We start from the raw sequence: 120,702 nt of genomic DNA on the forward strand, positions 1-120,702 counted from the left end.
CTAATCATGTGTAGAATGGGGGAGTGATGCCACCCCACTGCCTGGGGTCTGCTTCAGGCTGCAGCAATCGCTTTGCTTGGTTTGCTCGTGCCCTGCCCCTCCCCAGGGCTGTCTGAGCAAATTGTGCAGACCCTACTTGTCTGGGAGAGGCCCCAGGTGGCCGGATACCTCACCACAGCGCTATTCCCCGTGAGGCTGTGGGGCAGTGCTACAGAGTCCTGCAGGGACTGCTCCATGGGTCGGTGCTGGGGGTGGTTGCGGCACTAGGCGACGCAGTCAGCCTGGCTCCCCTTGGGTGGAGGCTGCTCCAAGCAAACCCGAGTCGGTTCCCGCAGCCCATGCCGGCCTGGCGGGTGGCAGCTGTGGGTGGTCTGCCGGCCGCTCAGACCTCAGGCTGTGATCGCTCCGGCTCCCTGATCTCCAGCAAAACAATCCCAGCCGGAGCCGGATCAGGGCAGCAGCTCTGTGGCGAGGTCTCTGAGACTCCCCCATCCCCGAGGGCCCGGGAAGGGGCATGTACTGAGCTGCTCCACTGGGGACGTCTGAGTCACATGAGGCCTTGTCCTGCTCTTGGCTGGGGGATTGCAAAAGAGCACCCAAGTGTTACAGCTTGGATCAGTAGGGGACGCCCTCTCCTCTGAGCCAGTCCCGTGTGAACGCCCCAGTGGGCTGCTAGGGGGCACTGTGTTGTAGGGACCAGTGGGTGACCGTCGGGGGCGCTCTGTAGTATAGAGCGGGGTGCCTGATTCACTAGGGGGCGCTCTCCTATCTGCCGCATGCAGTGCTAATGCCCCAGCCTGGCACTAGAGGGCAGCGGCTTTCAGACAAGATCTCAGCCCAGGGTCCTGGCCGCTGGTGGCCATTATAGACCCATCAGCTCCGCCGGCTAAAATCAGGGTGCGAGGCCAGACGGTCCGGCAAAATTCATACAGGGCTAATCTCCGCCTCCCTAAACCCGCCTTGGGCTTTTGGCTGGACGCCTGAGCCTTCTTCGCTTCCCGTCCGATGCTGCTGGGGGCTGTGAGCTGTGAAGCAGCTCATCCCCTTGGTGTTCCACCCCAGAGGCAGCCGCATTGGCAAAATGGGCATAATATATTACTATTGTGGTAGCACCCAGAGGCCCCAAATCAGAGGAGGGCCCCGCTGGGCTAGGGGCTGCACACACAGACCAAGAGCAAGTCCGTGCCCGACATCCCGTTCCCCCACCCCTGCCACACACACACACACACACACACACACACACACACACACACACAGACAGTTCTGGGCCCAGGGTAGCTCTCATATTCCTCCTTTGGAGTCACTTTTTCCACTCTGAGGGCAGCTCCGTGCCGATTGGCTGCCGGTCGGTCGGGTCTCTTCCTGGCCATCGGCTTCCCCCGACTCCGCCAGGCTGGGCCCTGGCTCAGGGCAGGCATTTCTGCCATTTTTCCGCAGTGACACAGCCCCACATTGCTGGTGGTTTTCTTTAGGGCTTCTCTGCTTCCTCAGCAAGCCTCAGCCCCTTGCACCGGGCACAGCCCACAGCCAGCGCAGCCTGGAGCCTCACACCACTTGGACTAGTCAGCTCGTTAGCTTAGAGGAGGGAGCAGGGACGAGCAATGAGCTTTGCGTTGTGACGTCTCGCTACAGCACTCTCTGTCCAACTTGAGGGGTGAACTCCCGTGTCCTCTCGCCTGTCACTGCGGCTGAGAGCTGGGCCTGCCCATATCCACACCTGGGCTTTGCCAAAGTCTGCGGGTTGAGGGCTCTGAGGCCTGCCCCATGAAACTACCCAATGCGGGCGCAAGAGCAGCTCCTGCCGCCCGGCACAGCCTCCCTGGATCACCCTTCCCTCTTCACTCCCTCACCCTACTGCCTACCCCTGGTGTGAGATCCTTCCCCTCTGCTACTTCCCTCTCTGCATCCCCCTGCCTCCTCAGCTCCCCATCCTAGCAGGCATCTCCTTGGCTCCGTGTCTCCCTCTGCCTTAGCTTCAGTCTTCACTCTGCGCCACGTTACTGAACGCTGGAGAAGGTGCCGTGCAAAGAGCAGTGCTGGACTTGGAGATCTGCCCCCAGATCTCTTTGGACCCAGTTCTGCTTTTGAGGCAGCTGCAGGGTTAAGAAACCTCCAGCTGGAACAAGGAGGAACAAGGAAACACTAATGGTTCAACACAGAAATAATCTATCTAGATGAGACTTCTAGGACACTGGGGTCGCTAAGTTTCGGTGATCATTAGAGGACAGGACAGGAAGTCAGGACTCCTGGGTTCTAGTCTACCACTGACTCACTGCGTGACTTAATTGGCTGAGTTACACCTCCACCCTGTGCCTCGGTTTCCCCATCAGGAAACTGACCTCGATCTTGTGAAGGAAGGTGCCTAAGAAGGACAGAGTATTATTATTTATTAATGTCCCGCAAATATATTTGGGATTAAATCGAGCAAATATATTTGCAGCAGTAAGAGTCGCTAGATGGGTAAAAACAATGAGAGTTGCTGTTTTTGCTGTATACAGACTAACAGGGCTACTACCCCGCTGGAACTTTTCATTCTGGCTGGGTAAAGAACGTGGCTTTGAAGATGTTGCCCACTGGATGGCAGCAGCGGCCCATTTTCTACCAGCCCTGCACCAATGGAAGCCTTTTTTCCTGTTATTTCCTTCTCCAGCGCCTGAGCCACATCGAAAAGATTGAGAGCTTTGGTAATCGTGTACCACAGGGACGCAGCAACCCCAGATCCAAGCCAATCTCCAAATGCTGTCCAGCTCTCCCAGGGCTCTGTGCAGCTACCAGTTCCCTCTCTCCACCTGCGGGTGTCGCTTCATCCACAGCATGGTGGGGAAAACTCTTCTCCCATCTTACTGTTAAGGCAGAGAAGCCTTTGCAGACTGCAGCATCGGGACAAAAGTTTTCCCTTTGTTTTTTAAATGCAAACAGGACCTTGGCGCTCTCCCTCTGCCGTGACCCGTCACCCCAAACTCACCTGCATTCTGGGCATGGTCCTAGCCCAGTCACTTGCTGTGATATTGACCAACCTTTCCAGCAAATCTGGACTGCGTTTCAAGTGATCCTGAGGCCCTGGGGGTTTTGATCAAGCCCAGGCCTGTATTTCCGGGGAGCGTGGAGGGCCTACATTCATGGATTCATACATTCATGGCCCTTGATTCTCCGGCAAACAGATTGCAGAGAACGCTAGTCTCGTCTCTCCAGGTATTTATACTGCACTCACCATTAAGCGTCGTGTGTTTATTCCCTTTCATCTAACCGGCACAAGTAACAGGAGCAGTGAACATATGTGGTGACACAGGCTAGCAACCTGAATACAAACACAGCAGCCCTGGCAGGCTTGTACGCAGGTGATGTGTCTATACCACTGCCATTACCCACCTGAGCTAGATGAAAGCTAGCACAGGCCTACCGACCCGCACGACGATCACATGTTCGCTTGCAGCATAGACACCCGGAGTGGCGGGTGTGGAGGTTTGGGATGGTCTTTAGTTCCTGGGGGAGTTCATTCCACAGTCCCCTGAGAGCTCTGTCTCTCCGATGTATTCCACTGTGCACCATGCAAAGTTGGCTGGTTCAGGTGACTCTTAGCTCTGCGTTGGTTCTACGTCCGAAATTCAACACCAGATCGTCAGGGCTTGATTTCCCAGTGCCCTGCGTCCTGTGTGTCTGTTGCAAGACCGCTACTGACCTGATTCAGTCGCATTCAACAGCCACTTTGCACGGGTGCCAGTGACGACACGAGGGTGACTCGGGGCCCAACTCTTTTGGAGAATGCCTAGATGGGGATAAAAGCTGTGGCTTTAAAACACAGATGTGTGAAAACCTCCGTGCAGGCAGGGCAAGTGGTAGTTTAAGGTGTTAGCAGCCTGGCCAACCCCAAGCGTTCAAAAACATGAGTCAAGTCCACCCCAGAAATGATGAGATTGGCTTCAAAATAGCAGCAGTTTAAAAACTAATACGTTTGGGGGCCTTTTTTATTGGCCTTCTGCATTTTGAGCTTGTCGGGGTTATGTTTTCCAGCTTTGAGGGCTAGAAACTAACTGATTGTATATTTTTTTTAATGAATGCTGAAATTCTCATGGAATCATGACTCCAGGAGCTGGGGCTTTAATCATCATCATCATCATCTAGATCTTATATAGCATTTTCTATCCATAGATCTCCAAGTCCTTTACTAAGGAGGTCAGTATTGTTGTGGGTTGGGTTAAATGCCATTAGACGGGTGAGTGTGACAGCTACCCTTCATCAGGGAAAAATGTAAGAAACAATTAAGCTCCTTTATGGAACCAGTAAACTGAAACAATTGCAGCCTCCACCCAAATCACAGGTACATGAAAGGCAGATGTGGGTGGAGGGGTTTCGCTGGTTATTGTTTTAGTACAGGAGTGTGTGTAAAAGAGATGCAGCAAGAAAACACCATAGACAGGCACAGCCACAGAGAAGGAGCAGAAAGCCAAGGGCATGGTCTGAGCAAGCACTGGGAGTGTAGGCCCTGAGAAAAGCCTAGAGGAAGAGCTTTTTGGGCTGAGTGCTGGCTGACAGGGGCTTGGAATTGTGAGCACAGAAACTGTCGCTCATTTGATTTTTCCGGGAGACAGACTTTGTACATTCTCTGTAAATGAACAGGACTGCATCAGAAGACACCTGGCTGCATCATCCATTTCTCCTCCTCATGGAAACAATGGACAGGACTTGGCTAATCACTCAGGTCCGAAAGGGGTAACAGTATCATCATCATTCCCATTTTACAGATAGGAAAACCAGGACACAGAGAGGTGAAGCGATTTGCCGAAGGAGCAGCAGAGCTGTGGTCTTTTTAGGCCTAGAGCCATGCTCCAGCCAGGGAGCCACGCTGCTTCCCTTTAAAAGAAATCCCAAATATTCCAAGTCCCGTCCTAAAATCCTGCGAGTTGGCAGCACCGTGAGTTTGCTCCACCCACGCTAAGGTTTGAAAAACAGACTTTTTATCCTAGTCTTAACGGTGCTGAGCCCTCTGTGCGCTGAATTTGCCAAGGCCTTTTCAAAGCTAGGAGAAAATACATTGTTCTAATCACGTCAGTTGCCCCCTGTTAGCTAATTCCACCTGAAACACCACTTACCACTCAGGGCCCGTCTACACGTGTGTACGCCAGACCTTCGGCCTTGTCCACTCTACAAACAGTACAGCTACAGCACTGGAGCTCTGCCACTGTAGTGCAGACACTTGCTACAGCGATGGAAAGGCTGTTTTCCTCACTCTGCACCCTCAAGAGCCACTAACTTGGTTGATGGAAGACACCATGGTGCTGTCTAGACGGGGGCTTATGTCAGCTTAACTATGGCCTGGCCTGCACTGCCAGTGGCCATCGATGGGGGATACATAGTTGCCTATCTCCTGTCGACTTACTAGCTTTCACTTACCGCTGTGTCTCCACTGCCCTGCACCAACGGGGAATGCCCTCCAGTCAATGCAGCCTTACACATTTTGTGGGGGTGGATTTACAGCATTGACCGGAGAGTCCTTCCGGGATCGACTGAGCAGGTCTCCACTGCCCACTCAATCGATACTGCAGTGCCAGTACAACACCGTCAGTGCAGACATACCCTGCGTCTGTCAGGCCTGGTCTACACCTAAAACTTAGGTCAACTTGGCTATATCACCCTAGGGCGTGAAAAACACTTTCTGTCGTAGCAAGTGTCTACACCACAGCTCTGCAGCCGCTATAGCGTCTGCAGGGTAGACCACCGTCAGGGATCTGGATTTTTCACACCCCTGAGCAATGTAGCTAGGTCATCCTACGTTTTAGGTGTAGATCAGGCCCTAGTGTCAGGGCAGTTTAATGCCTTTACAACCATGGTCCCTAGAGCTCCAGCCTGGCTCCTCCTTAGTTAGTCTCTGTCCTAGTTAGTCTCCGCCCAAAGTTTCATGCTGCTGTGAGGAGTCACTTGTGTCAAACCCCACAGGCTAGTACAGGCCTGAGAAAGAGGAAGTGAAACTGACTTGAAATGGTGGCGGAAATTAAACTGACTAGTGGGTTTTTGCTCTCTCGGCGTTGCTGAAGTGCAAATATTCTTTGAGTGGCAATAATCTAAAGTGTTATTGCAACGCCTGATTCACATCTATCTATCCCACAAGTTAAAGACTATGGGAGAGCCTAATCTTTAACTTAACCTGCTAACTTGTGACAACTACAAACTGACTTGTCTTCCCTGGGGTTTTACCTTGCGTTAAGCTCACACCTTTTCTTCCCCCTGGTAAAGACATGGCCTTAAAGGGCTTGTTTTCATAGAAAGTTATCCCACTATAAGGTAAGGTGTGAAGTTTAAGTGCTCTCATTATACCGATATAACTCCCCTTATGGACACTCTTATTCCAGTATAAAGCCGTGTCTATGCTTACAAAATTGTGTTGACCTAACTTACGTCAGTGTACAGCCACTGCCGTTGTTAAATCGCTTGTGTGTGTGCACACTTGGCTCCTGGTATCGGCCACGTGCATCCTGACCAGGAGCACTTGTCTCGATGGTATTTGTATCGTGGGCCAGCTCCGGAAAGCCAGGAACAGTCGAGGTAAGCAACACAGCCTCTGCACTGAGACTGCGTTGACCTACTGACATCGACCATGACTCAACACCACTCGGGGCGGTGGCGTTACTAAATCGGGGTAGAGAGGCACTTAGGTAGGCGGGAGCCGAATGTAAATGAAGACAATTCCACAGCTAGCTGGACACAAGGCAGTTTACGTTGAGAGGAAACCAGGCCAAAGAGGGCCTTTGTCTGGATGTTGCATTAGTTTATGTTGCATTATTTTGGAATAAGGGTGGGAAGTTATACCAGTATTGCTATAGTGGTTTAACTATACCAGGATACCAATATAATTGTACTGGTACTGAATAACTTCCTGTGTAGACGAGGCCATGGGCGGGGCTTATGGAGGTGAGACTTCGGCCACTTAATACTATAACTACCATAATCACCTAGATTTCTGTAAGTCATTTGACTGCGTACCAAACAACATTGGAATTTAAAAACTAGAAGAACACAAAATCAACACGGCACACATTAAATGGATTCCAAAGTGGCTAACTGACGGGTCTCAAAAAGTAAGTGTAAAGGGGGAATTGTCACTGAGTGGGTACGTTTCCACTGGGGTCCCGCAGGGACTGGTTTTTGGCTCTATGCTATTTAACATTTTTAACGACCTGGAAGAAACCATAAAATCCTTGCTGATAAAGTTCGCAGATGACATAAAAACTGGGAGAGTGCGAAATAACGAAGAGGACAGGTCACTGATACAGAACAATCTGGATCACTTGGTAAGATGGGCACAAGCAAACAATATTCGTTTTAATACAGCTAAATGTAAACTTATACATCTGGGATCAAAGAATGTAGTCCTTGCTTACAGGACGGGGGACTCTATCCTGGGAAACAGTAACTGAAAAGGATTTGGACATCATGGTGGTTAATCAGCTGGACGTGAGTTCTCAGTGTGACACTGGTCCAAAGGGCTAATTCGATCCTGGGGTGCATAAATAGAGGAATCTTGAACAGGAAGGAGTAAAAAGGCTATTTTACCTCTGTTTTTGGGACTTGTGCAATCGCTGCTGACATCCCATATCCACAATTCAAGAAGGATGTTGATAAATTGGAGAAGGTCCAGCAAAGAGCCACAGGAATGATTAAAGGATTAGAAGATATGCCTTAAAGTTATAGACTCCAGGAGCTCAGTCTATTTCGTTTAACAGAGAGAAGATTAAGAGGTAACTTGATCAGTCTATAGGTACCCACATAGGTAACAAACAATTGATAATGGGCTCTTCAATCTATCAAAGGTCTAACAAGATCCAATAGCTGGAAGTTGAAGCTAAACCAATTCATATGGAATAAGACACAGGTTTTTAACAGTGAGGGTAATTAACCAATGAAACGATTTACCAAGAGTCGTAGAGTCTCCAGCACTGGCAAGTTTTGAATCAAGATTGGATGTTTTTCTAAACAATCTGCTCTAGGAATTATTTTGCCAAAGTTCTATGGCCTGTGGTATACAGGAGGTCAGAATACGCGATCACAATGGCCCCGTCTCACCTTGGAATCTATGAACCTTGCTTCAAAAATCAATCTGTGCAGGTTATTCCAGTATTATATATCTATTAATCACCCATCCCCCACCCCCAGCCCTCTTGGCCTGGTCCAAGGTCTACAGAAATTATTACTAAAGACCATTATGTTAAACAATAGCCTAGGTTGCGCAACGGGTTACTTAAGGATGCAGCTGAGAATTGAATGGTTTGCAAGGATGGAAATGGAATTAAGCTTCTGGACTAGATTTCCAGCAGTGACGTGTGGTTGGAGGGGAGACAATTGGTTTTTAGGGGGGCCCGACTTAAAGGGCTGAGTCTCAGGAAGAGCTGGGCACCCACCCTCCAAAAATCAGGCCTCTTTCAGGAGAATCATGTTGGGCCCCCAGAATCACTAGCTGCCATCTCTAGGCTGTCCACTGAGATCTAGTCCAAGTCTAGAATGACTGAAGGTTGCTCCTGTCTGAAGACTGCCAGGTGGCTTATGAGAACGGAATTTGTGTGTGTGGAGCAGAGGGGGGGAGACTCATTTCCTAGTGGCACAGGTATCCATCCTGCATTAGCCATTAGCACAATGATCACTCAATAACCCGCTCTTGGATAATCTCAGCATACAGGCCAAGAACTGAATGGATCATGGAGACTGGACTCCGTTAGGGCAGGCGTAAACTCACAGACAGGAGGAGGCATGTGTCTGGTGGTGAGAAGGAAGTTTGTGGGACATCTGCCCACACCGGGGGAATCAGATGCCTTTAGTCTTCAATCTGGCATGTTGCACCAGGGCTAAATTCATTTTAAAAACATAAGGCAGATTGGGTTTTTTTTTCCCCTTTATTAATATTGGCACGAAGAACTGGTCTGAAGGAGGATCCAGTCCTTGGCGCCATTGTATTCCCAGCATGTGAACTATAAATTAAGAGTCTCTGTTTCGGCCGCGACACACGACTGTCTCTATCTATCTAGCAGAGGCCAGGCGCCGCCATCGATTCCACCTCTAGGGAGTGTCGGACGGGAGCTCCAGGATGCTCTAGCTTTTGAAGTGCACATCTGATCGTGAGATAAGGCCGAAGTGGGCTGTGGCAGGAGGGAGATGAAATAGACAGCTCCATGATCAAAGGCTGGAGAGATAGCAGCCTAAAATCCGGGGAGAGGCTCAAGGAAGGGCCATGGGGCTGTCTTCTCTGATTTAAAGGGGCAATACAAAACCATATTCAAACCCACTCAGACCAGACACAGGATTTTAAGAGCCAACTCTCTGGACCAGATCGGGCTTCTCGTTCGTGCCCTCACCAGAAGTGGGCCTCCTTTTTCTGCCCCCACAAACTACTGTTATGATTTGTATTATGGTTGCCTCTAGCGTCCCCAAACAAAGCAGGCACCCCACTGTACCGGGGGCTGCCCAGTGATCATAATCCCTGCCCCAAAGAGCTCACTGTCTATGGAAGCAAGACAGATAAAGGGTGGGAGGAGGAGAAATGAGTTGCCCATGGCCACAGGCAGACCAAGGAATAGCACCAAGATCTCCCATCCAAGGGCATACTCCACCCAAGTACACTGCCTCTCAGCTGTTTAATTCAAATCATCATGGGCTCCACTGAGTCCATTTCAGTGTCTAGTTGCTTGAGCTGTGGGTGCAGCTGGGTGCTTAGATGCTAAATAGTCTAAGATGTGGATGCACTTACAATGACCTGCATTTTAAAGGCACTCAAAGAGAGGCCCGTGTAGGTGATGTTCATGGAAGCCCCTTTCTGGGGTGCTGATTGGCTCAGTGGCCCCAAAGTGGTTAGATTGCTGGTTTGAATCCAGCCCTGGTTTAAAATGACTGACCCGCTGACAGGAGTCTTGTGTGATATGGCTCAGACCAGTTCCCGCTGTCTGCAGTACAGTCAGCACAGTGGCCCAGGAGTGCATGAGTCCCAGAGTGACTCTCTCTCCCTGTCTAGACTAGCGGGGGTCACCTCCGGTTAGGTGGCTGCAGGGGAAGGGCTGTTGGAGGGGGAAGTGGCAGTTCCCATGCTGAACCAGCTGTGTGACCAGAGGGATGTCTCCAGGGCTGTCAACCCGGCACTTTTTGCAAGTGTGACACTTAAAAACATAGGCAAAGAAAGAGCACGTGAGTGGGGAAGTATTGCCCGGTGCTCAGAGCCAGGCAGTGGCTGGCCAGCCTTCTCGGCTCCACTCCCAGTTCTCAAAGGGGGGCTAGCGTCTTGAGTGGGCAGCGGGGCAGGCTGACTCTAAGCCTCAGGACTCTGGAGTTCTCATCCCAGTTTGGGGAGTGGGCTGTAGTGTTTGCTGAGGTGGTTGGCGATCAGGACCCCAGGGCTCTGTTCCCAGGTGTGGGGGGGAATGGGTCTAGTGTTTAATAATACCTAGCTCTTATATATCACTTTTCATTCAGATACCTTTTAAAAAAAAAAGCCCTTTACCACAGAGGTCAGTGTCATTTGCCCCATTTTACAGAAACAGGAAGACTGAGGCAGAGAAGTGACTTGTCTACAGTGACCCCAGTAGAGGCAACCCACAGCTCCTGAGCCCCAGGACAGTGCTCTAGCCACTAGGCTACACTGACTCCTTAGCAGACAGGGGATTGAGATCTAGTGTCAAGACTAGCTGGGACAAGTCATCAGGACTTCTGGGTTTGATTCCGGGTTCTGCCCTGCCGTGCTCAAAGCTACCTTTGCCCCCACTTCCATGCGGTGCTTCCTAAGAGACGCCGCACCGGATCTGCCTTCCTGCTGGCGGTTGCTGACGCAGGGCCCAAAGGCTGTGTGGGGGAGGTACGCCTTTCTTTCAAGGTGGGCGGAGGAAGAGAGGGGCAATTGGGATGGGGGACAAAAGGGGTGGCCTGCAGAATATGGGACAAACTGGATTCAGCAAAGCTCAGCATGGAAAGACGGTGTCGGTGACTTGGGTGGGGGAATATCGCTCTCTGATCCGCCCCCCACCCTGTCTAAGGCCATGCCACACTGGCAGAATGCTCATCTAGAGGAGAGAGTCCATCCCCCCACGCCAGCTCCCTGTGGGGAAGAGATAAGGCAGGGAGGAGGGCTGGGGCCTCTGTCTAACCCCTCCCTGCTGTCTGCTAATCTAGATGAGTTGCTGGAGGGGTGAGTCATCACTGACAGCACATGTATGCCTGCGTGTGGGTGTGCTGAGGATGCTAGGACTCAGGACACCTGGGTTCTGTTCTCAGCTTGCAGAAGGCAGTGCGGGCTAATGATTATAAGAGAGGACTGGGAATCAAAACTCCTGGGTTCTGTATCTGTCTGTGGGAGGGGAGTGGTGTCTAGTGGTTGGAGCAGGAAATGGCTACCCTTCCGTGTGCCTCAGTTTCCCCTCAGGGCCAATAATACTTAAGAGGTGGGTGTGATGCTTGACAAAATCTTCTCTGTACTGTGCTCGGTCACTAGAGCAGAATTATCATGGAGCCTGTTTTCCGTGAGGCTGGCGGTCAGACCTGCAAATGGCTGGGGCTCGAACCAGCAAAATACAAGGCCGGCGCTAGTCCAGCCACCGTGCTTCATTCCCTGCCTGGATTTTGGTGGCCGGGATAGTAGCAGGAGGGGTTTCCAAACACCCACCACTTCTTGCTGAAAGAGGCTATTAACTAGCAGCTGCTGTGCTCAGAATAGCTTGGGCCACCCAGCAGCTGGGTGGGCGTCTGTGTCTGGGCAGAGTCTGAGGGCAAGTCAGAGCAAGAGCACAGCAGCTCTTGGTAGCAAACCACACCCCAGCTGGCTGGAGTTTTCAGGCATGCCTGATGCCTCACAGAGATTTGCTTATAAAGCTGAACCCAACAATGGGGCCATCCCCCTGCCTGCCAGCCCGGCCCCAAAGGCTGGCCCAGTCCCTAGAGGGAGGGGAAAGGGGATGAGAACTGGCAGCTCCACATGGCTTTGTTGTCTTTCTTCTGTGGCTTAGTAGGATCAACCCACTGAAGGGTTTTAAAGAGACAGGCTCTCTTTTTGATCCACGCTGAAGGATTGCTACAGTTCAGCTTCCTAGGTCATTGGTTGTTCGGAACATAGATTCGTTGATTCGAAGTTCGGAAGAGACCATTGTGATCATCAAGTCTGACCTGCATAAGACAGGCCATAAAACCTCCCCTGAAAATTCCTAGGGCAGATCTTTTAGAAAAACATCCGCTCGATTTAAAACATGAAGAGCACCTGGTCGGCTCTTCTTCTATCTATTTCTTTTAATTCCCCCCTCTACTGTTATTTCATGGCGTTTGTATTCATATAACTGTAATATAATATATAATAATAACACCTATCTCTTAGCTATCACTTTTCTTCCGGTCTCAAAGCGCTTTACAAATGAGGTTGGTATTATTATCCCCATTTTACAGAAGGGGAAACTGAGGCACCGAGAGGCAAAGTGACTTGCCCATGGTCAGTCAGCAGGTCAGTGGTGGAATCCAGGTCTTCTGAGTCCCAGTCAAGTGTGCTATCTACTAACAATGCTAACACTGCCTTTCATACTATGTTGACTAGCATGTTTGTGCAGGGCCGCCTTCTGGATGCAAAAGGGTGGCAGGATGGAGACTGGGCTGAGACTCAGGAGACCAGCCTTCAGTTCCTTGTTCAGCCACAGGCTGATCTAGTGAAAGTGGGACAACTTTTATATGTGTACAAGGCCAAAGTGTGGGGGGGAAGCTAATGCACAGAGAGGGGTCAAACAGCTGGTCAGTGGTAAAGCAGGAAGAGAACCCAGGTCTCCTGGGCCTCCATCTGTTCATCCATTAGCTGGTTTGGTTGCATTATGCAAAGCATATATGAAAGAAGTATTATTATCCCTATTTTACCATTGGAATTAGGAGCCATAGTTTCAAAAGAGTTCAGCTCCTGTTTAGGCACTTAAATTAAGTGGCCAGATTTGTCCTCAGTAGAGAGTAGAACCTATGCCTCTAACATGGTAAATGAAAACTCATCCACACCAAAACAAGCTACCAAACCTCCCTGGGGAAAAAAAAACCCAGGATGTGATCAGGTTGCTAAAGGCTGTATTCTAATTCAGCTGCACAAGGAGGCAGAGTTAAGATTGGAGGGACCGCCTTAATTCTGGCATGTGCTAATTATTGCATGTTTAACTTTGCAAACTTAATATTTTGTTAACATAGGCTTTTTTGGTTTTGTTACATGAGATGAGGTGGGCGAGGGAATATCTTTTATTGGACCAACTTCTGCTGTTGAAAGAGACAAGCTCTCAAACTCCAAAGACCTCTTCATGTTTTCAAGGGTTTTTTTTTTTCTATGTGAGATATATGCATATCCACAAACACACCAGCAGCTTTCACCGAGACTCTCCAACGTGCTTGAAAAACCTGAGGCCTTGGGGAAAAAAGTGCCCAAATCCCTTGAACCAGGGTTGCACTAAAACCTTTGCCAGCATAGCAATATCGGTCAGGGTTGTGATTTTTTTGCAACATTACGATACTGGCAAGTATAGATGTGGTTATACTTGCATAAAAATGCTTTTGCTGGTATAGCTTATTTTGCTCACTGAACCAGTATCAGCTATACTGGTAAGAGCACTTTTTGCTGATATAAACTGTCCCTCCTTCAGGAGAGTCTGCTGGTATAGTTTATAACAATATGACTATGCTGGCAAATCTCTTCTAACATAGTCTCGGCCTTAGGCAGCTTTGAAAATCTCAGCCTTAATAAATAAAGCCACCTAGCCCTTACGGCCTGGAGGCAAATTGTGCCTCTCTTCCACAGAGGGGGGAAACTGAGGCATAGACAGGCCATGACTTACCCAGCAAATCAGTGGTGGAGCTGGGAACAGTTCTGTTCTTTAACCACATCCTTCCTTCCCTCTGTGATAATGATTTAATGTGATAATAGGAGAGGGACATTACTTAACTCTGCAAACCCTCTTGGGATTGGGTTGGTATGACAGATACTCTGCAGGATGACGCTGTGTTGTAATAGATAGGCAGCCATCTCAATGGTTTGTGGGCTGCAGACTGGGAAAATAAAACTTCTCTGAGGCAATCCAAGTTAGGAAATCCTCTCTCTAAATCTGAGCCTCTCTGGTGCCATAGGCCTCATGTTTGAGTATTAACTGAAAGGTTGGTGGTTTGAGGCCATGCAGTAATGTCAGGGCCTTGGGTTTTTATCTGGAAGGCAATGTTGTCTAGTGATTAGAAGGACTGAGAGTCAGGACTTCAGAGTTCTATTCCTGGTGTTGGAAGACAGTGTGTGCCAAACATTTCCTCCAAAATAGGGTGCATGCACTTGGCAACCCTCTGCATCTACTAATCCAGATTCTCTAAAACGATGAGAGTAGCTAGCAGGCTCTGTAGCTGAAGATTTGAACCAGATGCCTAGAAGGGGAAGCCCCTGAATCATCCACAGACCCGTGCCACATTTTATTGCTTATTTCTCTGTCTCTCACTAATGCTACCTCTGAAATGTAGAGGCTACAGAGTGTTAGATATGTATTAAGGCCTAGATTGTGATCTTCATCTCAGGACATTCAGGGGCCTTTCAGGAGGATGGAAGGGTGGTGGAATATCCAAAGCAAAATTCAAAATGCTCAAAATTGTTTTGGCAGTGCGAGATCTGCCTTGTTTTCACAGTGTTTGCATGGAAAGGGAAGCCATTCTCGAGCCAAATGGGTTTAACGAAAAACACATTAACTTTTGCAGCCAAACTTCAAGCAATGTAGGGAGCAAAACAGGTGAAAACAGATATTAGAAAAATGTGCGCCAAACCTTTCTGCAAATTCACCCTGTCCTGCAGCTCTCTCAATTTCAGCCTTAATGGGCAAAGGGAACATGAAATGCACCATTTTAAGTGGAAAGCCCAGCATGACCTGCCTTACCTCTCATCGTTTATGTGTTATAGAGCCATGGACCCATGGCCTTGCTCTGCCAGTGATGCTGATCTTCATTATCCATGCGTTGAATTTTCACACAAACACCCTTCTGTTTTTCCCATACTGCCACTTATGCATGGGAAAGGCTTCCTGTAAAAAGCCACAAGACCCCTACACTGTCCTTCTTACTCATAGACTTTAAGGTCAGAAGGGACCAACATGATCATCTAGTCTGACCTTCTGCACGTTGCAGGTCACAGAACCACACCCACCCACCCACTCCTATAATAGATCCCTAACCTCTGGCTCAGTTGCTGAAGTCCTCAAATCATGATTTAAAGACTTCCAGTTACAGAGAAGCCACCATTTACACTAGTTTAAATCTGACCTGAGGGAAAATTCCTTCCTGACCCCAAATACGGCGATCATTTAGACCATGAGCATGTGAGCAAGACCTACCAGCTAGACACCTGGGAAAGAATTCTCTGTAGTAAACTCCGAGCCCTCCCAACCTAGTGTCCTATCCTCGGCCGCTGGAGATATGTACTCCTAGCAGTTGCAAATCAGCTACATAGGATTGTAAGCAGTCTCAGACTATCCCCTCCAAAAACTTATCAAGTTCAGTCTTGAAGCCAGTTAAGATTTTTGCCCCCTCTTCTCTGCTTGGAAGGCTGTTCCAGAACTTCACTCCTCTGATGGTTAGAAACCTTCATCTTATTTCAAGCATAAACTTGTTAATGGCCAGTTTATATCCATGTGTTCTTGTGTCCACATTGGCGCTTAACTTACCTAACTCCTCTCCCTCCATGGTATTTATTCCTCTAGAGAGCAATCATATCTCCCCTCGGCCTTCTTTTGGTTAGGTTAAACAAGCCAAGCTCTTTGAGTCCCTCTCATAAGGCAGGTTTTCCATTCCTCGAATCATCCTAATAGCTCTTCTCTGCACCTGTTCCAGTTTGAATTAATTTTTCTTAAATATGGGAGATCAGAGTTGCACACAGTATTCCAGATGAGGTCTCACCAGTGCCTTGTATAAATGGTATTAACACTTCCCTGTCTTTACTGGAAGCAAAGTATTTATTTAGTTGTTGGGCCATGACTACATTATCTTTAATATCCACCCAATCTTCAGCGCTTAGCGGTCCCACTTCTTCTTTCCTTGTTTTCTTCTCATTTATATGGCTATACAATCTTTTACTATTGGTTTTAATGCCCTTTGCAAGGTCCAACTCTGCTTGACTTTTGGCAGTTCTCACTTTATTTCCTACATTCTCTGACCTCCAAGAGGGAGCTTTCCTTGCTGATCCATCTCATCTTCCATTCCTCGTAGGCTTTCAGCTTTCTCTTAATCACCTGTTTGAGATGCCTGCTCATTTACCATGGTCTGCAACCCTTCCCTACGAATTTTTCCTGCTTGTTTGGGATGCAGGCTTCAGATGGTTTCTGCAACTTTGACTTGAAGTAATTCCAAGTCTCCTCCACATTCAGATCCTTGATTTCTTTAGTCCAGTCCACTTCCCTAACAAATTCCCTTTGTTTTTTAAAGTTTGCTCTTTTGAAATCAAGGACCCTAGTTGCAGATCTGTTTTTGCTGATCCTTCCATGAAGTTTAAATTGAATTAGCTGATGGTCACTCGAACCAAGGTTGTCCTCTACACCCAGTTCTTCTATGAGGTCCTCACCAGTCACCAATACCAAATCTAAAATGGCATCACCTCTTGTTGGTTCAGTGACTATTTGGTGAAGAAATCTGTCAGCTATCGCATCCAGGAACATCTGGGCCCTACTTTTATTAGTAAGACTTGTCCTCCAATCTGTATGTGGGAAGTTAAAATCTCCCTTCATCACACAATTCTCAATAATATTTATTTCATTAACAACATCAAAGAAGTCTCTATCCATACCCAAATTGGATCCTGGTGATCTGTAGCACACCCCAACCACTATCCCAAGGGAATCTTTAGTAGCTTTCTTCCCCAAAGTGACTTTGGCCCAAACAGACTGTCTTATCCATTCCATCACTTCTCATTTCTTTACAGTCCACCTCGTCATTAATATACAATGCTACCCCACCACCGTTCTGTCTTTCCTGAACAGCACATACCCTTCAACACCTGTACTCCACTCATAACTGCTATTCCACCATGTTTCTGTTATCCCTATAATATTTGGTTTCACTTTCTGCACCCGTAGTTCTAGTTCCTCCATTTTGTTATCCAGGCATCTTGCATTGGTGTACAGACATCTTCATTGTTGTTGCTTGGCGTCACCCACATTCCTCACCTGATTGCAGTGGCGTGCCGTGGGTCTGCAGCGCCCGGGTGCCAAGCCTAAATTTGCACCCCCCAGGCCTCACGCCCTACCCCCCCGCACAGGTCAGGAGGGGTCCTGGCGCTGCCCCCCCTCCCCCACCCCCGGCTGCCCTGGGGAGGGAGAGTCTGAATCTGGAGAGGTGCAAATGCAGGCTTGGCTCTGCCACCCTGCCCCCTCCGCACTTACCTGCCGCATGGTGCCCACCTCTCCCATTCCAGCCTGGCAGCCCGGCACCAGCTCAGATGAGGCAGCCTCACTCCTGCACGCCCCCCCCACCTGTCGTGAAGGGGGGCCTGGTGCTCTGCCCTTACCCACCGCTCCAGCCCTCCAGCCCGGTGCCAGCTCAGATGGGGCATCCTTAACCTCCGGCCTGGGGAGGTGTGCTGGGCTGGCCCTTCATGACGTGTGGGGGGGATGGACGCCGGAGGCTCGGAGGGGCCTCCTGCACCCTCTGCCCCATGCACGTCATGAAGGGCCAGCCTTGCGCCCCTCCCTCCCCCCCGCAGGCCAGCACCTGGGGGCCTGGCCTCCCTGTCCCCCCCTCGGTACACCACTGCCTGATTGGGTACAGTCATTCTACTGCCAGTATCGCCTACGTGACTGGTATCAGCCCTATCCTTCCTCTTAATGTCCATTCTCCTGCCCACTGCTGTTCCTTTCTCCATTGCTGGATCCTTTCTTACTCGATTTTTCCTCCCTCTCAATGTTAAAATCAGGTGTGAAGATTACATGAGCATCTCCCAACCGTCTTCCCAGAATTCCTAGTTTAAAGCTCTTTCAGTCAGTTGTGCCAGCCTCCATCCCAGAAGCCCACGTCCCTCCCTACTCAAGTGGAGTCTACCCCATGAGAATAGTCCTCTGTCCATGAATGCCGCCCAGTGGTCAAACATCCCGAAGTCCTCTTTACAGCACCAGTGCCTGAGCCAGTTGTTGATCATCATAATCTCGTCTCCCCTTCATTCTCCTCTTCTAGGGACTTTAGAATCCCACTGAAGATCACCTGAGTCTCCATTTCCTTGAGCGTCTTCCCCAGCCTGCTATAAAATCTCTTCTTAAAACTTCTCTCTGTTGTGAACCTTCCAGAACACAACGGTGAGATGTCTGGTGTGTTCTGACTGCTGCTTATTAAAATGACCATCATCCTTGCAGTTGCCTTGAGCACTTCCCACCTGTTTGTTGTATCCACTGTTTGTCTCTCATCTCATACTTATATAGCAAGCTCTTTGGGGCAGGGACCATGTTTTTGTTATGTGTATGTACACAGTGCCTAGCACAACTGAGGCCTGATCCCTGACTGGGGTCTCTTGGCATTACAGTAATAGAAATTATAAGAACCAGTTTGACTTTTTGCTTGTACTGGATCTTTGTACTTTAAAAATCCTTCTGCGTTATTTTAAATCACTACAGCTGTTGCAATCTGTTGGCTGGGACACACTGTTATTGGTCTTTTGCTGCTCTCTGATCTCTGGGAGTGAAAAAAAAATAAAACAGTTCCGTCGGAGGCAGGGTGAGGTCATATTTAGTGACAGTAGAATTTTCCAGCTGTTGAGAGAGAAAAAAAAGGCAAACAGCAGTCGCTCTTAAGAATGTATTCAGATCCTTCTCCAAAAGAGTAGGTCGAGGGACACTGAGAGGGATCAGACCAGGATTTTGACCTCTGACCCCTTGATCTCAGTGAAAACTCCAAAAGCAACAGCATCAGGAAAGCCTACCAGGAACTGCTGCAGAACTGTTCCACCACCAGTCGCGTGCCCCAGACTTATTTATTTGCATTTGTCAGCATGGCACAAACAATAAAAGACATCAAATTGTTTGCAAACCTTGCCATTTTAAGTCACCTCTACTTTTTATGCTGGTGCGTGGCATTTCCTGTTGGCACTAGCACAGCAGCATTCTAGTTTATGACTGGGGTCCATAGGCAGTACACAATAATAAGAATTGTGAAAGCATTGAGAACAGCTGCAGAACACAGCCAGCCAAGCAACAGCAGCAGCAAAAAGTCCCTATCCTTGCACCCATTCATTTCAGCTAGGGGGGAATTCTATCCCATCAGCACCTCATTCATTCAAAGAGGTGTCAATTTCACATTTGTTGGGCCACTTAAATGTCCAGAATATTAGGGTAAATCTAATAAACAACATACAAATGGGAAGCTAGTGAAGTTATTCATCCATGGTGGAACTCCAGCCTCATTGTTTCCCAGGATGAAAACATCTGTTCTTACTTATAAAACATACTTGTGATATTTTGAGTTTTTCTTAAAGCCCCATTTCCTGGAGTCTCGTGATTACATGAGAATTGATCTCTGCTTTCATTTAAAAAAAAAAGATAAATCAATTTGTAGCCCTCGTTGTCAAGTAAAGCTTAGAGACACGAATCACCTACAGGCTCCAAAACCAGGAGGCAAAGAAAAAGAAGACGTTTATTATTTTGAAGCCAATCTCATGATTTTTGAGAGCCTGAGTCATGATTTTTTAATGGTTCATGGACAGGTGGTTGGGAAAGAACATGGTCTCAATTCTCGCACAAGGCTGGGCTGGGCCTTCTAGTCAGCCCTAGCAGGGAGGACGTTGTCCACACTAAGATGGGCCCAGACCCTTGGAAGACTGTCCGTGACAGCGGGCACATGGGATGTGGTGCAAACTCAGGCAACACCAAGGTGTTTTGGGGGGAGAGGGGGAGCGGGCAGTGATGTGGGGGCGTTTCAGGGGGTTGCACAGGCATCTAGGGGAAACAGGTTGGCGTCTTGAGAAAACATGGAGTGGGTTTTTCGGGGGGGACGTGCGTGTCCCGGACTTTCATGCTGATGTGAGAGGGTCTCAGCATGCGGTGGCATGGACAGCCGGGGCTGTGACGTGACATCTCAGAATAACGGCTGGGTCCTGGGGGGACGTGGAGGGTCTCTCAGGGCCACTACAATGTTCCATCAGCGTCTCTTGGGATGACATGTCTGAGTTTTGGGGAGACGTGTGTGGATATGGAGGGCCACTCGCTCCCGGGATGCTGTGCTACTTGGGGGTGACAAGGCTGTCTCGGGGGGTGATGTCTCAGGGTGACACGACTGTCCTGGGGTGCCGTGTCTGTATCCTGGGGCCGGCGGGACTGACGCGCCGGGGTCTCAGAGGGGCGTGGGGTTGTGACCGGGCGTCGTGGGGGAGGTGCTGACGTGACAGGATCTCGGGGTGACGTGTTGTTCTGAGGGGGTCCCGGTGGGGGGGGGGAACAGAATGCCATGACGAGGCGGAGGGAGTTGTGTGGTTGTGTGTGTGTGTGGGGGGGGGGATCTTGGCGGGAAACGTGGCGATGGGGTGTCGGGGGCGGTGTGGGGGTGGGCTGCTGAGGGGGACACGCCCTCGTGCCAGGCTCTTGGGGACGGGCTGTTGCACCAAGGGCTCAGAGGGGCCACGGGGCCTTTGGCACGTGCTGTCGTCATAGCGCACGAGCGGGGCGCACTGGTGACAGGCTCTGGGCGGGATCCGGGCTGTCGTGACCGGGGAGGGGTCGGGAGTGGGCCAGGATCGGTCGGCAGCGGCCTGCGCAGGCAGGGAGCGCGTAGCGCTACGCCGCCCCACGCGGTATTCGTGCGGACGTAGGGCCGTGCGCCGAGCGCGAGCGGGACGAGTCCTGTACTAAATGGGGGCAGGGGCAGGCGCTCGGAGCCCGACCTAAAATGGCGCCTTTTCCGCCGCATTCCCCAGCGCCGGCCAACCCACCCCTCCAGGAGCGCAACGGAACCCGCCTACACGCAGCTCCCATTGGTCGATTTCGGGCTGCTCGCCTTCCTCATTGGTTCTGATCCCTTGCGGGGCATCCCGCCCAATCGCTGATTGGTCGTTCCACACGTCAGCCTCTAATTCGCCTTCTCCAGTCTTCCCCACATTTGATAGCTGATTGGTGTTGTCTCGCATCAATCGATTTTTAGCACCGCCTTCCTCACGCAGGGACCATCTTAGGAGCCCGCTTAACCGGCGATTGGTCATGTTGCATGTCCATCACTACTTCGTTCCATGCTATCTAAGCCTCTCACGTACGGGGTTTCCACAGGAGCCCGCGTGATCGCTGATTGGTCGTCTGTCACATCAGTTATTCTTTCGCCTCATCCCTTCGTCCCTCCCTCCGTCCACCCTTCACTAAACAGGCCTTCTGATTTCCTATTGGCCCCTTCCTCCGTCAGTTCCTCCCGCTTCCCTCCCTCATTGGGCGGAGCCGAAAAATGGGCGTATCCCAGGGCCGGAGCTTTTCGTGGCCTGCTCCCACTCCCTCTTAGGATCCGCCTGGTTTTCCATTGGCCATCCGACTTGTCATCCGCCATTAGTCCCGCCCCCATGGTGGCGCCTAGCCTCCTGATTGGGCGGAGCCGAGACGGGAGGCGTATCCCGGGGCCGGGGCCGTGTCGCGCAGCTCCCCCTCAGTCCCTCCCTCGCCAGCCCTTTGGCGGTCACCGGCGGGGTTAGGCTGCCTCGTCAGCGAGTCGGGCTCCCCCGCCCCTCCCCCCGCCCCGATAGCGACTTGGGCTCGCCCCCCGCAGCGACCATGAGCGGTAAGGACGGGACCATCCCGGCCCCGGGGGACGCGAGTCCGGCCGACTCCAACGGGCCGGGCGGCCCCGCCCCAGCCAGCCCCCACCCCACCCCCGGGCCGAGGGGACCTGGGAGGGGAGGGACCCGGGGGAGGGGGGAGCCCTCGGGGGTGGGACCCTGGGGGAGGGGGCTCGAGATGGGGGAGGATCCCGGGGGAGGGGGCCTGAGGCGCGGGAGGAACTGAGAGGACGGGGCCTGCGAGAGGGAGAGGGCCAGGATCCCGGGAGGGAGGGGGAATCCTCGTGGGGGCGGTCCGGGGGGGGGAGGTTGTACCTGAGCCCGGCCCCGGGGAGGGGAGAGACCGAGGGGGAGAGGTGCCGAGGAGGGGAGGGCTCTAGATGGGGGAGGATCCAGGGGTGGGGGAACCCGTCGTGGGGTGGAAGGGGGAGGGAAGGGGTGAAGTTCCAGGGGGCGAGGGGTGAGTCCCTTGGGGAGGGGCATCCCTGCTGGGGATGGATCTCCCAGGAAACCCGCGTGGGGGAGGCCCAAGAGAGGGGGAGCCCTCGTGGGGTGAGTCCCCTGGCGGAGGGCGTAAGGATCCTGGAGGGAAGGAGGGCTTGGGGGGGGGGTGGAATCTCAGTGGAAGAGGGGCAGCTTGTGGGGAGGGGTGCCAGGAATCTGAAGGGAGAGATCTTGTGTGGGAGGTCCCAGGAGGGCAGGAGTAAGGATGGGCGGGGGGAGCCCGAGGGGGGTGGATCCTGTGGGGGAGGTCCCGGAGGGAAGGGGAATTCTTGCGTGGTGGATCCTGTGGGGAAGGGAGCCAGAGTCTTGGGGAGGAGACTTCATGGGGACGGAGCTGGGAGGAGGTGGACAGGATCCTGGTGGGGGTCTTCCTGCGGCAGGATCTCAGGGAAGGGGGTGGAACCATCGTGAGGGTGGATCTCTTGCGTGGAGCTTTTATGGGAGAGGCTTTGGGGGGAGGGTGTGGATTCTGAGGGCGAAGGGGATGCCTCATGTGATGGATCCTATGGGGAAAGAGGCCTGGATCCCATTCTTCAGAGGGAATGGGGGGGGGGGACCCTTGTGGGGGAGTCCCAGGTGGAGGGGTAGCACTTGTGAAGGATCCCAGGGAGAGGGGTGAACCATTGTGGGGGAGGATCCTGGGGGGTGGGGAACACTTGTGGGATGGATCCTGGGGGGAGGGGGAACTTGGAGGTGGGTAGAGGTCTAGTGGGGCAGGATCCTAGGCAGTAGGGGGAACCCTTGTAGGCCTGGGAGGGGGAATGCGCAGGGGAGGGAGGAAGGGATTAGGGTCCTGAGGATGGGGGATATGGAGACTGGGGGGAGAACCCAGGGTTGGAGTGGGGAGCAGAGGAAGGGACTCACATGAGTGGAATGGGGAGGAACCTGAGAGGGGCAGGGAGCTTGTTCCTCCCACTTCCTCCTCCCTGAATCTCTGTGCTAACCCCACATTTGTCAATTTCTTCCCCATTCTCTTTTCTTTCCTGCATATCAGCCCCTCTTCCCCTCTCCTGCTTTCCCTTTCTGTCTCCTTCTCGTTCACTGTCTCCCCATTTATGATCCCCTCAATCCGTCCCTTTTACCTCTCTCTGTGCCCCATTGAGTGACTAGATATAGGAGTGGTTGGCACCCTTTAAGTACTTAGAAAAACTCTTTCCCCTTTCTAGTCCCATCTCCCTCCTTTCTGTTTTTACCCTCCTGCATGTTCTCTGTTCCCTTAACTTTCCTGTTTTTAAACTGCTCTCATCACCCTTCTCAGCCCTTCCCTGTACACTGCTTCTTGTAAACCTTTTACATTCTTGGTGTAACCGTGTCTCTCATTTTCCTCCCCATGCAGACCAAGAGGGTCCAGAACAAATGGCTGTTGTGAAGTCCGAGAAGGAAGAAGAAAGTGCTTGTAGTAGCAGCGGTAGTATTGGAGGCAACGGTGAGGGCCAGGTGAGTGGAGTCCCAGCAGGGTGGGAAAAGGGAAGATTGTGTATGATGTTAGTGGGGAGTCAGATAGGGGTTCTGGGGGATAGCATGCAATACTAGTGAATATCTAACTGGGACAGCCTCTTGTACCTTACTTCTGCTGAGAGGAGGCAGGTTGGTGGTAACCTTACATCCTGCCAAAACCTTGGACTCTTGTGTGGTGGGGTTCTCTGTGGTGGGCACAATAGTAAAGGGGCTGGTTTTGTGAGTCTCAGATAGAGGGAGGAGAGTTTTAAGACTGGGGATATCAGCCACTTCTTTGACCTTGCATAACTTATAGCGTGCGTGCACGCATATAACTTCAAAACAAACACTCCACTGCGCACACATCTCCCCCTCGGGGGAGGAGGAGAGAACAAGCATGTGACGTGTTAGTCATATTGCTTCACGCACCACGGGAAGGTGCTCAGATGCTATGCTAATGAGCATGGTACGAGAACCTATAGAAGATGGAATAGCGGCGGCCCCCTGATATATACAGAACCTCCACCAATGCTAAAATTTGTGCACCTCCTCCAAGAAATAGTGATTATAGCCCCTGCTTTAAACCCCTTTTCTATTCAGGGCATTCATGGTCTCGGGGTCCATAAGTGCCTAGTAGCAATAGTACTGCCTCTTAGGATCTCTCCTCTGGAGGATGTGCCAAATATCACGGCAGAGGGAAACTTCCTTGTCTTGGGGCTGAATTGGGGAAGCAGTTTCTGATATCTCTACTTGTGTTTCATTGAAAACCTTCCTCCATTTGCTCATGCCTGACAGCCCTGTGTTTGCCAGTTGTATTTTCTAGCAGTGGAGGCAGGGTTGTTTCACTAAGAGGTATTGCTCTGGTTTTTAGATGAACACTCCTTGTTTTTGCTTATTTTGCACTGCTAAGCGGATTGGTGAATGGATACTTAACTCCTCCTCCCTGTGTCTCTTTAGGAATCCCAGCCTTCACCCCTGGCTCTGCTGGCAGCTACATGCAGTAGGATTGAGTCTCCCAATGAGAACTCCAACAGCTCCCAGAGCCAACAGGGAGGCTCAGGTGAGCTGGACCTCACAGCTGCTGCTGCTCAGCTTGCCCAGACTACAAATGGTTGGCAAATCATTTCCTCTGGCTCTGGGACACCCACCTCCAAGGATCAAGGGAGCAATGGCAATGAGTCATCACCAAAAAACCGACCAGTGACAGCTGGGCAGTATGTGGTTACTGCTGCCTCCAATTTGCAGAACCAGCAGGTCCTGACCAGTTTGCCTAGTGTTATACCTAATATTCAGTACCAGGTGATCCCACAATTTCAAACAGTTGATGGGCAGCAGCTGCAGTTTGCCACCACCCCAGCCCCAGTCAATGTCCAGCAGGATGCCTCTGGCCAACTTCAGATCATCCCTGGGACAAATCAGCAGATCATTACAAACAGAGGTGGGACAGGCAATATCCTAGCTGCTATGCCAAATCTGCTGCAGCAGGCTGTCCCAATCCAGGGGGTTGGCTTGGCCAATAATGCCCTCTCGGGACAAACCCAATATGTGACAAATGTCCCAGTGGCTTTAAATGGTAATATCACCTTGTTGCCTGTCAACAGTGTTGCCGCCAGTTTGGCGCCAACTTCTCAGACCGTCACTTTAAGTAGCTCTGGTTCTCAAGACAGCAGCTCTCAAATAGTGACTTCTGGTGCTGCAATCAGCTCTTCCAACCTAGTCACATCTCATGCCAGCTCTGGTTCGTTTTTCACCAATGCCAACAGCTATTCTACCACTACCACAACCAGTAACATGGGCATCATGAATTTTTCCAGCAGTGGAACCATGGGAACAAACGTTCAGGTCCAGACACCCCAGAGGGTTAGCGGCATTCAGAATTCGGACTCTCTGCAGAACCAGGCACTGCAGCAAAGTCAGCAAAAGGATGCCGATCAAAATCAGCAGTCCCAGCAGCAGATCCTAGTACAGCCTCAGCTTGTCCAAGGAGGGCAAACCATTCAGGCCCTTCAAGCTGCTCCACTCTCTGGCCAGACCTTTACCACCCAAGCCATCTCCCAGGATGCCTTGCAGAACATTCAGCTTCAAGCAGTCCCCAACTCTGGTCCAATCATTATTCGAACGCCCACTGTCGGGCCAAATGGACAGGTCAGCTGGCAGACCATTCAGCTGCAGAACCTTCAAGTGCAGAACCCACAAGCTCAGACAATCACCTTGGCCCCAATGCAGGGAGTATCTCTGGGGCAAACGGGGCACACCAACACAACTCTCACACCAATAGCCTCGCTCCCCGGTGGCACCGTCACTGTAAATGCGGCTCAGCTGTCCTCTATGCCAGGCCTTCAGACCATTAACCTCAGTGCCTTGGGAGCGTCTGGAATCCAGGTGCACCAGCTACAAGGGCTGCCACTGACTATAGCGAACGCCACTGGTAAGTTTGAACATTTTGTTACAATGACTTCTGAATTGTTTTTTGTTTCTGATCTCGCTTCCTACAAGGCAGGGTTTCTCAGCCTTTTTGTGCCAGTGACACCCCCCCCCCCCCTTTGGATTTAAAAATAAAAATTGTGAACACCCCCCCCCCCCCAAACTAGAAAAAATTGCAACCTTCCTCCCATATTAAGCTTGTGTTTTGGGGCTGAAACACATAAATTAACTTTGCAGGGCCCCAGGCAATTACTCTGCTTCCTAGCTTAACACCAGCTCTGCTTGTGACCCCACAAAAAACCCCCTCCTTCCTGGGGGTTGTGACCCACAGGTTGAGAAACCCCGCTATAAGGAGAGGAAGCAGAAGACATGAGTTGTCTAGACTATAACATCCAGCTAGGGGAGTGGTATCAAACACCCAATCTGCAAGCCGGATCTGACCTTTTTCATTTATGTGACAGGTTCAGATTCTGTAGAATGAAGCCTTCCATTTTAAAATGTTTAGTCTTCACCGTTGTGAAGATAAAGTCCCACAATAGGAACAAAGTATTATAGAAGCAATATTGTCTTCCAGAATCTTAAGGCAACCTGAAACTAATTCTGAAGAGGTGTGAGCTGACTACTCACCCTCCATTAATCCTGGAGTTCACACCAAAATCCAATTGTGAAGTTTTAACTCCTTCATTGCTGATCATTTTAACAGATGAAATGGAGGGAAGTGATAGTGGTAGGCATGCTTTGTGTTCCTGCTTTGGGGTTTCAGCCAGCCACCAGCAAAGGGTTAGAGAGGGATTCCTCCCCTCCACCCCCAGTGCATTCTGGGAAGTTGTGGCATTTTTAATCTCCTTCTGAAGCATCAAGGATGACCACGGATGGAGATGGGACACGGCGTGGTGGGCCAGGACCAGGTGGCACCAAGCATCCTGTCTCTCTCAGGTGCATGGCTGGCTGGTTCTCGCTCACATGCTCGAGGCCTAACTTATTACCACAGGAGAGGACGGGAAGGCGTTTTCCCCGGGTCAAATTGGCAGTGACCTTGGGGATTTTTCACCTTCCTCTGCAGTGTGTGGGTGTTGATCACTTGCCGAAGTTATCGGGGTATAACTCATTGAATCATTTCCCTGCCACTGCAGGAGTCTCAAGCACTGGTGTGATTCGGTCCCTCCTCTGCCTGTGACACATGGTAGTCTAATATCCTGTTGGTTTCATTTACTTTGGTCGTATTGCTGCTGTTGGTTTTGCTATTGCTTTGATCTTATTGCTGGGGGTGATGGTGTGGGTGCTGGGTGGTGTTGGTGGCTGGTGATATCTAGAGGTAAGAATAGATGATCTAGATGATCCAGTGGTCCTTTCTGGCTTTGAACTCTATGATTCTGTGAAATGTGAGTGAAGCCCCAGGGAGGAGGGAATTGAGACCTCAGATGGATAGAGAAGAGGGAGAGAGACAGAAAGGAGGCATGCGGAAAGAGGAGACACAAAAGACAGAAATAGCAGTGATTCCAAAAGAGAAGAAGTAATGCTGAGTGCAACACTGAAGCTCTGAACAAATTACGAACCACTAAAATTCATTTTCTAGATAAAGCCTGTATTCTGCTCTTGACCCTTTGTTCAAACCTCTTATTGACACAAATAAGAGATCCATTGTGTGTTGGAGGCAGTGTACAGTCATTATAGAGGTCTAAATATATATATATATATATATGTACACATTGTCCATATACATGTACAAGAGGAATTCAGCACTTTCCACTGAATGAGTTTGACACCTCTGACTTGGGATAAACCAGTCAGGATGGCAAACTCTACAAGGCATAAGAGTCAAATTTGGGGAATATTGTAATATTTTTTCGTCCATTTTAAATTAGGAATTTCCATACAGTAACTTGAAGTATGTGGTCAGAAGAAGGTGGGGGTGGGTATAAGATGCTATGATCTCATTACTTTAAGATGTTCAAACATTCAGACTGGCACAAAACATCCTGATTGTTGAGAGGGACCATTTGTGAGAAGACAGTATTGATTCAATGGAAACAATCTATAGTTTGTAGTGCCTTCTGGTGTCAGTGCAATGTGCATTTATGGTGTTGCCAGTCTTGACACTTGGAAATTTTGTTCCTCCTTTTGAGACAGAGCAGGTCTTAGTGAACTTAAGGGAAAGAAATGAAGGCTGAAAAGTAATATTTTGAAATTTGCCTTTTCTTCATAATAGCTTCTTAGGATGGTGCATGTTGCATCATTTTATATCTTAGTTAAAAATGCAGCCACTCGAGAGTCTCATAATTTAGAAGAAATTTAAATGTTGCACAATTCAACTTCTGTTTCCTTCATGAAAGAATAAAGCCACTTCCCTGGAATTGTTTTGCAGTGTTTTGTGACCTGTTGAACTGCTGTTAAATTAGTTTGGGTTTTGTATGTCACGAGCTGTTTTCATATCTGATTAACTGTAGTCGGTGGTGGTTTTCCACTGTATGAAGTCATAAAAATAACATATATCTTTTTCATAAGCAGTTTGTGTGCGTGGAATGGGGTCTATTTTGTCATTTCATTTGTCTGATTTCTTCCGTGGATTCACTAGTCTTGTATGATACTCTAACATCATGATCCTTCAAGTGCATCTTGTGCTGCCTTCTTAGAGCAAGCTGCATAGGCTCTGTTTTAAACACGCTATGGCACAGGCATTGAAGCACATGAGCAACTCCTAGTTCCTGTATTTGTGAGATGGCTCTGCCCTTGATGGATGGGTCAGGGAGGAACTGTCTTAGAGACTATCCATCAGAGGGCTAGTCTCTGAGCAGTCATGTTCCTTTTTTTTTTAAGAACAACCCTGAGAGCCATGTGTTAGAGTAGAAAGAGAGCTGCTTTTAGAGGAAAATACCTTAGTGGTGATGACACATTTGCTGCCTTAATTTTTAATTGTTTGCCATAATGCATTCTGCATCAGAGACGGCCAGAGGCCTTTTTTCCTCAGCTTGGAGGATCTGATGTTCAGGTGACACTTTGATATAAGTTAGTTAGATGTTTGATAGCTGTTATAGTTCAGGCTTTGAGGGAACCTACTTGGGTGGCTGTGTCCAAGCTCTCATGTGGTGATATATAAATAAATTTTAGGCGGAGCTGGAAGTGATGCCTATTGTTAAAGTTGCCTCACACTTTCTATTATGCACCCCTGTTGCTTATAACTGCCAAACTTGAATAGTTTGTGCTGGAACTTTCTATGCTTGCATTCTGCCTCGGGGGCAATTTTTTTTTTTTAAGTTTTGGCCCAAACCGTTAATCCACTTCAGAGTGAGTTGAAAGGAAAAGTGAAACTGATATTTGATCAGGGGATAACGGTATATAATCAGAAGTGGTGGGTGCCAGGAGAGCAGAGCTATCATCTTGGCTCTTCCACTATCACTGTGCACTTCATGGCTTTTGGCTGTATTATTGAGTAAGGTTATTATTTCCTTCATTTAACAGAAGAGGTAACTGAGCGGTTGCACAGGCTCGCTTACAGAGAGCTGAGGGATACAACCGTGGTCTCCAGTATTAGAGATTCAAATCTCCTGCAGTCATTCTGAATGAGTGTGCTAAACGGGTGTGTCTTGGTGCTTGTCTATACCCACCAGCCCTCATTTTTCTCCAGAGCCAGGAAATAAAACAGGGGGACCCTGACTTCCAGTATTTCACTGCTCTGTGCAAATAGCTGTGTGCAAATAGCTGTGCAAGCCATTGGTGAGGGGTGTGTTGTGTGTACCTTTAATGGCTAGCCTACGTGGAAAAGATAAGTCTACTACTGCTATTAGTTATACTCCTTTAGCTCAGGTAATAATAGTTTGTACTGTGGATCTAATGGTTCTGAGTTCCAACTCTGATGGAGATCCGGGCAGGGAGTCAATATGGCTCCATGTGATGCAACTTCTGTCTTTCAGTTTTCTTGTTTAAAAACAAAACAAAAAAAACCCACCAAAAAACAAGGGAATTAAAAAGTTTAAAAGAACTAAGGTTTGAAGTCAAGCACTCAAGAGTTAACAAGTACCAGAAAACAGGGTGCTTGTGCAATCTTAATTCTGCTCTTCTGTATTATGGAATTTTTAATTCCATGATCACATACTATTTGTTCTATAGGACTCCTGCTTCTTTCATTGTAGTGTATGGATAGTAAATGGGGCAGAGGGTTATAAGATGAGAGGATGTTCTCTTGTGGCGAAAGCACTGGACTGGAACCCAGGAGAGCTGGATTTTTGATCGGCTCTGTCATAGACTCCCTGTGTGATCTTGGGCCAGACTCTTACATGTACGCAAAAGTAGGTAGAATTAAATTTGCAAATACTACCTTAATTATAGTATTCCCTAAATCTTGTGTGTGACTAAATCCTCTAGGAAGCCTTGGAAAATCTCAGCCACCAGTAATCCTTGGAGGTTATCACGTGCACAAAGTAACCTTAATGATTTGCAGCCTTAATGGTTTTTTAACCTAGTTTTTTCCTTGTGTGTATGAAATTACACTCAAATATTGTGTTGAGGATGTAATAGTGCCAGGCAATGTTGCTTGGACGATAGAAAACTCAACTGGGAGACTCAGGAGACATGGGATCTGTTTCTGGCTTTACCACTGGGTGATCTTGAACAAATCACTTCACCTCCCTGTTTCCACATCAGAAAAATGGGGATCGTGATGTTTATCTCCTTCGTAAAGTGCTTTGAGATCTATTGATGTAAAGGGCTATATAAGAGCTCAATGGCATTATTATTACAATAGTCACACTCAAATGGTGGCTGCTTCTGTTTCTTAATAAATACTAATAGGAATGAGGATTGTCTCGATGCAGTAACGAAGCGGGTTGTGGTCAAACTTTGTTCTGCATGCAACTCTAGGACAACTCCAGCATTTGGTTTTAATTTTGTGTGTTTATGGAACAGGATTGCAGTGTTCAAGTACCACCTGTATAAGGATCAGTGAAGGAGACATCACTCCTGCTATACATCTTATAAAGAAGTCATTAAAATGTCATCTGTGTCAAAAATGTAAGCCTGTCTAGAGCAAGGAAGCCAGTTTGAATATTGATATTTTTTTTGCATCGTAGCAAAGACTTTGTGGAAATTCAGGGGCATACGACACTTACAGAAGTACTTGAGCCACCGTAGTTTCTTTTCCCCTTTCTGCTTCACTTTAAGAAACCAACCTTTTAGCTTTTAGGCCATTAACCACAAAGTTTATGGCACATATGGTGAAATGGACCAGGCTCGCGTGTTGGGCAACTCAAATTAATAAAGCACTTTTATATAGTACTGTAAGTGCTGCTTTGCTTTTGGTGCTGGTTGTCTTCAAGACAGGATAGTCTACTGCCTGGGTCAAGTATGTGCTAGGTAAATAGACTACTGTGATGCGTTCCCATTAGGTGTCATTGATACAAGGCATTCAGGACCATAATGAATGAATGAGTTAAAGCACTCCGCTGAGGTTCTCTTTGTAGTGCAAAACAGCTGAGCACAAAAGAGGAGACTGACATTCATGCTCCCTGGTAAGCCCATGCAGCCAGGGGTTGGAGAGCGGAGCTTACAGGATTTCCCACCTTCCAGACACACAGGGCTAGTGGCCGGAACAAGGCTTCATTTTTAAATTGGCAAAGCATTGTTTATCTTTGTGGTCTGGAAGGAAGCAGTCTGTGTGACGCTGGAGAGCACAGCTCAGAATGGCTATTTCTTGGGACAGGGCAGTGTTTCCTCATCAAGGAGTCCTGCAAAAGGGAGTGGTCTGTCTGCAGTTTGTTCCTGACTCCCTTCAGGAAAACTGAATTTTCGTAAGGAAATGACATGACTCTGCGTCGCCAATTTCTCATCCTAATGGAGGACACTCAGTTTGACTGTCATTCAACCAGTGGGGCGTTGCTACCAATTTGGGCCCCAGTCCTGTAGAGAGATCTGTGCAGGCAGACTGTTACGCTCTGTCACAGTCCCATTGCATTGTGAATCGCACTGGAGATTCTTCTTCTCAGTCTTCCTCTAAATCACAGTCTTGAGGCATTTTGTCTGCATTAGCTTTGATCCTATGACATCAGTTATAGTGTGAGTTTCTGCTAAGGGTGGTGTTACATTTTCACTTTAGTTTTCTCTGCCATTCTCTGGCCATTTGTACCTCAGTCCCTCGTGGTTAGTTAGTTTGTTTTTACTTCTGGCTTCAAATAAGGAATGTTTTGGCTTTTTGTGGATCAGTTAGCAAGTTAGCACTGTCAGACTGGGTCTCTGTCTATAGCCTGCATCAAAATATGATGCATTTTTGAGAATGTGAACTAGTTTCTTCTCTTGCCTTCTCCCACCACCTGCAAAAGCAGGCTGGCAGACGGAACTTGGCTTCAGAGGTCAGTAAAGTATTTGAATAGATGCATGCTAAGCTATTGAATGTAGGCAAGGAACACTGCAGAAACATTATTTTTAAAGGCTCATGTCAAAGAAAATAACCCTTTGAAACCTGTTTCCTTATCGTTACCAAATGCATCCCTACCTTGTCTGTCTATAATAACTTTTGTTCTTGTGGGGTTTCTCATAGCTGTTGGGTTGCTGGCACAAATCCTTTTTTTTTTTTTTTTAAAGAGATTTTGTATTTGGGGGAGATGAGACCTCCACATGGTATACATACTGTTTGAGGTGGGATGAGGGATAAATTAGGTTACACTATAGGGCAAGATCCCTTTTTTACTCACTAATCATTTAAATGATCATATCAAATGACATAACTTCAAAACAGTAAGTCGGTTCTGTAATTTCATTCCATGTACCTCAGATGGGGGGGAATTTAAAAGTACAATGTATTTGCTTCTTGTAGATTTTTTTATTTCTCTCCTTGCTCCCTACAAAAGAGAGTTTCATTTTAATTGAAGAAATATCCATAATACTGGTGATCTGAAGAGTCCACTCATACACACTTGTATGATTCAATAAGAGGAAAACTTTGTATTGGGATTTTGCCCCTGAAACTGTTGAAACAAAAACTTGGTGCTGGGCAGTTGGCTTCAGCCAAGTTTGAGTGCTATTCACAACTTTACATCAGCTTCAAACCCTCGATAATGGGAAGTGTATACTGGAAATACCGAGAACATCTTGCCTCATATTACAGCCTTGTATCCGCAGTGGCTCTTGTACTGTCTTTAAGTCAGAAACAAGCATAAAGTAAAACTGTTCGTGAAAATGTCCGTGTTGTTCATATAACAATGTTATGAACATTTTCACTCTGTTTACCTCCCTCCATTGCAGTGTTCAGGTTGTGCCAATTTTAAAGTCACTGTCTTTTGTAGCCAGATTGAAGTTTCTGAGAACTGTAACCGAATTGATTTGAGCTAACAACTTGCTTCACAGGGTTGCTGAACACTGTAGTCTGCTCAGAGACTTGTTCCTTAACTTGCACCTCTTTTTAGAGCTTTGACTTGCTCAGGACGGTGTTGGCAGCTCTACTGGTTTGACAGGTTTGGTGTTTTGTGCAAGTATCCTGCATTGTTTACATCAGGATTTCCTTGTGCCCGTGTCTGACTGTGAGCAGCAACTTCAGCATCTGTTAACAAGGGGTTAGGAACTCATTCGGCTTTTGTGAATCCAAACTTGTTCCCTTACAAAACTTTAACCACTTTTTCCTGCTGTATTAGACCAAATAACTTCAATTTTTTTCCCAGAAGGAAGTCAATTTAATTTAACTTGCAGCGTAAAAACCTGTAACAATTAAAAGACATCATAGAACTTGATGAGTAGCTTCAAGTCATTAAACACCAAACTAAAATACAATTACTCAATATGCTTTAGTATACTTCGAAGCAGCACACTCTTAGGCTAGCAATACCATGTGTTTCCCCGCTCAGCTGTCCATAACTCAGAAGAATTAACATAGAGCCTCACCAATTTACACAAATGACTATGATAGCAGATTAATGAATTTTGCAAATTAGCAAGTTAAGCAAACAAGATGAAAATCAAGGGTACTGCATTGTAATGTGTACTTTACTTCTTTGTGGCTAGTGTATTTTAATTTTATTTGATCCTCTTTAGTATCGTAGTGCAATATATTTTAGAGAAATTACAACTACTGAATAGCGTGGGATCTTGCTGTCGTTCTGGGCTATAAAATCTGCCGAGAAATGGGAAGAGAATAGGTGTCTTGTGAGAATTATTGGCTTTGTGGACAAGAAAGTTTTTTTTTATTTTTTTCCTGAAGCTGCCAACTACCACAGACCAAAAATAAACGTACTTGCACAGAACTGTTGCATGTTTCAGAAATGTTTTGGGTGTGTTTGGATTGGTCACCTTAGTTTCTCTCTGCTTTGTTTGTATTTGGCAGTGTCCCTTTAAAGAGTTTGCATAAGACACAGTTGTGTTCAGATCCTATATAAAAGTGAATATTGTGGATATTTTTTTCAAGGTCAGCAGTGGCGGATCTAAAAATATTCTGTCTAGAAACCAGAGGGCATTCCTCACCCAGTTTTAGAACATGAAAAAAAATCCCAACCTATCCATTTTGTTCAGACCAGTGGCTTGAAAGACAAGAAACCACTTTGTAAAACCATTGGCCAAGACTCTCGTTTTTGGGTCTTCCATCTTTGACATGAGACTGTTGCAGAATTCGGATAGTGCTTGCAGAATTTTGACACCCCCTCCGCCCCCCAGACAGCGGTAGGCCCCCTGGTGGTCTTCACACACCATTGCCTCTCCAGGATATAACCCAAAGTTCCCGTCTTGTTTCTTCTTGACTGTGATCCGTGAAAGAGCTCCTGTTTTGCTGCATTTCTGTATCTATTTGTGCTACTTCCCGTTGGACTGGTAATGGTTACCTAAACTGCAAGACCTTTACCCTAATGCCTTGGCACATTTGGCTATGCTTTTAATGCCTGCTCTGCTACCCCTTCACCATTTATTTTTAAGCACGGTGGTTCCTCAGTTACAGTGACTGAGTTAAGGTGCTCCAGTGCCTCTTGAGCGGGCCTGTCAGTGTCTTGACACCTACTCGGTATTTCAGCACCGCGGGGGGAGTGCATCCTGTACGTCTTTTGTCTGCAGAAGGGAGGAAGGTTGCTCAGCATGTTCAAACCGTGTCCATACAGCAGGATTATGTCCATGATGGACAATCCTGTTTCACCCCTGCTTTAACCATGTCAGGTAAAGGAGCAGTAGAGACACATGGCCAAAGCAAGGTTGAAACTGCTGCAAAATTAACTGTACTGTTTAGAATTGGCTCAGCTTCATTTTGGAGGTGCTGGAGCTGTACTTCCATGGAAACTCTCTCATCAGTCTTATCTGGAAAGATATTCTTTGTCGTTTGGATTTGAAAATTATACTTGCATAGTTAATATATATTAATGCTTCTGTAACCTGAAAATGGTCTGTGATCTAGACCATAACCATGACAGTTTTGGGCAGAATGATTTGACAAGCAATCTATATTAATGAAGATAATAAAAATAAATTGTCAGGCTTTATTCCTGTACCCCAACCCTTCCCCATAAAATATCACTGTATTCTGGTGACTTCAGAACATTCTGATATATGAAGAATGAAGTGTGCATGTCTTCCCTTTTTTAGTGGTCTTTTATTTCTCTTGCAATAATTTGTTTATACCATGGTCAGGATTAACCCATTGTTTCCCAGAAGGAATGCTTTTTTTTCTATTTATAAAATGCCAACAGAAAAAGGAGTGCAATATAGACTTTTGCATGTTTGAAGTTTGGAGTGGGGCTAGGAATCCAATGATGACAGGAAGTTGGGGTTTGAAGTCCCATTATTGTGTTTGTGCTCATTTTAACCCATGTAACTGCAGTTCCTGGAAGACAGCACATAAGATGATAGTGTGTATACACAGTGCTAGACAGGCTGTTGCTGTCAATTTATGAAGTTTAAAAAAAGCCTTGTTTCCCAACTTTCCCTCCACTCTGTTTTCAGAGTGTAAACGTGGTGCAAGAACTGGAGTAATGATATTTTTCTGTCCTAAAATTACCCAACGTTGTGGGCAGCGTGGAATAATGCTGCTGACTAGGAACAGGAGCTCTAAGCCAAGACTTTCAAAAGTGACTAGAAAGCTTGAGTGGTGGTTGTTGTTTTGAGGGGGTTGGAGCCTAGCTTGAGACACCTTTAAAGGGGGCTGATGTTACAGAAAGTCCCGAGCCACCCATTCTCTGAAAACTGACCATTTTTAAGGTGTCCTAAATAAGGCACTTGAGTCAGGTCTGCATTGGAAAAGGTTTGCCATTATAGCGCGAGTGGCAAACTCTCCTATTGTGGGGGCTTTTGCTGATGTGTCTTATACCTGTTTCCCAAAGGAAACCAGCTGTAGCAGCAAAAGCACTTTTCCGGTGGTATAACTGCATCTGCGCTAGGGCTTTTGCTGGTATAGAAATCTCATTTAAAAATGACACCCTCTAACCAACCTTACTGTACCTGCAAAAATTTCTAGTGTAAATCTGCTCTGAATCACTAGTCACTTAAAAAAATCATGACCACAGTTCATGGCAGTAGCTGTTTTAAGTAATCCAGCAAGTGTTTTCTGGAGCAAGAGACTGCATTTGTGTCTAAAAATTGTGTCCACAGACGCCAACTCCAGTGCAGCCTGCAAGTGGCGGCCAGACTGTCCAAATTGTGTGAATGGGCTCGTCACATGAATTTTATTTGCAGCGTCTTTCAGTTGGTTCGAACCTGGTCACTTCACGTAAGCAATGCTTGTTGTTTCCTTTCCCTTCATCCTTCTCAACTGAGTTTGTATCAAGCAGTTTGTTTATATCTGTTTTTAGAAGGAAATATGCAGAGTTGAAGAATTTGGAGTTGATTGTGTACGTTCAGCTTACCAAGTGACCAGGTCAGCTAATGAATTGTACTGAGCTTCAAGAATGTCAGAGGGAAGTGTTGTGCAATGCATGGTTTGCTTCTAAGAGCTCCGATGAGATTTGCTTGTTCTAGGACTGATATTTTGTTGGGTTAATTGCTTCTAACTTGTGTAACTGGTAACAGAAGTGGTAGAGGCCATTTGAATGCAAGCAAGTGGCTGAAGAAGAAAGAGGATCTTGCATGGATTCATGATTTGTGGACCATCAGGATTTCCTCCTGTACCATTGGGACTATAGAGAGAGAATTTGCTTTCCCAACTTGTGAAAAATTACATTTGCCTTTACATAGCTTCATAGAATTGTGCGTTAAACCCACATTTGGGCTGAAGTGTCAATTTGACTGTAACTTCTTTCTAGCATGATTATTCTGCTCTTTAACTTGTTCCTCTAACATAAGTCTGATTCCAGCAGACAGGGACTGGGCAACTCACAGCACCTGGCCTATAGTCTGTCCTCTAACCAGTATTCTCAACGTCTCCGCTAACGATGACCAACTTTCTGAGGGGTTTTGATGGCTCCATAGTTTTTTTCCCAGGCCTCTAAAGGAGGCGGCCCCTTCATGCATTCACTTTATGCCTCTTGCATTCCCTTTACTCTGGATAAACATTCTGAGCTGTTGCCCTTTCTTATTTTAAGTTCCCACTTTTGAGGTGCCCACTGAGCTTATTTGCAAATTGTGGCTGAGCTCCCGCCTCCACAAAAAGGTAAATAGAAACTGTCAGGCAAGTGAGTCTGATTTCTTCCCCACCCACCCATTTGCTTTGACTGATGTTCCTGGCCATATACTGGTTCTCGCAGCTCATCTAGACTGGGAGGGGCTTTACTGTGATTTCGACCGTCAGTGCAAATGCTTAGTGCAGGCAGGCGAAACCACTAATTGTGCTGGTGGCACTTTCCTACTTTCAAACAGTGGTCCGCTCCCTTGGTGCAACTAGGGACTTTGCCTATGGACAGTCGGGGTTGTATTGATGCAGCTGTACTCATGGCTGTAATCGGCGCAAATCCCTTGCTTGGACAAGGCCTAATGTTGGAGCTGGGGGAGAAAGAAACAACTTGGGTAATGTTTAAAGATATATATGGGAGTAATTTTATACATATATGCTTTAGCCCACAGTCAAATATATAGCTTTTCATAAAGGCTACAGAGTCCTGTGAAGTGTAATGTGCTAGATGGTCACTAACATCTGAAATTAGCCATTCATTCAAATATAAAATTTATAATATTGCTGTTCTTGGTTTGACCCTTGGACCTCCATGTCTTTATTCTGAGAGGTTTAGGACTGTAGTGACACCTACTGGCGAAAGCAGACTTATTAATCAACTAAGAATAATTGCAGAGGGGTAGCCGTAGGACTCTCGTTGTTTTGAAGAATAATTGGTTAGGCAGCTTTTTGTTAACCTTTTACCCAATCAGTATTGCTCAAAACATGAAGTTGTTCTTCAGCTGCAGGAGTAGATATGATACTGATCGTTAAGTACTATATATTGACTGGAGAGTCATAATGTTTAAACTTTGTGTGGCTGTAACATCTCTTATCTCAGTGAAGGTGTTTTCATGTTTGAAGTATCTTGCTTGTAGTGAAAATTTCAGAAAGGTCTGGGTTTAAATCTAATTATTTTTTCTCCCGATTTGCAAAGATATATGTGACCCTTTCACTTAACACCCCGCCCCTCTAATGGCCTCATTCTGCCTTTTAAAGTCTTCGCACTCTGTGTGTGTGGTGTTCTTTTAACAAGTATGTTCTAACTATTGAGAGTGAAGTTTTTCATCATTATGTATAGAGTTATGGGAAATAACAGCTGGCTTGAGGTTGCAGAGCTGCTTCGACAAAGAATGTGCGTGGGTGCTGTCTTTGCAGCCTCTGAATACTTGTAATCTGCAGCTCAGCTTCTCTCCATAATCACCTCTTAATCCCAGAGTAAGAAATAAATTTTCAAAGGGGTCTCAACCTAGTCTGAATTACACATGCAAGCTTTGGAGGCAGCTTTTGAAAATAGGGAGCAGTAATTCCCAGACAGCTGGGCTTTTATCCTTTCCAGGCAGGTTTCCCTGAACACTAGCCTTTGAAATCACATCTCCCACTCCCTGTGTATATTACAGTAGTACCTTTATGCTCCAGCCAAGTCAGCACAAAACTTAGCACAAGGGAGCCCCAAACATGTAGTGTGAGACTCCCTGCCCCAGCAAGCTTTCAGTCTACGTAGAGGAGTCCAGCAAAGGGTTGGAGGGGAAACAGGCATCAAGAGGTGGACTTGCCCCAGTCATGCAGCAGGTGAGTATTAGAGCTGGTAACAGAACTCTGGTCTTCTGAGACCTGGACTAGTACATTATCCATTGGACCATGCTGCACCTCTATTCCTTGGTTTTCCCTGTGTCTTGAGAGAGGCTTTAAATAAGGAATTTTAAGTGGTCTCACATGTTATAATGTGTTTAAGCTAGTCCAAACTGGAAGGCTTATTTGTGAGCCCTATTCAGGTCTATTGCATAAATACTTGAATTGCTTTGCCTAAACTGAGACAGCCTAGCTTTGATTAGCTAAGCTTCAGCTAGACTGGTCTGTCTTGTGCAGATCTAATTCATGAGAATAGTCTGTGTCCAGTTGGTAGGCCTGTCTCTGAGTTGTTTTTAATGCACAGTTCCTTAACCTTGTGGTATTGTTTATTGATTCACATGGGACATAGATAATCTCCTCCTAACAGGGCTCTAATAAAGGCAAATTACTCATCTCACTGGGTTACAATCTGAATTTATCAGAAAGTGCTATACTTGCGGTATCCCCAGTCCTTCTCTTCATAACCCTTGTCTGTATCACTAAAATAATTCCATACTTTTATCAGCACCCTGAGTAGTATCTTAAATGGCTACCCGCTCATTTTGTTCATTTGCACTGCACAGCAGAAGATTGATTGATTGACTTTTGTTTGAACCTGGACGCTGACAGTCATTTATATTTTAATCAATGCAGACTGTAGCGACTCCCCTGAGTTCCTTGAAGATGCTTTTCCCATTGTCTTGCAGTGTCTGCTTCATTCAGATGCACCTCAGTTAGGGCTCATCTGCACATGGAATTGTTGCTGATTAATTGCATGTGGACACTTGTTCTGGATTGATTCCTTATATGGATACTTACTCCAGAATAAGAATGTCGACACTTGGAGTTACTCAGGAATAGTTATTACACTTTAAATTCACACCCCTACCTTAATCAGAAACCACTTTCAAGTGTAGACAGGCCTTTATCAAATTGATATTTGAATTCCAGGTTTAGGGCCAATTCCTGAGATGCTGAGCGCCTCCTGTGTTATCTGTTAGAAAGAAATATGAGAGTGTTGTTGGAACTTCGGGCTGCTGGGGGGTGCATTGTACCTGGAACAACTTCTTTTTAAATTAGAATTTCATGAACAACAACTTCATTTAAAAGGGATTAAGACTGGGTAAGGGTGACATCCGGCTGCGAGAGCTGGAGATCTACTAAAACGTTAGACAGCAATCCAGATGCTTTTGAAAAGAAGTGCCTATGAAGTTTCTGGGCATTGTTTGGAAAGACTTAATCACCAACTGTGAGATCTGCAAAATCACCAAACAGCAGAATCAGAAGGAAGCGCTAGATGTATTTGAGGCGTGTATTGCTCGCTGGTAGACGGACTCCAGCTTGAAGCTGTCAAGTGGAAACCAGCTGGTGTGAGGGTGCTCAAGAGAAACCTTAGGAAAAACTCTTAGCAGGGAGAGTAGAAGAGTCAATCTCAACACCATAGAGCAAATGGCAGAGAGGAATGGAAGAGAGAGGTTTCTGCCCTGTGCACCAACTTTGGCACAAGGAGGATGTAAAAAAGTGTAATTCGTTGTGCTTCCCCTCACCCCGATGCAAACTCTAACAGGGAAGGAATGCCATGTTACAAGATGCCTCCTAACCATACCTTAGTGCCCAAATTCCACGTTGCCACAAGGAGCTTCCTTCTGACTCTAACAGATAAGGAAACTCACAACACATGAATCCCCGTCAGACTTGCCTGCAGAAAGACTGTAATGGAGTCATGCTTCCATACAGTGGCACCAATTGCAAGCCGACTGGAGCCTTAACCATCTTCATTTATTTGCTCTGATTCGAGCCATCTGTGATGGCTGTGGTGCACTACACTAGTGCAGACCCCAAGCTGCTATAAAACACAGTTTGCACAGGCTCAGACTATTCCAGTTCCCTGCATTATAAGCTGCACTTGTGCAAACAGCGGCTGATTATGGTTGTGTTTTTAAAATCAGGTCACTATTTGGGGGAAGGCCTGTATTTTATCAAGCACATGACCCCAGATTTGCACCTCAAACTCTACCTGAGACCCTGAAGTAACATTCCAGACTTCAGGCTGATCACCATGTGGATTTTAGGAAAGGATAAAAAATTTGGCTTTAAACAGCAACTATATTGCAACCGTAACTATGCTACAACTATTACGACGCCATAATCACTTCGTGCATCAGTCCAATGAAAACATGAATTTAAATCTGTTGTTGGACCTATTGGCATATGTTAATTGCAGCTGAAACCAGATTACACAGCCTGCTGTTTTTGCGCCACTTACTGTTTTTTTCAGCATTAAAATAATCAAGCGGTGGAGCTTGAAGGAAAATAAAACACTTGAGAAGTGTAGCTAGGCTTATTGAAGAAGCAATTAGATGACAGCATAAGTGTGGAGCAATAAAATGGAAATGAAAATTGATAGACTTACAAGCTTGTTACCCCTCTATCACCCCCCACCCGCTTTCATATGTTCATCTGTATTTGGAAGCGTGTCGGTGACACGCTTTAGTTCCTCTGGTTTTTGTAATTAGATATCGCTCCTTGAGAGAGAATGCGTTGCATGAACTGCACCAGACGAATTTTCAACTTTATACATCTCTCTTTGTGCTCACGGTAATTAGCCAACTAGCGAGCTCCAACAATATCTTCATTGATAGACACTACTAAAACTACAGTCTCTCCCAGCCTTCCTTATTTATTGGTGTTTCTCATTTTATTGTTGGGAGGATTCGCATCTGTTTTGTGGATTAGCTCCTGGATTGTTGTTTAATCATTTTAAAAGAAACAGATACTTAAAGGAAAATTGCCCTGGTTCTGTTCAGCCCAGCAGTCTCAAAGTACTGAAAAACCTTTTTGCGTTGAATAAACTGAGAAGTTATTAAAACCTCTAAAAATTGCACACATCTGGGCCTTGCGTTGCACATGGAAACTGACTGTATTTTCTTCCATGGCTGCTCATTGCCAATGTCTGAAATCATGTCATATTTGGTGTATGGCAAGTGCTGGGCTCCGAAATGCCAGCTTGCAAGAAAACACAGTCTACTGCGCTTGCCTTGAGGTGGGAATAATGTTAGCTGTTAAGTCTGAGTTAACTTGATGAAAATCCAGGCTGTGCTATGCCCTACCTTTCTCTCCTGCCCATGAGACACAAGTGGTTAGTATGTTAGGTGTTGGCTGTTATAGTATTCTCTGTTATACCCAATGTATTACTCTGAAATCTGCCCATTTCAGAGCTGTGCTAGAGGAAACTCTGTACATTTTCCATTGAGTAACAGTAAAGGAGTTCTTCATTCTATATTGATGCCTTCTCTGGTAACATGCGTTTACCATAGTTTGAACTTTTTACATTAGCAAACATACTGTAAGCACTTCTATTGTAAGTAGAACTTTTGAGACTGGGCTTTCCATTAATCCAGGGTCTGTTTTGTTATCTTCAAATCTGACTAGCATGAGAACTGTGTGGAATGTCTCTCGGGTCGGTACGTTTAGAATACTAAAGTTCTGGTGGGACTTCATGCCAACAATTATTGCCAGAACTGGTACATGCTTGGCCTAGGGAAATTCTGTGTAATATAACTTGGCTGCAGGCTTGTGTGTGTAGTCTCAGGGGTTAGCTTTAAAATTGTAGAGATGTTTTGGAAGTGGGGGGAGAGAGAAGAGTAAAGTCACATTCAATAATCCAGTATACGTTTTATCTAAGTGCATATTTGCATAGCTATGATTATGCATTCAAGTTAATAAAGTCTCAAACTTACAAACAAGTAAGAGAAGAGAAATATTTTAACCCCTTTTGGAAATCTAAACATCTGGGTTGAAATCCTGGCCCTCGTGGAGTCAGTGGCAGTCTTACTACTTACTTTAGAGGGGGAGTTTTGCACACTTGTTTTGTCTCTGTTTTCCATAGTGGGTTAACTGAAATGGTTTAAATAGTTGGCAGATATAAAATCGAGCAAGTCAATATTTTTCTTCCTGAAAAAGACACATGCTCTACAAGTGTCTTAAACCTCGATAACTCAGGCTAATCTATGGAGTAATGAAAGGAAGTTTTGTTTTGATCTCCACTCCTTGGTCCATTTTTTATAAGGATGCCAGTGGCTTGCTGAAGGAGAATAAAGGCAAAAAGTAACTTATTCAGTGTTCCCTATAAGGGGGGCAAATAGGACCAGGTTGTTCTTTTTGACCTTGCCTATGGTTTGCGTAAAGACGCTTCATAAAGGAAACATAGTGGGGGCCAAAATTAATAACTTCCCAAATCTGAATTGAGACAGCAAAGGGGCCTGTAGAGGACCAGCCAACTCCTGGCTCTTGGCTGTCCAGAAAATACAGGGGGAGGGTTCGCCAAGATTAGTCCATAACAGATGACCCCATCAACTATGACCCCATCAAGAACTTCATCCAGAGGTAATGGTAGAGCGTTTTGGTCAGGATTTTTACATCTACACTTAACAGAGCATTTATGCTCTTCACTCCATTTACTTGTATTTAAAGTGTCTTGGCAAGGGTGGAGCTGCTTTATAAATATTAATCTGAACTTCCATTCTTCAGCTGGAACGGCCCCTTCGTAGGTGCTCCTTGAGATGTGTGGCTCGAAGCTCCGTCACTTGTATGAAATGCCAGCTGGCAATTAGACTAGCGATTTGTGGTTCGTTTTTTCCTTCTTTTTAATTTCCTTATTGCTTCGGGTTAAGATGCCAACCCAAAAGTAACGCAGATATTTCCCTCTAGGTGATCACGGTGCTCAGCTGGGCCTTCATGGCGCAGGGGGTGATGGAATGGCGGATGAAAACGCTACTGTAGAAGAAGGGGAGACTAGTCCAGACCCACAGCCACAAGGCCGAAGGATGCGAAGAGAAGCCTGCACCTGCCCATACTGCAAAGACAGCGAAGGAAGGTAGGATTTGCTAGCCGGGTGCCTCAAACTGTAATCGGGAGCGTCAATATGATGTCAGGACGTCTCAGAAACCTAGAGGGCTGGAGGCAGTAGGTCGGTTAGCAGCCTTGGCCTTCAAGAACTAAAGTAAATCTAGGCTGCACTCTTTATAACACAGGCTGACTGGTCATATGATTGCAGTAGTGCTCTTTTGGGAGGCCTGGGCCAGGTCTGGTGAAGGGTGCGTAACAGCCATTCTGGGGCACGTGGTGCAAATAAGTTGGTTAAGTAGCCTTTCATCCCAGAACATCTCATTTTAAACTGCCTCGGTCAGAAGTCAGCAATCCTGGTCTCTCGGGTTTCAGTTCATGTAGGACTGGACTGGTGCCAGTGGGAGTGAGGGGGTGGTGATGTCAGAATGGGTTGTCAGCAGTGCAGGTGCGTGAGAGGAGGTGGGAAACTTGCACAAAATCTAACAACGCTCTGCCTTGGTTACAGCTAGTGCTGTAGTCCCTGGGTGCCCCTGAAACGAAATTTCTACATGAAAGCTGCTGAGATCCTTCTTTTTTTTTTTTTTTTACTCAAAACTTTGCCATGAGTAAGAGAGAGACTTTTACTGTCGCTAGATTGAACATGCACTGAGTTTATGGTCGGGGGGGTTTTAAGCTGTTTGCTTCAGTGGCTTCCTCTTCCATCACTAAAGTATTATCGGGGCAGAAAAAGAGTTACAGCTAATGGCTGAAATGAGCATGTCCCTGCTGTGAGCTGTTTGCTGGCTGAGCCCCCTGTATTCCTGTGACCTGGGTTCTCCTGCCAGCAAACCGGGCTCCAGAACGGCAGGGTTTGTTTAAAAAGCAGGAGGGGTTGTTGGTCAGCATGAAGGGGAGTGGAGTCTGGGCTCCTCATCTCTGCTCCCTGTGCTTCCCTTCCTGCATTGGAAGAAGACGGTGCTTTCCCTGCCTCGCTGGTGATGAGACCGGGGCATGTGCTGAAGCTCTGTGAGAGCTGTATCGGAGAAGGTGCGAAAGCAAAACACGCCCCGCGCTGCACTGAGCAGCATGCAGGAGTCAGCTGAAATCCACCAGGCCAGAAATGTTTCTCCGCGGGAAGCCCTCTCCCTTATGTCACGTCCTCGTGCCTGGGTCTCGAGGGGGCATCTCCAGAAGTGAGCGTTTTTTGGCTAGCAGGGCCGTTCGTGAACATCTAGGACAGAAATGCCGTCTTGAGTTATGTGACGGGCCTGCCTGGCCAGCAGCGTTTGCACCCTCTGCGCGCGCAGACTGAACAGCTGCCTGAGTTCCCATTTCAAATCTGTGAACGCAGCCATTCCTCTTCCCTAGCCACTGCCCTCTATCCTCTCCCTCACGTCGCCGCCTCCTCCCACTTCAGTCGTCCATTCCCTCCCCTTCCTCTCTTTCCATTGACTTGTTCTTCTTTATGTCATACTCCACAGGGGTTATTGCCGGCCCCATCCCACACTCCCTGTGTCGCTTTCACAACGGCTTTGTTTACACTGGAGAATTTTTAGTTTAAAACATACTGAAAAAGGGAGTGGGGAGAGATTCCGTGCAAGAAAAAGGTTCTTGTGTATTCAGTGAAAATAGGGACAGATTGACTGAGGAGTCCCCTGCTGGGGCTTGTCTCTGACTGTGCCTACAGAGGCTCATGGTTGCAGCCTCTCTCTTTTTTCATTGAGTATTTAAGTGACTCTTCTGTGGCCTGTCTGAAGCCCTCCACCTAGGGTCCACCCCTCCGAGTTAGCCTTTTAAAACCTGCTCGTAACGGTCTGACTTCAACGGGGGAGCTTTTTAATGCCCATGTGATACACGTTTGACTCTCCCCATAACACTGAACTCTTTAAAGGGCTGAATACAATTACCAATCCAAAACCGCTCAGCACCTTTCGTCTCTGGAGTATCTTACAGCCACCACGTAGGTGTCGTCTTGGTTTTACAGAGAGTCAGACTGAAGCTTTGAGTGGGAGCCGACTTGGAGGTCACTGAGCCGAGCCAAGATTGGAGTGTCCTGGTTCCTCTAGCCAGGAGACTGTCCTGCCCACCCTTCTGTGTTTCTGATGTCAGCCCAGAAGCTGACAATAGACTGGCAATAAGTAGGCGGGTCTTCTCCATGCTCCGATCAGTGTCTGATAACCTGGGATTTCTCTTGTACCAGCTCAGCAGTCATGTTGTAGTCCACGTTTCTGCTCCCTTAGCGAGAGCAGAGAGGCTCTTTAAATTAACGCTTGGATTTACTTGGATTCTTTCAGGGGTTCCGGGGATCCCGGTAAAAAGAAGCAGCACATCTGCCACATCCCAGGCTGCGGGAAGGTGTACGGCAAGACGTCCCACCTGCGGGCTCACCTCCGGTGGCATACCGGGGAGAGACCTTTCATCTGCAGCTGGACGTTCTGCGGGAAGCGCTTCACGCGCAGCGACGAGCTGCAGCGGCACAAGCGCACACACACAGGTAAGCCCGGGAACTTCCCCTGGCTCTGAGAATGGAGTAACGGCCGGGTGCACTTAGCAGGCGCATGGGGGAGCCTTAGCGCTCTTTCTCCAGCCTTGTATGTGTGTTGCAAGGGTTTCCAGGGTCCTTGTGATTGCCAGCGCTCTCCACTCTGTACCTGCCGCTTGACCAGTGTTTATCATCTGGTGCTTTGGGCTTCTGCAATACAAGTGTATTTCTAAGTTCTGTCACCAGCTGTACAAAACCACGACTCTTCTGTTGGTTGGCAGCTGCATCGAGTGAATCCTCTCCAGTACTTTCAGCTGAGATGCCCAGAAAGCTGCCCATAGGGGGAAATAACATTTAGAGTAGGAGGAGACCAAAGGAGAGGGTTTGAGAGCCCATCCTGGAGACCAAAGAAATAACGCATCAGGCCTGATCTTACCTTTGATAGCGTCCACACTAAGCAGAGCCCAGTTGAAATCGATGGGGCTCTGTGTTGAGCTCACGGTTCAGGGTTAGGGCCCACAACGTTTTGGGGAAATGGTGTGTTTTACTCCACATAAGATTCAGTTTGCCAAGTGGGTGGATGAATTCTTCCTCGCTACGTTCCATGTTGTTCTGAGACTTTGGTTCTAGTGCAAGAAATAAATGTGGCTTCTGATGCTTGGTATGTTTTCATCCTCAGTGTCTGGTAAATCTGCTTTGGTCAGAAACTGTATAAAGTGAAAGAGAAAGCCAGCTGGGTGAGAGGAGGGTGTGAAGATTCTTGGACGTTAGCAGCTGGTAAAAGGCACTGACTGCGAGTCTTGTGAGAGCAGGACTCTGCACCTCAGAACTAAACTATCTTCAACTGTAGAGCAGTTGAAAGTGCTGCACCCCTCTCTTCCTTAATACCCCAGGTTGCTCTGTGAGCTTCATCCAGGCAATAGCTGAAAACTGCTTTTTGTTCAGAGTTTGGTTTGTATGTTGAACCCTTGTTTGTTTATAACGTGGCTCTTCCTGGTTTGGCTTCCCAAAAGGACATTAAGCAAGAACGTTGTTGAAATGCCTGAGCGGTTCTCCTCTCCCTTTGCTGTTTACAGGTGAGAAGAAATTTGCCTGCCCGGAGTGCCCAAAACGCTTCATGAGGAGCGACCACCTATCCAAGCACATCAAGACCCACCAAAACAAGAAGGGCGGCACAGCCAACAACATGACCATGAACGTCTCTGCGGTCTCCATGGACACAGGGACTTCAGAGGGAAACAGTGGGCCAACGCCATCAGCCCTCATCGCAACCAACATGGTGGCCATGGAAGCTATTTGTCCCGAGGGCATCGCCCGCCTTGCCAGCAGCGGCATCAACGTCATGCAAGTGGCAGATCTTCAGTCCATCAACATCAGTGGCAATGGATTTTGAGACTGCGTGAACCACAAGACATGAACTACGTACAAATCTGGGGTTCAAGGTAGCATGTGTCCAAGAGCTGACTGGAGAGGGAGCAGATAAATATTGCGTTGCGATTGTGCTGAGAGGGTGGGGTCCGTTACCCCTTCTAGCACTAGAACCCAGTTCCTCTCTGCCAGGAATGCTACCTGGAAACAAGGCCCGGCGGTCAGATCAGACATCTGCTGCCCAATGACTACATGGGGATCCGAGAGCTTTTTTTGACTCGACTCCCCCTATCCCATAACTTCTCCCCTGCCTTTCCCTCAGTAGGTACCCCTGATGCCATCATGCCTTGGTAAATGTATATGATCATTGAAATACTTTTTAGCGCAAAAAAAATTCTATATTATTATTATTATATATATAAAAATATAAAATGTGTTCATTTGAGCAAGGAAAAAAATTGCTGCGACCAAAGTGTTTGGTCTATTTTGGATGCCTTATCTTTGAACGGATGACCCAGTGGTAGTTAATAAGACAATACCCTCGCTGTTGTTCAGATGCTATATTACATTTTACATTGTAACCGTAAAAAAAAAAAAAAGTTAGTCTTTTGTATGCTTTGCTTTTAGGTTTCTTTTTTTCTTAATTTTTTTTAATTATTTGGGTGAGGTTTTCTTCATATAAAACAGTCACCCTCTTCCTTTCCCTGCTCCAACCCCTTCATTGCTTTATTTTAAATTGTATTCTCCGCAGAGATTCTCCTATCCAAGTTATTTTAACCCTTGCTTTTTCATTCTGAGCATTAAGTGTACATGTAAAATTGATTGTAAAGGTTTTCGTGCGGGTTCACTCGAGCTATTTACCAGAAGAGGGTCCGGGACCCATAATGAATTCTGAATTTGGGGGGGAGAGGGGAAGGGGCAGAAGAGGGGAGTCTTGGGCAAATTATTTTTCTGCAGTTGGTCTTAAAATCAACGCTAGTGGCAGTGCGTCCAGGGCTGGTGAGATGAAGACACCTCGAGTGTCAAAAAACAATGAATTAGTTGAAAATGTAGAGGAGAAGAGACCACCAATAACACTGTGTCTATCCAGAGTAACGTGCCTAGTCTGGTTAAAACGTAGCACGAAGGGAAGCGTGTTTGCATCCGTAATCTGAGGGTTACTGCAGAGCAGCTGATGGTGATGCTAGCTCAGAGGGTGAGTAGAAATCAGCTGTTGGTCAGATTGGCAGACGGCTGGCGCGTTTGTAAACGGCAGGGAGTTTGTCTGCCCAACTCAGACTTCAGGTATTGGTGCTTAGTGGACATGTGGAACAGCCCCGTGCTGGGGCTGTTGATTAATAGGAGGCGTGTATCTTACTTTGATTAAACCATCACATCATCTTGCAGGATTTTTTTCTTCCAACACTACATCGCTTTTCTGGCTCCAAGGCTTCCCCGTTCTTTCAGAGATTTCCAAACCAGTCATTGGAAACAGAGGAATTTCTCCGCCATCTTTGTCTCTTATTCAGTGTCTCGGTGTAAAGCTTTTTCGGGAGGTTGGTAGAGCTAACCAGTGCTAGACTTCCTTGTCCTACTCACTCTTCGTCCCCCACCCTCTTTTCCTGCTGTAGCCACAACAAAGCAGGTGTTCTCTAAGTCCCCTCCATTTCCCTTAGCTCTTCTGTGAAGCCCAGTTGAAAAGGAGCGAGCTGTCCATACGACAGCATAGAATGGCAGGAAGAGGACATCATGTCCTGTAGGCTTTCGGGGGGATCTTCAGGATTTAGAATCTCTACAGTAGAGAATTCAGTCATCTTCATGTGCATGTCACCCACCCTCCCTTGGCCTGCGAATCATCCTTGTTAATGACGCTGCATGCCATTCATGCTTGGTGATTTGTTTAGTAAATCTTTGGTTCAGAGACAACTGATGAAAAGACAAGGACTTGAAGAATCCTCTAGGAACAGGGTGAATTTTATTTAATTATGACAATAAGCAGTGTTCTGGTGTGTTTCATATAAAAATAAATGCAGGAAACTGCCATGTACTTCAGCACCCTAGTGTTCTGACAGTTGATTAGTGCAGGCAGGTGCTGATGGTAGTGGTTTTAATTTGTGAGCTGGATCTTCTGTCGAATCCCTTTGCGAGGCAAGGTAGAAACATTGGGGTTTACGTTAACCAGAATCTAGGCTGAGATGCAATAGAAGCCAAGACCCTTGTCTGGAAGAGTGGGAGAGAAAGGTCTGTGTCTAACGTAGGGAAAGATTTTTATATTTGTTGGAAAGTGCAGTAGCTTTGGAATTTAAAATCTAAAACACATCCCTTCGTATGGGTTGCTGTTGATTATATAACTATATATAATATATATGAAAGTGTTTAAAACAAAAAATCTGGTGTTGGAGGATAGTGTTAGGCCAATGATAATTGTTCAGAACTCTCAAAAAGAGAAAGTCAGAGGTAGGTAGCAGATGGGAGGGCAGATATTACAATAGAATCAGTTTCTCGCCACATTCAGTAGAATCAGTGTCTCACCAATGGTTCTCGCTGATTTTCAGCACACATGTAGATGTTAAATCCCCATATAAATCCCCTTTTTGCTGGGAGGTTGGAGGGAGTCTTTTTATGCATGTGCATGGAATTGCAGGAAGAAAACATGTTTGATAGGGAGAAACTCCCAACAACATTGGGGTAAAATAAAACTTTATATGAGCCTGAATCACACCTGCAAATGGTGTTTACTTTCTCTCTAAATAAAAGAAGTGTGATTCTGCAGTATATTTTATATGCATCTTGCACATAACCGCGTCTTTTAACCTGTTCTGCTTAAGGGTAACAATTAGACTTGAAATGAGGCAACTGTCGTGCTTAGGGGATTTATACTGTGGTGTTGACTATTTCAGTAGCTCCCCTAGACCAATTCCTGAGAGCACAGAGCCAGTTTTGATAAGAAAGCCACTCCTTGGCGCAGACTCTGACAGGTGGTTTTTGCTGCGTCTAGCACAGCAGGTTTCTTCCCTAAACTAGTATTGCGTGGAAAGTGAAGGAGACGATGGATCAAGGCTTTCGGGTCAGGAATAGCAATTTAGACCACAGTGTTCCAATCAAACCGAAGCTAACAGCGTGCTGCTCCATCGATTATCTGCTTGGACACCGTGCAGTTCTGGGATCTAAGCATCCTTCCTGTGTAGAACCAGCTCAGTTCTAGAGAGCTAAATTCTGCATTTTGATGAGGGCTAGGTGGGTGAAATAGATGTTTTAGTCAGACTGGTGTTACGGGGAAAGAAGTAACAGGTCATTCTAAAATCACCAGGGGTTTCTGTGCTGCTTCCTGTTCTGCCCAAGCAGCTAGTACCACAGATGAGCAACTTCTCTGTGAATTCCCTTTCCTCTTCCCCGAGGGCCAAATTCGCTCCCCTCTTCTGGGATGTGCTGCAGCCCCGAACCCCAGGGGCTGGTATTTCTAATCAAGCTGTCATTATGATACACAGGCGGAAGCCATGGTTGCCAAGGTATTAGCTGGGCTCTGAAGAGCTGATCACTCGGAAGTAATTTGTTTTAGAGTAATGCAAACCTGAATACTAATCCCCAATTGTCTTGACTGCTTTAAAATTCTGGGTTTTTAAAAAACTCTATATGCAAAATCCCCCAGCTGGGGGATATGACAGGTTCCTTTTTCAGGTCTGAGCTAATTTTCTGTCAAGGTTTGTCAGCCAGCTTCCTTGTCTGGGTGTGGCTTGCTCACTCGTAGGTTTGGAGAAAGATTTCTTCCTCAGCGGAATGTGAGTTTTGTACCTTTACCAGTGCAGGATTGTGTGGTGGCCTTCGCTCACCAGACTCCGTATCTGTCTTGGCAGATCATCAGGCCATCATCATGCCTTGTCAGTTTCAAACAGCAATACCTTCCCTTTGCAAATGCAAAAGGCCTCCTTGTTTTCAAAGCAGAAATTGGTGCATGCCGGCAGGAGGCGAAGTCCTGCCAAACTGTGAAGTGTGAACACATTTTTACCTTTTTAAAAAATAAATACAGGGAGGGAGGAAGCTTAGCTATCACTGTAAATTCCTCTGGCTGATTTCGTTCTTCTCTCTCTCTATTTTTGGATTTGTATATTTTTATATAGGAAACTTTGAACATTTGTATTTTTTTAACAATCTCTGAAGCACTATGAATTCCAGTTGTGTCAATGTCAGTATCTTCCACATCTTGTGAATACGGGAAGCTACAGATGGTTGGTAGAAAGCAGTATTTTTTTTTTAAACAAACCCCACACAATTCAGTAATTCTCATCTCATTCTGGTGCCCATTGCTAGAACAGCAACCTGAGAACATTTCCAGTTCGTCCTTATCGCTTGCATTCTTTAACATATTTAGGTCCAAAGGAGATTTAGAGATGTTCTAGAAACTACACAGGTTACATCTCTCTGTGACTTCATTGTTAAATAGTTTATCCAGTATGTCAAATGCAGCAGAATGCCGGGAGGCGGGGGGAAGCCCTTGTCTCCAGTGAGAACATACTGTACTTTCATTTTCCATCCACATAGTAGTCCATTTATCCAGGACTGTCCTTTAAGAAGCCTAGTATACCCTGAGAAGGATTTGAAAGTAATGAATCCCCATTTGTAATCTCCTTGTCCTTGTGGGGCTGTGTAACATAATTAGAAGGGAAAGTGGTGGACTGCGTGGACGTATTGCCTTGTTTCTAAAGCGTTGGCTTTGAGGAATATTCTTTGTACTGAGGATCCTACAGGTTTCCTTGTGGCATCGTTGAGCAAGTACCAGCAGTGGAAACTTCACCACAGCGGATTTTTTCCCAATTAGGGAACCACAATTAATCTGTAATTTCCTATGGAAACAAATCTAACACGTCGCCCTACACCCGTCTCCGCTCCGCAGTGATTTAGGCCTAGTCTGCACTTAAAAAAATCAGACTCCTTGCACCTAGTGATATCGCTCAGGGCTGTGAAAAATTTTGGACCCTGAGCGTCATAGTTAGGGCATCCGACCTCCCGGTGTAGATGGGGCTAGGTCAATGGCATCTTCTGTTGACCTAGCTACCGCCTCTGAGAGGTGAATTACATGGACAGACGGAGTCTATGTAGGAAGCATGGACGCCTTAGTGCAGCTGTAGTGGCGACATAGCCCTTGTGCGTGTCAGGTGGTTGATCCAAAGCAGCCTGCATTTGGGTTATTTTACAGGTTCGACCCAGAGCAGCAGCACCAACGTAGGCCTGGCCTCCAACTTCTTCAGGGCAACGTTTTAAAGATTGTTCTCCATCGCCAAGCAGGAAAACGGGGGGTGTGGACTGGACCTTGAACCTATGTGAAGTGGCTGGTTCTAGGTGCAAGATGACGCGGTCCTTCCCCAAATCCAGGCAAAAGTGTAGGAGAGATCTTTGCGAAAGGCTACTTCCCGATTCCCCCATCCCCCTCAGTCCTGCTCATTTACATGATGGAGCAGCTGATACAAAGAACAGAAAATATCTAACAACTTCAGTACACACCCATAGCCTCTGGCCTGGATCCACAAAGGAAGTTAGGCTCCTAACACTCGTTGATTTCAGTGGAAGTCAGGAGCTTCAATACTTTTGTGGATCTGGGCCTTTGTGTCTTAGATGAGCCCATCTCTTTGGGGGCAGCAGGAGGAAGGCGTAGCAGGGGGAGAATGTTCTCATGGGCTTCTGAAGCGCTGTGGGATCTGACTTGCCCTTTACAGAAGAAGATTTCAACCGTGGGTTTAGCAATGAGATTTCTCAGTCACTGTGACTAGCCACAGCTCCCACTGACTTCCCGGGAGACTCGCTGCCATTGCTTCCTTGCTTCGGTATGAGTTAGCCTCTCCGTTCTCATTAGATAATTGCTCGTTAACACCCATCACCCTGTTCTGCTAATTTGGCTTGCCCAGTTTACCCGATGGCTGTCGAGGGCCTGGTAGCTGGCTCGCAACAGGACATGTCCCATGCTGGCAAAGATCCCAGCTGCCCGGGATCAATGCACGCTGCCACGTTCGATCTGCCGTACGGGGCCTGGTATCCTTGCTTTGTTTCCTGTGGTAACAAGTTTGGGTTGTCACAAGGCTGTTTGGGCAGCGATGCTGGTGGCCTGTTGTAAACTCAGCGGGGGAAATCTCGGCTCCGTTTACAACCAAGGCAGAGATCCCATTGATTTAGTGGGGCTACGTTTCACCCCCATGTCTCTCTTGCTCCCGTTCAATGAATTGCACTGTTCATCCAAGCACATGACAACCTACTTCTGTGTGAGAGGCTCTCAGGTAGGACAGGGGAGCATCTATATAACTTTTAGATCTGCAGTTCCCTGTGGAATTAAATGTGCCTTTTTATACAGGGCCAGACCAAGTGGCCAAACCGTTTGCCGACAGGATTCCTGTTAGCCAACCAGCCTCGTACGGGGCTGTTTTTAGCGATTCTTTTTTTACACCACGGACGGCTCAAAATGGTCACTTCTAGCTTTAATCTCCCCGCTGCCCCATTTTTCTTTAAACTTGAAAAGCAATTCACTTCCTCCACCCCCTGCCTGCCGGGCAAATGACGTGCGTCCTCTAGTCTCTGTATTACAATGAGGTTGTGTACAGGGGGGTGGCTAATTTGAGCTAACAGGGATTCTCATGATCAATACCCCCATGAGGGTTAGTGAAAACGTTTCACCACTATTTCCTATAGCTCACTGGTCCCTCCTATGACCGCCTCCCCATCCTTCCCCCAGGCTTGTCGATTCACATTTTGGGTGCTGGCAGGACAGACTTTGCGCAACCTGTAACACTGGCAATAATTCTCTCCGTGTAAAGACTGTTTTATCCTGTAATAATGTCTTTGTGCTTTTTTTTTTTAATCCAATTGCCGATGTAATGATGTCTGAAACACATTTTAAAAAGTGCTATTTTTTTTGTACAAAGATTAGATTAAAACGTAGTTTGACTCCTTTGTAAACAGATTACAACTTTTTTTTAAGGTAAATAAAGACGCGTCTACGGATGGCATGGTGATGTTTTTGCTTTAGATGTGCGTTAAGAATATTTCATTGCTTTTTGCCATTCACCTGGAGCTCAGGTGCCTTTGCCCAGTACCTGTTGCCTTGCTTCTGAGGTTACTGCAGTTGGTCAATGCATTTTTTGTTCCCACAGCACTGTAGTATGTGAAAAAGCAAGTGTCACTGGATGGCAGTAGGATATCTTTCTATTGACTTCATTGGGCTTGTGGGAATCTGGCTGACAGAACCTTCATCCCAGATGAAAACACAAACCCAACTAGTGGGTGCATTTGTTTTTTCTTGTGAACTTTATTGGTCATAACTGCCATAGTGGATCAGACCAATGGTCCATCTAGCCCAGTATCCTGTCTTCCGACAGTGGCCCATACCAGAGCTTCAGGGAGAGGGTACAGAACAGGGCAATTTTGGAGTGATCCGACCCTGTCTTCTGTTCCCGGTTTCTGACAGTCAGGTTTAGGTTCCATCCCTGACCATCTTGGCTGATGGCCATTGATGGACCTACCCTCCATTCATTTATCTACTTCTTTTCTGAATCCTGTTATACTTTTGGCCATCACAACATCCCCTGGCAAGGAGTTCCACAGGTTAATTGTGCGCAGTGCGGAAAAAGTGCTTCATCTTGTCTGTATAAAAGCTGCTGCCTATTAATTTCACTGGGTGACCCCTGATTTTTATATTGAGGGAAAAGGTAAATAACACTTTTCCACACACAATGCCTGCAGAAATTTGTTAGTCTGTACACAGCAATAAGACTAACACGGCTACCCCTCTGGAAGTTTTCCACACTATTCATAATTTTATAGCCCTCTATCATATCCCCCTTAGTTAGCTCTTGTCTAAGCTAAATAGCCCTAATCTTTTCAGTCTCTCTGCCTACAGAAGACATTCTACGCCTTTGTTGCCCTTCTCTGAACCTTTTCCAGTTTCACTCTACACTGATGGGATGGGTGATCTCAATGGGACACTGGATTCACACGGTATTTGTAGTTCTCATGCTGCCTACTGGAGATTTCCTTGGAGGCTTTATCCCAGGTACTGCAGAGGGGGCCTACTGTCCTCACCACCTTAACACCAGCTCTTCTCGGCAGATGTCAAAGCACTTGATGAAGGGGAAATGGGCCCATATAGTAACTTGTCCAAGGCCGCCCATCAGGCTAGTGGCAGAGCTGGGAGTAGGTCCAGGGCTCTAGCCACTAGGACACATCCTCTCCCTGCAATGTACTGATATTTTGACCTTCTATCATGTCGCTTGGTCATGGGGTAAAGTGTTCAAAAGCACCGATGTCCCTGAGGGTATGTCTACCCAGGGATAAAAAACCCGCAGGTGTCCCAGGTCAGCTGACATGGGCTCTGGGGCTGAAAATCACTGTGCAGCACATCTGGCTTGAGCCCTCGCTCTGAGGTCCTGGGGGGGTGGAGGGTCCCCGATCTCAGACTCCAGTCTGAGCATGAATGCCTACACAGCAATTTTTAACCCTGTAGCCCCCGTCAGCTGACCCGGGCCAGCCACTGCCAAGCCACAGCGCTTTCTTCCCAGTCCAGAGGAACCCGTAGGTTCTTTTGAAAATGTTCTGCCATGATTTTGAAGCTCATTGAGCAGGATCTCATTTACCAGCGTTCGTTCATTCATTAACTTACCTCCTTGTGCAGACGGGGGTGTTACCTGAAACTGCTTTTAAAATTGCTGGGGGAGCCCTCTGACTTAAAAAGTCGGTGCAGGTTCCAAGGCATCAAGGAATCTCACAGAGGAAAGGGACTGAACCAAGTAATGTTAAAGGTGCAAAGTGTGTGTGTGTGGGGGGGATCCCCTTCCTCCCCTTCCTCCCCCTGCCCCCCAACCTTCCTGAGCTGCTACTCGTAGCTCCAGCGAGTTGGTTTTCTTTTTAATCAGACCAGCATGGGACTCAGGTTGATTATCCCTCCTGCCACCTCTTGGCCGAGAGCGGAGTCCATAATAATAATTTGTCCAGCTGTGGAAATGGAGGCAGCGGCGGTCGTCTCCCGTTTACCCAGCAGGGTAGGATCAGAGCTGGGAACTGAACCCAGGAGGCCTGAGGTCTGTATTGCCTGCTCAAGCCACGTCACTCCCTGACCCTGTGCTGACCACTAGATGGCGCTATCTCATGGCCTGGTGGCCACCAGTTGCTAACCCCTGGTTCTGCTGCCCTACAGCTGTTCCCAGTGGTGAGAGCTCCTGGCGTTTCCAACCTCTACCCAGGTCCCCGCAGGCCTGGCCCTGTGTTAAAGGCGCCGGCACCGGTCCCCCTAATTTCCCCCATCTGCATGGAGGCTACAGAGAGGAAGGGCGGCCTAGTGGCTACTGTTGGGCTCTCCTGCCTTGTCGGGGAGTTGAGGGGGGGGACGTGTTCTTGCTCTGAGCAGGGAATTGATTCACTGTCACAGGCCCGGATGCTCCCAGCAGGTGATCCGCGCTCTGTGCTGCAGAGGAAGGAAGGTGAAAACCTTTCCCAGGTCCTGGGAGAGCCGGATTCAATTCCCTGCTCCGCCACCGCCTTCCAGTGCGACCTTGGGGCAGTCACTTCGCCTCTCTGTGCTTCCGTTCTCTTGGGTGTGCAATGGGGCTAGCAGCACTGCCCTGCCTCCCAGGGGCCTTCTGAGGCTAAACACCGTGAAGACCGTGAGGTGCCCAGATACCCCGGTGGTGAGGTGACACGGTGGCAGCTCTCCTGCGGTGTCGCCAATCTTGCAAGTCACTGGCTTTCAGCCAGATAGGAGCCAGGGGATGGAAGCAACGCGGCGTCTACGCGGCATCGCCATACGCACCGCGCCTCTCACGGAGGTGGGGCTCCGGCGGTGCAGTGGAGCGCTGCTGTAGTGCAGACGCTTACGGAGTTCGGTCGCCGTGAGCTGCCAGACCAGCTTCAGACCCTCCTGCTTCAGAGCCCAGCTCCCTCCTCCCTCCCCCCCCCGCCAGCCTGGGCCCTACCCTCCTCCAGCACCTGCTAGGGTACGTCTACACTGCAGGTGGGAACAAGCCGCCCAGCCCGGGGTAGGCGGCCAGGCACCAGCTCTGCTCCCGCTAGCGCGCTGAAAATAGCAGCGTGGATGTTGCGGGGGAGCTGAGAGCCAGCCGTGGGTGGGCTTGTTCTCTGGCAGCAGCCAGCCAGGGCCCCCACATGGGGGGGAAGGGTACACTTTACTGGGGCCCGGAGGCCCTGGGGCGCCCGGCCCAGGCTGCAGCCCCTATTACCACGCGGAAAAAATGTTCATGGCTCCTGAGATTGTATGTCTGGGCTGAGGGGTTGGGGTCCGTGGGGGGCAGGGGGCCCGGGTTACAAGTCTGTACTGGGCCCCAAAAATTATGCTGGGGCCCTGCGGCCGGCCCAAGCCACCACCTCTGCTGCCGGGCTGGCTCCTCCTTTAGCAGGCGAGCAGGCGTCTGTCCACCCAGAGCGGGAGGACCACTCCCAGCTGCAGTGTAGATGTACCCCCAGAGAAGCTGGCCAGCCCCCCCCCTCTCCACTGTCCCCCAGCAGCTGCGCTCTCCCCCTCTCCGGGCATCCCATGACCCTTTCCAGGTGGGTCTAATCAATCCCCAGCCGGTCCAGATCAGCGGGGAGGGTGGCTGATCTGCCACCTGGCCTTGGTACCCGCTGATGGGCCGGCCAGCCGGGGACAGGGTCTGGCTGATGAGTTTTACACCCTGGGGGTGGGCGGTAGCGTCCCCTCCTTGTCTGTCAGGGGGCTATGAACTCGTCGGCTGGTGGCGGGGGTGCTGCTGGGCTGGCGAGAAGCAGGTGATCGCTCTTTGGAGCAACCTTGATGCAGCTCCCTGGGAAACCCTTTTACCACCACTGGCTGAAATGCAGCTGCTTCTGGGGTAGAGCGCAGCAGCGGTCACCAGCCGCGCGGGCGCTCAGGCGACACGGCCCTGATCCACAGAGATACTGAGCCCAATCCCGTAGCAGCTCAGCGGGGCGGGGGCATGTTGAGGGAGGCAGGATGGTAACGCCTGCTGGCGTTAGTGTTGCAGCTTAAGGCCTGCTGCCGGGGCTGGGGGTATGGAGCCGTGTTTCCGTCCCTGGCCACTGATTAGAAATGGAAACTGGGCCTTATGAGGGCGGCTTGGGGCTGGGAACAGGCCTTGGAGCCGTTTACGTCCGGATCAGGGCTCCGGGCGTTGAAATTGCTGCCCCGCTCCCATGAGCAGGCGAGAGTCGCGGATACAGACCCCGGCAGGATACGCTGGTTTCGTGGCTAAGTGCCAGCCCCCGGGCCAGGGGCCAAGGTGGGAAGCAGGGCCCATGGGGGCTGAGTCCCAGGGCGGGGACAGGATCAGAGCGGGGTGCGGGGGAGCGCCACCCTTGTTCCCTGCTGCCTCCGGCGTCTCAGCCCCATCCCACGCGCGGAGCTGGCCAAGTCCTTCCCACCTGTGCTGGGCCCTGGGGGGAGGGCCGGCTGGGCTCACACGCGCTCTCCAGGTGCTGGAAGAAGGACCACTGGCTGGATGGGGCGACCATGCATCCCCGAGCCCTCCGCCTGCTTCGGGGGCTGTCTCTCTGGCTGAGCCTAGGGGTGCCGGGTACGGGCGAGGGGGGCCCTTGTGCCCCGTGGCAGCAGGGCTTGCATCGGCTGCTGCCCTGGGGGGGGGGGCGGGGGGAGAGAGCGGGTGTGCGTCCTGCACCCGCCCAGCTGAGCCTCCTGTGTCTCCCCAGGCGTCCTGAGCGGGAACCGGAGCTGTGTCTTCTATGAGGCCCCCGGCACCAAGAAGGACACCATGCGCAAGCAGGGGCGTCTGCTGGGGGGCGCGGAGCGGGGCACCATGCTCTGCCTCCACAGCCAGTGCTGCTTCGGGATCTGGAACCAAAGCCGCGGCTGGCTTCAGGTGGTGAGGCAAGGTGAGGCGCTGCCGAAGAGATGGGGGCAGGCGAGGGGTGGCCGACAGCCAGCGGGGAACATCGGGACCCTTTTATTGTTGGGTGGTGGGGGGGGAGCATATTTGCCTATATAAGACCAAGCCCCTGATATCGGGACAGTCCTCATCATATCGGGACGTCTATATCGGGTTCTATTCCTCATCTGGGAGGGGTGTGGGGTCTAGTGGGTAGAGCGGAGCGGAGGGGGAGCTGGGAGTCAGAACTCCTGGGTTCTAGCCCCGGGGAGGGGAGGGGAGTGGGGACTAGTGGGTAGAGCGGGGGAGCTGGGAGTCAGAACTCCTGGGTTCCACGAAGAGGGAGTCTGAAAGCCGCGTTTGTGTCTCTTGCCCCTGCAAGGTCCCAGGAGGGGAAGGGCCCGACCTGCTCTCTGGCTGCCCTCCCGCCCCGTGTCCAGCCAGGCGACAGCTGGCTCAGCTCAGCCAGTGAAGGGGGCAGGAGAAGGGCCGGGCACCTACATGGCAGACATGCCCTGGGGGCACCGTGGGGGAAGGGAGGGGAGAAGAGAGGAGACTGTGATGCTGGCGGGGCTCGGTTCCCTGACGGCTCCGTCTGTCTGTCTGTCTGTCTGCGGGAGGCCAGGTTGCTGGAGCAGCGACAGCGACGGCTGCGAGACCCCGGCCTGCGAACCCAGCCCCTTCCACAGCTTCGGGGCCACGTTCCTGCGCTGCATGTGCCACTCCGACCTCTGCAACGCCAACGTCAGCCGGCTGGGGGCCCCCGCCGCCCCGCAAGGTGCCAGGGCCACGGGCCCCCGGAGCTGGGCGGGGGGGAGGCGGGGGGGGGGTGTTTGCCTTGGGAAAGGGGCATCTTTTGGGCGCACAGGCTTGGGAGCGGATCCAGCATCCATCTGCCCGTGCAGGGATCCCCCCAGAGCCTGCAGGAGCTGTGGGGGGCTGAGGTCAGGGGGCTCCTCGTCCCGCCCAGGTAGACTCTGGAGGGGCCCCGGGTCCGAGCCGCGCGGGAGTCGGTTCCTGAGGCTGCTTCTCCGGGCAGGGGACCCAGAGCCCAGGCCTTCCACCACCACGGGCACAGGCCTGGGTCCCCTCACGCCAGCCGGGCACCAGGGCTGGGTGACAACAGGGGAACTCCCGTGTCCATCCGGCTGCAGAGCTGGGGGTGTCTGGGATCGAGGGGCACCGGCAGAGCTGGGGGGCAGCCCAGGGCGGAGGTAGCAGGGGGCTGTGGGTCGGGATCGAGGGGCACCGGCAGAGCTGGGGGAAGGACGCCTGCCCCTGCCCGTGTCCTCTCTGTAACCCCTCACCCCCCAGGAGTGGGACCCTCTGTTTCGCACGGGGCAGTCACTGTGTAACCCCCACCCCCCGGCTCTCCCCTCCCCGCCCCCCAGCAGGTGCACGGTCCTGGGGGAGCCCCCGGCTATCTGGATGCTCTCCCCACAGACCTTGGGGAGGCGAGCCAGGCAGGGGAGTGCGAGCGCCAGGGCGCTGAGTCACCCTGATAAGCAGCTGGGAGGCCGGGGAGCCCGGCACTCACACGGGACTGGGCTGGGCCGGCGACGCTGCCCGGCCCGCCGAGCAGTTGCCATGACCCTGTGTGACGCCCCTCTGGGGCTGCAGAACCTTCTGTGGGGAGTGCGGTCTAGTGGTGGGAGCCAGGACTCCTGGGTTCTATGCCCAGCTTGGGGGGGGAAATGGTGTACACTGGTTAGAGCAGGGGAGGGGGAGCTCACATTCTCATTCTTGCTCTGCCCCACAGCGAGGGCTGCGGGATGGGGTGGAGGGGGGACGACCCTCCCCTTGGCGCCCAGAGGGCTCAGCACAGGGAGGGGAGCTGGGCCCTGAGCGGCACCCGATAGACCAGTCCTGTGCTGGGCGCCTGGCCTAGGTTTGCCCTGAGCAGACTCTGCCTGGTTCCCCAGTGAGAGCCGCCAGGGGTGGGGGAGAGACCAGCTGGCGAGCCCTGGCCCCGGGCGTTGGATCTCAGTGCCCCCGTGAGGGGAGCGGGGGTCAGGGACCTCTTGAGCCCCATCCGCCGGCACAGGCCAGCAGGGCCCAGCGGGCGCAAAGGGGCCACGCAGCGGTGGCACAGACCAGCAGAGGAGGGGTTAATTCCCCCCGCTCCGCCTGCACCCCTCTATCCGGCGCCTTCCCCGCACCGCCTGCGTTCCTTCATTCCTGCAGCAGAGAGGAGAGAAAGTGATGGGACGAGCCCCCCTGTGCCCCAGATGCAGCCCTCCCCCGCTCTCACCACTAGACCCCACTCCCTTCCCCAAGCTGGGGATAGAACCCAGGAGTCCTGACTCCCAGCCCCCCCGCTCTAACCACTAGACCCCACTCCCTGCACAGGGAATATCTTGGCATCTGCCAGTAAGGGTGCCCAGCTGGAACTAGCCAGGCCCAGGATCTAACAGCCCCGCTTCTTTAGCAGCATGCCTGGGGCTGGTTCCCCCCCCCCTTGACTCCCCCCATAGCTTTGTAGTGCCGAGACCCGGCTCCCCCCCCTTTGATGGGCTGCAGCAGGGGGAGGATACAGGAATGTTGGCGGCTGAGGGGGGGCGGGGGATGAGCCGTCCTTTCTCCTGGAGTTTAATTAAAGTTGGAGCAGAGGCGCGTCCGTGGGCGGGACGGTTGTGAGGGGCTCCGGCAGCCCCCCTGTCCCGTCTCCGCGCCATGGGCACTCCTCAGCCTCTCCGCTGCAGGAGCGGGCCTGGCTAGTGGCTAGCCGGGAGAGGTGGCCACTGGGCCCAGCGGATGCAGGAGGTCATGGGAGCTGATTAAGAAAAGGGTCAGGAATCCTCTCTTGGGGGGAGGCCTGGGGGCCCCACATTCCCTGACAGGGGCGCAGATCCTGCCGGGAACGGTGCCCCCAGGGAATGGCCCAGGAGCCCCGTTGCTTGGGACGTTTAGTGCAGGCCTGGGCCCGGCGCTGGGGGGCGCACCCGAGGGGGCGGGCAGGCGGCGGCTGGATCCCGACCCCCAGCGGGAGCAGTGTCCCGGGTGCCCCTCTCGTCGGAGCCCGGGCCCCGTCGCCGGCTGCCGTGTCTGGGGCTGGGTTGTCAGTTCGCTCTCCCCGGCTTTCTGCCTCTTCCGCAGATTCGCCCAGGCCTGCTCCGACTGGCACCATCTGGATTGCCGTGGCCTGCCCGCTGCTGCTCTTCCTCGGCTGCTTGGCCTTCCTAGGTATGGCCCCCGCCTCCCGGCTCTGCCGCCCCATCAGCATAGGGGGGGCAGTGGGGCTTTAGATGCCATCATGCCACCCCCTGCCCTCCACGACAGGTGTCCGGCCCTGGGCTGGCAGCACAACCGACCAGGGGCTGGCCCTCCCGGTGGTGGAACCTGGGACCCTTCAGCACCAGCCCCAGGCATTCGGGGGAGGGAAAGACTCTAACGTGGCTGTGGTCCCTGGTCCCAGTCAGCAGGGGGCGCTCCGGCCTGGGGCACGAAGCCAGTTAATTGCCCATGGACACTGCTGCCCCCTGCTGGAGGCAGCTCTGCCAGTCTGGGATCAGGCTGCCCTCTAGTGGCCGCAGCCTGACAAGGCCCAATGCCCCTAACTCCCCTCAGCTCAAGCGCCCTGTTGAAATCACAGGGCTTAGGGCGCTGGGGGAGGGAGTGGTTCTTAGTATTTATTAGACTCCCTGTCCCTCTCCCCCTCACCAGCCCTTGCTTCTGCCTCACACGTAGGTACACGCACAGTCTGACACACACACACACACATTGGGCTGGTGTACGATTCACACACACATACACACACACGTGGGCTGTCTGTCTGTATACACAGCCTGTCTCTCCACACACACACAGTCTGTCTGTATACAGCATCTGTCTATCTCTCTCTACACACACACACACACACACACACAAACTGGGTTGGTGTGTGACTCACAGACATCCACGCCCGCACTGTCTGTCTGTCTGCACACAAACCGTCTGTCTCTTTACACACACACACACACACACACTCTGTTAGTGTATGACTCACCCTGTCTGTCTATACACACACACACACTCTGGGTTGATTTGAGCGGCCCGTGGGCCCTGCAGCTCAGTGCACTAGTCCCCGGGCAACACGCCGCAGTTGGGCGTTCGGCCCATTCTCAGGGCCACCGCCCTGGAGGTGCGCCTGTGTTACCGCGGGGGGGAATCTCTCTCTCTGTCTCTCCTCAGTGCTGAGAAGGGTGAAGGTTTGTGCAGTGCTGCTGCGCCGGGAGGATAGTCAGGAGCTGACCAAGATCACCATGGACCCCTGTTCCAGCCATGAGAGGGAACCCCCCAGCCAGGAGCTGCCAGCGCTCCAGTTCCTCCAGGTCTTGCTTGGTGGCAGCGGTGGGGCTGACAGCACGGACTGGCCTATGCCTCGGTCTCACCTCTGTCCATGCGGGTTGCGGGCTGGGTCTGCAGGGGGGAGAGCACGAGTCGCCTGGCACGTCCCCCGTGGGCTGTGGGAGGAGGCGGATCAATCCTGGCCTATGCCAGCAGGTGTTTATACTGGCAGTGCCAGGCAGGGACTCCAGCGCTGCGAGCTTCCCCACGGCAGTGCCGGGCAGGACCTCCAGCACTGCGAACTTCAGGGCAGTGATTTAAATCAGTAATTTTAATCTTGATTTAAATCAACCAGCAGGAAACCTTGACTTAAACCATTGCTTTGAATTGCAGTTTGCAGTTGTATCTTTGAGTTCTGTTCCTAACGGTCCGTTCTCGGTGGTGGGTGACCATTCAAACGTGGTGATTTGCAACTAAATCTAGCCTAAATTTGGTCCTTCTTTTTGCCAGGCGGGAGGACACGTTCTAGCAGTACACATTGTATTTGAGCAGCTACGCAGCGTAACTTTGATATATTCAACATCTTAATTTTGACATTTGGGATGATTAGAAAACAGCGAAGGCCACGTTCCTTATTTCGTAGCCGAGGATTTTTTTACTTGTGGTTTGTCTCAAGCTGCGGGTGGATGGACATAGGAATGCCAATAAAAATGCACACGAGCGGCATTTTATAACGTTTTAATTAGTTAAATAAAACGACCTGAAAGGTCCTGGATAAATGGGGGGGGCCAAAAACGTAAGTTTAGCAAGACACATTTTGCATTCAAAACTCGCTGGTTTATTCAACAAAGAGAGAATTCTCCGGCTTCAGTGAATTGATGGATTGTCTCACTGTGGAGACTTGCAAAGGTATTTAGGCACCGAAAGATGCAAATAGGTGCCCAGAGGGATTTTCCAAAGGTTAGGCACCTAACTCCCATGGGAATGAAAAAAAAAAATAAAAATAAATGTTATCCACCCCTGCTGAGCATCCCTGCAGCCGCGCCCAGCCATGGGCTCCGGCGCTGTGAGCTTCCCCACAGCAGTGCCCAGCCATGGGCTCCGGCGCTGTGAGCTTCCCCACAGCAGTGCCCAGCTGGGACACCTGCGCTGTGAGCTTCCCCACAGCAGTGCCCTGCCTAGGATAAGACTAGGTTTTATGCTTCCCTTCTCTGTCCCAGGGAGGTGGGCGGTTGCCCTTGCCCACCCCGGTGCCAGGGCAGGCACCTATCTGTGTATGGGGGGGGGTCCCCTGCAGGTGCTCCAGGACGGGCGCTTCTCCGTGGTGTGGCAGGGCACCCTGCACCAGATGCCTGTCGCCATCAAGGCCTTCCCCGCCGCCTGCTCCCGGCACTTCGCGGCCGAGTGGGCCGTGCACAGCCTGCCTCTGATGGACCACGACAACGTGGCCCGGCTCCTGGCGGCCGGGCGAGGAGGGGTGCGCGGGGATCAAGGGAGCCTGCTGGTGTTGCAGCTCTACCCAGCGGTGAGTGCTTGCCCCATGGCCGGGCCGGGGTGTGTGTGTGTGTGGAGGAGGAGGGGGGGGGTTTGCCATTGCCCTCTACTGGGCACATGCAGAATGGCCTGGGGATTGAGTGAACGCCCCCCTGCGCTCGGGGCAGGAGGGGAATTCTGCTTTGTTCTCAGTGGGGTGCAATCGAGAGAGAAAATTGAGTGTATTCAGAAAAATCTTTCCGACCAGGGATGGGTCCAGCCGGGGAATTGTCCCCAGGGGAAGGGCTGGGGGCCTCGTCATTTTCCACCAGGGGGATGGATCCGGCCGGGGAAAGGCTGGGGAGCCCCCTCCCCACTTGGGGTTTCACAGCCAGACTGAAGAGGGTCCTGGAAAACAGGGTGCCTCGGGGTCAGGGCTGCACCAGATGGACCCAGTGGGGTCCCGTCGGCCCCTGGGATTCCGGCCCTGGCTCCAGTTTAGCCAGGCTCTGTCTGCCTGCAGGGTTCCCTGAGACACTTCCTGAGCCAGCACGTCAGCGCCTGGGACGGCACTGTCCGACTGGCCCTGTCGCTGGCCCGGGGGCTGGCCTTCCTGCACGAGGAGCTCTGGCAGGACGGTGAGAGCTCCTGGGGTCCCGCAGCGGCAAGACCCTGGAGCAATGGTTTGCCCTGCCCGGTCACCCCCCTCTCACCCCATGGCTGCAGGCACAGCTGGGCTCTCCCTCCACCCCCCCCCCCAGGTGCCCATCTGGCTGCAATGTGGTGAGTTAGCCCCGCCCACAGCCTCAGTGTGATGAGTTGGCCCATCCTCAGGGGGGAGCCCAGGAGCTGGGGGTGTGGATAGGAAAGATGGCCCAGCAGCCCTCCCCTCCCCCAGCCAATCACAGCCAGGGGTCCACCATGCCCCCACCCCCTCATGCAGCTGAGCTGGTGGAGTCTGCAATGTCTCCTTCTCTGTGCCTGTCCCAGGGGGTGGGGGGGGTCCAGGGTTTGCCCTCCGGTGGTGTGGAGAGGCACAGTGGCTTCTCTCCCTTCCCCCCGCCCCCCCGGGCAGCTGGACCCTCCCTAACGCCCATCCCCTTGGTGCCAGGCCTGCACAAACCCAGTGTGGCGCACCGGGACCTGAGCAGCCAGAACGTGCTGGTGCGGGAGGACCGGAGCTGCGCCATTGGTGACTTCGGCCTGGCCGTGGTGCTCCCCAAGCGCCTGGAGCGACAGGACGGGGTGCGCGTGGACGTTGGCATCAGGAAGGTAGCCATGTCCCCCCCCCCCGGGGGCGTGCACGGGCTCAGAGAATGGGGCCATGGGGCCGGCTGGAGAGGGGCACCCCCGCACATGTGGGGCAGAGAGGGGACGTTTTCATGGGGGGGGGCCCGAAGGGGGAGGCTGGGGGCATCTGATGTGCGTGATCACACGTGAGCCCGTCAGAGCGTGCTGGAGCATGGGGGGGGGGCTGAGGGAGGGGAGCCCCTGGGAAGGAGGCTGGTTGGGGAGAGGGTGTGAATCACGGGTGCCCGCGGGGGCACCTCGGCACGTAGGCGGCCGGCGCTGAGCTGCCTGCTCCCGTCCCAGGCAGGGACCGAGCGGTACATGGCCCCTGAGATCCTGGACGAGAGCCTGGACCTGAAGCACTGGGGCCGCGCGCTGAAGCAGGCCGACGTCTACTCCCTGGCCCTGCTGCTCTGGGAGATCCTGACCAGATGCTCCGTCCTCTTCCCGGGTGAGCGGCTATGGGGCTCGGAGCTGGGCGGGAACCCCTCCCCCCTGATCCCAGCTAGGCCGTGCCAGGCAGGATCCGGGCCTGGAGTCCATCCCCCAGACCTCTGTCCTGCCTGGCTTCAAACGTCCTGAGCAATGGGGACTCCTGAGCACCGGAAGATCCCGTCTAGCTGCTCCCTCCCTGCACCCCACGGCATCTCAAGCCACCCCTGTACGTCCCCCAGCTTAGCTATTGCCCAGCCAAGGCCGCATTGTATGCAGCACCCCTCCCCGTGGGCCGTGCTGGGGATCAGTCCCTTGAAAGCCTCAAACGCCCCCTTCCCTCCCCCGAGAATTACTCTCCCCCCCCACCCCATCAAATCAAGACCCTCCCCTCCCCCCACAGCCTGCCTGGTGGTGGCACAGACAAATAAAGGGCTGGAAATGCTGCCACCTTGTGGGGGTTTGGAGCAATAACACCCAAATTCACACACCCCCACCCGGGCTGGAGCAGTCAGTGCTGCACAACCGTCCCTGCCCCGAGGAGGCGTCTGGGAGCCCAGCCCCTGGGGTCATGGGGCTGTGGGGGCATCGCTCATTGGCCTGCTGGTGGGAGCAGCGCACCAGGCCACCCAGGAGCGAGGGGGCTCTGGCGCCAGAGGCAGGTCCAGTGGGTCTAATTCTCATTTAGCCCGTTCCTGTGCTGGCGGGGGGCAGAGCCATGTGGTCACGCCAGCCCCACACCAACTGGGGGGGAGCCTGCTGCATGCGGGAGACTCTCAAGGGGGCGATATAGCTCCACTGGAAGGCTCCTCTGGGCTGCCAATGCACCCTGCGGATTACCCAGAATCAGGCCCCTTGAATCCAAGGGGAATCCCCGTTAACCGGCAGCAGTAGTAGGGCTTTTATCTGCTCTCCTGGCCACTTGAGGGAGACACACACTCGCACACTGAGCCAGCCCCTGGTACCCCAGGCGTCTTAGGGGATGGGCTGGATGGGGGCTGATGGGAACCCCGGCTGTTTCACCCCCATGTGTCTCCCTTTCTCCTCCCCCAGGCTGTGGGGTCCCTGCCTACCAGCTGGCCTATGAGGCGGAGCTAGGTGGCAGTCCCAACTACTGGGAGCTGAGGAGACTGGCTGTGGAGGAGAGGAGGAGGCCAGTCATCCCTGACTCTTGGAGGGGGACAGGCCAGGTAAGGGGGCTGAGGGAGGGAGGGAGACGGGGCAGGGGAGGGGGGCACTAGTGGGGAAGGGAGGAGGCGAGGGGGACCGTGGATAGCGCTGCTGCCAGTTGAATGGGCCGGCGCCCAATAAATATGTCATGCGACCCCTGAGACCCTTTGGCGACCCCCCAGATGTTACGCTATTCCCTGGGGGCTTAGAGCCGTGCCCCCTGGCCTGACCCCACCAGTGGGCGTCTTGCATCTGCGGCAACAGGATCTCTTTGTTGGGGCAACCCACCCCCCAGCCAGCCTTGGGCTCTGGAGCCACCCATGCCCTGAGCAACCCCTCTCCCCTCCTGCCCTAGGTCTCCATCTGCCTGCGGGAGCTGCTGGAGGACTGCTGGGACCCCGACCCCGAGGCCCGGCTGACAGCCGAGTGTGCCCACCAGCGGCTCCAGGAGCTGGGGGCTGAATTGCCGGCAGGGCCATGCTGAGCTGGCACGGGGGCTGCTCCGCTCCCCGTCCGCAACCGCCACTGGGCCGCGGTGGCTGGGAACGCTCCTGGGGCTGATGGAGGGAGAGGGACACCGGGGGGCGGCGCCCTGCCCTCGTCGCCCCTGCTGTTGCCTGCTGTATCTAAACCTGGCGGTCCTGGGCCCCGCTGCCGCCTGGCCCCAAGCTGCCCCCCTGCATTCGATCACCCCCACCTAGGCTGGATTTGAACCCACTGCTGCCCCCTGCTGGATGGGATGGGAGTTGCCTGTGCGCACACTCAAGCACGTCGCCCCCTAGTGGAGCTGACGCGGCTCTTGTCCAGCCTCCCCCCCGGCTGGCAGGAGGGGTATAGGCCGTACCCCGTCCGGCGGGGTGCAGGCAGCTTGGCTGGAAGCCATGCCTGCATGGTTGCGGCCGTGGGTTTGTTCCCCAGATCAAGGGGGCGAGTCCCAGGGCTGCCCGGCTGCAGATTTCTGTTTGGTTGGCTGCTTGTGAGGGTTAATTGTGCGCCCCGTATTCTGGGCCCAGCCCCCTGGGGTCACGGCAGCCTAAGGGCTGCTCTGACTCATAGTTTCTCAACCTGTGGTACTCCTGGGTTCCATTCCCAGACCTGCCCCGGACTCGCTGTGAGAATCTCCCGTCGCCTCTCTGTGCCCCAGCTCCCCCCTCTGGCGAGAACGATATTGACACGCACACGCCCCAGGGATGGGGAAAGCGCCTTCATTTATTCCGATTTGCACGGGGGGAATCGGGAATCCCCTCACCCACCCAGCCTGCAGAAAATGCAGCCCAGGGCTTCTCTGAGCCCCAGAGAGGGGAGGGGCAGACGAGATGCCTGCGGGGGTACTTTGACCCGTAATATTTGTCCAGGGGGACTGGCTGGAAATAAAGCCTGAGTCATACATCGATACAGACTGGTCTGAGTGACGGGGTGTGGGAGGAGGTGGGGTAGATGGGCCACTGGCAAGTGAGCTAAGGATGAGCGCGTGAACTCACCTGGTGCTGCCGGAAGAGGGGTGCCGAGTTAATCTGGTCTGTTGCCGCAGGATGCGCATAGACTGGAAGGCCCAAAGGGATGTCTGTGAGCCTCTCGTCCGACGTACACAACGCAGGCCAGAGAACGGCCCTGAACTCAGTCCTGCTTGAACTAGAGCAGATCTGTCAGAAAAACCTCCAGTCTTGATTGGAGAAGCCCCCACGACCCTTGGACCTTGTCAGATCCTTGTCTACTAGATTGACGAGCACATGCCGGTACTTACAGTCTGCGATCGAGTCTCTTAGAGCAAGGGTGGTGCTACAGCAAGAGGCGTGGGGCTGGACGGTTCCAGTATGGCAGGAGAAAAACACCCAGGCATCTCTTCTGTTCCAGACAGGGTCTTACCCTGCTCTCATCCCAGGAGCATCCAAGCGCCTTCCATTCCAACTCCCGCCTGTCACCTGTGGCTCACTCTCTCCCCACGGGGAGAACCAGGAGGGCAGTGGAGAGTTTTGTTTTGGTAGGGTCTTGGTTTTAAATGTACGTTGGGTTTATAGTCAGTGTGCTCCTGGTCTGAGCCAGCTGGGAGCTGAGGATTCTGGGTGAGCTGAGCCATTGGTCCGATGGAGGATTCTGCGCAGGATGGGCCCGTGGGAGCTGTGGTTAAACAGAGAGGAGAGAGGCTGGCACTCGCTAATCGCGCTGCCTGGGGCTTTTCTCCCAGAGATCTCAAAGCAGGGCAGGATCATTAGCCCCCTTTTACATACAGGGAAACTGAGGCACAGAGCGGGGACGTGCGTTGCCCACGGTCGCCCAGCAGTGCTGGGAGGAGCTCTCAGGTCTCCTGAGGCCCAGTCTGGTGCTTTATCCACTAGACCCCACTGCTTCCCAGAGCAGGGAGTCGTCCTGGTGCCCAGTCTCCCCCGCTAACCATTGGTCTGCGATCTGGTGCAGTGGAGCCTCTGGTTCTTCCTCTTACCAGCAGCCCAGAATAATGACACTTCTCACTGACCCTTCACCGCAAAGGACTCCAGAGACTTGCCTCTGAAATGTACAGGGCGCAATCACGGCTCCTATTGCTGGGCAAGGCTGCCTCCCGCCTTGTTCTAACCTGCAGAGGGATTCTGAAACCCTCGGGCTGAAATTGCTTCCTAGGTCTCAGCCCAGGAGAAATCCAGCAGGTGACTTCTTCAGGCCTTGGCAATGCTGAACATGCGCCTCAACTGGGAAGGATCTGGGCTGGTCTTTTATCTGTCACTAATATTTGCACATCTCCTGCCTTGCAAATACTAATGAATGAAGGTTCAGGCACCCCCAGATCTCCCCTTCTGTCCCGGGTCGGGGGTGGTGTCCCCATTTTTACAGGAAGGTAAACTGAGGCACAGGGTAAGTGAGGTATATGCCCCCGTATTACCTGTAGTGCCAGAGCTGGAACCAGAGCCTGCAGCGTGCTCAGTATTGCCTCCCATGGCAGCTGAAGCCAGGCTAGGATTTAGGGAGGTCTCATGTCATGGCACTAACCAGAGGGAATCTCAGGGGCAGTCTGCGTCCAGCAGCCTCAGTAAAGGGTCCTCCATTATATTAATTACAGCTGTGTCCTGCTTCCCAGCCCCACATGCTGTAACCACTAGACCCTGCTCCCCTCCCAGCAGTAGGAACAGAACCCAGGAGTTCTGCCTCCCAGCCCCTCCTGCTCTAACCAGTAGACCCCACTCCCCAACCAGAGCTGGGAACAGAACCCAGGAGTCCTGACTCTCAGGCTATATGCTCTAACCACTAGACACCACTCCCCTGCCAGAGATAGAGCCCAGGAGTCCTGGCTTCCAATCTCCTGCTGTAACCACTAGACCTGACTAGAAAACAACCCAATAAAACTTTGCCAGTTTTCCCAAGAAAGCCCCCTCCCCAAATCCCTTTCCCCTTGTCTAATTCTAGCTCCCTCCCCCCCATTGCCCATAGGAACAATGTACTGCACATCTACTAATGTAATATGTGCCAGCAATGCCCCTCTGCCATGTACATTGGCCAAACCGGACTGTCGCTACGCAAAAGAAGAAATGGACACAAATCAGACATAAAAAATAACAACATCCATAAACCAGTCGGAGAACACTTCAGTCTCCCAGGACACTCTGTAATTGACTTGAAAGTTGCCATTCTTCTACAAAAAACCTTCAAAAACAGACTTCAAAGAGAAACTGCAGAACTAGAAATCATCTGCAAACTTGACACAATCAAACTGGGTCTGAATCGGGACTTGGAATGGTTCTCTCATTACCAGAAGTAATTGTCAGTGTTCACACATTCTCACCTCCTAATCAATGGTTGTGAATAGACCTCAGCTACTCTAACTGAATGGCCTTTGCTTATATCTACTTCCCCATTGTTGTTCCTTACACCTGGGTATGTGTATATATACCTCCTTATTCCTTACATCTGACAAAGTGGGTTACAGCCCACCAAAGCTTATGCCTGCAGAAATTAAATGTGTTAGTCTTTAAAGTGCTACAGGCCTCTCGGGTTTGGTTTTGTTTTTTTAATGTACTTTCAGTGCAACCAGCAGCTCATTGACCTTGGTGCTGCTGTCAGGTGAGCTTTGCTTTCATGCAGCGTCATCAGAGTTATGCATAGCACACGGCGCGCTAACTTGGCTGGGCTCCCGGACAGGGCCTGTGCCCTTGAGACACCCACCCACGCACACGCCCAGCTCTCCAGCCTGGCACTGAGTAATCGCTCAGGAGCAGGTCCTGCTCCCACTGCTTAAAGCGTGTGTGTGTGGGGGGGGGGGGGATCTCTGGGGCGCACCCTAAACTCTGTTTTACAAAAGCCGTTGTGCCCAGCTTCCGATAGACACTTTTTTCAGCCCACTTGAAGCATGGCCTGATCCCTTCTGAATTCACTCCTGTTCCTTAGAAAGGCGTCTGGCACCCCTTGGGCGCTTTAGACGTGATGAATAACACAAAGTTCAAGTCATCGCCTCGCTTCCTGTCTCTAGTTCAGTGCTTATACGGTGCCCCTCGCCATAGTATCTGGGTGCTTTACACTTACTAGCAGATTTTATCATCACAGCACCCCCCCCATGGGGAAACTGAGGCACAGGGTAGGTTATATGACTTGCCTTAGGTCACCCAGGGCATATGTCGCTGAGGCAGCATATATCCCAGGCCTCCAGAACCCCAGGCTGGTGCTTTACCCACTGGACCTTCCTTCCTATGGTTGTTGCTGCCTCTCAGAAGAGCACACATGGATTTCAGTGGAGAGGGTGGGCCCAGGGCGGCCACCCTTGCATTTTAGTTTTTACTGACGTGAAGATCGGAAGTTGATTTTTTTTCCACTGACCCGGTAAACGTTTGACTGACGTCACTAAAAATACCATAAGCAATACAATGCTGTCACGAAAGGGTGCACTCGCTCGCGATGGTCTGTACACGGGCACTGGGACTGACGCGATTGTTTTAGCTGCGGTTACTCGATCAGACCGGTTCTTTGGGCGTGTGCAGGAGCGGAAAGGGTAAAGGCATGCTCAGTGTCGTTTTACGGTGCAAGGCGTGATTCTGGACGAGGACGATCCATGACAAGATACAACATCTTTTATTTCTACCCACTTCTACGGACATGTTCATTTATTGACGGACAGTGTTAAAATTGTGCATTTTTTTTACAGACTATCCATAAGCTTAGGGAGGTCGGTGTGAGCGACCCAGTGAGCCTGAGCCCCCTGGATATTTCTGTGCCGCCTCCCATCTGAAGATCTCAAAGCGCTTCCCAAGTGAATTAAACCCCCGCCCGCCCCCTGCCGGGCGGGGTGGTTAGCGGCCCTCTTCTCCAGCTGGGGACACTGGCCCTTTAAGAGACGCCTGCCGGACTCGCAGCCGGCGGCCACTGCCAGCCAACTCGGCCCCGGGCATGACGGACAGCCGGGTCAGCCAGTGCGGGCCGCCCCCGGGCCGCCGGGAGCCAATGGGGGCAGCGGGGCGCGGCAGGGGCGGGCCGGACCCGGCCCGGGGCCATGAACGCTCCCAGGAAGCGGCAGGCGCGGCACAGCTGGTGGGAGCTCGGGAGCGGAGCCGGCTGGGGCCCAGGTGACGGGGGGCGCCTGTGTAGCGCTATGCGGGGCCCTCTGTCTGCATCTCCTCTCCCCCCCCCACCTGTCTGTCTGCCTCCCCCCTACACCCTCCGTCCGTCTGTCCTCCCTCCCTCTGTCCACCTGTCTGCCTGCATCCCCCTACACGCCCCCGTCCCTCCCTCCTTTTCTGCATCCCCCTCTGTCCGTCCCTCTCTCTGTGCATGCCCCTACACGCCCCTCTGGCCCTCCCTCCTCTTCTGCATGTCCTTCTGTCTGTCCCTCTCTCCCTCCCTGCACGTCCTTCTTGGCTGCACGCCTGTCTGTCCATCCCTCCCTGCCTCCCTTCTATGCATCCCCCTCTCCAGGCCCCTCTGTCCTTCTGTTCCTCTCTGCATCCCCCCCTACATGACCCTCTGTCTGTCCATTCCTCTGTGCATCCCCTTCTGTCTGTCTGTCTACCACACCCCCCACGCACACCCCTGTGTTTGCCCCCATGCCCCCCTCTCTCCCATCCCTGTAATTTGCACACCCCCAATTGGATTCCCAGCTGCTAGACTAGTTCAGCTCTGGCTATGGGTCTCTTAGGGGGCAGTGGAAAGCAGCCCCCTGAATTTTCAAAGGGGTGGGGGTGAGGCCTGGCATTGTAACTCCATGGAAGACCCTCTCCCTGAGCTGCAAACCTTCGCTAGAGAAACCGGGCCGCCCCGTGCGGTAACAGGCGTGTCTTGGCCTGTGCGGCAGGGGGTGGGGTGGGGTGTCCATGACCTGCCCCCTGCCCCTGAACTTTAAAAACTCCTGAGATCTCAGGGGTGGAGCTCCCTCACTTAGAGCTGGTTGGCCTTGGACCCAGCGCTGCTTGGGAGGGTGGAAAGGGATGGGTCGGGCCGGTTTCCCTTTGCCCTGAATCGATTTGCCTAGCTGAGTTGTTTGTGCTGCTCCGGTGCAGAGCTGCGCAGGCGCTGCAGGCTGGGAGGGGTGGTGGTGGATTGAGGGTTGGGCCCATAATAGGCTCATGTCTTGTAGCAAAGTCCCATCCCCTGGATGTATCGTCTACCCCGAACCCCTCCCCTTCTCCTGCCATATTGCACCCGCTGCAGGGCAGAGCTGGGAGCTGACCTGTAACTGCCCCTCGCATGGCGGGAAAGGGTGGAGGGAGTGATGGAAAGCAGGCACTCCAGCCAAGGGATGGCGGTGGTGCCAAAGGGAGTCTGGGGGGAGGGTCCTGCATAGGTGACCCCTTCCCCCATCTCAATCCAGCTGTAAATTCTTGTCTGGGGAGGGAGGAAGAGAACGGGAGGCCTGGGTTTCAGATACGGTGGGTGGTTTAATAGGAACGGAGCCATGGCCTTGATTGTAAAGACCTGACAGCAGGGATTCCCAACCTTTTTGGCTCGAGGGCCACAGATATCATTTTTACAATCCTGAAGGGCCTCCAGTCCCTGCCAGCAGGTGTCCCCCCCCCCCCACTGCAGGAGGCTGAGCTCCCCTCCCTCTGGGTCTAGCAGGGACCCCACCACCTATGGACCTAGGCGGAGCGCTTTGCCATGCTCCCTGCTACCAGGGCCCAAGCATAATTTTTTCAGGCCCAGTACAAACTTGTAACAGGGGCCCCCTCCCACACAATAGGGGTTGCAGCCTGGGCCAGGCCCCCCAGGGCCTCTGGGCCCCAGTAAAGTGTATCCTCCCCCCCATGCGGGGGGCCTGCCTGCTACAGTCAGGGGGAGGGGGAAGCGCTGATCTCCCATCCCTTTGGCTGCAGCATGGACCCTGCACCCGTCTTTTAGCCCCGCAGAAACACACTCCGCCTGGGTCCTTCGGCAGCAGCTCCCTTCTGCAGCCAGCGGGAGGGGAGCTGTGGGCCACTTTGAAAGCCCCCGTGCGCCACTTTTGGCCACAGATTGGGAACCACCGCTTTAGAGCGTGCGTGCGTGCGCGCGCGCGCAGCACCTAGCGCAGTGGGGCAGGGACGGGGGCTGATGGTTTGAACCACAGATTAAGTGGAGTTTGGGGAGGGCTGTGGGTGGGAGAATGTGGGGGGCAGTGTTGAGGGATGGGAGAGGAAGCCAGGTGGGGCTGGAGCAGTGGAAGCGGGACGATGTGGAGGGTGACTCTTGGAATCTGGCAGATCAGAGTGGGGGACTCTGAAATAACCCTGCAGTCTCTCCCATGTAGGTGTCCCAGTGCCTCGATCTGTGAGGGGGTGGGCAGTGGCAAGGGGGCGGATTTCCAGGTTACCCTGGCTCAGAGCCCCCAGACCCAGAGTGGGCTGCGCTCTGGCTGCATGTTGGTCCGTGCCCTTCCTGCTTGGCTAGATAGGTGTGGCGGGCGCGTCCTCCTGCAATCCTGTTTGTTCCTCCATTCGCTTGCCTGGGTGCAGGTGCTGCGGGGCCAGCAGGTGAAGGGAGCGGGCGGGTGGGGGGAGGGCTCTGGCTTTCTCCTCCTGGGAGGGATAGAAAATCAGTTGCCAGCCTGACTGCCTGAGTTGCCTCTTGACGAGGATGTGCGTCCTGGTGCCGAGCATTGGGCTGGCAGCCAGGAGACCTGGGCTTCCGATCCTGGCTCTGCCAAGGTGACCTAGGGCAAATCACTGCCTCTCTGGTTTCCCCTTGCATGCTTTGTCTGTTTAGACTCTAGGCTCTCCCAGGGGGGCCCTGATCTCGGTTAGAGATGCAACGAGCAGGCTGTCCCATCCAGTGTTGGCTCCTCCAGGCTCTATGGCTGGCTGGGCTAATCCGATGCTGCGCCGGTGACTTGTGCTTGCCCTGTGCTACTCACCCCCTTTGCCTAACGGTGTGTCTCTCCCTTCAGGTGACGGGAGACGTCTCCTCTCTAACCATGTGGGATCCTAATGCAGGTGAGGGGCAGCAGGCGTGGCAGCAAGTCTGACAGCTTTCTCAGCTGCTCCCCCCTGACGCTCCCCCTTTCTTTGCCTGGTGGGGGAGAGAAGGGGTACGGGTCCCAGCACCTCTCAGGCGCCAAGTTCAAATCCAGCCTGGCATGGGTGGCCCGTGTGAAATGAGCTGGAGGTTTTGATGGCAGGTTCTGTGGGATGCAGGCACAGCATGTGCCCCTGCTAACTCTGCATCGGTCTTCACGGGAGGGAGATTCCCAGACCCGAGCCATTCTTTTTTGGGTGACGTATCTGAGGAACCGTCCCAGGCTAAGGTGTCAATAGAGGAAGCTGTGTAATTAAACAGTAATAAATCACCGGAACACCAGGGGATTCAACCCAAGAGTTCTGAAGGAACTCAGATAGGAAATTGCAGAACTACTAACTGCGCTTTGTAACTTCTCACTTAGATCAGCCTCTGTACCAGATGAGTGGAGGTAGTAGAAAAGGCTCCCGAGGCGATCCTGACAATTACAGGCCGTTAAGACTAAATTCAGTACCAGGCAAATTGGTTGAAACTGTCATAGTAAAGAACAGAGTTGTCAGACACCTAGATGAACGTGATATGCTGGGGAAGAGTCAACATGGCTTTTGTAAAGGGAAATCATGCCTCACCAGTCTATTGGAATTCTTTGAGGTGGTGAACAAATTCGTTGCCAAGGGTGATCCAGGGGATATAGTGTACTTGGACTTTCAGAAAGTCTTTGACAAGGTCCCTCACCAAAGACACTGAAGCAAAGTAGGCAGTCATGGGATGAAAGGGAAGGTACTTTCATGGATCAGTAACTAGCTAAAAGATAGGAAACAAAGGGTAGGAATAAATGGTCAGTTTTCATAGGGGGGAGAGAGAAATAGCAAGGGACCTGTGCTGTTCAACCTGTTGAACCTGGGCTGTTCCACATATTCATAAATGATCTGGAAAAAGGGGTGAAGAGTGAGGTGGCGAAGTTTGCATATGATACAAAATTACCCAAGATAGGTAAGTCTAAACGGATTGCAAAAAGTTACAAAGGGATCTCACTAAACTGGGTGACTGGGCAGCTGAAATTCAATGGTGGGAAGTGCAAAGTAATGCACATTGGAAAGAGATCTTGGAGTCAATGTGGATAGTTCTCTGAAAACTGCTGCTTATTGTGCAGTGGTCACCAAAAAAAGCCAACAGAATATTAGGAACCATTAGGAAAAGGATAGATGAAGACACAAAATATCATAACGCCACTGTATAAACCCATGGTACGTCCACACCTTGAATGCTGTATGCCATTCCGGTCACCCCATCTCAAAATAGATCTATTAGAATTGGAAAAAGTGCAGGGAAGGGCAACAAAAATCATTAGGGGGGGAATGGAACAGCTTCCATATGAAGAGAGATTCAAAACACTGGGACTGTTCATTTTAGAAAAGAGTTGACTAGGCAGGGATATGATAGCGGTCTATAAAATCATGGAAGGTGTGAAGAAAGCAACTAAGGAAGCGTTATTTACCCCTTCCCATAACACAAGAACCAGGGGTCTCCCAACGAGACTAATAGTCAGCAGGCTTAAAACAAACCAAAGGAGACACGTTTCACCCAACACCCAGTCAGCCTGTGGAACTTGTTGCCAGGGGATGTTGTGAAAGCCAGAAGCTTGAGAAGTTCCTTGAGGATGGGTCCCTCGACAGCTATTAGCCAAGATGAGCTGGGATGCATCCCATGCGCCGCATGTCCCTAGGCCTCGGATTGCCAGAAGCGGGGACGGATCACTCGATAAATCGCCCTGTTCCGTTCGTTCCCTGGTACTCGCTGCTGGAAGACAGGCTGCTGGGCTAGGTGGCCCAGGGGGCTGAGCCAATGTGGCAGCTGTTCTTATGGCCGGCCCCCACTAGTGGCATTCACACACACAGAGGTTGGAGTTAGCGAAGCCCATGGAGCTGGTCCAGCACTGAAACTGGTGCTCTTAGATTCCCAGGACCCTGCTTCAGTTACGCCTGCTGGCAACCAGCTGGGGCACCATTGCCTTCCAGAGGGGATAACTGCTCTGGCCTCTGGTAGGGGAACCCCCCCCCCCCAAGCAGCAAAGGGGGGGTGTTGGCGGTGAAGCAACACTTTGTCTTGTTCCCCTGTGCTGCTGGAGGGGAAGCTGTGGTGGGGAAGCCCCTGAGGCTGGAAGCAGGGCAGTGCTAGAGGGGGGTTAGCGCCCCACACCACGTCTCTTGCTGGCTGTGACACTGGTTTATTTTCCTTCCAGGACAGCCCGGTGCCTACCCCGGAGCAGCCTACCCTCCCGGCTCCAATCCCGCCTACCCTCCCGGCTCCAATCCCGCCTACCCTCCCGGCTCCAATCCTGCCTATCCCCCGGGCACAGCACCCCCCGGCTCCTATCCCATCCCTCCAGCAGGAGTTCCAGGGCAGCCTGCATACCCCCCAGGCCACCCCATTCAACCCCCTTACCCCAGCCAGCAGCCTGGCTACCCCCTGGGTCCCTACCCACCGCCTGCTCCTGGCATGCCGGGGGGGATGGGCGTTAACCCCTTGATCCCCGGGACTGTCGCCATTGGGACCCAAGTGCTGGATAAGAAGGCGGCGAAGAAGATGAGGAAGAAGATGAAGAAGGCTCACAAGATGCACAAGCCGCACAAGATGCACAAGCATGGAAAGGTCGGGGGGGGATGCGGGGAGGGGATTGGCGTGGGGGAAGGGACGAGGGGGCGTTCTGGCATGGTGTGGGAGGTGCGGTGCGGATGCTAGGATGGAGGTTGGGAGAAAGAATGGGGGGGGGGATGCATGCTGGGCTGGGGGGGGGGAAGGCTTGTGGGTTTTTTTTCCTCAGCATCTGTGTGTGGGTCCCCCCCCCCCAAGTTCAGCAATTAATGCTGTCACTGAACCTAGCCAGGGAGGGCGGCTGGCTCCGGGCTTGGGATGTCCTGGATGTCGTTTGAGCCCAGCCAGCCCTACTAGCTCCGCACTGCACCAGTTCAGAGGATGGGGGGTTAGTTCCTCGTCTCCACTCTTTGTCGTGTGGGGAGGGGGAAATGCAATTAGGGGAACTCCTCTGGGGGTGGCAGGGGAGGGTGTTGGTGCATGGACTTGTTGGCAGTAGACCCAAGATCCCCCTTCCCCCCCCACCAACCTCCCCCCACTGTCACAGGCTTCCCTGTCACCTACACACACTGTGTGACGTGCGGGAGAGGGCATGGACGGTGGGATTGGCAGGGGATACCCTGTGGGGGCTGAGCCCTGCTTCCGTGGGCAGCAGTTCGGGACCCTGTTAACCCCTTCCTTTCCACTCTCTGCCATCCACCTGCCAACAGCACCTCAGCGCCCTGCTCCGAGGTCCAAGCCTCATGGTTTCTCTCCCCCTTCCCGCAGCATTCCTCTTCCTCCTCCTCCTCCTCCAGCAGCAGCGACTGACTGAGGCTTCCCTCCGCCTTCCAGCCACGCATGCTTCCCGCAGACCGGACAGCGATCTTCCCTGCTACACCCAAGCCCGCTGCCTCCCTAAGGATCAGCCCGTAGAATGGGCCAGAGCTGACGCTAAAATCCCCAGGAAAGACAGTGGCACAGAAGAGGGAGCCCGGGTGAGCCGCGTGCTAATCTGGATGCCACTGATCAGGCGCTGGAGGGTGTTGGTGTGATCGGAGGTGCAACCACATCATTAAAAGCAGGCGCTCGGGGGGACCCGGTGTTAAAAGGTGGGAGCCCTGCACCAATAAAGCGATTCTGACTCCGAGCTGCTTTTTTTTTTTTTTTTTAAGCCAGGAGGGACCTTGAATAACAAGTCCCTTCTGGACTTAAATATTGGAGTTTCCCCGACTCAGAAGCCACGCCCTGTTCGTGATTCGATTGCAGAATAAGCCCTTGCAAATCAAGGCATCTGCACCAGCCTCTCCCCTCATCCCTTGACATCCTGGCTGATCTGCAGAAATCTGGGGCGGTTGCTGACCTGGCTCCGAGGCAGGTTTGTTTTCAAAGGCATAAGGAAGTTTGGTGTCTAAATGACTTTGGAGAAATCTACCCCCGTTGTCTGTTTTCTGGGCGGACGTTCCGTTTGGGACTGAGGCAGGAGGTGGTCTATACAGAAACTTATCACAAAAGTGCTTGGAATGATCGTTGTGAATTAAGATCCTGAATGTCTCTTGTAGTAGCTGAATGTACATGATCAGGGATAACTTTATAAGCATTTTAAACTTGATTTTTCGTATGAGATTTCTTCCCCCCCCTTCCCCACTCTCCAACAAGGGTCTGAGAAGGAAAGAGGTGGGGTTAATAATGAGGCATGGCTGCGGTCTTGTTCTATTTTGTACAACGCAGCCTTGCCTCATTACCAACCCACCTATGCAACCTTGGAAGACCACAAGTCCCAGCATGCTATGCTTCGCACTGATCCCAAATGTCGGGCTGGAGCACCACATGCTGGAATCTGGAATCTATGCAGGCTGCCCCTTCCCACTGAAGAAGGTGACTCAGGGCTGTCTTTGGATCCTGTGCTCTGCACAGGGTTCCAGGCAGGTGGGCACCAAGGGGACTAGCCATGATGGCTTGTGTTGCATGGTGCTCCTGGGCATACTTATTTTAATCCCTCTGGCTGTGGCAGTAGTGTCTCCTCCACCTGCTCTGTACTTGTCTCGTTAATCACGTCTCCAATAAAGTTTTTTTGGTTTTAATACTTAACTGCAGTCAGCGTATCAAAGGGGCTGGTGCCTTCCCGGAATCTGCTGCACTTTTCCACACAGGCTTTGGGAGGGCGTCTGCTTTTAATTGCAAATTTAACCCACTGGTCAGCGTGTGTTCACAGGTTCCCCAACTGCGAAGGATAATTGCAGGCCTACTGATGGAGCCTTGACTCTTTAGCTCAACCTGTTGCTGCTGGAGAGCTCCACTGCAATCCCCACCATCAGCCAAGGTGGCACCCATTGCCCACGCGTGAGACTAAGCTTCCTGCCACCACCTCCCACCAAGTCTCTGGTTGCTTCCCAGCTGAGTCTTGGTCAATGTGCCAGGCTGAGGTTGTTGTTGTGGACTCAGCTGAACCTGAGTGAGGCCCTAGCCTGCCCTCAGGGCTTGTGCTATGTTCCCATGGGCTGCAGCTGGCGGTTTGGGATCTGCCCACTCCTCCCCATACTGGTAAATCTCCCAATATTTGGTGGCTTTTTTCTTAAATCCCCAGCTCCCGGAGTCATGGTTACATGAGAATTTCAACTTCCATTTTAAGAGTTTCCAGCCTTCGGGGGTGCAGAAAAAAGCTTGAAAATAGGACTTAAGTTACTGCCGTTTTGATTTGTTTTGTGGTGATGTCTAAGAGCCAAAGTCATGAACCAGGACCCCCTGTGTTTGGTGCAGAACCAAAAAATGGTCCCTGTCCTAGTGGCTTAACTTAGAAATTAGATGGCAAATACCCCTCCCCCACCCCAAATCTTTAAAAAAATCTCGTGAGTTCAGCAAATCTCATGGCTTTGGCTATTCTGAACCTCAAAGCTGGCTGCAGTAAATGTTGATCAGCAATCCCAGCATGTTGCTGAATATTAAATCCTTCTCCAGATAACCCCTGACCAACAAAACTGGTCTCCGGCTGTGCTCCGGTCTATGCTTAACTTAGATCAACTTAGCTATATCGCTCAGGGTGGTGGGGAAACTCGCACCCCAAGCACTGATCTGTAGTTAAGCCGACCTAACCCTCGGGCTACATGCAGCCTGGTTGACTGAAGAATTCGTCCCTGAGTGGCAGTAGCTAAATTGATGGAAGTGGGTTACCTACATTGACAGAAGGGGTTTTTCCCTCAATGTAAGAAGCATTTACACTACAGCACTTCAGCGGTGCTGCTCCAGCACCCCTCATAGACACAGGACATGTCTATATCTCCTTGCCTCTCAGGCTGAGCCCTGCACTAGATCCCAGCAGACCTGGGTTTTATCCCGGCACATCACATAGTCTCTTAAGCTGTGCTGCAAAGTGAGACTGAAGCTGGTTTGCTCACTCTGCCGTGGGGTAAATGATCAGGCAGGGGGAGAATCAGCCCTATACTGCTGCAGCTACAGTAGCGCCAGGGTGTAGATGCTTCCTACGTCGCTGGAAGGGGTTTTTCCATTGATGCAGGTATGTTCCCTCCCTGTACGGCAGTAGCATTCTTCCATCGACCTACCCCTGTCTACAGCGCAGCTTAGATCAGCTTAACTACAGCGTGCAGCTCAAACTTCTAAGTGTAGAGCAGTCCTCAGCAGCAGTCAGCCCAGGATTTGTTTCAGGTCACAGGCTGACATGATTGTCCTGATACTAAGAATAAAGATTCTTGTGATGTTTGGGCTCTTCTCTGAGCAACCAAGTAAATTGGCCCTGGCTGTCAGGCTCCTCCTTGTTCCTCCTATGAAAGCTAGGCAGCTAACTACAGTAGGCATGGCCAGAGGAAGGGAAACCTGGAGGGTGACACACACCTCCACGGCTATGAGGTCAGGCCTCTGTTTGATCTCAGCTCCCACTGGTGTAAAGTGGGCATAACTGCCCTGAAGTCAATGGAGTGATTCTGGTGCCAAAGCAGAGCTCCACGCCAAAGAAACCAGCTGGCAACAGCCCCCTCTAATTTTACTGGCCTGTTAACAGCGATGAACAATTGTGCCAGTTTCACCCTCACCAGTTGTTCTTTCCCTGCTGATTTATTTTAGCAGGCACATCTGGCTATTGGGGGGGGGGGGGGGAAGGGAATGCTAGCCCTTCCTCCCCCCCCCCCCACTGCAAAAGCGAATACCAGGCTTTCTTCTTGCCTGCATTGCACTGGGATTAAAAATTCAGTGCTGACTAATGGAACATGCTGGCAGACGGCTGCTTGCAGGAGCCCGGTAACCACGGAGGGGAGATGCAAGGGGGGAGGGAGGGGAAGATGGGTGTGTGGCTGAGACATCAGCTTGCAATACAGGATATCTGGCTTCAATTTCCAGTTCTTCCTTGTGTGACTTTGCACAAATTGCTTCCCCATCTACAACCGAGAGATGATAACACTTCCTGTTCCCTTCTGTGTCACCCATGTCTATTTAGCTTGGAAGCCTTCTAACGCAGGGACTGTGCATCCTCTCATGTGGACATGCTCTCCTATTCTGGTGTAGGGGCAGTCAGGGGGAAGATACATCACCCTGATGATTGTTCTGCTATAGCTACGCTGGTCAGTTGCCCCACATTGTCTAGCCCTGTGTGGGGGCAGCACTTGACACGATGAGGCTCTGATTGCTGGTGCAGCTTCTAAGCATTACATACAATGCAAAATAAAAACAACCTGCTCCGGGGCCACTCCAAGGCCTGGACCCCATCTTGCTTGGCAACTCCCCTGTAAAGACTAGAGAGTGCTGGAATTGGGGGCTGAGTAGGTTGGATGCAACTATAAATCCAGCCACCCTTGGAAAGTGTGACGCACCCACTGTAGGGAATGGGCATGCTGATGTCATGTCCCTTTGGTGTGAACAGTTAGCGACTAGTTGGGGGTTGTTTCCATTAGGAGGAGAAATGGTGGGAGGCGGGTCTGTTCACGGAGGCAGTCCTGCTTGTTTACACAGAATGCACACCGACTCCTCTTTCCCTGAACTTGGGAGAAACAAACAGCAGCCAGCAGCTTCCTTGCTCACAGTTCCCTCCAAGCCTGCCTCTCCAGCTGGACCAGTGCCCCACTGAGCTCTGGCCTGGATTTACATGTGGCTTTGCTCAGCATTAAATCCCATTTTTCAAAGTGACTTAGGAACTTTGGCCCAGATCCTTAAAGGTATTAAGACAGAGGAATTAGGTATCTAAATACCTTGGGGGCTCTGGGCCTCAAAAGCCTGAGTCCCATCATCTTTCAGTGAGATTTAGTCTCCTCAGACACTTCTGACGATGAGACTTGGCCAGCTAAGTCACTTCAGGTCAGGTTTTTAAAGGTATTGAGATGTGTACTGGGATTTCAAAAGCACCTAGGCCCCCCCCCCCACCCTATGGGTGCCTTTGAAAACCCTAACCGGGTGCCTAAATACCTTTAAAAATCTGGCCTGTAGGCCTTGAAATTCCAAGTGGCACAGTTTATTGCCAAGAAGACTGCCCCCAAACCATCCCGGTTGGTCAAAAAACCTACCCAAACCACCTCAAAATAGTGTGTGTGGGGGGGGGGGGGAGGATTTCCATCTGTGCACCATGATGCTGGGCAGGGTTTGAACCCAAACATGATCATGCAGGCAGAGTTTGAGGCAAAATGCCATTGTGCTGGCCAAGAAAAAAAAAGTGGCAAGAGGAAAAAAATTGTGGCCTGCAGCTGTATGAAAATTGCCACCCAAATTTTAAAAAAACCCACTCAAAATCACTTATTTACCACTAGTTGGGTGACTGCTGGGATCACAGCTTAGTCCTGCTCAGCCTTTGTCATGAGGCTGAGTGCCTTGGGTGGTAGCTTCAACCATCTCCAGCTACCTCACTCCAGAAGGGGTTTAATTGCTCCTTCCATTTAGCCAGAAAGAAAAGTAGTCAGAGCATCTATTACCTTCAGTGAGGGCTATGATGGTCTGTGGATCAAAGACCCACTTGATGGCAACTGGGTCTCCCTGATGGCCTAGTGGTGAGGAGTTAGTGGGAATATCTTCCAGCACAACACTACTTTACAACGATTAGAATGTTACACACAAATCTTAAACTGAAATAAACAAGCAGAAAAATTAATCATAACATACGCAATAATTAGCATGTTGACAATTATGCTATAATAATGTATGATAATATAGAACTCAGTTCTTTGTGTCCACATTTTTTAAGTTCCCTGCTACACTTTGAATCTTTCAGAGGCTGGGTTTTTTTAGTTCTGTATAGCATTTTTCTATTCTCCCCGGAAAATACAACAAAACAATTTCTACTCTTTAGATTACAAAACAATGTTGCTCTGACCTTCTATCCATGCCTCTGTGTCTTCAAAGTTAATGCACTTGCATGCAAGTATACATTAGATAAGAATATTTAGATAAATTAGATTATTTAACTGAGCAGGGCCTGATGAAATTCATCCTAGGGCACATAAGGAACCAGCTGAAGCAACCTCAGAATCATTAGCGGTTATCTTTGAGAACCCATGGAGCACAGGTGATGTCCCAGAGAACTGGAGAAGGGCAAACATAGAACTTATCTTTAAAAACGGGAACAAAGAAAACCCAGGGAATTACAGACCAGTCAGTCTAACTTTGATACCTGGAAAGATACTAGAACAAATAACTAAAAATCAATTTTTTAAACATCTGGAGGAGATTATACTGTTATAAGTAATAGCCAGCATGGATTTGTCTAGAACAAATCATGCAAAACCAACCTATTTTCCTTCACTGACACAGCTACTGACCTAGTGGGTAGGGGGCAAGCTGCAGATGTGATATAGCTTGATTTTAGGAAGGCTTTTGATACAGACACACATGACATTCTCATAAGCAAACTAGGGAAATACAGTCTAGATGAAATTACTATAAGACGGGTGCAAAACTGGTTGAAAGACTGTCCTCAGAGAGATTCACTCTCAAATTGCAGGGACATATCTAATGGGATCATGCAGGGGCCTGTCCTGGGTCCAGCACTATTCAATATTTTCATTAATGCCTTAGAGCAGTGTTTCTCAATTTTATTTCCCCCCGGAACCCTTGCGCGCCCATGCCATACCCTCCACCGAAAAGTCGAGGAACACTTCCTCTTTTCAGTGGCGCGGTGTAGGGTTGTTTTGGCGGCGCGCTCTCTGAGCTGTTTTCGGCGGCCCCATCAGCTGTTCGGCGGCACCCGATTTTTATTACTTTCGGCGGCGCGGTTCCGCTTCTTCGCGGAACCCTTCAACTCAGCCCACGGAACCCTGGGGTTCCGCGGAACACCATTTGAGAAACACTGCCTTAGACAATAGAGAATATGCTTACAAAATTTGTGGATGACACAAAGCCAGGAGGGGTTACCAGCACTTTAGAGGGCAGGATTAGAATTCAAAATGATCTTGACCAACTGGAGAACTGGTCTGAAATCAAGAAAACGAAATCTATTTAAGACAAGTGCAAAGTACTGCGCTTGGGAAGCCAAAATCAAATGCACAGCTACGAAATGGGGAAAAACTGGCTAGATGGTTGTACTGCTGAAAAGAAGGTAGGGGTTATAGTGGGTCACAAACTGAATATGAGTCAACAATGTGATGCAGTTGTGGAAAAGGCTAATATCATTCTGGAGTGTGTTAACAGGAGTGGCATATATAAGACATGGAAGGTAATTGTGACACGTTGCTAAGCACTGGTGAGGCCTGAGCTGCAGTGCTGTGTCCAATTGTGGGCGACACACTTTTTAAAAGACGTGGACAGAGAAAAGCAACAAAAAATGATCAAAGGTTTAGAAAATGTCTGAGGAAAGATTAAAGTCAGTGCAGATATTTTGTCATGAGATGAGAAGACTGGTGGGGGACCTGATAACAGTCTTCAAATATGTTAGGGCTGTTATAGGATGGGGCTCAATTCACTGAAGTTAGACGTAATTGGCTTAATCTGCATTGAGGGAGATTTAGGTTAGATAGTAGGAAGCACTTTCTACCTATAAGGATAATTAAGCACTGGAATAGGCTTCCAAGGGAGGTTGTGGAAACCCCAACATTGGAGATTTTTAAGAACAGACTTACATTGCTGGGGTTCTGTAACAGTGGAAGGCCAAGAAGGGTTTATGTGTCTTGTTTTCCATCTAACGCCTACATACGGCTTCAAAAACCAAGGACATTTCCCCTCCAGAAAACCAGTTAAAAACCAGTTCAGCTTGCTTATAGGCATCACATACCCACACACACCCTAAAATCAGGGAACTATCCAGTTAAGAGACAGGTGATTTTTTTAAAGGCTCATCTACACTAGAAAGTTAGCTGCTGTAACTATATTGTTATAAGATGTTTATACTGATGCAGCTTATTCCACTATGGGAAGCAAAATAAGCTACACCAGCATAAGCCCCCATTTCTACTGGTATAAATGCATCCACACTAAGGGTTGTACTGTTATAACTATAACTGTAACAAAATCACACCCTGAACTGACATAAGTCATACTGGTATGAAAATTGTGCGTAAACCAGGGCTTTGTTAAAATGTGTTAACATCCCACTTTAAGTCCTAGCGTGGAGAAGGCTTATGTGTCTGTGCAGCACCTAGCACAATGGGGCCCTGATTTCAACTGGGATCTGCTGGCAACTGATCAACAATGAGTATAGTTCAGGTAATTCTTAACAAACTTTAATTCCCACACATCACATTGGCTACTTTCACTGACACACTCCACCCCTCTAGAAAGGAGTCCCCTATACTTCTCCCACTAAGAAAACCAGTGCGTTTCAACTAGACTGATTGAGTTCAAGCAGCAAATCCCACGTGTAGGCCTGGTCCACACTTTTAGATTGACATAGCTACGTTGGTTAGGGATGTGAAAAATCCACACCCCGACGACCGAAGCTATGCAGACCTACTCCCCAGCACAGAGGTAGCTCAGTCAGAAGCAGAATGCTGCCGCCAATGAAGTCACCATCATTCAGGGATGTGGCATTCTTATGCCTACAGAAAACCATCTTCCGTTGCTGTGGGCTGCATTTACACTATGGGGTTTTGCAGGTATAGCTCCGGTGACTTCATTGCGTTAACTAGATTGCAGCTAGTTCAGTTATGTCCACACATACTCAATTGCAGCGTAAACACACCCTTACAGAGGCACTGGAGTCTAGAGGGTAGGGTACCAGACAGGGCACATACATCCTTTCCCCCACCCTTTGGCTGTGTCTTCACTTCACAGTTAGCTTGAATCATGGCTTGCCTACACTTGAAACGCCACTGAGGTCTTTAGTGCTCCAGCACACTCACTACAGAGCCAGGAGGGGTTCTCCTGCTGCCATAGTAATTCCCTTCCTCGAGAGGCGGTAGTAGGTCCATGGAACAATCCTTCTGTCAACCTAGGGCTGTCCACACTGGGGATTAGGTCATCTTAACTACATCGCTCAGGGGGTGGATTTTTCACACCCCCGAGCGACACTGCTGGGTCTACTTTCAAGTGTAGATGTGGCCTCAGTCTAGTTTGAGTGAGAGCAGCCGGGCCAACTAATGCTCCAGCCGCACAGAGTGACTGTGTTAGCAGCTATCGCCTCCGGGAAGTTAGGAGCCTAAATACTTTTGAGGAGCTGGGCCTTGCCCCCGGTATCAAGTAGGATTCGCTTCTGAACAGGGCCTTTGGTCACTAAGCTAGAGGAGGCTGCTATGGCACAGGCCTGCCAGATGCCAGCACCCCCGCAGCCTCTTCAATCACCCTTCCTCCACTGCCCCTCCTCTTTCTTCCGTCCCGGCTCTCTCCCTTTTCTGTTATCCCTGCCCCAGCCCCTTCTTTCTGTCTTCTGCCCCAGCCCCCTCCCCTTTATTCTGCCCCCCCCCTTCGTCTACCCCCTCCCTTCGTCTACCCCCTCTCCTGCTCCTCCCCTCCTCCGCCCCATTCCCTTCTGTCCCTCCATTAACCCTCTCTATATCCCCACCCCCCTCCCCACTTTCCCCCATTGTCCTCCCATTCCCAATTCCCATGCAGCAGTGGCTGGAGGTCTGTCAGCGCGCAGCCTGCAGGTGGCGCCTGAGCCCACCGCCTTCTCGGTGGCATCAGGCTGACGCGCTATCTTCCGGAGACCCGTTCGTTCCCTATGCCGGCTCTATGATGAGCTGGCGGTGGACGCTCTGCCCTGCACGTCTCTATGGCGTGGCGGGGTCCGTTTCCGGGTCAGGGCGGGGTTGAAATCGCCCCGCTCTTCGCCTCCCCCTCCCAGACCCGCCGAGGCCGCCGCAGCAGGAGCAGCAGCCGCAGCCCCTCCGCCCTCCTCCCGCCGCCGCCATCCCGCCCGCCCGTCCCGGCTCTCTCCCTCCCCCCGCCTCCTCCCTCCCCCTCCGAGGGGTCCCCTCCTCCCTCCGCCCGCCCCGGAGACCCCGCCGCCCGCCCCGGTCACCCGCCCTCCCTCCTCCCGCTCCCCCCTTCCCCGTCCCTCCGTCTACGGAGCGGTCGGGCGATCGCCCACCCCGCCGCCAGGTAAGGGAGCGGCCCGCTTCTCCACCCGGATCCCCGGCCTCGCGTAGTCTCGCTCCCCGCCCACCCTCCCACCCGTCCGGGCGCCGCCGCCACGCGAGCCCGAGGAGGCGCCCGCGGCCTAGTGCGGCCTAGTCCGAGGGTGCGTGCGGCGGGGGGGAGGGGCGGCGCTGTTGCTGCTGCGCACGAAGGAGGCGGCGAGCGGAGCAGGCCGCGGGGCGGGGGGCAAGGGAGGAGGCCGCGGCTACGGCGAGGCAGGGAGGCGGCGGGGACTCTGCGTCACATGGCGGACGGCCGCCGGAGAGCAGGGCCGCGGTGCGGGGCGGGAGGCGCCCGGGGGGGGGGGGGGAAGGGCTCTGGGAGATCGAGTCTGCCTGGCCGGCGGACGGGGCGGGAGGCCTCTTCTCTTCCCCCCCCCCCACCGCCCGCCGTGTGTGTGCGTGCGCGGTAGGCCACGGGGCCCCGCTTTCTCGTGGTGGCGGCTCCGCATCTGAGCCCCTTCCCGCGGGGAGAGCTGCTGTGGGTATGCAGTCTTATCGGGGGAGGAGGGAATCGAGAGAGGGGCTGGAGTAAATACCCCCAGTGGGGGTAGGGGGAGAGAAATGTAACGGGGGGGCAGTTGAGAGGGAATTAAGTAAAGACCCCTCGATCGCTTGGGGGGGGGAGGAAAATCCTACATAGGGCAGAGTAGAAAAACTGAGGTGTAATATTTAGAAGGTAGCTTTTTGCTCCTTTACTTCCCCCCCATCCTAAAGTAAGGAGACTCAAATGAAGCAATAAGGGGCTTAAAAGCTAGAGAAATAGGGCGTGCTCAGTTTGTTGTTGGGACCAAGGATTTATTTCGAGTGTTTACTAATTTAAAAAAAAAAATGAATATTGGATGTAGTGCAGAGGGAAAGAGAAGCCAACTTGCAATACCTCCCCGAAGGAGCAGTATTAAAATACAGCTTTAGATAACTTCTCTGGGGAAAATATTTTCACATTGTTTGTGGGAGGTGGGGGGATTAATGGTAAGGAAACATTTTGGGGAGGTCTCAGGGGCTTCTGGGTGTGGAGCAATGCCTCTCAGATAACTAAAATCAGGGTTTAGACAATGGATCGCTTCTGTGTACTAGTAATGGATGGAGACATCACTACTGACTGATTGCAATCTCAGTAGCAGCTTCTAATTAGCAAACCTAAAATCTGTATATGAGAACTCAGAAGTTTCTCTTTAGAAAAAAAAAAAAATCTGATGGCTTTGATCAGATGTTTAGTGCTGGATAATCTAAATTCATGAACAAAAAAATTACCTTTGGGTTTAGAAACCACTGTAGTGGGGAGAAAAGGTTAATAAATTGATAAAACAACTTGATGAAAAGTATGTTAATGTTAACTTATGTAAACTGGGACAGAAATTTACTAATTTAATTGGCAGAAGAATGGGCTAAATTCTTACAAGACTCATCTGGCATTGTTACCACCAGCAATACCTCCAGTAAACTGGGAAATAGTGTAATCATGTGGACTCTGCAAGAGATTAAGAATTAGAATTCCTGGGTTCTGTTCCTAGCTTTGCCTCAGATTTGGAGACCATCTTGTTCCTTGGGATCTTTTCTCCAAACTAGACCATAGAAATGTTTTCCTACTTTAGAAAGATGTAATAGGGATTTATATATCGATGATGCCTTGAAAATGCAGGCCAAGAAACACTTCTATTGGGGTCATAATAGAGAACTAAAGACCCCTCCCTTTTTCCTAATGGCTTGTTTTCACATAGGATTAGCCTGGAAACAAGGCTATGCTGCTGTAGAATCCACTTGGCAAGTTCTGATTTGGGACTGTAGGTCACAACTCTCAATTGAGCTTAGGTCAGCTCTTCCCACGCTGGAAGTTGCTGTAGTTAAACTTTGGCACCTTGCTGCTTTGCCACACTAGAGGCTTATCTGCTCACAGCTTGCATCAGTTAACTTTAAAACTACTTTACTTTTAGTTAAGCCAACGACTAAATTAACTTACCCAAACCCCTGTATGGGCACACTTAAATTGGCTTGCAAAGAGGGTGTTATCTCACTAGTATATAAACTAGCTTATTAGTGTTTGGTTTTTTAAAAGTTGATTTAGTTAATCTTAAGGCTTGTTGGTCCATGAAGTTCTTCTGGAATAGCTATTTATAGGAATAAGAGTATTTGTTTTGCTTCTGTTTAGCTTAATCCATTAAGCTAAATAGAAACAAAATGTTCTTATTCTGGAACTAGAATGTTCACGCATGGATTTATTCTAGAATAGCGGTTGCACTTTAAATTCACAACCTACCCTCATCTGAGTTCTCTTTCAAGTAAAGAGAAGCCCATAAACTGTATACAAAGCCTTCTGCTTCTGCTTCTCCTTCTGAAGAAGGGCGGGGAAGAGAGGAGGAGGAGAATGGACACAGACCTCATCCACTGAAGCTATTAGGAGGCACTGTGGGCGGGAACTGAAGAATGGAAAGTGACAACTGATCTCTTTACAACCTTTGGTTCTGGCATCTAGGGGGTGGGGAGCTTAAATTGGTTGCTCAATACACTTGATTCAGCAGTTCTGCTCAAGCAAAAATCTCATGTAAGAATTAGAAACTATCTAGGTTTACTACACACTAGTCTCTATCATACAAATAAATGCATGTCAGTTCAGTGCCAAATGATGAACAATTGTAAATACACTCAAATCTGTTCTGACAGCTTGTCGATGCTGCTCATTTAAGAGAATATCTTGTCAAATTGAGCTAACTCTACTAGGGTGGTAATAGTGCGGAGTGGGTTCAACATCCTTGGGATAGATTGAGCTATGTAGAAAAGGGTGTGTCCTTAAGTGTTTGTTCTGCTGTAAATAAAGACAAAGGATGACCTGATGCTGGCTGTGTTCAGAGCATATCATGAGACAACCCTTCTTCTGTTATAGTTTCTATCCCCCAGCGACCAAAGATTTGACCACTGACAAAGCCTAACTCGACAGAACACAGATCAAGATGGACACCGGTGTTATTGAAGGTGGTTTAAATGTCACACTTACCATTCGACTACTTATGCATGGAAAGGTATTTGTCATCATCTCTTTATACCTCTGGTGAAACTGGGTCGGAGCAAATGTTTTGGAAATCCTTTGTGTCTGATCAGAAAGATCAATTCTTTATAAGAGTGGATCTTTTTGTTGTAACCCAAATGGGAGTCTAGTAATTTAAATAATGCTAAATAAAGCCAGCCTAATGTTTCTTTGAAATGGCTCATCATTAGAGCCATTAGCTTCTTGATGCTGGGAACTTCTTGGCATGTGGCCTATTCCTGGTAAAAGGATATCTTGTGACCATTGGAGCAGAATTTTTTAAATCTCAAAATATCAGTAAAGAAACTAGCAGCAGAACTTGGGGGGGAGGGACAGGATCTGTTCTATTAAACTCACAAGAAGCAAGATATTAACACTTTATGTATTGAGGAGGAAATGAACTTCAAGCACCGTATTCTATGTTTAGTGTAAATTTATTTACACTTTATACTGAGTCATAGATTCCAAAACTACACGAGACCATTGTGTTCATCTAGTCTGACCTGCTGTATAACACAGCATAGAGCGTCTCCAGAATAATTCCTCGAGTAGATCTGTTAAAGTCAATACCGACTTAAAAATTGTTGACAGTGGAGAATCCTCTGATCCTTGGCAAATGGTTCTAATGGTTAATTACTCTTATTAAAAATGTTACGCTTTATTTCTAGTCTGAATTTGTCTAGCTTCAATTTTCAGTCAGGAAGCACCTTTAATCACTAAACATACAAGTGAGTTGGAGAGGAGAACAGTGAGACTATCAGACTTACTAAAAAAATCTCCTATTGAATGAGATTGCTAAGCTTCAGCGTGATCCTGAGCAGTCAGGGAGAACTTCTGCCGCTATCTTGCACCTGTGTAGTCTCTGAACCTGTTTCATTTAATCTTTGAGAACCACTAATTAATGCTTTTGTTCCCATTTCAGGAGGTTGGGAGCATCATTGGGAAGGTAATTAGCTAAATTTACTCATTTTACTTCAGTCTTTATCCATTCAGTTCAGTAACACTAATAGCCTCTCTTCCTTTTCTTCTCCTCATCCCCTACAGAAAGGAGAATCTGTAAAGAAGATGCGTGAAGAGGTAGGTTCTGGTGAGCAGGTGGCAACGAACTGGTCTTTTAAATCAGTTAAGAGAAACTTGGGTGGAATAGTATCAAATCTTGGAGGCCCTTGTTGGAAGTCTAATGTAGGGATTCATCAGTCGCAGTTATCTTGGCAGACAGTAACAAGCTAATTGTGGATTGAAAGGCTCCTGGGAAATGTAGTTCTTCTGACCAATCACAGAATTGTTCCAGCAGATAGAAACTAAGATGGCTGCCCCAAAGAGCAGAGAAAAGCGAAGTGTGTGGGGTGGATTTCATGGTATGAAATAAAAATGATTTGTATTGTAGTAACACGTAGGAGTCTCATTGTGCAAAGCACTACACAGGTAATTACCTGCACACAGGCAATGTTGTAACATTACTCACCATCCTGCCAGCCAAATTGGGACTGCTCCATAGTGCCAGTCCATTAACGTAGCATCTTTGCTCTTTTACATTCACTTGCTTTGTTTCTCCAGAGCGGGGCCCGCATTAATATCTCGGAAGGGAACTGCCCAGAACGGATCATCACTCTTGCTGGCCCGACCAATGCCATCTTTAAAGCATTTGCTATGATCATTGACAAACTGGAAGAGGTGCGTGTCTCCTTCCTGTTACTGTTCTCTAGCCCTAGTGTGGGGTCCTGGGAAGGAGCAGGAAAGGACTGAATTGCTTTTAGAACTGGCCTCTGCTATGCTAGCTGGAGCCAAGACTTTGACTAAACCCTCTTTAGATAGACACACACTACTGTGGCCAGCCAGAATTGTGGCAGTCACTCAACATTGTTTTGAATCTGGAACACTTGAGAACTGCGCTTGAATCAAATGCAGTATAGGCAAGGCTTGTGTGAAGAGACTGTCGACACAGGGCCTGAGCTATCCTTGTTGTGGGGCAGCACATGAGGAGGAAGGGGGGCATGAAACACTTTTTGAGGGTTGCCTGTTGCTGGCACAGGCTGCCCTAACTTGCAGCCCTGGTGATTGGGCTGTTTTTATAGGTGCAGAATTGGAAGTGTGTGTGTGTGTGTGTGTGTGTGTGTGTGTGTAAATTAAAAAAAAAAAAAAAAAAAAAAAAAAAAAAAAAAAAGGCCCCATCTGTCTGCTTTGAAATGACCTGTTAGCTGATGGGGAGTTGCAGGAAGATGCTGTGGAGGTGATGCAGAATTGCCACTGCACCTGGTAGGGGTCTTTTGTACAAGGGGAGGAATGGTGAGCTTATGTTTGCCCAAGGACCCTCTGTACTAGCAGACCTTAGACAGTGACCACAGAGCAACACTGAATTGTGCCCATGGGTTTAAGCATGAGTTATAGACTTTTAAACAATGCATCTTCAGACACAGAGTTGCCATGCTGGCTTGAACCTTTGCCCATCACTCACGCACTTGCCCTCCTCTCCTGTACCATTCAGGGCTGGGCACAAGAACTATATCAAAAGCCGGCTAGCTAATATTCATGTCGGAGGTCCTGGCTGTTAAGCCAGCACTCTTAAATCCAAGCATCCAGTGTTGTCAGAATAGCTTTGTCCTGGGAATGCTGAGCACGTCACTAATTTGGTATTAGTGGTGATGACTAAGGCCAGCAAGTCTGGTGGGCGGGTTGCCTGGTCAGTGAGCTATTTCAGAAGGTGTTACCCTCCTCCCTTCCAGTAGACTTGCAGTACTGTCTCACACGGCAGCAAGGTCTCTTCCTGGCACTTGTGATTGCTCTGCCCTGAAGCAAAAGGCTTTGGTGGCTCATGTGACTCTCATCCTAGCCAGTGGAACAAATGTCCTTCAGCAGGATGGGAGGCTGCCAGCTTGGAGGCTCGGATTTTTAAAAAAGCCAAATGTTGATGCTCTGCTGTTCCTCCAAGGCCGGATGGGCCCTTCACATCTGTTTGTGGAGCACTGTCCTTGCCTGGGCTCTGCACTTGGTGCAATTTTTCACTTTTGAGGTCCGTGCCCAAGCCAAGTGACGGTGGCTGCGTGTAAGTAACCTGAGAACGCTGGCCCCATGCCTGGGATGAGGTTCATTTTGCAAAGCCTGGGCTGTTGCCCTTGAGCAGTGGAAATATCCCACTGTCACCAGGATGGGAACATGCAGCTCTGACGTCGTGGCTGCTATTAAGCATAATTTGACAATCCTAGGAGCCACTTACGTGCAGCTGCACGGATCAGATTTATAGAGAAGGGAGCAGATGACTGGATTGTGGGGCTAGAACTCCAGTGTGAAGATTCTGGTATCAAACAGCTGAGCGTCAGAGCTTTTAATTTCAGACCTCTGAGATAGGAGAGCTCTGGGTTAAGACGTGGCCTCCTTACCGCTGCTTTACTTGTAGGCTCCCCTTTGCCTCCTATCCGCCAACACCATTATCTTCTAGAATACCTGCTGGGTTGGCTTTCCTCCAGAGGCTGTTTTGGGACTAGGCAGTATCTGATTCTGTATCATACTCTTGTTGCGTCACACTGAACTAAAATCCTTTTCTGCGGGGTCCAAACATGGCAGCAGTCAAGCTGTCCTATCCCCTGGTATCTTAAACTGTAAACCTCTTGATTGACACCACCTAGGTGTCTACATACATGTGTAAGGTGTCCTCTTCAAGCTTCTCTAAGGAACCTTGGGGTCTGTGGGAGCAGCTGATCTCCAGTTAATACAAGACACAGTGCTTTAGGGCTGACTAGGAAACTTCCTGGCAGCTAGCAGAAAGACACATGAGTTTATTTTCTTTGCTTGTTACTCCTGGTGTCTGGTGCTCTTATGCCAACCAGGAGAACAGAGTTCCCGGGGGCGGGGGGGGCAGGGAAGTATGTGACAAAAGTTTTTAGCCACTGCTTGGTGGCTGTATTGTTAGACTAAGCAGAGCCTCATAGACTTTAAGGCCAGAAGGGACCATCATGATGATTTATTCTGACCTAGGCTACAGGACCTGACCTCACCCACCCACTCCTGTAGTAGCCAGGGTGGATTGATTTAAATCAAGGTGAATCATTGATTTAAATCAAGTTTCCCACTGATACTATTTCACATTTCTTAAACAATGGTGCAAATCGGATCACTAAAACATGTTAATTTACAACTCAGTACAGCATTTTACAATACCTAGGAGGGTATACTTTGTCTAATTTTTTTAGATGACTTGATTTTTATTAATTTAAGAAATAGCACATAATATTGATGACCTGTGTCAAGCTGCAGATGCAGTAGCAGTACATTAGGATTGGTAAGAACTAAATCACACATACAGTACAACTTATATATTATTAAACTAAATCTTAAATGTTACATAAATGTTTCACATTTGCAATTGCAGTAGTCTCCTCTAACAGACAAGTCATCACAACACTAAACATATGCTGTCCTTAAAACTTCTACAGTTAGCTCTCATCTTCCCCACTCCCACTATCATTTTTATTCATAGACTGAAACAGAAATACGAGTTTTCCTGCTTTTTCAACTCCCAGTTGATTTTTTTTTTTTTAGCTTTGAGTGAATAATACCAAACGACGAAAATATTCTCTCTCTGCCTGGGGAGGAAGCTACTGCTGTGAAAAGTTGGCTTAGCAACTGAAGGAACTCTGTTTCAAGGTGCCTGGCTAATGATTTCCACCAATTCAGGGGAGTGACTTTGTTCAAAACATCATCAGTAAACATGTATTGTTTGAATGGTTCTGCTCCAGCCCTGAAATTTATTATGACTGGCATAACCGAGGAGTGATTTTTGAGATCCCCATGCCATGGCAGCAGCATCTTCTTCAGAAGTTAGGCATCTACCTTTATATCTGGTGTCAGTGCTTGGTCCATTCGCTTCTTTATTGCCTGCAGTTTAACTTTCTGGTGAGGTATTTCTTCATTGTCCCTTGAAGTGCCTTCCAAATTTCGACAGCATCAGCAATGCAGCAACAATTTCTCTGAAGTTTGAGGCTATGGATATAGGCTTTAGTATATTGAGCATATCCTCTACATTGCTCTTTAATCAAACGTTAGATACTTTGGATGAGATACTTCCATCTATTTTATCATGGTTTTCTGCACAAAGTTTTATGAGACTAGGCCAGTTCTTAATAAATTGCTCAAAACAATCAACCACAGAATTCCATCACACATCTTGAAGGAGAATTAGTTTGGATCCTCCTGCTCCCTTCAGTGAAGCTGAAGCAAAATGGTTGTTACAGAAGTATTTTGCGACTTCAACATTTTCTTTTATTCCTGGAGAAGACGTACTTAAGCCTTTGGTTAAAAGATGCATTAAATGGGCACTGCAGCCATATGTTATTAAGGAGCATCCTTCCAGTTTCTTCTAAGTATCTTCTCATCTTTGCCACGTTGGCAGCATTGTCTGACAAACTGTGCATGTGATGGTTGAATTTTTGTTCAGTTTATTACCACTTTCACTGCCACTTTTAAATATTCTATGGGCATTTCCCATTGTATCTATTGTTTCTGAAAGATCTGCAACCCCATCTTCTGTTGTCACACAGGCACATATTACTGGATCATTGTGTACATTGCTCCACCCATCAAGGCTTAAGCTGGCAAATTTTCCCCTCAATATTTCTTGCACACTGTTCAAGTTCCTTCTCCTACACTGTATCTAGCAACCTTCCATCAATGTCTGCTCTAGCAGGTGGGGAGTGTAGCCTGGTCGTAGGGACTCAACCAGGTCAATGAAGTGTTTATTGTTAATGTGAAAAGGGAGAATTTGTGGCATAAATGAACCAAGCAATCTTCATCTATGGTGTCTTACTGGTATTTGCTGGTCCTTACTACAAACCATCCATGGTGGTGGTTTTACTGGGTGATTGAAACTCTACTGATACTCTATTGTCTGAATACCTTTAGTTGCAGTGCTGCTGCTAAAAGTACCAACGGATGACTCTGAAGTTGTTGCAGATAGACAGTCAGAGTCTCTTATGATTAAATGGGATCCTGAAACAGAATTCACAAGATTTTGAGTAGTCGTTCTTCTCACTCTTATTCAGTTAATCACTTACGTTTTTCCCAGCAAGGATGCAGATCCGATTCCAAATTACCAAAAAAGCTAAGACTGACTGCACTTGGAGTGCACTTAATTTTGGAGTAAGCCCCATAGAACTCACTGGCACTTCTATGCTTATTTTCTCAAAAAACAGGATGGGGTTCCCTTGGGAAAGCTGAATTAGGGAATAGACTTACGGCATCATCACATAGTCTGTGGCCATGATGTTCCAGAATAAGGGGCATGTAATATAAAATGAAACCCAGTGGCAACTGGCACTCTAGATTTCTCTTACTGCAGCTTTCTGTACCGTATATGTGGGTGATAGATTCTAAACCAGTTAAGTAAAGCCATAAGGATTAGCTAAGTGAAACTTTTTTTTCTAGCAACATCCAACGTAGTAAATGGCTTGGGAATTTACTTGTTAAATCACACTTGCACTAAAAGGCATGGAGAGAGTCTTGAATGATGCATTGCGAAGTGAATTATTTAAGCTTCTAAGCAGTCGAGCCACATTGTTCTTCAGACATACCACATCTTCATCCACGTCATTTTCTCCCAATAAGCAGTTTTATTGTTTCATTCTTGCAACTAGGCCCTGCATCTCCTTCTTGCACCACTTACACTTGACACTTCCCTTTTTTGCCCAGGGAAGGAATTTCTTCAAAATATTCCCTGATAGGGTCCCTTATGCCCAGAGGCCATGACCGTTTTTCTGTGGCAAAAGTGTGGGGGAGTATAGGAAGCTGTGTGTGTGTACTGAATAAACAAACTGAAACAGAAACTGAAAGCCCAGAACTTTCAAGAAGCAAGAGCTGATAGTTCGGCTGGATAGACTAGAATCATTAATTCATTTTTATGAGACTGTAAGTGTAGGTTTAGCATGTTAATGATGAGATTTAATTGTAACTAAATTTATCATTTAAAAAACAGTATTTTTAAACTAAAAATTCAATTCAAATCTTTTTTTAATTTAAAAAAACAAACAAACAACAAAACTTTTTTTTTTTTTAAATCCACCCTAGTAGGCCAGTACTTTCTGGCTGAGTTACTAAAGTCCTCACATTTTGATTGGCAAAAATCTGAGGGTTTCTTTAAATCTGACCTGAGGAAAAATTCCCCAAATATAGCAATTAGTTAGACCCTGAGCATGTGGGCAAGACCCACTAGCCAGATACCTGGGAAGGAATTCTGAGCCCTCCTTCCCTAGTGTCCCATTTCTGGCTATTGGAGATTGCCTGCAGCGACACATGGCCCACCTCATCCTACCATCCTCTCCATGAACACATCAGGTTCAGTCTTAAAACAGGTTTAAGGTTTGGGGTTTTGTTTCACTCCTTCTAAACCTTTACCTAATTTCAAGCCTACACTTACTGATGGTCACTTTATATCTATTCTTGTGCCAACATTGGCTCTTTAAATAACTCCTCCCCTTCCCTGGTGTTTATCCCTCTGATGTATTTATAGAGAGCAATCCTATCTCTTCACACCCCCCTCCCTCCCCCAAGCCTGCGTTTTGTTAGGCTAAACAATCTAACTCCTTACTCTCCAGGTCCATTCTGATCAGTACTTGGATGGGAGACCTCCAAGGAAAACTCAGGGTGTTGTCTGGAGTGTTTGGAGATTGCCAGGGCCCCAGTATGGTGCGTCACACAGGTAACTAAAGATCCCAGGGTGCTCCTTGCAAGGGGAGGTTTGCACTCAGCTCCAGTCAGAGTTCATTATATTGTCTCCCTACACTTCTGCCTGCAGTGTCAATAGGATATTTGGTCCTTAAACTGTAGTGTTTCTGTGAAATGGTTCCCCTGCTGCACCTCAGGGGTGAATGAGCCTAGACTTGAGGTACAGGGATCTTGCTCTTCGGAATGAAGAGCACTATACTGTGTAATAAGAGAGGCTGTGCCAGGGTAGACTGACAAACTTTCTAAAAGCCTCCCTTCTGAGTAACTCCTTATCATTTCAGGACATCAGCAGCTCAATGACCAACAGCACAGCTGCCAGCAGGCCCCCTGTCACCCTGAGGCTTGTGGTACCTGCCAGCCAATGTGGCTCCCTCATTGGAAAAGGAGGCTGCAAGATCAAGGAGATAAGAGAGGTCTGCACCTTCTGACTCTGACTAGTCTTTTGTGGGCTGGGTGCTGCTTTGAAGAGGAGTTTTCAACCTTACTGGTAGCTGCAGTTCAACAGCGGTAGCTTTCTGTGGAGAGGTGCTTTCTTTAGCTCTACCGTCTCCCTCCCATAAGTGCCTGGGTTGAATACTCCATGCTAGAGACTTGGCATCATCCTGCCGTGAAAAGCGCATATTTGTAGTGCTTGTGAAACCAAGACCAATACAGTGGCTGGAGCCAGGTCTGTTGAAGATCCTTTTCCCCCAGCTCTGCTACTTCACCCCAGTCCTGGCCTGACTACTTGAACCCTTCTTGCCAAAGCAGTGGGAGTGGGGGGAATTGGCCCTGGATACCAAAGGATTAATTCAGTTCGGCTTCACTGCTCATAGAGACAGTGTCAACTTGCACATCAAGGCAAGGTTGAGTCTAGTTTCTCTTGGCCCTGGAGTTCTGATGACTGAATTAATTCCAGCCAGGACTAAACCTCTTCTTTGAGGTTGTGCAGAGGGTAGGTAGAACTGAAAGCATGGGGTTTGTTGCTGGGAGGCCACTGCATATCATGAGATCAAAGATTAGCGTGCCTGACTTTCTATTTTTAATCTTAAACTTTAAGAGCACAGGGGCACAGGTCCAGGTGGCAGGAGACATGCTGCCCAACTCGACCGAGAGAGCTATCACCATTGCTGGGATACCGCAGTCCATCATTGAGTGCGTCAAACAGATCTGTGTGGTCATGCTGGAGGTGAGTCTCAGGGATGAGCTGTTTGTTTTCTTTGGGATGGGGAGGCAGGCACACTGGCGAAGGGGTGTCTCTGAAATGCCTATTGTTTGTTCCTAGAAGCTTAATGGAGGGCAAAGGGCAAGTTTAGATGCTGTTAGCCTTTATTCTGACTCTACCGCCAACAACCTTATCAAACAGAAACTGACTTGGAATCTCTGCCCTGACTGCAGAGAAGCTGGTCCCACCTGAAATGGCAGCAGGGGCTTCGTAGGGGCAGGAGAGGAATCAAGTATTGGCTTAGGGGTTAGTGTGTGGAGATTTCCAGGACCCCCAACATAGTGCATCACACAGGGAATTAAAGATCCCATTGTGCTTCTTGCAAGGGGAGGTGTCTACGCTCAACTCGAGTTTGCTTTCAAGGTGTAACTTGGAAGCATTTAGTTAGGATTTAAACTTGCCCATACCGAGGTTAAGATGAGATCAAGTCAAGAAGTTGCTAGTTGTGAAGAAGCTGGTCATTCAGGTGTCGTGGCTTTTCCTGACTCTGCCAGTCAGACAGGTGGCTCCTCTTACAACATAGCAATAATCATGGCTTCTCCGCATCAACAAGAACTTTCTTCTCACCAGGCTAATGCCCAACACCATGGCTGGCTCTCACACTGGGATGTTCCTATTGCAGCTTCTCTTCCACGCTGAGTGGGTGCCCTGACATAGGCCTCAGCGCCATGATCAGGGAGAAGTGAATTGCCCTTGGATGTAGCTGTAGTAACTCGAACCCAGAATCTGAGCCATTGGCAGGATTTTTAGACTGTTCCAGCTCCTAGAAGGCTACCTTTTTAAGAGACTCCTAAACCTTAAGAAAGCAACTGCCCAGATCTGCAGGATTAAAGTAGAGGCTTCATATTTAAGCATTTGAGAAAGTCCTTAACTGTGAGTGACAGTGAGTCTCTCTGGAGTCTAATCTCTTTCCTCTCCAACTCTCCTATAACCCAGTCTCCCCCGAAGGGTGTCACCATCCCATACCGACCCAAGCCATCCAGCTCTCCGGTCATCTTTGCAGGCGGTCAGGTAAGGCCCTTCCTCTACTTGCTGGGCATAGGGTGCGGGAGAGAAGGTGATTTCCCAAGCTGCAACATTGCCAGCACACATCAGCCCACTCTGCATGCTTGTCAGCCGCGCTGCCTACCTGGCCAGCCTAGAACTCTCTGCTGCTTTGGTTTTTCTTTTGGAGGTTGCTCTGAACATTCAACAGCCTCTAACTTCCCGTAGGAGTTGGACACTGAGAGGCTGAAGAGGTTATTGTAGAAGGGGTGACGAGGTTTGGGGAAACCAGTTTTTGAGCATGGTGCCTGAGTAGTTGGTCCAAATCCTGTAGGTGGCATTCAGACAAACCACCATAGCTTGAACTTCTAGCTACAGGTCTGTCAGGGCACTGTTTGAAATTTGGTGTTAGCTGGTTGGCGAGCCTTGGGATACAGCAGAAGGAAGACAGACACCCTCCCCTCACCCCCGAAGCAGTAGGGATTAATGTTTTGGACAGAAAACTACTGGGAAATGAGGAAAACGTTGGACTCCTTAATAGGACCTGGGAGGAGGAAGGATCTTCCCAGCTCCACCAGATTATGTAGGGGTCAGATTCTGAAACAGTCAAGACCACTGGAGTCTTAGCCATTTCTGTAACAAGCTGACTCAGTGCACATGAGTAACTTCATTGGCACATCTTGCTACTATGCCTCCAGGGATACACATGGACCGTAGTTAAAACTTGCCATGTATTGGGCATGGCATGTGACAGTATAGTTTGGTGTTTACTGTAGCGAAGTATTTTTGTGTCTGTTACTGGTAGGACAGGACTTCACCATCCTGTCTTGTTAAAGCCTGTTATCTCTAGCATCATGAATTTCAAAACAGTGCTTGGAAGAATCCTGTTCAGGTGGATTCAGAAAGGAGTTTAGTTGTTTTGATGTTTCAAACTTGTCCTGTAGATAACTACATACGAGTAGTTTTGGTCACCAGTTCAGGCAGACACTGGGGGCGGGGGGGGGGTTGTGGGGTCGTGGCCTTGAGAAATCCCAGTCCCACATTCTGAGAATACATGTGAGGTTGCGTAGAATGCGGCTGCAGTTCTCGGCGCACTGCACTTCAACACTGTCTGTGCCTTCTTGCTAACATGGAAGCCTTCTGGAAAGGGTTGCATAAGGCAAATGTAATGCCAAAGCCCATAGTGGTTACAGTTTAAAAGAAACCCAAAAACCCACTTCCATAATGCCTGGGGCTTTCTTGCATGAAGCAGAGGCATATGCAGGTAGGAGATGGTGGTGCCTGGTGTGCATGAATAGAGGCCTGTAGTTCAGTACAGCAAAGTAACAGGTAGCAGCTGATGAGTGGGACAAGTCTTCCCTAGAACCAGAGCTAATGTGACTATGCCATGTGCGTCGGGATTGCCTGTTTCCACGACAGTCTGAGTCCACTCTTGTTTGGGAGCGGTTCCGTCACATTCTCGTTCCTTGCCCCAGTCCCATCCCCTTTACCGCCCATCCCCTATTCAGTTCCCTACTCTCCAAAGGCGTTGGCAGCTCGTTAGGCCGCTGTCTGCCAGTGGAATGACCCACGGGAGGTGCTTGGAAGGTATTGTGGCCCAATTCTTTGTCTCTTGCGAATGGAGGACTGCACTGGAAGTTAACCTTGTGGCATGTGAGAGGGCTGCCCTACCACTAGAGCAGTGAGGGAGCAGGTTCGTTTGTGGCTGTTGTTTCCCCGGCACACCCAGCACAATGCTAACATTCGGGCTGGCTCCATGGCAAGCTCGTGGTGGTGTGCTTCTCGGCAGCAGTGACGCTTCCCCTGCAGCTCAGAGTGAACTGTGAGTTTGTCTAGCACAGGGTCAGCCCTCTAAACCAGAGTAATTTCTGTGTGAATTTCATACTAGCGAAAGGTTTTGGATTGACAGCCCTGGAGACTGAAGTCCTCTAATTTATCCACAGGACAGGTACAGCAGCGGCAGTGCAAGCTACCCCCACACCGCCCCATCAATGTGCCTCAACTCTGACCTGGAGGGACCACCTCAAGAGGTGAGAGGGGAGCTCAGTCTCCATGGCCCATTCAATCCTTGGCCTCTCTGAGACTGCCAACAAGGGTGGCAAAAATTGCAGTGGCTTTTTTTTTGTGCTGTGGACTCTGTCCACTGGGAACTGGATTAAGGCCCCCCGGCCTCTGGCCGCCCAGCAGCCGTTGCATGGTTACACATTGGTCAGTTCCAGCTGGGGCTGCGTTTCTTGCGGTGACCTGGAAGTGAGAGGTCCCCCTTTAGCCGACCAGGCCCTGCACAGTGACTGACCCTCTGTGGGTAGCTTCAGTAGGAATCTGAACTCTGGTTTTCTTCCCCCAATTGAAAAATACCTGGAACCAGCAGGTCAGCCTCTTGCCTCCTTCTCCTGAATGCCTTTTGCATCAACTAGCATTGTTAGCCAGCTTCAGCTGTAGTGTCCGGTGCTGTTTCTTAGGTGTGTGAGGTAGTGAGAGTTTAAAGTGGGGTGTGGGGTGAATAGAGCGGCTCCAAAAATCCCTTTGAGATCATGGGTGTTGGAGGGAACGAAGCTCTTTCCCTTCTTTGGGGGGCTGTATGTGTAGGACAGGAGGGTTAGTAGCACTGTGTGACTCTCCACTACACACTCTACATCTTCACTGAGAAACCAACCCTTGTTCTCGCGTCTGACTCTTCTTGGGGAGGGGCGGGGCAACACACCAGATCATCTCCAGCCCCCTATTCCACATATGGCCAATTCTAGTCATGTCCCCTTTAGAAACTGCCTGTTGCAACATTGTCCCCTTCCCCCCCTCCCCCCAACAATTCTCCACTTTGGCTGTCTGGCTTCCTGGCTAGTTGAAATCTGTCTGTCACTGGGTGGCTGTCCAATGGTTTTTAATAGGACTGTTTTCCTCCTTTTGTAGGCCTATACCATTCAAGGACAGTATGCCATTCCACAGCCAGATGTAAGTTTTGTTTACACTTCTTGTCTTGAAATCCACCCCTTCTCCCTTCCAAAATTTCTCCGTGCTTTCTCGATGCTAGCAGTCAGCTCGGTCTGAAATCAAATCTGATCTTTAAATCAAAAAAACCCCTCAAATTATTTGCACCTCCTGCAGCCCGTTTCAAACCAATCTGTCCCCCCCTTCCTCCCAGCATGTGACACCTACACACACACATGCCCCCAAACTTGGCACTTAACACAAGTCCCAACTTTCCCTTTTTCCGATTTGGCACAGAGCAAAGCCTGTAAAGAGAAAGCGAAACAAAACAAACAGCATGGTATACTGTCATTGTGGTTCTCAGGGCAGGGCGTGGGACACCTGGTATAGCAAACGGGTGGCGGGGGGGAGTGGCAACTCACTTGATGCTAAATGCATCAAGTCACCCACTCCTTTCTGTTGGGGTGGTTGCAGGTCCGGGGCAGTGACTCTCCAGATGGAAAACTGGCTAACACTGGGCCTGAAGTAAAATGCTCCCATTTTTAGCAGAGTAATGAAGCTGTCCTGGTGTCCTGACTTGCTGTGTGAGCATCTCCCCTCTGCCTGTCCCCTTTCCGTGTCACTTAAGTGCAGAGTTAGGTGGATGTGCTCCTGACTTTCCAAAGGCAGGGTTAGAAAGAGGCTGGTCTCTGCTCATGGCATATTTAGAGCAGGGAAGGGCTCTTCATAGTAGGGCAGGGAAGAGGTGTCTAGAAGCAGCTGGACTGTTAGGAATTATTGATCCGGGGAAGGGGGGGAGGATATGGAGGCTAAACACTGACTCTCTCCTGGTCTCCCCTCATAACATACCTCTCTGCCTTGCAAATGCTTGACAGATCCCTGCATGGTGTGTGAAGCACCACTGCAATCCTGTCTGTTTACCTCACCTGTTCGTGCTTGTCTCTGGAGCATTCCTTTGTAATTACTGCAGATGTCCTCAATTAACCAGGACACTGGGGGCTGGGTGTTGGCTTCGCACCCGTAGTGCTTTTCTCCTCCCTCCCGCACCCATCTCTGCACAGGGAAAGCATTGCTTGCCCATCTGTCTCCTGCACCTCAGTGGGAGGGCCTCTTGGGTGACACGGGAGGTGTGTTCTGTTTAATGTGTACTGACTCCTAGATGGGTTGGATGTCTGAAATGCTGAATACCTGCCTTTTCTCTGTTCCTCTAGCTGACCAAGCTGCACCAGTTGGCAATGCAACAGTCTCACTTTCCAATGTCTCATGGCAACACTGGATTCAGTGGTATGGAAATTCATTATTTCTTCTGTACGTTACCGTGGGCCAAAGCACAGCCCATGAACCAGCACTTGGCCTCTGTATTTGCAGCCTCATGGTTTAATCCTCACCAGTGTGTTAATGTGTACCCAAACCAGGTAACGATTCTGTCAAATGCCTCTGGGTGACCCTACAATTGGGTGGGGCCGCTGAGTGCTAGGCATAAAACAGGCAGGGCCTTCGTGCTGCTTCCTTCACCCCATCCTCCACAGCTCTGCCAGTGCACCTCATTTCTGACCTGCTGCCAACACCCTCTCCCCTCCGGCTACTCCAGTCCTGAGCAGACAACTGCTGATTGTACCACACTTGTGTCGTTTGTAATGTGGCTAAGATGTCCATTAAGGCTTTAGGCTGAGACCACCAAACTCATTGTCACTTGTATCTTAACAGGCATTGAATCCAGCTCTCCAGAGGTGAAAGGCTATTGGGGTAATGATTAAAAAACAAAATCTGTAGTATTCTATTGTGTATTAATACCGGTCATTCTCGTGTCCCTTTTGAGAAGTTGCCAGCAACATACACGGGGGCTAGAGGGGAATTTTGGGAAGGGATGTAGGTACTGACTGGCTTGATAGCATGCCGTTTTTCCCCTCCACACTCAGAAGGCCAGCTGGAATCTCTCTGCAACAGAGAGCAAAACTTCCTGGAATGATCAGTCCATGTTGGGCTAACCTACCCCTCCAGAAAGCGGTCTGCTTGTGATGAGTCCTAGCCTATTCCTGGAGGATTTTTCCGTTGTTGCTAGACTGGATCAGGTCACTAGTTTATTGCTTCCTGTCTCCGGTGGCAGATCCTGATGCTTCAGACCACTCCTGGTGGTACACCTCACCTTCACACTGTGGTGGCCAGGAGCAGGGCAGGATTTGCCTTCCTGGTCTTCAGTGATCCCTTGTATGTGGAGGCATCAAACCCTTATTTCAACACAGGAATCAAAAGCCAGACCCTAACGGGCAGAAGAACTCAAAGACTTTAATAATAGCCACAACTGGCAGTCATCTGGTTTGGCCTCTTCCTTTAGCCTTACTGGAAGTGGGGGTGAATAGGGGACTGAGCCAAACTGAGGGTGAGATCTGGCAATGGTGTGCTTTGCCCCATCTGTCACCAGACTGACTCCACATCGAGCACCCAGCTAGCTGGAGTAGTGTTGCCCGGATGTGTCTTCCTGGGGGAAGGGGAGGGTTGCACTTCCAAAGCTGGCAATTGAGGGTGGTCTGGTTCCATTTGGGTATGGGAGCCAAGTGACTGAATGGAGCCCGTGTGGCTAGTATGCTGCTCTGTGACTGTCCTGACCGGAAGGAAGATCTGCGGTGGCACATCGCGGGGACTGTGTTGGGGGGGGTGGGGTTGGAGTAACTTCTTACAGCTTGCTCTTCCCTTCCTGTTTAAAAACGTCTTCAAGGTAGCAATGATTCCAGCAGCAAATGCTGGCTTGACTGGTCGGGTGTCTGTCCTGCACCAAGTCAGGTGTCTGTCCTGACCAGGACACCCCATTGCCTCCTATTAACCTTGTCCTGGTCTATTTCTGTCTTTTAGCAGGTTTGGACGCATCTGCTCAAACTACTTCTCATGAACTCACCATTCCAAATGATGTAAGTATCCTGCAGGCAGCATCTTGGGGGTTCTCCAGCTTGCAGAACAGGTCAGGATCCATGCTGGCATCTGAAAGCAAATTGCTTCCCTTTCCTAGAGTTGTCTTGCAGAGCCTTCCACTAAAAGTGGAACGTGCATAGCTGTGCATTTCCTAGCACTTACCTTGGCCAGCCGTACAAAACCAAAACAAAATGCACAGACCTGACAGAAGTGCTTCTAACTTTCTCTTGATCCAGGCTGTTCAACCGTCCTCAGGTTGGTAGGAAGAAGGTATCCTATCTAAAGACACAGATGATATCTCTTCTGCTCCAGCCACCCCTATAGCTAATGGGTCACCTGGTGTCTAACCTGTCCCCCTTGTGGTGTCTATCACCCATTCTCTAAGGTAACAATAGAATGGGTGATCTGTGGAAAACAGTGCATACAGCGTAACTGCTCTGTATGGGGGCAATAGCTAGATGCTATCAATTGGAGTACGTTACTCTGCAGGAGCCCGGTGTATATCTTCTCTCCAGAGCTGTTGAGTCCTTATTCTAACCCCCAAAGCAGGGATTACATTAAAGGGCCTTTATGGCTGCGAGATTCAAAAATAGCCCTTTAGACTGCTTCAGTTACCCTTTCCTGTCTTTAGTATATTGGCAAAACAAAGGTAAATGTAGAAAACTCACATCATGTAGCTAGCAGTCATGTAGCTAAAGCCAGGAGCCTGGGTATTGGGATTCCTGATTGAGGCAGAGAGGTGACATCCCCCTATGTTTCCCTAGTTGTAGAATGGTGAGTTGTAGCCACCCTCCTGTGGCGTCCTCAGGCTTAGTGCTGAAGTTCCCCCAAGTACCAGTTGACAGCACACATAGCCCTAGCTGGGTGACACAGGAGTAATGTTAGCCTTGTTCTCGGCTGACCTAACTTGTAACTAGAAACATTTTCTCCCTTAGTTGATTGGCTGCATCATCGGGCGTCAGGGCGCCAAAATCAATGAGATCCGCCAGATGTCTGGGGCGCAGATCAAAATCGCCAATCCAGTGGAAGGATCTACTGACCGGCAGGTTACCATAACTGGATCTGCAGCCAGCATTAGCCTGGCCCAGTATCTGATTAATGTCAGGTAAGTGTCTTAATGGCAGGTTGTCTAAATGCATGTGGGGTGGAGCTGCATGATTTAAGTATTCTGCATTCTAAATTAGGGCGATGTCAGTATCTTGTCTGCTCACCTGGCTGGATTATAACTCTGGGGAGCAGCACCCCTCCTTATATTGCAGAGGATATAAGCACTTACATCACTGACTCTTCTGGTGTACCATTCTCTACTCCCCCAAACTGCTGGAGAATCCAGCTTTCCTGCTTCCAATGATGCAATCTAGAATGTGAAGGTTTAGAACAATAATAGCAGCCAAACTGGCCGAAAGAATTAAATAAAACCCAAGGGGTTTTCATATTTTGTTGAAGCTGTTAGAGCCCAACCGGTCCAGTTTTATTCCTTCCCAGTAAGCCAGGCTGGGATATATCTAAGGAGGACCAGGTAGCTGGAGATGGAGGAAAACGCCTCCTGTCTGGCAGCAAGGATAGAAACTAGCTAGGCTGATCATACACTTTACTGTGCCAGTGTAGTGGGTTCCTTAACATGGGGTGAGCTTGGTAACGTCAGTCCAGGGAATCTGTTATCGGGAGCTCTCCTAAGCTGTACGGACACTAGTTAGCAGCAGTTCTTGGCTAGCAGCTTTAAGGAGGATGGAATGAAGGAACCAATGCTGTCCCTGTGGTTTTCCTTCTGTTGAAAATCACTGCTCAGCTCCCTCTTGCACTGGGGCTACTGGGAGGAGGCCTGTGCGCTTAAAAACTTTCCTGCTAATGCTTCCTGAGCGGCCATCTGTAACCACACTAGCTAGCAGCATCTGCTGCTGAGGTCTGCGGTTGTCAGGTGGCAGCGCTCGCTGCAGCATGCGTCTGCTGCAGGTTTCCACAGGCTCTGACAAAGAGCTGAGCTGGCACTTGGCCCTCTCCAGCCGATCAGATGATCTCATAAGGCGAAAGCAAAAAGCATCAGCTTAATGGAGAACTCAACTTCCCTAATTAAAAACCCAGGGCTAGGCATGTGTGTCCTGGATTCCTTCCCTTCTCTCTCCCTGCAAACCGTACAGCCTGCTGCAGATGTTTTATGCTGCAAAACCAGAGCCAGGCTCAAGCCTAGGATGTCTGGCTATGTAGGCCTAGGGCCCAGCTATGACTTACGTTTACAGGGTGTAACACTGAGCTCTGGCAATGTTAAATTCAGCCACTTGCCACTTCCTGGCTTCCGTAGACTTTCCTTTTGGGTACTCTGTACTTTAGTCAACCACAATAACACATGGGCCAGACAGAAAGCTGTGCCCAGCTTGTGCTTGCTAAACTCTGGCAGGGAGCAGGATCCCCTCCTGTAGGAACTAGGCATTCAGACTCTCTCTACTTGAAACAGTTCTCTGCCCCCACCAAACCTTTCCTTTTGGAGGAGACTTTGCAGCTGCTGCTTCACGTTGTTTGCTGGCTCATGTGGCGTTTTTGCTTGAGAACAAAGATCCAGGACTCAAATATCCCAGAGCCAACTCCTGAATATAGTGCGACATCCCAGCTCCATTGAAATCAATGGGAGTCTTGCCACAGACTTCTGGGCAATATTTTGCCCTGTCCAGGTTGACTTGAATGTCCCTAGCTTTTATGCAGCCTAGCAGTCTAAGTTCTACAGGGAAGCAGCACTTACTGCCGGCAGCTGGGAAACAGTTGCAGGTGCCCCAGTTAACATCAAAGTGGCATCAGTTCAACACACTAGAGTTGGGCACGGGGTGGATTTAACCTGGTGTCTGGGCATCTGTAAAAGCCAATTTTTGATGATGTAGGACTTTTAAAAATTACTCAATTGGCAAAATGGGGTTAGAGAGTGTCATGCAGCGTGTTCAAGCTATTCTAGGCCTGTGCTTTTAATGACAGTTAGACTCGCGTTGTCAGAACTCGAATATTTAGCTAGCTAGTGAGTGGCCTATAGAAATGTCTCTTGTTTTTAGGAATACTCTTACCTGTGGCAAACTGCTTTATATCTTGAACTGAAAGAGTCTAATGAGCAAAGAGAGGTGGCTTTTGTCTGTCTGCCATGGAAGCAAGTCTCAGCTGTGGAGTCTACTCCGTTGCAGTGCTTCAGACAGCCGTGCAGTGTGCAAACTGTCTCAGATTGGGAACTCACCAAATTAAAAACAAACACGAATCTGATACAGCAAAGTTGGCGCTGCTGTACCATAATAGCAAATGGAGACAATGCCATTCCCGTAGCTGTTCTTGTAGGTCTCATTTAAATTGATCAGCAGCAGCTGAGTGTTGGTTTTAAAGGTGGTCAGTGCTGAATGTTAATGCCAGCTAGAGGTGGGATTGATTTCCACTGCTCTGAAAATACTGGGCCTCTCGGACAGAAGAAAAACCTGACTTAATTTGTTTGCTAGCTTTTCTGTTGCCCAGTCAATCAAAAAATGCCTTTAGGTTTATTCTGTTGAGGTTCCCAATTTTCTTAATGATCCCTTCTGCACGGTAACGCTGTGTTTCAGGACCTAAGATGTAAACACTTGATTGTAGACTTAATCATAGGTTTTCAAAGTACTTCTGAGGAAGCCTTACTATGATCTCCTCTTCTAGAAGTAGCATCTGTCCAGATGTTAAAGCTGTTGAAATACTGTAATAGCCTGAAGGGATAACTCTCCCCAGCTCCCCTAATTGCCTGCATAGAATGGGCCATAGCATTTTGCCCAATGATACCTGCATCAAGCTAATAACTGGCTGAACTGGAGGATGTTTATAGTGGGGAAGTGGTTTAGTGTACAGGGTTTGCTCTGCATCTTTCAGTTCTAAACCCAGCTCACTTCTGCTGATCTCCTGCCTTTGAGGACCATATAAGACGAGAGACTAGTTTGCATATCAGTGACTTGGACTCCCACTTAAGCTTAGCTGGAGCCCGCATAAAAGCTGACACTTCAGGGCTGTAGAGGAGGTTCTGTAGCGATGAACCCCGAGTGGCTGTGCTTCCTGAGGTTCCAGGCTAGGCTTGTGCTATTTAAGCTGTTTGTCTCCTATGCTTTTTTTGTGGTGTTCCCATCCACCCACCCTTTTTTTGTTCCTTTTTTCCTCTGTTACAGTTTAGAAAGCGCTAAACCCTCCTCCCAGACAGCCTCCGTCACGATCCCCGATCACCTCAGCATCAACCTCTCTCAACCCTCCACCCCTTCTTCTTCTTCCTCCTCCACCACCACCCCCTCGCTTGCGACAGCAGGGGTCTCCGACGCACCCTCCAGCCTCCCCAACCCTCTTCCGACCGCCCCTTGTGTCTCCAGTCTGCTTGGCATGAAACCCGTCCCTCTCCTGGCTCTAAATGTTGTGTCTGCTACTAAGGGTGCCTCCACCACCTCAGCTATGCCATGTGTTACTAACAAACTGAAAGCGGAAAAACAGAGATTCTCTCCTTATTGAGTGTCTGCTTGTGACCGTAAAGGAACAGCAGATTGGTGTCAGCCTGGGGATCCTATAGAGGAGACTTGGAAGAAATTTTTTTACTTCAAAAAAAAAAAAGTGAGCTTGTGATTTCTTAGAACGGAGTTTTCTTTTTGCTGGTGACCTTCAGTGGGTCGAGAGACAATTTAACAAGTATTCTAACAAGTCCTGGAGTCTAGTGATCTGTTTAATTCCTTCTTGATTTTATGTAGTTGTAGCTGTTGCTTTTAGTAGCTTGTTTGCATTGCTACATGAAGAAATGTGATAGGAGGGTCTGTTTAATGAATAAAAGATTCTCAATTAACTGCATTTTTGGTTAAGTTGCTAAAGAAGCTGATCAGCCAAACCTGTCTCTTTAATGTCTGTACTTGTAATAAAGTTGCCACAGAGAGTATCTGCTCTGATAGCTGGTCTGTGCTGGAATGGAGGGGGACCAGGAATTACACCTCCCCATGTAATAGGGAACAATCAGCTGTGCACCTGACAATTGTTAGCACACCCCTCTAAATTCCAGCCTCTGGCTGGACTCGAACCATGTTCAGAGTCAAGCAATGAGATCAGATGTAAATCTCCTCCCCTGTGCTGGGTGAACACTGCTATGGAGAGGGATTCCTAGACTGCCTTCAGAGGCAGGTGTTAGTAGACTGTGTTTCACCTGATCAGTACCATGGAGGCTTCCATGGGGAAGAGATGCTCCTTTTTCAAGGGCAGGGAGCTAAACCTCCTGGATCCTCAGTAGCTCTCTTCATTAAGTCAGCTGTTGAGCACCACATTATGGTTTGAATTGCAATTTGTCACTGAAACCATTTGTTCTAGAGCCGTAGTTTTCAACCTCATTTCATTTGCAGACCCCTACAGATTTTTGAATGGAGGTGCCAGACCTCTTTGGAAATCTTAAGATGTAGTCTGTGGACCCCCAAGGTTTGTGCACCACGGGCTGAAAACTGCTGGCCCCCAGCTCTGCTCACACCCCATAGGGCACAGAATTGAACCCCTGGGCCTCCCAGGACTCCCTTCCCCCCACCCCCCAAGCCAGAACAGAAACCCAACAAGGTTGTACTAGTGCTAAAACGATTGGTATAGTTGGAGCCATGCAAATTGCTCGGAGGGGGCCAGCTTCTTACGTACTGGGCTCTAAAAGTTAGGCAAAACACAGCTGCTTGATTCCATGTGCTGTAGCAGGCCTACAGATAGCTTAAACATGTAGTCACTTCTCCGTGCCAGTTACCTGCCTTTCTGCTCAATACTGGATACTACAGGAGCACAGCCAGCTGTGGGTTAAAGGCTTTGTGCCTTTGAGACCCTGAAGGCACCACCTGCCTCGGATTCATTGTGTCCCAGAAGCCATTTCATACCTCCAGTGCCTTTGAAATAGGGTGATCTGACTTGGGCCACTCCTTTCCCACCAGCGCATACCATCCACCTTCCCTCCGAGTCGGGAATGACACATTAGCGTTCCTCCTGCTTAGTAGGTTCCTGGCCTGTGACTTTGGGTGTTGTGATGCATCCTGGGGCAGAGAAGGACCACGGTGGCTTTCTTACATGCCTTGTCAAGGGGCTACTAACCAGCGCTGTCCCAGTGGCCCCCAGCTGTATGTCGTGGTAGTTCAGTGGGTCTTGTTCCCTTCCCCCTCTACTGTGTCCAGGGATGCCCTTTCTGGCTGCCAGTGGGCTCACTGCACTTAACCCTTCAGAGGCTGGCTTTCAGTGAGCTGTCTGGCCAGTTTTCTGACCAGGGATGCTTGGAACTTGCTAGATTGTCGTGACTAAAACCAGAGCGGTTAGCGTAGGACTGTGGGGCGTGGGAGGGGGAAGGGTTGGGGCACAGTAGAGTCCAGTGTGCTGCCGCCGATGAGAAGGTGGGATTGGCTCGATCCCATTGATGGGGAGCAGTGAACGGGCTCCCTGGAAAGCCCTTACCTCTTGACTAGCGGGACTCCTTTGTCAGTTACTCATGTCCCTGGTAGTTTTAACTCTCCTCTGTAACTTACGCCGTTCTGTGATCTAGTGTAACCACATTAAGTAAAGATTGTCCACTCTTAACCCAGCATCAGGCTTGGAGAGTGTCTTTTTATACAGGGCACTGGAAAGGCCAACTTTCAGCTGAGCGTGATAGTAACTAGGATTATCTGGCCACTCCTGCCTTGCCCTGCCCTAGGCTGGGTGTCCACTCCTGCAGTGCAGGTTACCCACAGAACAGAGGTGGGGTAGCAGGCGGGAGGGGTTGTCTCTGCTGCTGAATTGCTGTGACCTCGAGGAAGTTACTTAACCTCCTGGCCCTCACTTCCCCCTTCCCTGGCCCCCTCTATCCCCCCAAAACTGCTAATGCTGCCTTTGAGTTGCAGGTGAGAAGCTCTGAACAAATGCTAGCGGCTCAGCTGCCAAGCAGGTGGTGGGGGGGCTGGTGAAGAGCAGATCAGTACTGAACTCTGGAGGGCCCCATCCCCCAGGGGCTCAGGCTGCCCGGGGCTTGTCCGCTAGATGTGCCAGGCTCTGAAATCTGGCCCTTAAAGGTGCCCTTCTGGGTAGAGCCCTGCATCTGAGGTGGCAGATACGTATGCTTGTCTTAAGCGTTTGGAACACCTACAAACTTCGCTCCCCTCAAGACCAACGCTGATGTGTAGAGCCCCGCAGATATCTGCTTTATATCTGCGTCCGCAGACCATTTTTTTTGCAGATCGGATGCAGATACAAATTTTGTCTCCGTCCAGGTCTCTGCTGGTGAGACTTTGCTTGCTTCTGTTCACCAGCTGACCTGGAAAAACTGCCACATCTCTCAGGCACCCCCTAAAGTACAAACATCTGCCACAGTAGCATACGAGGCCTGGCCTGAATCATTGAGCAATAGCCTGGCTGCCTTTTTATTGAAAGGGAAACTAATAGCTCTGAGGTCCCAAAGCAGTGGCTGTACAATCCTGTGTGTGTGTGTGTGTGTGTGGAGCAACCCACTATAGTGGGAGCCATCCGCATCCTTAGTGGAGTGGTCTGGCAGCTCAAACTAGTCCTAGCATGGGAGACAGGCACATGTCAGACCAAGGTAAGTTGCCTAACTTGGTTTTTAACTTGGCTAGCTAAAACCTGCCGTGTCAGACTCCCTTCCTCTGACCCTTCTCATCCAAGCGCCTCAAAGGGGGTGTAGCATGTGAGGTTAGCAGATTCCAGTAGTAATTCTTGGGGGTGGTTTTACTGCCTGGCCATATCTTGCCCCTACACTGACTTGACACACAAGATGGCAAACCAGTAGAAGCACAGCCCTGGTGAGGGCAAAGCTCCACCATCACATTTGGACGCTGGAGTGAAGGAACTAGCCAGAACCCTTGTATCTGTCAAGGAGTTGTACTGGCTTGTGACAAACCAGGAGCGTCTGCGGCCCCCCTTCCCCATGGAGCTCGCCTCCACCTTGATCGGAGTAAACTGCACTGCTGTGATTGGTAGACCGAGGCCAAAATAATTAGCCCTGGTGCCTCGAGGCAGGCACCTAAATTAGAAGTACCCTGATGGGTCAGAGATGCCGGGCGCCTGTCACTGATGGTCAGCAGGCATTTTAAGTCCTCTGGAAACAGCCTTTTTCTCTCTGTCTAAATGTGGAGGAGGAGCTGAACAGTAGGCACAAGGCTGGAAAATGTGGTGGTCTCCCTTGTCAGACCACCTGTAGTAGACTGTTGGGGTCGGGGAGAAGGTAGTCCAGCTGGGATAGACAGGCAAGTGTCGTTGTTGACTGGCTGGTTGACTTGGCTGTGGGGATAGAGGCAGATGCTCTAGGCATAGAGGTGGCGTCGGTCAGAGACTGACATCCAGGAGTTGCTTCTAGATTGGATTCCTGGTTGCTGGGAGTTTCTCTATTCTAGTCTTCCAGGATCCAGCATGGGGCGAACCTGTCAAGGACCTGCTTCTAGGGAGCCAGCCGTGTCCCCCTCCCTCTTGCCGCTAATCAGCCTGGCTGGAAAGTGTCTGCCAGTGGCCTGAGGATGCATTGGCTAATGTTACCCTGGAGCCCCAGGGGTGGGATTTAATCCAGTTGTGTTGATGCTTCTAATGCAAACCAAATCAATGTGGTGGTTCAGGGCTCTTGGCTCCTGGTGACGTTAGTGGTAGCCAAGGGGCCAGTCCGGTCAGGTATTGTGGTGCCACTTCCCCAGCCGTTTGTGGGGCCTGGGAGGTCTCTGTTCTGCAGGCATGTGCTCTCTAGGCCTATGGAGGAGAGTTCAGACCTGACCCGCTCCCCTCCTGCAGCCTTGCTGTGTGTTTCAGGGAGGCTTTGCTGAGCTGTCTCCTTGCACCAGCAGAGTCTGTAAACAGCCCTGAAAGGAGCCCAGGCCAGCCTGGCCTTGCCCCCAAAGCATTCTGCAGGCTGCATTGAAGCCGTGTGCAGGATCCAGTGCCAGCATCTCTGCTCTGAGGAAGGAGCTGCTGCTGGAGTCTGGCCCAGTCTCCTGTCACTCTGTAACAGCCACTCGATGCAGTTACTCTTGTGACAGCCTGACTGACACAGCCCCAAACCTGCTGTTGTACTTGCACCTTGCGGTACATCTGGGGGCAGTGCTGGAGAACGCACTTTGACAGGCAAGGGCGGAGCTGTCTGTGCTAGGCGCTGCATGATCGATGGGACCTTGGCCTTCTGGGGGCTAATGGTGCTCGAGTAACTCCTCTTGGGAGTCTGACTCCAACACAGCACCCACGGCTTGGGCTAGACATCCCAAATGGCACTAGCAGGTCCACAGGCCACGCTCTGGGAGGGGCCTGAGTAGAGCCCTGCTTTCAGTTTGGGTTCCTTGTATTTTTAACCCTGGTGTGCATTGGAGCTGTTGGCGGAAGCTGCTGGGAATGTCGAGTCCCTCTGTACATCTCTGAACCTTGTGCAGTCTCATAGGCCCAGTCTGTGCTAAATGTCTCACATCTGCTTTCTTCCAGGCTTTCTTCGGAGACTGGTGGAATGGGAAGCAGCTAGGACAATGCAAAGGCCTCACTCATTACCCCTTCTGCTGTTCATCCCCATGATCCATCTGTGTAGTTTCGAAGCAGGTTTTAACTAGTTTGTAAATTTCCGTTTCTACACGCTTTACCCATCCACTCATGATTTTTTTTTTAATTACAGCATTTTAATTCTTTTCTCTGTTCAGCTGTTAAAATGCTGAGATTCATATCTTAGTTTTATAAGCTTTTCCCTTTTTTGGCTCATGAAGTTTTCTGTTTGTCATGAAATGTAAGAGTGGAATATTAATACATTTCAGTTTAGTTCTGTAATGTCAAGAAATTTTTCAAAAAAAATAAAAAGATGGACTGGAGCTTTTTCCTTGTGAATAGAAACGGGATGATATTTTTGTGAATTGATCTTCCTTGTCTCACTGTCTTTTGTTGGGTCCCTTTGCCTGTAAGCGGTTCATTCCCCCAGCAGTCCTGTGCTCACAGCAGAGGAGCCGGAAGGAGTTATGCGCTCTCCTATTGGCACTTGCTCTTTTCAGCTCCTTGAGGCAGAGATCTGCCAGGTGGGTCGGAGGATTGGATCTGATTGCACCAGTCCCAGGGTGAGGAGGGAGCCCCACATTCAGCTCTGAATTCATAACGAGATGGGGGGGGGACCTAAAGGCCAATCCCAGCTAAACCAACTGCTAAAAAATCCCACCCTTCCCTAGCCCATGTACCGCATTTTCAGGCCCTTCCTCTCTGAGGAGGGCAGTCTGTAGGGCAAGGTGACTTCCTGTCAGGTTTACGCTCTCCCAAACATCGCTTTTAGATGCTGGGTTCTGGGCCTGGGCCTGGCTCCAGTTAGACCAGCCTTGTGCTCTGTTTTTGGGCAGGAGAATCTACCCTTTGGGAGCCAAGGATACCAGCCTACCCCTTCGGCCACAGAGCAGCACTGGCTCGCTGCACCAGCAAAGCGCAGGGCTAACAAGCCAAAGCTTTGGCGACTTCTGCCTCCAGCTCACTGAAAATAGCGGGGTAGCCTCTGCCCAGCTTGCTGGCCCCCTACTTCATCGCTGGCCCGTGGCACAAGGACTGGTGGGCATCTAGTCTAGACAAAACCAGTATCTACATTACCACTGATGTTGCAAAACTGTTGCTCAGGGCTATGGAACACCTTCCCCCCTAAGTGCCCAGTTTCACCAGCATAACTGATGGTGGGTGCAGTACAATGCTGGCAGGAGAGCATCTCCCCCTGCCACAGCTCCTGCTCTTCACACAGGTGGCTTTATCATGGTGACGGGAGAGCCGTCCCGGCAGCATAGAGTAGCTACACAAGGGACCTTACAGCGTCAGTTCAGTCCAGCGGTGCTCCTGTAAGTTTGCTCCTGTAAGCAGGGGCCAGATGCTCTTCCTGTGTGCTTGATGAGTCTCTGCTGTGTGTGCTTGACCCTGATCTTCACCTACCTCAGCCCAGCAGGCCCGGTGGAGGGTGGACTACAGCTTTAGCCCTCCCCGGCTACCTCAGCCAGCCCGGTTGCATCAATAACAGGCCAGGCAGCACTTTCCATACAAAATGGTCTTTAATTGAAATCGGTGGTGTCGTTACTCAGCTAGCAGTGGTAAAGCATACAGACAGACTACAGCCAGGAGCTACTGTACAGTGACGGAGGGCAGCGGGTATAGAACTGGTATCCCAAGGGCTGGAGCTATGGCTTCATCTCAGGGGCTGGGAACTTGCCTTCCACAGGAACAATGATGGAGGGGGGGCTCCATTTCCCACCTTCCTACTGGGAGCTTGGGGGGGAAGCAGCCAGGAACCGAAGGCAGGGTGTGGGCTAGCGAAGGCTGGGGTAAGGGCTAAGGAAAAAGGTCTGGCTGGTTTCGGGCGGGTGGGATCTGCCCCTTGCAGTGCTGAGTGCACCAGGCCTAGCTGGGCACAGATCTAAGCCCTGTTCCTCCAAGCAGAGAGCTCAGAAAATCCAGGGGGGGGCAGACTGCGGATCATCCGCCTCTGCCAGATGCTGGGGGTGAAGGAGCAGGCCAGCATGAGGGGAACCCAAAGGGCCAAGCACCACCCTGGGGCTGAGCTGTGGGGGGCTGGCTGTGGTGCACCCTGGGGGGGGGATTTGGAACCAAAAAAACCCCAAATTTCCTTCTGTTGTGGAGGTGGCAGTAAAGCCACCACACCTTGGCAGGTGCTTTGGTGTCACCAAATCTGCATTTTTAGCCCCCTCTCACCAAAACAGTTTGGGCCAAAAAAAGGTCACAAATGCCCCTCAGGCTGCTGGGGCCCACAGGCGGCATGGGCCTCGCCCTGCCCCCGAAGGAAGGGCTATGAGCAAAGGCGAGGCTGTGTGGGTTAGTGGATAGAGCCCTGGCCTGGGCTATGGGGAGGGTTATTCCTGAGTCCACTTGACCTTCTAGGGCAAGGACCCCTGCTGGGCCACTCGTTTTATAAGGCCGAGCTGGTCAGCCGCAGATTTCAAAGCATATGACAAAGCAGGGCTGTATCAGGAGCCTCATTGTACAGCTGGGGAAACTGAGGCAGGCAGAAGGGAAATGATTTGCCTGAGGTCACCCAGCAAGTCTGGAGCAGAGCCAGGGCCCCAGGGCTCCGGCCATTGGACCAAACTGCCTGTTAGTGTCTGAGCTCTTGGGGTAGGGACTGGCACTGGG

At 50.2% G+C, this 120,702-nt stretch overlaps 4 protein-coding genes across 26 annotated transcripts; all 4 read left to right on the plus strand.

The window, feature by feature from the left end:
* The first annotated feature begins 21,486 nt into the window (after window positions 1–21,486).
* SP1 (Sp1 transcription factor) lies at window positions 21,487–54,909 on the plus strand. Of its 2 annotated transcripts, none has more exons than XM_067529840.1 (6): window positions 21,487–21,729; window positions 23,568–23,668; window positions 24,626–26,096; window positions 43,953–44,118; window positions 46,364–46,563; window positions 47,628–54,909. In XM_067529840.1, the coding sequence occupies exons 1-6, from the start codon at window positions 21,723–21,725 to the stop codon at window positions 47,942–47,944; spliced, it is 2,262 nt and encodes a 753-aa protein (XP_067385941.1). In that variant the 5' UTR covers window positions 21,487–21,722; the 3' UTR covers window positions 47,945–54,909. The 2 variants fall into 2 exon arrangements, with proteins under 2 accessions (XP_067385941.1, XP_067385940.1); XM_067529839.1 differs by lacking the exon at window positions 21,487–21,729 and adding an exon at window positions 22,206–22,279.
* A 4,440-nt stretch (window positions 54,910–59,349) lies between these two features.
* AMHR2 (anti-Mullerian hormone receptor type 2) lies at window positions 59,350–69,771 on the plus strand. The gene is made up of 11 exons (XM_067529529.1): window positions 59,350–59,444; window positions 59,578–59,760; window positions 60,379–60,531; window positions 62,850–62,936; window positions 63,924–64,063; window positions 65,317–65,544; window positions 66,016–66,130; window positions 66,604–66,764; window positions 67,086–67,233; window positions 68,268–68,404; window positions 68,740–69,771. Exons 1-11 carry the CDS (start codon window positions 59,381–59,383, stop codon window positions 68,866–68,868), a joined length of 1,545 nt encoding a protein of 514 aa, XP_067385630.1. The 5' UTR covers window positions 59,350–59,380; the 3' UTR covers window positions 68,869–69,771.
* A 4,039-nt stretch (window positions 69,772–73,810) lies between these two features.
* On the plus strand, window positions 73,811–81,442 carry PRR13 (proline rich 13). Its single transcript, XM_067529648.1, has 4 exons — window positions 73,811–73,927; window positions 76,720–76,765; window positions 79,030–79,439; window positions 80,151–81,442. Exons 2-4 carry the CDS (start codon window positions 76,747–76,749, stop codon window positions 80,190–80,192), a joined length of 471 nt encoding a protein of 156 aa, XP_067385749.1. The 5' UTR covers window positions 73,811–73,927; window positions 76,720–76,746; the 3' UTR covers window positions 80,193–81,442.
* An 8,150-nt stretch (window positions 81,443–89,592) lies between these two features.
* PCBP2 (poly(rC) binding protein 2) lies at window positions 89,593–118,406 on the plus strand. Of its 22 annotated transcripts, none has more exons than XM_067529598.1 (15): window positions 89,594–89,825; window positions 92,742–92,877; window positions 93,805–93,828; window positions 93,927–93,959; window positions 94,440–94,556; window positions 100,877–101,008; window positions 101,635–101,763; window positions 102,736–102,810; window positions 104,727–104,813; window positions 105,694–105,735; window positions 106,923–106,995; window positions 107,419–107,457; window positions 108,562–108,617; window positions 109,554–109,723; window positions 112,770–117,242. In XM_067529598.1, the coding sequence occupies exons 2-15, from the start codon at window positions 92,809–92,811 to the stop codon at window positions 113,098–113,100; spliced, it is 1,377 nt and encodes a 458-aa protein (XP_067385699.1). In that variant the 5' UTR covers window positions 89,594–89,825; window positions 92,742–92,808; the 3' UTR covers window positions 113,101–117,242. The 22 variants fall into 22 exon arrangements, with proteins under 22 accessions (XP_067385705.1, XP_067385706.1, XP_067385709.1 ...); XM_067529600.1 differs by having other exon boundaries at window positions 108,565–108,617; XM_067529615.1 differs by lacking the exon at window positions 112,770–117,242 and adding an exon at window positions 118,033–118,406 and having other exon boundaries at window positions 89,613–89,825.
* The last annotated feature ends 2,296 nt before the right edge of the window (window positions 118,407–120,702 follow it).

Source organism: Emydura macquarii, unplaced genomic scaffold, assembly GCF_026122565.2.
Source record: "Emydura macquarii macquarii isolate MOO-44397 ecotype Brisbane River unplaced genomic scaffold, CSIRO-AGI_Emac_v2 contig_2994, whole genome shotgun sequence".
NCBI lineage: Eukaryota > Metazoa > Chordata > Testudines > Chelidae > Emydura > Emydura macquarii.

Bases quoted from the DNA above. Each gene is read 5' to 3' on its own strand.
- SP1 (XM_067529839.1), top strand. From the start codon at position 22,222: ATGGATCTCCCAGGAAACCCGCGTGGGGGAGGCCCAAGAGAGGGGGAG. The intron at 44,119-46,363 runs GTAGGATTTGCT...GGATTCTTTCAG, and splicing joins TGCAAAGACAGCGAAGGAAG to GGGTTCCGGGGATCCCGGTA. The intron at 46,564-47,627 runs GTAAGCCCGGGA...TGCTGTTTACAG, and splicing joins GCACAAGCGCACACACACAG to GTGAGAAGAAATTTGCCTGC.
- AMHR2 (XM_067529529.1), top strand. From the start codon at position 59,381: ATGCATCCCCGAGCCCTCCGCCTGCTTCGGGGGCTGTCTCTCTGGCTG. The intron at 59,761-60,378 runs GTGAGGCGCTGC...GCGGGAGGCCAG, and splicing joins GCTTCAGGTGGTGAGGCAAG to GTTGCTGGAGCAGCGACAGC. The intron at 60,532-62,849 runs GTGCCAGGGCCA...CCTCTTCCGCAG, and splicing joins GGCCCCCGCCGCCCCGCAAG to ATTCGCCCAGGCCTGCTCCG.
- PRR13 (XM_067529648.1), top strand. The intron at 79,440-80,150 runs GTCGGGGGGGGA...CCCTTCCCGCAG, and splicing joins AGATGCACAAGCATGGAAAG to CATTCCTCTTCCTCCTCCTC.
- PCBP2 (XM_067529598.1), top strand. From the start codon at position 92,809: ATGGACACCGGTGTTATTGAAGGTGGTTTAAATGTCACACTTACCATT. The intron at 93,829-93,926 runs GTAATTAGCTAA...CATCCCCTACAG, and splicing joins TTGGGAGCATCATTGGGAAG to AAAGGAGAATCTGTAAAGAA. The intron at 94,557-100,876 runs GTGCGTGTCTCC...TTATCATTTCAG, and splicing joins TCATTGACAAACTGGAAGAG to GACATCAGCAGCTCAATGAC.